The sequence below is a fragment of the Ornithorhynchus anatinus genome, chromosome 14, assembly GCF_004115215.2.
Source record: "Ornithorhynchus anatinus isolate Pmale09 chromosome 14, mOrnAna1.pri.v4, whole genome shotgun sequence".
NCBI lineage: Eukaryota > Metazoa > Chordata > Mammalia > Monotremata > Ornithorhynchidae > Ornithorhynchus > Ornithorhynchus anatinus.
Genome location: NC_041741.1, coordinates 51,738,603 through 51,880,753, shown reverse-complemented (window position 1 = coordinate 51,880,753; position 142,151 = coordinate 51,738,603). Strand labels below are relative to the sequence as shown.

The following is a 142,151-nucleotide window of genomic DNA, read 5'->3' as shown; positions in this document are numbered from 1 at the left end:
GTGCACCATGCCCAGTAGGCGCTCGGTAAATACTGCCACCCCCGCTGCTGTTTGTCTCAGCACCCGGTGTGGCTGAAAGCCCTCCAGGGGCTCGGTCAGCTAGAGCCCAGACGGTCCGGATGGTGAGTGCGGGGCATCCATCCATCAGTCCGTCCATAGCCGTTGGCTCCTGCAGCCAGAAGCAGCGTTTCCCTTTTCTCTCTTTCCGCCCCCAGCCCGGCTGCGACTTCAAACCAAACACATCATTTGCCAACACCTGTCTGGAAGGCACAGAGAGGAAGAGCGGGGGAGGAGGCTCAGGATTGATTTTGCATTTCCACACAGAACAGAGAGACAGAAAGAAAGGGGGATGGGGAGGAGGGAGAGAGAGAGGGATAGAGAGAAAGCTTTCTCTCATCTCCCAGCCCTATTCACAGGCATCCAACCTGTCTGCCATTTTCCCACTGGATAGCAGTCTCTTCAAGGGCAGGGAAGCAGTGTGGCCTGGTGAATAGACCCCGGCTTTGGGAGTCAGAAGGACCTGGGTTTTAATACCGGCCACTCATCTGCTGTGTGACCTTGGACAAGTCACTTCACTTCTCTGTGTCTCAGTCACCTCACCTGTAAAACTCTGTGCCTCATGTGGGTCAGGGACTGGGTCCAGGCTGATTATCTTGTATCTACCTAAATGCTTAGTACAGTGCCTGGCACATAGTGCTTAACAAATACCATGAAAAAAGGGATCATGTATATTAACTCTATTGTGCTCTCCCACGTGCCCAAAACTGTGCTCCTCCCACAGTAACCATAAGCTCCTTGAGGGGAAGGATAATAATAATGCTGGTATTTGTTAAGCGCTTACTATGTGCCGAGCACTGTTCTAAGCGCTGGGGTAGACACAGGGGAATCAGGTTGTCCCACTGGGGGCTCACAATCTTAATCCCCATTTTACAGATGAGGTAACTGAGGCACCGAGAAGTTAAGTGACTTGCCCAAAGTCACACAGCTGACAAGTGGCCGAGCAGGGATTCGAACCCATGACCTCTGACTCCAAAGCCCATGCTCTTTCCACTGAGCCACGCTGCTTCTCTAAGGATCTTATCTAGTAACTCTACTGTACTCTCCCAAGTACTCAGTACAGAGCTAAGAAAAGAGTAGACTGGAAGTGACTTGAGGGCAAGGATCATAACTATTAATTCGTTTATATTCATTAAGCATTTACTGTGTGCAGAAACTACTAACTCTATTGTGCTCTTCCAAGCTCTAAACCCAGTAGCACCCAGTAAGGCTCTCTCCTGAATGGATTTGCCATTCCCTGGGCCTCAGAGTTGCCCAAGTTTCCTCCCCAGATCAAAGTTTCCCTGTGTCACTCTCCAGAGACAGCACCATGATCTCTCTCTCCACTCCCCTAGTTTTAATTTTCTTTTTCTTTATGGTATTTTCTAGGCTATGTGTCAGGCACCATTCTAAGACTGGAGTAGATGCAAGGTAATCAGGTTGAGCACAGTCCATGTCCCAGATGGGGCTCACAGTCTTAATCCCCATTTTCCAGATGAGGTAACTGAGGCACAGAGGAGTGAAGTGACTTGCCCAAGGTCACACAGTGAAGTGGTGGAGCCGGGAGTAGAACCCAGGTCCTTCTAACTCCCAGGTCTGTGCTCTACCCACAAGGCCACGCTGTTCCGCTGGTGAACCTGTCTGTCTGAGTAAGCATCAGCATTGTCTCTCTGAGCAATGACTGTCCCACCCTCCAATCCCCAGGGACTCGTGCCATTATCTTTCTGCTACAGCTTCTCCCGGTAATAAAGAATGCCCAACCCAATGTCCCTGGTGGAAATTAAACCGCCCTCATGGAGGCGAGGCGCCCACAGGCCTCCTTATCTCCACCTGCCACCTGTGGCATCGGCAGTGGGGACCTTGTGTGAGCTCCAGGGCATGGGGGATGGGGGTGCTGGGGGGTGGGGAGGGATGGCAGGGGGCTTGGGGATGGGGGATGAGGTGGGCTCAGATAGACTTCTAGCTGGAAAAATCTCTGGGCCTGACCTGGGGACCTGGACTTCAGCTCCATCCCATTCCTCTCCCTGCCCCCTTCCCTCCTGACCCCTTCCAACTCCTTTCCCTTCCTTTCCCAGCTCCCCTCCAGGCCCCATCCTTGACCCCTCTCAGGAGAAACCAGTGGGGGGTCTGAGGCTTTGCTTTCCTCCTTTGTTCCTCTCGAGGCCCGGAGGGAGGGTGGGTGAGTCTTCCCAGGAATGGGAGGAGTCCTCTCTCCATCCCCAAATCCACTGCCCTGGGCCAGTGAAAGCCTGCTCCATCCCTCTGGCTGGTCTACCCTGAGGTCATTAGTGAGAGGGATAGTCCCTCCATCCCCAAATACACTGCCCTGGGCCAGTGAGTGCCTGCTCTGTCCATCTGCTTAGTCTACCCCGAGGTTGCTAAGTGGAACCTCTTCAGGCAGAGGGACTCATGGCCCCCAAGGCAGCCTCTGAGTGGATGGACAAGGGTCCTGAGGTATTTTCTGGTGTCTCCGCAGGCTGCTAAATGTGCCATCTGAGCCCTCATGATCACAGGGGCCATGTCTGAACCCTGGCAGTCGGTGATGGGAGCCAAGATAGAGGGAGGTCATGTGCTAGGAATACATATGGAGGATGGGAAGACTTCCAGAGCCGAATCCATCCTGGCCAGGGGATAGAGCGGTCGGACACTGGACCATCAGCATTGAACTGTACAACTACCTGCCCTGGTCCAAACTCAACTAGGTTCTGCTTTCTGCTGGGACTAGCTCAGCTCTGGTCAGCCCCAGAGAGCTGGGTCATTGGCAATTCTGAAGGGAGGCTCCGACCACAGCTGCAGGGATACCAGGGTGATGAAGCCAGGTTTCCAGAGAGCCCATGAGGCCATGAGGCCATGAGGCCTTGAGGACAGGGCTTGGGGCTGGGATCCAGGAGACCAGGGTCCTAACCCCAGCTCTGCCCCAGGCCTGCCATGGGACTTCAGGTTAGTCAGTCAACCTAAATGAACCTCAGTTTTCCCATCTGTACGATGGGGATATCAACCTCACTCTCCCTCCCTCTTAAACTGCAAGCCCTTGGAGGACAGGAGACATGTCCATTTTGTTGTCCCTATCTGTCCTGGTGATTAGCATAATACTCGGCACACACTGAGGGCTTGGTAAGTAATGTAATCACCACCTTTTAAAACCAGGTGTCTGCCAGGAACTGACCTTGTTCGAGTCCAGAGTTCCAGCCCAACACTTCCTGTTGAGAATATCATGGGCATGAACAGGAGGAATTCTGCTCTGAGATGGGCGGGTGGCCGGGATGCTTGGGAACTGGGGCCAAATCAGGGGTCTGGCAAGCCTTTGGGAAGTAGTGTGGCCTAGCAGATAGAGCACGGGTGTGGGAGTCAGAAGGACCTGGTTTCTAATCCCTGCTCTGCCATTTGTTTTCTGTGTGACCTTGGTCAAGACACCTCTCTTCTCTGTGCCTCAGTTACCTCATCTGTAAAATGGGGGTTAAGACTGTAAGCCCCACATGGGATGGGGCTATGTCCAATTTGATTTGCTTGTATCCTCTCCAGCGCTTAGTGTAATGCCTGGCACAGAGTAAGCATTTAGCAAATAATAATGTTGGCATTTGTTAAGTGCTTACTATGTGCAGAGCACTGTTTTAAGCTTTGGGGGAGATACAGGGTAATCAGGTTGTCCCATGTGAGGCTCACAGTTAATCTCCATTTTACATATGAGGGAACTGAGGCACAGAGAAGTTAAGTGACCACTTAAAAAAACACACACCCTTTGTTTTGGTGTTTTTCGAGGCTGCCAGGGTGGAAATGAAGTTGATTTTAAGTATCTGCACTGATGGAGGGCCACCGTGGTGGGAGGGGCAGGAATCTGGGAAATGCAAATCAGGGAATAAGTTGCACGCAAGAGTTGCCCCCACTGTACTCAAGGCAGAGCCCTTCCCTCTGCCCCTCTGTCCCTCTGTCCCTTCACTCCTCTCTGAAGCCTCCCGGTGGTCAGGGAGACTCACCCAACTTCAGTCCCAGCTCTGGGGATGTGTGGGCCCCACAGAGTTCCTGAGGTTGGCTTATGAGGTTCCTAAGGTTGGCTTATGGAGCAGAGGGCTTTTCCCAGCCTGCTCTTGGAGGCAGGAGTGAAGCAAGACCTGAAACCCTTTTCTGGACCAATCTTCTCTCACAGCCAGTACCTCTCTTGTTCCTGGATGTGGTCAGTGAGGGTGGAGAGGCAGGTAAGAGCAACCCTAGAAGGGCTAGAGCACAGGGCTGGGACCCAGGAGATATGGGCTCTAATCCCAGCTCTGTCACTGACCCTGTAGGGCCTCTTGGGCAAGTCATTTATCCTCCCTGGGCCTCATTTCTCTCCTCTGTAAAATGGGAATGAGATCCTTGCTCTCCCTCCCCTCTAAGACTGCAAGCTCCTCTTGGGACCGGGACTGTGCCTGTTCCAATTGTCCTCTATCTGCCCTGGAGTTCAGCACAGTGTTTGGCCCCTAAGTGCTTACCCTCTGTTCCCCATTGTCACCTGATCCTCTCCCTCTGCCCTCCCCCCTGCATTGCTGATCCCCTATTGTGGAGGTCCAGGGTGTTTGAGGGGAGGCGTAAGGCCGAATGTGGTCTCTCAGGACTAGGAAACAAAGACATTCTGATGGTAGACTGGAGTTCCCCCCTCCCCTTCCACTGCTAATCTGTCTCTCTGTGTCTCTTTGTCTCTGTTCTTCTCTGTCTCCCTCTCTTGTCTGAGTTCATTCCGCGGCACTGTGATGCTTAGGTTAGGTTTGGAACATATATATATTTTTTAATCCCCTGGGCCTCTGGGGTGAGCTGAAGGAGAAAATTTAGGAAATCTCCCATCAGCCGCCTCTTCTGGGAAGGTTTTCAGGTCAAATCCCCTCGAAATAGCGGCGGAGAAAATAGCCGGAGTGAAAGAGGGGAGATTGGCTTCTGACTTCATCTGAAGAGCAGCGAGAGCTTCATAATGACTTGCGCTCTTTACAGCGAGAGCTCGGGGGAGGCTTCGGGGATGAGATCGTTAGAAAGACTGGTCTCTGGAAGGGCGTTGGCAGTCAAGGGGCCGTTTGTGGGCCCCCACAGGAAACCCCCCACATCCCGGCCCAGACCGGTGGGCCCTAAGGGAACAAGCAGGGCAGGGGGCTGTGTGCCAGAGTGGAAGAGTGCAGAGTATTAGGCTGGGTTCCTACTATGTGCAGAGCACTGTACTGCACTCTTACTTTGGGCCGAGCTGCTGGACTGGTTGCCAACTGTGTGCAGAGCACTATATTGCTGTACTGACTGCCTACTGGATGCAGAGTGCTGTACTGAGCATCTACAGGGAGCAAAGCACTTGGCTAGACTGGACTGGAAATGCTCCAGAAGTGCAATGAGCGGATGCTGGATTGACAAGTGATGAGGTGTTGGGAATGAATCAGAGAAGCCCCCCAGAAAATGGGGGGATTTTAGGAGACTTTCCTCTCCCCTCCCCTCCCCTCTCCTCCCCTTGGCCCTCAGGTCTAAGCTGAGAACCTCAGCCTCTGCCCATTCTTAGCCAAAACAAGCTGGGGGCGGAGTTCAGGTGGCCAGTCTGGAATTGGGGACAGGCAGACAGACAGACAGACAGATAGGCAGACATAGAGACACATACATACACACACGGACGGGCAGACAGATAGAAAGGCAGACAACTGACAGGCAGGCGACAGACAGATGGACCGACAAAATTGGCTCAGTGTTCCAGCTCTCCCCTGCCCCCATCCCTCTACCCCAACATAGAAAAATGGGAAAGGTATGAGTTCTCTTCCTACTACCCAGATTCACTCCTACTTATATTAATTTTACAGATGGTCTCCCCTGCTAGATGTAGGCTCCTCTTCGGTAACTAACTATTGTCCTCTGCCAGGTGTGCAGCACAGTGCTCTGCACGCAGTAGATGGACACTCCTTGAGGGCAGGAATCACCTCTTCTAAGTCTACTGCCCTCACCCAAGGACACAGTACAGTGGTCTGCACCCAGTGGTGCTCAGTAAATTCCATTGATTGATTAGGGAAACCTGAAAAGCCTCCATTCAGAATGTTGCCTCAGATCTCCACAACTCGACATTTGCTGAAGAAATTCCTCACCTTCTGCTCCAACCTACTCGGCCCTGACAGGGAGAGAAATTGTAGACTCATCGCCGCCACAATGAGCCGCTAACTGAAAATTTGGGTTTTTTGTCAGTTAAGTTTCCTCATTAGACAACAGAGCGTTCCTCCCCCGCAGACGACTGTCAGATTGGAATTACTTAAAAGCCATTTACATGGAACACTTTTGCCAAATATTTAAGTTGAGGCAGTCATCGTTATCGAAGATGGAATGAAACAAGATGCCACAGCCCCCAGGGAACCCCACAAAGGAAGACGGTTTATTCTTTCCAAACATGTCTAGCCTGACAATTGGGAAACCCTCCAGATTCAACTGATACCATTTGTTGGCTGCCTGCCTTGTGGGGAGGGCCGCCTTGGGGGCTATTCTGTGCAGAGCACTGTACTGGACACCCACTGGGTGCAGAGAATTGTACTATGCACGTACTGTGGGCAGAAGACTATTTTGGGCATCTACTAACTGCAGGGCACTATAGTGGGCACCTACGGAGTGGAGATTGCTATACTGGGCATTTGCTACATGCAGATTGCTATACTGGGCGTTTGCTATGTGCAGAGTGCTATACTGGTTGCTAACCATGTACAGAGGGATATTCTGGCCATCTACTATGTGCAGAGTGTTGTACTGGGCATCTGTTAAGTGCAGTGTGCTGTACTAGGCACTGACTGTCCAGGATGCTGTATTATGCATCTACCCTGTGCAGAGCACCGTACTGAGCATCTTCTGTATGCAGAATGCTGTACTGGGTGACAACTGGGTGTAGAGCAGTCACCTAGTGCTCTGCACACCAAAGACTGTCAGCTTCTGCTGGACAGGGATTGTGTTAACTAACTTTACTGTCCTTTCCCAAGTGCTTAGTACAGTGCTCGGGAAATATGACGGATTGATTGGTGATGCATAGGGATTGGGGGAGGCGGGAGGAGGGTGGGGGGGGTAGGGTGAAGGCATGAGGAGGAGGGGAGGCAGGGGGCAGCAGGGGGAGGCAGGGAAAGGCCAACCTCCAACATCCAGGGGCAGTTTTTTCTAAACCACAAAATGCTTCCTTTGAATGATGACACCGTTTTGCTTTCTTTCCTCCAGCAAAGGGGTCAGAGGAAATGCACTTCTGGCTGAAATGACCCTGGCTCCGAGTCGCTTTGAAAAATGAGTTTGCTCATGGAAGGATTCATTACTGTGGTTCCTTAATTCGCATCATTAGTTAGAGCCGACCGGTGGAGCCGGCGGGCTGACCGACCGAATTAGCCAGCCTTGATTCCGGGGGACAGGCCTGGGCGGGGGTGGGGGCCACGGCTATTCTGGAGCCGAGCAGATGGCGGGCTGAGCTGGGAGTTGAGTCTGAGACCCCCAGCTGGCCATCAGTATGAAGCAGCATGGCTTAGTGGAAAGAGTCTATGCCTGGGAGCCAGAGGACCTGGGTTCTAATCCCTGCTTGGCCACATGTCTGCTGTGTGGCCTTGGGCAAGTCACTTCACTTCTCTGGGCCTCAGTTACCTCATCTGTAAAATGGGAATTAAGAGTGTGAGCACCATGTGGGGCAGGATTGTGTCCAACCCGATTAACTTGTATCTACCCCAGCTATTAGAGCAGTGGTTGGCACACAATAAGAGCTTAATAAGTATCACAGTGATTATTATTATTATCAACCATGAACCCTGGATCCAGCAGCGTCCGGGGCTCTGGCTCCCCTCTAGGGCAATGTAACTCAGGGTGACCTTCGGCCTACTTGCTCTGTGGTGCTATTCCAAGTGCTCAGTTCAGTGTCCTGTATACTGGAAGCTTCTGGGTAGGAAGTGGGTCTACTAACTGTATTGTACTCTCCCAAGTGCTCAGTACAGTGCTCTGTACACAATAGACTGTTAGACTCCTTGAGGGCAGGGTCATGTCTACTAGCTCCATTTTCCTGTCCCAAACACTCAGTACTTTACAGTACTTTGTACAGATTGAAAACTCCTTGAGGGCAAAGATCATCATGTCCACTCAGTCTGTTCCACTCTTCCAAGTGCTCAGTACAGTGCTCTGCACATAGTGGGTTGTAAGCTCCTCAAAGGCAGGATCGTGTCTGCTCTGTTGTACTCTCCCAAGAGCTCATTACAATGGTCTGCCCAGAGTAGGTTCTCAGTACATGTCTGCACACACTATGTTCTGTATACAATGTCTTGATTGATTGATTAATTGACTGATTGATGGCAGTGGTAATTATGCTATTTGTTAAATGCTTACTATGTGTCAAGCACTCTTCTAGGTGCTGGTGTAGACACAAGTTAATTAGATCAGACACAGTTCCTGTCCCGCATGAGGTTCACAGTCTAAGGAGGGAGAATAGGTATTGAATCCCCATTTTACAGATGAGGAAACCAAGACACCAAGAAGTAAAGTGAATTGTCCAAAGTTACACAGCAGAAAAGTGGTGGAGCTGGAATTAGAACCCAGGTCCTCAGAGTCCCAGGCCTGGGCTGTTTCCACTAGGCCACGTTGTGGATAGTCTTATTGTGGAAAGTCAAAATCTTTTTGAAGCTACATCTTCTCCAAGAGGCCTTCCCTGACTAAGCCATTCTTTCCTCTTCTCCATTCCCTTCTGCATCTCCGTGAGTTGCTCCCTTTATTCTCCTCACCTCCCAGCCCCACAACACTTATGTACACATCTATAATTTTATTTATTTATATCAATGTCTGTCTCCCTGTGTAGACTCTAAGCTCACTGTGGGCAGGGAATGTGTCTGTTTTAGTGTTGGGTTGTGTACTCTCCCAAGTGCTTAGTACAGTGCTCTGCACACAGCAAGCCCTCAATAAATTCGATTGACTGACTGGTTGATGACCTGTCTTCTCTGGAAGAGGAGAAACGCTCCAATCAGTTAGGATGAGTTTGTTACTGATGTATCTTTGTTCCATAGGAATTCCCAGCTGCTGGCCAGAGACAGCTAATTTTGGTCAGCAGCTGTTGCCCTCGGCTAGGCCTGGAGCAGCCATGGGGAGTCTGGGAGCAGCCAGGAGGGAAGACAGGACTGGGTAATTGTAAGGCGGAGGTTTTACCAGGCTCCAACAGAGCCAGAGGTGGCCCAAGAGAAGGTGGGAGGGTTGGAGGCAGTGGGCAGGGTGTGGGGGGCGGGAAGGACAGCCCCCCAAGGGTCCCAGCTTTGAGGTGTCAGAGTCCACTGTATGGGTCTGAAAGAGATGGCCACTGCCCCTTTGTCCTAGGCCAGCGCCGGGACAGGAGGCAGGGGCTAGAAAGGAACAGAACACGTCATCCGGAGAGGCCCTCCTTTCCTCTTCTGCTCCCTTCTGCGTTGTCCTGACTTGCTCCCTTTATTCACCCCCCGTCCCAGCCCCACAGCACTGATGTCCATATCTGTCATTTATTTATTCCTATTAATGTCTGTTTCCCACTCAAGACTGTAAGCTCTTTGTGGACAGGGAATATGTCTGTTTATTGTTCTGTTGTACTCTCCCAAGTGCCTAGTACAGTGGTCTGCACACAGTAAGTACTCAATTAATACCAGCGAATGAATGAACTTCTCCCCTTCCTCTCCTTCCCAGCACTTAGAATAGTACCTGGCACATAGTAAGCGCTTAACAAATACCATAAAAAAAATCAATGGTTTGTTTATAAAGTGTTGGGTAGATTCACCCTAATCAGGTAGGACACATTCCTTGTCCCACATGGGGCTCACAGTCTGAATCCCCATTTGACAGATGAGAGAACTGAGGCATGGAGAAGTGAAGTGACTTGCTTGAGGTCACATAACAGATGATTGGTTGAGCCAGAATTATAGCCCAGGTCCTTCTGACTCCTAGGCCCATGCTCTGTCCTCAAGGCCATGCTGCTTTTCTTACGGGTTACGAATTAGTTACAGATGAGAGTAAAACTGGTGTCTCCCTGCAGCATGGCAGGGACCCTCTCTTCCAGTCTGGAAGCCTGGTGACCCCCCAGTATAGGCCATACCTGGTGACCCTGTAGATGCTGCGCCTAGTGACCCTCACTAGAGGCCATGTCCAGTGACCCCCCAGGGAAGACTGACTTGTCACCCCCAGGAGAGGTCAAGCCCGGTGGCCTCAGTGGAGGCTGTGCCTAGTGACCCTGAGACGAGGTGATGCCCAGTGACCCCCAGGGAAGGTTGTGCCTTGTAACCCCCATTAGAGGCCATGCTTGGTCACCTCAGCAGAGATCATGCTCGATGAGCTCGGATATCAAGACCCTCCTACTCTGGCATTGCTTTAGGTTCAAAACTGCTGGCCTCGGATCCTGGTGGCATGGGAAAGAGGGAATGCACCTTTTTAGAACTTTCCAGGCCTCACTGCCCTTCTTTCCATGTGTGGTCCGTTTGTCTGGACCATCATCAGAAAGACCATGTGGACTGACTGATTGACACCGGCCCTTAAGGAGCTTCAAAACAAATGGAGCAGATGGGGAGGGTCTCTCAACAATGGGAGCAGGAGGGAGGCAGGCTGGGCCAGTGGGCTGGTAGGCTGGTGGGCCGGTGAGCCAGTGGGTCATTGGGCACAGCATGGGGCCAGGAGTCAGGAGACATGAGTTCTAGCCCCAGCTCTGCCTGGGCAACCAACCACACAACTTTTCTGGTCCTTAGTTTCCTCATCTAAAACTCAGAGAGAAGTTCCAAGTTCTCCCTCCTGCTTAGACTTTGAACTTCATGTGGGAAAGGGTCTGTGTCTGATCTGATTCTTTTGTGTCTCTCCCAGTGCTCGGCACACTGCAGCCTAATGGAAAGAACCTGGGCCCTGGAATCAGAGAAGCTGGGTTCTATTCCTGATTCTGCCACTTAATAATAATAATAATAATAATGATAAATAGTACTTGTTAAGCGCTTACTATGTGCCAAGCACTGTTCTAAGTCCTGGGGTGGATACAAGTTAATCAGGTTGGACACAGTGCCTGTCCCACTTGGGGCTCACACTCTTAATCCTCATTTTACAGACGAAGTAACTGAGGCACAGAGAAATGAGGTGATTGTTCAAGGTCACTTCACTTTTCTGGGACTCAGTTTCCTCATCTGTAAGATGGGGATTCATTATCTGTTCTCTCTCCCACTTAGACTGTGAGCCCCATGTGGTACAGGGACTGTGACCACCCTGTTGATCTTGTACCTACCCTAGCATTTAGTATACAATATTTGGCCCAGAGTAAACACTTTACAAATCCCATTATTAGTATTATTATTATTCTCTGCACACAGAAAATGCTCAGTGAATATGATTGATTGATAATGGTGATTATTGTAAGCATTATTATGAGCTAAATAGCCCCGGTGCCCCACACAGGCTGGGGCTTCGGAGTTTCAGGGCAGTTCACCCTCTGCCCCTGGGAAGTCGGTCTGTCTGCTTCAGGAGAGCCCAGATCCCTTGTCCCACCAGACCAGGCCCCGGGGACCCCGTCTGCCTCCCACAGTTAAACACTGAAAATGACTCATTCCTCAATTGCTGCTTAATCTTGCTCCAAACCACGTGACTCAATATAATTACACATTCAGAGTCATCTCTGCCCCAGCAAGGTAATGTGCTCGGTGGGAGATTGATGCTCACCTGGCACACTCTCCGTTTCAGTTAGACATTCCAGCCCCACATCTCCCTGACCCCCAATCCCCTCCTGTCCCACCCCCAATCCCTCAACACTTTCTGCTTCGCCTCCACGGGCACCCATTGGATCTGGGGGCATTGGGTCCAGGAGGGACAGAGAGAATTAGAGATGGTAAAATATGTCCATCTATGCGCAAAGGGTTCATGCCTTAGGGCTCCTACTGTGTGCAGAGGTCCGTGCTAGGTGCATACTGTGTGCAGAACTGTGCTGGGCACCTACTGTGTGCTGAGGCCTCTACTAGGCACCTACTTTGTATAGAACACTGTACTGGGTGCTTTTACTGTGTGCAGAGCTCTGTACTGGGTGTCTTCTGTGTGCAGAGTGCTGTATCGTGCGACTACTGTGTGCAAAGCACTGTACTGGGTGTCTAATGTTAGCAGAGTGCTGTGCTGGGTGCCTACTATGTCCGGAGTGCTGTACTGTGTCCTACTGTATGGTGAGCATTGTCCTGAGCACCTACCTTGTGTACAGCACTGTTCTGGATGCAGAACTCTGTATTAAGTGCCTACTGTGTGCTGAGAGCTGTGCTGAGTGCCTACTGTGTCCTGAGCACTGTATTGGGTGCTTTCTGTATGCAGGGTGCTGTGTTGAGCCATTGAGAGAGCACAGCTGAGATTAAAACACCCAGTCCCTGCCCTCCAAGAGCTTACAGTCTGATGGGGAGACCACACACCCAATTTCTTTACAAAGGAGGGAGATCATACAAACAGCACTCCGTTGCTGGAATTCTGAAAGGGTCAACTGTGTGCTCCGCACACAGTCAGTGCTCAATAAATATGATTGAATGAACTGAATGAATCCAAAAGTGAGAGTGCAAAGCCTGACATATACCGCCAAACTCTATAGGAACATATATTCTAGTGTCAGGGGATCAGGGAGTGGGGGCAGAGACTGGGGACAGGGCTGGGGATTCATTGGAGGTGGGATTTCAGGAGTCTTTGAAGATGGGGAAAGCTGAAGTCTGGAGGGTCCTGGGGAGCCCAGGGACCGGCGACGAGAGAGGAGACAGGAGAGTTGAGGGTAGAGGGAGCTTGAGAAGAGTGAGGAGTGCAAGCTGGAGGAATGTGGGAGAAGAGAACGGATAAGTGAAAGGAGGCAAGACCTGTGGGGAGAGTCTCAAACCCACCATGAGACTTTTGTACTGGTGAGTAGGGGGACAGCAGCCAGTGGAGGGGCCGAAGAGGGAAGAGGTGGCAACCAAAAGCCATTCTGGGGAAACCATATAGGTCAAGGGAAGAGTTTGGAGGCGGGGAGACCAGCGAGGAGGCTGCTGGTACAGTATCCAGTCACTGAAGGAGGAGAGTAGGGAGCTTGGCCTCTTTTTAAATATCAAAAGAGTGAGTGGCTGTCATAAAGCAGTGAACCGAGGTCCAGTCTTCTCTCGCTGTGGTTGGGTGGAGAGAAATGGATTGTGTGTTCATACTTCATTCATGGAAAACATCACCCTTTCCACTTGGCCAAACACAAGTCTTTTACAGAGAAATCTCTCCCCCGCCTCTGCCCACCCCGAACAGGAAGACCGACTTGCTACGTTGACCCGCCGAGCTCAATATAAAAGATTTTTGCATAACTGTTCTAATTAAAATCCACAGGAGAAGAATAAACTAAACACAATTAAAGTTATCTCATCAGAAATCTAATTAAGGTTTCCCCTCCTTTGAAACCACTGACATCATGAGCCTCCGACAGCTCCCCCTCGGCCTGCGACCTCTTGCCAGCTTTAGAGAGCCTCACGCCTGGCCCCAGGAGGGGAGCCTAGAGTGGGAGAGGGGAGTGTGGGACAGGGTAGGACAGAGAGTGAGGGAGAGGGGAGGGGGTGGTGGGGAAAGGTGGCGGGTAGGCTGGGGGGTGGGGGGTAGACAGAGGAGAGGGAGAGAGGGGAGAAGAGTGGGGAAAGCAGGGAGAGGAGTGGAAGAAGGGGAATCAGGGAGCAACCCCATCCTCTGGCTCTTCCTTCACCTTCAATCCCTTCCCAAACCCCCTCCAGCCCATAGGCAGTTCCCTGATGAGGACTCTGAACGATAAAGGTTGGTTTGGATCAGAGCAGGGTTGACTGGGTGGAAGGCAGCCGAGACCCGGGCCTGGGTCCATTGGCAACTGACCATTGGAGTCCAGAATATGATAATGATGGCCTTCGGTCAGCACTTCTTCCTGTGGGCCAAGTACTGGGCCGAGCGCTGGGGCGGATACAAGAAAATCATGTCCCTGTCCTACATGGGACTCACAGTCTAAGTAGAACTGAGAAGGAGCATTGAATCCTCATTTGACAGATGATTCCTCAGGCCCAGAGAGGTGAAGAGGTTGCGTAGACCCCAGTCAGGGCCTGTTTTGATGATCGTCTCATCATCTCCTTCTGAGTGGAGACCGAAGGCTTGGACCCAGACTTCTCTGGGCAAACCATTTCCTCTCAAATCCCCAGCCCTCTTGGCTGCAGGCTCTATGTTACAGGTTGCAAGCTGCATGCTACGGGCTACCGGCTATGAGCTAATGGCTGCAGGCTGCAGGTTACAGGCTACAAGCTACAAACTGCAGGCTCCAGGCTGTGGATTGCAGGTTGCTGTGGGCCATAGGTTACAGGTGGAAAGATACTCACTGCAGGCTATGGATTGTGGGCTGTGGAGTCTGGGCTTGGACTACAGGCTGGACTTGGGGAGAAGCTTATCCATTCGGAGCCCACCCTCAGCCCCAGCCCTGACAGGTCCTGGGGTCGGCAGCTCCAGCTGGAATGCAGAGAGTCTGGACGATTTTCCCATGGGAACAATGTGGCTAATGGGGTTCCTTGGGGAGATATGCAGAGAGGCTCTGGTCTTTGCTCCGGGGCAGCCCCTCCAAGCACCCAGGGGCCACCAGCACATGACCCCTCCATCTTTCCAGGGACCACCAGCACATGACCTCTCCATCTTTCCGGGGGCCACCAGCACACAGCCCCTCTGGGGGCCGGGAGGTCATGTGGAGACAGAGCCCTGGGCTGGGGTGGTGGGGGAACCTTTGGTCTGGGCCAGGAATGGCGGGACTCATGGCCTTTCTTTAATGGCTACCACTTTTCCCTGGACCACAAAGGCCTAGGTTGTGATTGAGGAGCAGAGGCAGGACAATACAACTCTGATGTTTGTAACTCTGCTAGACAGTCAGTTCCTTGAGGACGGGGATTCTTTCTAATATCTTTACTGTTCTCTCCCAAGCCCTCAGTTCAGTGCTCAGAATGCAGCAGACTGTAAGCTCCTCCGAGAGAAGGGATTGTTTGTCTGCTAATTCTTTTGTACTCTCCCAAGCACTCACAAAAGTGTTCTGCCTAAAGTGGATTGTAAGCTCCTTCAGGGCAGGGAACGTGTCTACCAATTCAGTGTATTGTACTCTACCAAGCACTTAGTTCAGTACTCTGTTTGTAATAAGTGCTCAATCAATCCATCAATCAGTGGCACTTATTGAGCGCTTACCATGTACATATCACTGTATTAAGCCCTTGAGAGAGTACAGTACTATTAACTGATTAATCGATTGATTGATTCTTAGACTGTGAACCCCACAGGGCTACCACATACCTACCCCAGTGCTTAGTCCAGTGCTTGGCACAGAGAAGGACTTAACAAATACTATAATCATTATTATCAACATCGATATTATTAATTATTAAGTTCTCTGCCTACAGTAGACAGTCAGCTCCTCGAGGGCAGGGATCGTGTCTCCTCACTGTATTGTTCTCTCCCAAGCTCTCGGTTCAGTGCTGCACACCCTCAGTAGAGTCCACTGATTGATCGATTGAGTGATCGCTACCTTTTAAATCTCAGAACTGTATGGGGTTGTCTCATGTGGCTTCCAAACGACAAGATGGGGCACGTGGAAGGAGACGGGCCAGCCCGGAGGGGCAGACACCCCTGGACAGGCCTTAGCTGGGCTGGATGCAGGCTCCCCTGGGGAAGCGTCCCGACATTCGCTTTCAATCACCTTCAAAGTCGTCTAATTAAAGTCTTTGTTCTCTGCTGGATGGGAGCCGCCGGGAAACTGTTACCCAGATGAGAAATGGCAGAATTAATATTCATTCGGGTCACCTGGGGCGGGCGCAGCGCTCTGCCTCCTCCAAGAACACAAGCTTTCGGGAGTCCAGGGAGTGGGCAGTGGACTCGCTGGCGGAGGGACCGGAACTGGCCGTCATGAAGAACCGGGGTGCCTTGGGAGCGGCTGTGGACCGAGGCTGGAGTTTGACTCTTCGTGGGGTCCAGCGAGCCCTCCTGGACACCACCCCATCTTCATCTCCGACCCTACAGTCTACTCTTTTCACCTTCTAGAGTCTGGCTCACTCCCTCCACTCGCCCTCTTACCATTCCTCACTCTGGACTCTCCTACCTCTGACCCCCGACTCACATTGCTCCACCAGCCTGAAACTTCCTTCCCGACATAGCCGCCAGATCCCAACTCCCCAGCCTTCACTGCCTTCTGAAACCCCATCACCTCCAAAAAGCCTTCCCTGATTAACTCCCAATACCCCAGTTTCTCTCATGCAAACAGCCACACCGAGCACTTAAAAATAACTGTTTTATTTGTTAAGAGCCTACTGTGCATCATTCATTCATTCAGTCGTATTTATTCAGCGCTCATCGTGTGCAGAGCACTGTACTAAGCGCTTGGGAGAGTACAATGCAACAATAAAGAAGCACATTCCTGCCCATAATCAGTTTACAGTCTAGAGGGAACTTCCTCCTCCTCCCTTTTCCTCCTCTTGCTGCTCCTTCTGTCCCTTTCCCTTCTCTTCCTCTTCATTCTCCTCTTCCTCATCGTCGTCCTCCTCCTCTCCCTCTTTCTTCCCCTCGTCCTCCCCCCACCTCCTATCCCTCCTCCTTCAGAAGCATCTGGAACCAGCCAGCTCGGAGGGCAGTATGGGCGCTCATTAATAATGGATCAGCGTTCCCATCCATTTTGTGGGCAGGGCTGGGTGCTTATTTTTACCTCTTCTCATCTGACAGTCTGAAATGGTCCTAGGTGGGTCCCGGGAAGTGGGTGTGGAGGGGGAGGGTCGCGTGGGGCAGCCAGCCCGATGGGTGGAGAGGTCTGCTCATGGACACCGGATGCACACTGCGCACTCATGGAGAGGCTGAAGGGACCCAGCAGCCTAGGAGTTGCGGGGGGCCGGGCCCACCTCCCCGGGATCTCCCCGGATTTCCCCACAGCCTCGACCTCCACGCCCTCCCCTCCCTCTGTTCCCCGCATCCCCTCCATCTCCCACTCTAGGGTTCCAGCTCCCTCTTCCTTGAGGGCTCCCTGGAAGAGAGGGGAGTAGGACTTTGGCGGGTGCTGAGAATCGAGCCTGATCCTTTAAGACAGTTTAGGGAGGGATCATGTATCCTTAATTCATATACTCATGTATCTTGTCTTCTTCTATTGCGTTCTCCCAAGTTCTTAGTACAGCTTTCAGCACACAATAGATGGTAAACTCCTCGAGAGCAGGGATCGTGGCTCCTTCTGTTCTCTTCCAAGTGCTCGGAGCAATACTGTGCACACAGTAGACAGTAAACTGGAGACCAGGAATCTTACCTACTAACTCTACTGTACTCTCCCAGGCGCTCAGCACAGTGGTCTGCACAGAGTAAATTTGTAAACTCCTCCAGGGCAAGGATTGTGTCTGTTAACTGTATCGCACCCTGTCAATCTCGCAGTACATTGCTCTGCCGGCAACAGGCATCCAGAAGAGACTACTGGTAGGTTGCTCTGCCACTTGTCTGCTGTGTGACCTTGGGCAAGTCAGTTCCTTTCTCTGTGCCTCAGTTACCCCATTTGTAAAATGGGGATCGAGACTGTGAGCTCCTCGTGGGACGGGGACTGTGTCCAACCTGATTTGCTTGTATCCACCCCAGCGCTTAGTACAGCGCTTAACAAATACCATTATTATTATTATTGCCTGATGAAGAGTGGGGAGGGTGACCCCGCTGCCTATCTAAGGGGGACAAAGCCAGGCAGAGGGGAGCTGATGTAGCCATCACAGCTAATTGCTCCCAAACCCCTCTTCCAGCAGCGGACCTGGGGTCAGGACCCCAGCTGGCTCTGAGATGTGAGGGTCAGGCAGGCTTTGTTCCAACTGCAAACTGTCCCGCTTTGCACTTTCAGATTAGGACTGGCTAATTGTCCGGCAGCACTGACCCCCGGACCTTAGGGTGATTACTCAGCAGGGCAACTGAAATTCCCTCAGATGACACTTCTCCCAGCAGCGGGCAGGGAGATTCTGGGTAGGGGGTGGGGGGGGTGGGTGGGAGAGGAGAAAGAGGGAGGGAGTCGGTCAGCCCCTGGCCTCTGCACAGGGGGTGAAGCCCAGCAAACTGGACCGAGAGGAATCTGAAAGATGACCCTGCCACCGGGAACGAAAATAACCAAAGCCCGTGCTCATCATTGTTCCCCGGGCGTCTGAGGGCCTAGGGGCCGACGGGCAGGGGTGGGGGGTGGGGGTCTCGGGCACAGGTGGCCCGAGGACGGATGTCTTTGTGCCTCGGCTGTTTTCCTCGTTGCTAGGAGGTTTCCATGGAGATGCTAATATTGGATGAGGGAAGTCAGATTATCCAGGTTGGTGCATCGGCGTCCTCCCAGTTGTCAAAGCTGAGACTCTGCAGGGCTGGCGGGTCCCAGCTACCTGTCCATCTTGCGGTCCGCCCCCCAACTCACCCAGCCTCCAGCCCCCAAATCCCAGCTCCTGCTCAGAATGCCCCAGTCCCCAGCCCCCAAATCCACCCTGTCCCTCCTCAGCCCTCCAGCTCCCAAACCCATCCAGCCCCCAGCACCCACCTAACCTCCGATTCTGAAATCCATCCAACCGCCCCCCCCCCCCCCGAGCCCCTTTCCTCCCCTCCCCGCCCCTGTTCACCCACCCCGTTCCTTGGAATCGGGGATTAGAGAGTCCCCCACTCCCCAGAACCTGGCCCCAAAGTGCAGGGAGAGTCAGGGCACTGACCCTGCAGGATTCTGAGCTGCTTGTTCACACAACGGGCGCCCAGTACAGCGCTGAATCAGTCGGTGCCCAGGACAGTATTCTGCTCATAACAGGAGTCCAGTACAGCACTCTGCACAGAATATGTACCCAATACAGTGCTCTGCATACGGTAGGTATCCATTACAGCATGCCGCACAAAGTGGGTTCGCAGTATAATACTCTGCCCAAAGTAGGCACTCGGTACAGTACTCTGCACACAGTAGACATCCAGTTCAATGCTCTGCACACAATAGGTACCCAACACAGTGCTCTGCAACCATTTGGTACCCAGTACAGCATTTTGCATATAGTAGGCACTCAGTACCGCAATCTGCCCAAAGCATAAACGAAGCACAGTGCTCTGCATACAATAAGGGCCCAGCACATGGGAGTTTGGGGGGGCTAGAATTGAGAGAAGGCTACAAGGGGGGGCAGCAGGCATTGCCTCGTTTCAACAGTGGGAGGAAGGATGTCCGGTTACCATAGCGATCACTGAGGGAAGGACCTAGTTACCTGGAAACAGAAAAGCTTCCAAACCCTTGATGACTCTGGGTGTCTCCCGCCCCCACTTCCCTTGGGACTACTGCTGTCGCCCCCTTCAGGACCTCCTCTCCCTCCCACCGTCCCCACCGCCATCTTGGGGCACAGTGGGGGTGGAGCTGGAGCTGGCAGTTGTAGCAAAGAAAGCAGTGGAGGAGGTGTTCCTGGTAGCCCACTTGGCTGCCCCTCAGAGGACCCTCTCCTGTCAGCTGTGCTTACCCCACCCCCATCTTGATTCAGTTCCTGATGGATTGACAGGACTTTCCCAAGAATTATCCTATTTCTTTCTGGCAACTTTCCAGGAAACGAGGGAGAGAAGAACAGGGAGGGATGGAGGGAGGGAGGAAAGGGGCAGGAGGGAGGCAGGGAAGAAGGGAGGGAGCTGGAGGGAGTGAGGGATCTCAAACCTGTTTTACAGGTCGGGGAACTGAATGCCCAAGAGGTTAAGTGAGTGGCCCAAATCACTCTAAAGAAGTCACCTGGCCTAGTGGATAGAGCACGGGCCTGGGAGCCAGAAGGACCTGGGTTCTAATCCCTGCTCTGCCGTTCATCTACTGCGTGACCTCGGGCAAGTCACTTCAATTCTCGGTGTCTCGGTTTCCTCATCTGTAAAATGGGAATTAAGGCCATGAGCCCCGTGTGGCACATGGACTATGTCCAAACTGATTCTGGCTTGTGGTCCCTGAATGCATCCTTCCACCTGAGCTGGGCCCAGTGGCCCCGGGGGCTGGAGTGGCTGGGGCCTGGAGCCACCTGGAGCTGCAGTGGCCAGAGGGAGATGGGCAGAGGAGGCCGTGCTGGATTCCAGGGGACATAATGCTGGTTGGAGGCAGATACTAGTACTGGCCATGGAAGAATCAGGCCAGGCTTGGGGACACAAAGAATGGCTTGTCCAGTCTAGAGGGGGAGACAGGCATTCATATAAATCAATAAATTATGGATATGGACATAAGTGCTGTGGAGCCGAGGGACGGGTGAATAAAGACAGCAAATCCAAATGCAAGGGTGATGCAGAAGGGAGTTGAAGAAAGGGAAAAGAGGACTTAGTCAGGGAAGGCCTCTTGGAGGAAATGTGCCTTCAATAACGTTTTAAAGGTGGGGAGAGTGGTAGTCTGCCCTCCCTCCCGCCCAGGCTGTGAACCCTGTGAGGGAAGGAACTGTGTCCATGCAGACTACCCTGTATCATCCGCAGTGCTCAGCAAAGTGCAGAACCTGCAAGTAGAAAGTGTTAAAACATCCTCTAGCTAATTAACCAATAGTATTTATTGATAATTTACCTCTAGACTGGAAGCTCCTCACTGGCGGGGACTGTGTCTACCAACTCTGTTGTACTGTCCTCTCGCAAGTGCTTAGAACAGTGCTCTGCACATAATATGCGCTCAATAAAGCAGTTTGGCCTAGTGGACAAAGCACGAGCCTGGAGTCAGAGGATCTGGTTTTTAATCCTGGCTCTGCCGCCTGTGTGCTGTGTGACCTTAGGCCAATCACTTCCATCCTCTGTGCCTCAGTAAACTCCTCTGAAAATGGGGATTGAGATTCTGAGCCCCGTGTGGGTCATGGACTGTGTTCAAATTGATTAGCTCATATCTACCCCAGCGCTTAGTACAATGCCTGGCACATAGTAAGCACTTAACAAATATAAAGACAAATGAAAACCACTGAGCTTGGGCCGGGGGTCCTGGGTCCGTTGTCCCCGCGGGAGAAGGGGCTCCGGCTGGGCGATGCTGTCCTCTCGTGGCCTCTCGAGCCTCAGTCGAGGCCTCCTCCGGGCTCCTGAACTGCAGGGCTGCCGGACTCTGGGGACTCCGGTCTTCGTCGCAGCCAAGGGGCCTCCCGGCTCCCTCCTCGGATGCTGCCGGTGGCCACAGGACGCTTTGAGATCAAGGATGGAGGTGAGTAAGGGATGGGATGGTCCGTGCTGATCAATGGAGGATGATGATGATGGCATTAGTTAAGCGCTTACTATGTGTCAAACACTGTTCTAAGTTCTGGGGTAATAATAATAATAATGGCATCTGTTAAGTGCTTACTTTGTGCCAAGCACTTTTCTAAGCGCTGGGGTAGATACAAGGTAATCAGGTTGTGCCACACGGGGCTCACAGTCTCAATCCCCATTTTACAGATGAGGTAACTGAGGCACAGAGAAGTTAAATGACTTGCCCAAGGTCGCATAGAAGACAAGTGAAAGAACTGGGTTTAGAACCCACGACCTCTGACTCCGAAACCCATGCTCTTGCCACTAGGCCATGCTGCTTCAATGGTGTTGGATGGTCAGTACCGGGATACTGGGGAGAGTCAGGGATGGAGAGGGGAGAGTCGGGGGTGTGGGGTGGTCTGTGCTGGGTCACTGAGAGACAGTCAGGGATGGAAAGGGGAGAGACAGAGGTGTTGGATGGTCAGCGTTGGGTCACTGGGGAGAGTCAGGGATGGAGAGGGTGGTCAGAGGTGTCAGATGGTCTGTGCTGGGTCACTGGGGGACAGTAAGGGTGTGAGATGATCGGTCCCTCTCCCTAAGAGCGGGTGTCCAGGAGGGCGACTGGTACCCGATTCCTCCCAGTGCCCTGAGCCCCTCTGGGCCGGCGGACACGGAGGCTGACCCGTCCACACCGTTTCCACTATGTCATTCCGTCCTGCAGGTCCGAGCCCGGACCAGCCGCCAGGACACATTGCTCTCTCCTCAAGCCTGGGTCCAGGCCTGCGCCTGAGATTCTTAGTTCGGGTCCCAACCGAACCCGGAAGCAGGAATCCAGAGAGATTGTTCCCAGGCACCCACTGCCAAACTCCTGAAGCCGGACAGGCCCGGACCGCACCGAACCGGACCGGAGCGCGGCCGTAGCCAGACACGTGAAGCAGCGTGGCCTAGTGGAAAAAGTACGGGCCTAGGAGTCGGAGGACCTGGGTTCTAAACCCAGATTCGCCTCTCGTCTGCTGTGTGACCTTGAGCAACTCATTTAACTTCTCTGTGCCGCAGTAACCTCATCTGTAGAATGGGGATTAAGATTGTGAGCCTTATGTGGGACGGGAGCTGTGTCCAATTTGGGTTATCTCGTATCTACGCCAGCGTTTAGCTCAGTGTCCTGGCCCATAGCAAGCGCGTAACAAAATACCATTAAAAAATAAAATCCACATCTGAATCTGAACCTGCAACCAGCACCAAAGCTATGGGGCTCTGCCGCCACCTAGTGGACATAATCAGGATCGTTCTGCAAGGAGCTGCTGACCATCGGACAATGGAGTTTGCTACTATTACTCTAATAAAAAATAATTATGATAATAATAACTGTGATATTTATTGAGGTATTACTCTGTTCCAAACACTGTACTAAGCACTGGAATATATAGAAGTTAATTAGAGGACCCACAGTCCCTGTCCCACATGGGGTTCCCAGTCTAAAGGGAAGAGAGAACAGGTATTTTATCCCATTTTACAGACGGGGAAACGGAGGCACAGAGAAGTTAAGCGACTGGCCCAACATCGCAGAGCAGACAAGTGGCACAACCTGGATTAAAACACAGGTCCTCTGATTCTCAGGCCCAGGCTCTTTCCACTAGAGAAGTAGTGAGATCTAGTGGATAGAGCATAGGCCTGGGCGCCCAGAGAACCTGGGTTCTAATCCCAGCTCTGCCACGTGTCTGCCGAGTGACCTTGGGCAAGTCACGTCACTTCTCTGTGCCTCAGTTACCGCCTCTGTAAAATGGGGATTAAGACTGTGAGCCCTATGTGGTACAAGGACAGTGTCCAACCTGATTACCTGGCATCTATACTAGCACTTAGTACAGTATCTAGCACATAGTAAGCACTTAATAAAAACCATTTTTTAAAAAGAAAGCCAGGCTGCTTCCCTGCACAGAATGCTGTACTGAGCACTGGGGAGAGGAAAATAGAGGTAAATGACATGATACCCACAGGGAACCTTACAATCTATTTATTGGGTGCACAGTACCATCTGAACATTTGGGAAAGGAAAACAGAGTTAGAAGACAAATAGCTCGAAGTCTACTTGGGGACGGGCACTGGACTAAACATTTGGGACAGTACAATAGAGTAAGTAGAAACCATGAGGAGCTTCCAGTCTAGCTAGAGAAATAGACTGGAATACTTTACAGTTAGGAGGAAGTAGAGAATAGAAACATAGATATATGAATAAATCAGTGCTTAAATAGTAATGAAAGTCAACTAGGGCAGTGGTAGTAATAACATGATGGTGTTTATTAAGTCCTTACTATGTGTCAAGCACTAGAAGAGGTGCAAGATAATCAGATCGAACCGAGTCCTGGTGCACATGAGGTTCTCAGTCTCAAGCAGCATTGTCTAGTGGATACAGCACGGGCCTGGGAGTCAGAAGGACCTGGGTTCTAATCTCAGCTCTACCAGTGACCTTGAGCAAGTCGCTTCACTTCACTGTGACTCTGTAATAATAATAATAATGTTGGTATTTGTTAAGTGCTATGTCAGAGCACTGTTCTAAGCGCTGGGGTAGATACAGGGTAATCAGGTTGTCCCATGTGAGGCTCACAGTTAATCCCCATTATACAGATGAGGTCACTGAGGCACAGAGAAGTTGTGACTTGCCCACAGTCACACAGCTGACAAGTGGCAGAGTCGGGATTCGAACTCATGACCTCTAACTCCCAAGCCCGTGCTCTTTCCACTGAGCCACACTGCTTCTCTGATTATCTTATATCTACCTCAGCTCTTAGAATATTGCCTGGCACAAAGTAAGCACTTAATGAATACCATAAAAAAAGAAGGGAGAGCATGGATTTTATCCCCACTTTACAGATGAGGAAACTGTGGCCCAGAGAGGTTGGAGGAAGGAAGGACCGGGATAAAATCTGCTTCTGTGTACTCGGGGGCTACCCCCAAAATCGACAGCCAGCCACATCCCATCCCTGGAAACAGTCCTGCCCTCCTTCTCTAAGCCATCAGAGAGCCCCATCAGTCAATCAGTCAAATGTACTTATTGAGCTCTTACTGTGTGCAGAGCTCTATATTAACCACTGGGGAGAGTACGGTAGAACAATAGAACAGACGCATTCCCTGCCCACAGTGAGCTTACAGTCTAGTCAGGAAGATAGACATTAATATAAATAAATAAATTACAGATATATACCTAAGTGCTGTGGGGTTGTGGGCAGGAGGGATGAATAAAGGGTGCGAATCAGGGTGATGCAGAAGGGAGTTGAAGAAAAGGAAAAAAGGGCTTAGTCAGGGAAAGCCTCTTGGAGGAGATGTGCTTTGAAGTTGGGGAGAGTAATTGTCTGTCAGATATGAAGAGAGAGAACGTTGCAGGCCAGAGGCAGTGGTGAGATCGATGAGATCGAGGTACAGGGAGAGAATACTCCCTTCCTGCCTCTCCCACCCTAGAAGGAAGGAGAACAGCCACAGAACAAGCCTTTTTTTAAAAATGATATTTGTTAAGTGCTTACTATGTGCCAAGCACTGTTCTAAGTAACTGCTAGACTAGATGTGAGCTAATCAAGATGGACCCAATCCAAGTCCCCCATGGGGCTCACAGCCTTAATCCCCATTTTATAGATGAGGTAACTGTGGCACAGAGAAGTTAAACGACTTTCCCAAAGTCATACAGCTGATAAGTGGAGGAGCTGGAATTAGAACCCAAGTCCTTCTGATTCCCAGGCCAGTGCTCTGTCTAGTAAGCCACGCTACTTCTACTTCTATTGAACCCCAAGACTGATGGCTGCTGTAATTTATTTATTGTATCTGTAAATTATTTATAATAATGTCTGTTTCCCCCTCTAGACTGTAAGCTCATTATGGGCAGGGAATCTGTCTTACTGCTAGGGTGTACTCTCCTAAGTGTTTGGTACAGTGCTCTGCACACAATAAGTGCTCAATAAATATGATTGAATGAATGTGGCTACAGGTGCGGCCTGAACTCTGAGCCTAAGGAGCCTGAAAGTCTGCTCCTCCAGCCACGACTTCGGCGGACTTTGCCTTTATTTTGTGGATTTGTCCATGTGGAGTTTTAATGTTTCATTCCTCATCTCTGATGTGTTTGTCTCCGGTCCCTTCTTCCCACTTAAACTATTAGATTGGGAGTCCCCTGAGGGACAAAGACCATGTCTAATTCTCACTTGTTTATTCTTAGCATTTAGTACAGTGCTCTGCAATAATACTATTGATTGTGGTATTTGATAAGTGCTTACTATGTGCCAGGGACTGTGCAAAGCACTGAGGTAGACAAAAGATCATGATGATCCACATAGGGCTCACAGTCTAACTAGGAGGAAGAACAGATAAAGAATCCCCATTTTTGCAGATGAGGCTCAGAGAAATGAAATGACTTGCCCAAGGTCAAGTAGTAGGCAAGTGGCAGAGTTGAGATTAGAACCCATGACCTCTGACTCCCAGGCCTGGGCTCTTTCCACTAGGCCATACTGCTTCTCTGCACACAGTAAGCACTTCGTTATTATGACTAGTACTTCATCTTCTCTTGGAGACATTCAGATCAATCGATTGAGCGCTTACTGTGTGCAGAGCACTGTATTAAGCTCTTGGGAGAGTACAATATAACAGAACTGATAGACGCATTCCCTGTCCACAAGGAGCTTCCAGTCTAGACGGGGAGGCAGACACTGATATAAATTATGGGCATGTTCATAAATGCTGTAGATCTGAGGGAGGGTGTAAATCCAAGTGTAGACTGGGAGAGCGAAAGTTAAAAGTACTATAATCAGTCAGTCAGTCAATCGGATTTATTGAATGCTTACTGTGTGCAGAGCATTGTACTATTTTTAACCACTCAATCTCCAAGGGCTCCTTCCCCTCTGCCTTCAAACACGCCCACGTCTCACCCATCCTAAAAAAACCCGCTCTAGACCCCACTTCCCCCTCCAGTTATCGTCCTATCTCCCTACTACCCTTCCTTTCCAAAATCTTAGAACGAGTCGTCTACAATCGATGCCTAGAATTCCTTAACTCCCATTCTCTCCTAGACCCCCTCCGATCTGGCTTCTGTCCCCTCCACTCTACCGAGACTGCTCTATCTAAGGTCACCCATGACCTCCTTCTTGCCAAATCCAATGGCTCCTACTCCATTCTGATCCTCCTTGACCTCTCTGCTGCCTTTGACACTGTCGACCATCCCCTCCTCCTCCATACCTTATCTCACCTTGGCTTCACAGACTCTGTCCTCTCCTGGTTCTCCTCTTACCTCTCTGGCCGATCATTCTCGGTCTCCTACACTGGAGCCTCCTCCCCCTCCCATCCTTTAACTGTTGGAGTTCCTCAAGGGTCAGTTCTTGGCCCTCTTCTGTTCTCCATTTACACTCACTCCCTCGGTGAACTCATCCGCTGTCACGGCTTTGACTACCATCTCTACGCAGATGACACGCAGATCTACATCTCCGCCCCTGTCCTCTCCCCCTCCCTTCAGGCTCGCATCTCCTCCTGCCTCCGGGACGTCTCCACCTGGATGTCGGCCCGCCACCTAAAACTCAACATGATAGGGAGCTCCTCATCTTCCCTCCCAAGCCCGGTCCGCTCCCAGACTTCTCCATCACCGTGGATGGCACGACCATCCTTCCCGTCCCGCAGGCCCGCAATCTCGGTGTCATCCTTGACTCGTCCCTCTCATTCACCCCACACATCCTATCCGTTACCAAGACCTGCCGGTTTCACCTCTACAATATCGCCAAGATCCGCCCTTTCCTCTCCACCCAAACGGCTACCTTACTATTACGGGCTCTCGTTATATCCCGGCTAGACTACTGTGTCAGCCTTCTCTCTGACCTCCCTTCCTCCTCTCTCGCCCCGCTCCGGTCTATTCTTCACTCCGCTGCCCGGCTCATCTTCCTGCAGAAACGATCTGGGCATGTCACTCCCCTTCTTAAACAACTCCAGTGGTTGCCTATCGACCTCCGCTCCAAACAAAAACTCCTCACTCTAGACTTCAAGGCTCTCCATCACCTTGCCCCTTCCTACCTCTCCTCCCTTCTCTCTTTCTACCGCCCACCCCGCACGCTCCGCTCCTCCGCCGCCCACCTCCTCGCCGTCCCTCGGTCTCGCCTATCCCGCCGTCGACCCCCGGGTCACGTCCTCCCGCGGTCCCGGAACGCCCTCCCTCCTCACCTCCGCCAAACTGATTCTCTTTCCCTCTTCAAAACCTTACTTAAAAATCACCTCCTCCAAGAGGCCTTCCCAGACTGAGCTCCTCTTCCCCCTCTACTCCCTCTGCCATCCCCCCTTTACCTCTCCGCAGCTAAAGCCTCATTTTCCCCTTTTCCCTCTGCTCCTCCACCTCTTCCTTCCCATCCCCACAGCACTGTACCCGTCCGCTCATCTGTATATATTTTCGTTACCCTATTTATTTTGTTAATGAATTGTACATCGCCTTGATTCTATTTAGTTGCCATTGTTTTTACGAGATGTTCTTCCCCTTGACGCTGTTTAGTGCCATTGTTCTTGTCTGTCCGTCTCCCCCGATTAGACTGTAAGCCCGTCAAACGGCAGGGACTGTCTCTATCTGTTGCCGACTTGTTCATCCCAAGCGCTCAGTACAGTGCTCTGCACATAGTAAGCGCTCAATAAATACTATTGAATGAATGAATGAATAAGCGCTTGGGGAAGTCAATACAATATTAAACAGATTCATTCCCTGCCCCGAGTGAGTTTACAATCTAGAAGGGGAGACAGACATGAGTAGAAATAAATAAATTACAGATAGAGACATAAGTGCTGTGGGGCTTATGGGGGTGGGAGGGAATGAATAAAGGGATCAAGTCAGGGCGACGCAGAAGGGAGTGGGAGAAGAGGAAAGGAGGGCTTAGTCAGACTCCCCCCAAACCCACACCCTGCCACTCCCTCTGCCCCCAACCTAACAAGTCCAAGTTGGAAGTTTCTATGCGGCTGAAACTCCCAACCCTCTAGTGGAAACTGCAGAGAATAATAATAATAATAGTAGCCATTATTATTATTATTGTGGTCTTTGTGAAGTGCTTACTATGTGCCAGGCACTGTATCTAGCTGGGTTAGATACAAGATCATCAGGTTGGACAGACTCCCAGTCTCAAATGGGGATCACAATCTTAATCCCTATTTGACAGATGAGGGAACTAAGGAACAGAGAAGTGAAGTGACTGGCCCAAGGTCACCCAACAGATAAGTGCAGAGCCAGTACCAGAACTCGGGTCCTTCTGACTCCTGGGATTGTGCTTTAACCCCTAGACCATGCTGCTTATCTTGTGGGCAAAGCATGTTCTGAGCACTTGGGAGAGTACAATACAACAGAGTTGGCAGAGAGATTCCCTGCCCATAACAAGCTTACAGTCTAGAGGCGGAGATTGATATTAATATAAATCAATCATTTATAACAGTTTAAATACTTTGGCAGGGTGCCCTGGGCTTGAGGCAGACATTTCCCTCAGGAAATGTCACCTGACCTTCAAGGACCCCCACCTCACCAACCCATCATCCACTGGATTTCTGGAGAAACAGGGAAGACTCATCTCCTATTATACCTTACCAGGTGCTCAGTTCAGTGCTCTATACACGGTAGAGAGCAGGGATTGTGTCTGCTTACTCTAGTGTGTTCTCCCACGCACTCAGTACTCTGAGTGCTCTGCACACCAGACAGCAAGCTCCTGGAGGGCAGGGAGTGTGTCTGCTAACTCTACCATTTATACTCTCCCAAGTGTTCTCAACAATGCTTTGCGCACTGTAAGTTACTGGAGGGCAAGGTTTGTGTCTACTAACTTTACTGTCCTCTCCCAGCTGCTCAGTATAGTCCTCTGCACATAGTAGACTTCCCGGAGGGCAGGAATTGTGTCTATAAACTCTATATACAGTGCTCTGCACTCAGTAGATTGCGAACTTCTCAAGGGTAGAAATCATGCCCCTGTACTCTCCCAAGTGTGTAGTGCAGTGCTCTGCAAATAGCAAACATTCAACAAATGCTGAATGATTCCTGATTTTCCAGGTCAGACAAAGGACTTGGAGTGGAAACGAAACTCTGCAAGAAGCTGCTTTTTTGGCATTATCTACAGAGAACTGCCTGACCGTCTGGAAGCTGGGGGTCCCCCACCCGACTAGAACTCTGCCCCTCCCTGACAGCCTCCCCCTGCTACCGGCCACAGCTCCACCCTGTGCCCCAAATCCAGGCAGACCAGAAAAGAGCTGCCAAAACATGTACCTGAAGTAGCTAGACCCTTAACTCAGGCTCCCTGCTGTCATGGCTGGTAAGCCATTCCCAAGGGATTTTCTCTTCCTTACTCTCTTTCTCCAGTCATATTGGAAGAGATTCCCTTCTTAGGGAATTTTGTGGGAATTTTCCAAATTCACAGATTGAAAACCTAATCTGTTGCCTCAGCAGGCACCCACAACCCCTCCTATCACACTTCACTGACTTCCTACTACAACACAGCACGCTCACTTCTCTCCTCCAGTGCAACCTACTCTCTGTACCACAATCTCATCTCTCTCTCTCCACCGATCCCTTGCCTACATCCTGTCTCTGGCCTGGAACACCCTCCCTCTTCATACCCGGCAGACCACCACTCTCCCCACTTTCAACCCCCTCCTAAAATCACATCTCCTCTAAAAGTCTTTGCCTGACTAACCCCTCATTTCCCCATCTCCCTCTCCCTTCTGAGTCACCTGCGTACTTAGATCTGTATCTTTTAATCGCTTGATATTTATTCACCCCACCCTCAGCCCCGCAATACTTATGCACATAATCATATTTTTTTAATCTTTTCTGTCTCCCCCTTTAGACTGTAAGCTCCTTGTGGGCAGGGCAAGTCAACCAACTCTGTCAGTTGTTTCTCTGTACTCAATAAGAACTCAATAAAAACCACCGATTGACTGATTGTCCAAGGTCACTCCGTGGAACCCGGGTGGAGCTGGGACTGGAACCCAGGTCTCCGATTCCCAGCCCCGTTCTCCTTTCACCCATCAATCGATCAATCATGTATCAGTGGTATTTACTGAGCGCATTACTACATGCAGAGAGCATTTATCAGACCTCGCTGCCTTACTGCCCCTCCCCTGAAAGAGATCTTCGGTAACTCTGAATGCCAAACCCTGGGGCAGTGCTTCAGGGAGCCGGCGGCGGGGGAACTGGACTCCTTTCTCTTCACCTGCTGTGCTCTGACAGGGACCAATCGATCAGTCAGTAAACAATATTTATTGAATGCTTACTGTGGGCAGAGCGCTGCACTAAGGAGGTTGGAATAGTAATAATAATAATGATAATAATGGTATTTGTTAAGTGCTTATTATGTGCCAGGTACTTGTTCTAAGCGCTGGGGTAGCTAGCAGATAATTGGGCTGGGCACAGTCCCTGTCCCACACTGGGCTCATAATCTTAATTCCCATTTTACAGATGAGGGAACTGAGGCCCGGAGAAGTTAAGTGACTTGCCTAAGGTCCCACAGCAGACAAATAGCGAAGTCATGACCTTCTGACTCCCGGGCCCATGCTCTATCCACTAGGCCATGCTGCTTCTCCAATAAAACAAAGTTGGTAGACACGTTCTCTGTCCCTGTGAAGCTTACAGTCTAGAGGGCTGGGATGGGCTTCCCTGGCCCCTTCGACTCTTCAGCCCCCAGGCCCTCAGCCCCTGGTCCCCTGGCCTACACTACAGCATGCTCTAAGACCCATCCCAGCCCCACCCAAAAGAGGTCGAGCAGCCGCAGATTGAAGACCCCAGGCGTCTTTCAGGCTGAGACTGCCTTGACCGCTCCAACCCTGACTTGTCCCCCGCCGCCTGTCTGTCCATCCATCTTTATTAATAAAAATAATGATGGTATTTGTTAAGTGCTTACTATGTGCCAAACGCTGTTGTTGGTACTGGGGTAGATACAAGGTAATCAATTTGTCCCAAGTGGGGCTCCCAGTCTTAATCCCCATTTTACAGATGAGGTCGCTGAAGCACAGAGAAGTGAAGTGACTTGCACAAGGTCATACAGCACACAAGTGGAGGAGCTGAGATTAGAACCAGGTTCTCTGAGTCCCAAGCCCGGGGTCTTGCCATTAGGCGCGTCCCCCCACCCCACAGGGCCGACCCCACTCCGGGGCCCCCATCCCAACTCTCCGGGCATGGGGGAGTCTCGCAGGTGGCCTCGAGGAAACGGGGATGGGGGTGATCTGAAGATGCCCCCTCCTCCATTCCAGCTCTCTCCGCCCCGCCACATCCCGAACAACCGCCCACTGTGAGCTCGTCGTGGGCAGGGATTGTCTCTCTGCATTGCTGTACTGTACTTTCCCAAGCGCTTAGTCCAGTGCTCCACACACCGTAAGCGCTCAGTAAATACGATGGAATGAATGAATGAACTCTCTGGGGGCTTGGCGGGGGATGCCTCATTTTGTCAGGGGTGTGTGCGTGTGCTTCTGTGTGTGTGTCTGCCCAGCAGATGCTATCAATTGCGTCGCGCTCCCTAGGCCGGGCACAAGGGCAAGGAGGAGCGGGGAAAGGGGGAGGAGGAGGAGGAGGAGGAGGGGAGGAGGAGGAGGAGGGGAGGAGGAAGAGGAGGAGCCGGGGGAAGAGGAGGAGGAGGAGGAGGGGGAGGAGCGGGAGGCGGCGGCGGCGGGACATTGTGCGTTTCCCTTGCAGCGCGGACCGTCACCGCCGCCACCGCTGTGCAGGTGAGGGAGGCTGGGGGAGGGGACCCGGGGGGAGGGGACCCTGGGGGGAGGGGAGAGGGGTGACCCCAGGACCAGCCGGGGGGGCGGGGAAGGGGAAGGGGACAAAGACGAGCCAAGCCCCAAGGGCTGAGTGACGAGAGACATGAAAATGGCAGCAAAAGCCAAGGTCTGCGGAGACGGGAGTGCGGGCCGGGGGACCAGGGGGCCGGGAGGTCAGGGGACTCGAGGACCGGGGGCCCGGGGAACCTGAGGACCGAGGGGCCGGGGTCTTCCCATCGCCCCAGCCCCTCATCCGCCCCGTACCTCCATCCCCCCCCATCCCCTCCTCTTCCCTCCCCTCCAGCCCATCTTGGAGCTGTCAGAGGGAAGTGGGGGCGTGTTGTGTCTGGCCTGGAGCGGTACTGGAGCGGGGGGGGGAGGGTACGGGGGGGTGTTTGTTGTGTGTCTGTGCGTGTGTGTGCGTGTGCATCCAAGATGCCCCTCCAATCCTATCCTTCCGGGGAGACCAGCCACTGTGGAGGAGAAAGTCAATGGTACTTTATGGGGGGGGGGGGCGATGGGGGTCTCGGGGTCTTCTAAGGGAGCAATCTCCCTCCTTGGACCAAAACCCAGGACCCCCAGAACCCTCCCTCTCTCCCCCCTCCCTTTCCCCTCCCCTCCCCCCTTTTAATTAATCAATCACTCGTATTTATTGGGTGCTCACTCTGTGCAGAACACTGTGCTAAGCTCTTGGAAGAGCAATCAATCCATGGTATTTAATGATCTCTTATTGGGTTGGATCTGTTGGATTGTCCTCTCCCAAGCGCTTAGTACAGTGATTTGCACTAAACGCTTGGGAGAGGACAATCCAACAGAGTTAGACACGTTTCCTGCCCCCAAGGAGTTTACTGTCAACCCTCTCCTCTCTCCCGCCCTCTCCCCAATCAATCAATCGATGGCGTTTATTGAGCACCTACTGTGTGCTTGGGAGAGTGCGGTACAATACAACTGGTCGACCCCTGCCCACAAGGAGCTAACAATCTAGTGGGGGGGGGGCGTAGACATTAACATAAATTAATCTCCTCCACGAAGCCTTCCCTGACTAAGCCCTCCTTTCCTCTTCTCCCACTCCCTTCTGCGTCACCCTGATTTGCTCCCTTTATTCATCTCCCCTCCGAGGCCCCCAGCACTTACGTCCATATCTCTAATTTATTTATGCCCATTAGTGTCTGTCTCCCCCTCTAGACTGTAAGCTCATTGTGGGCAGGGAATGCGTCTTTTTCTTGTTGCGTTATACTTCCCCAAGCGCTTAGTGTAGTGTTCTGCACACACTGAGAGCTCAATGGATACGATTGAATAAATTACAGATAGGGGAAGTGGAAGGAGATGGACCTGAGGGCCGTGGCCCCTCCCTCTCCGGGGATGGAGGGCAGAGTCACGTGGCCCCGCCCCCTCCCCTCCCCCGTCCCGCCCCGCCCCTCCCCCACCGCCCAGCTGACAGTGCCGGTGTCCCCGCCCCCTGCGGTCCCCCCTGCCCGGCGGCGCTAGAGCTCGGTCCGGGCGGGGCCGACGACGACCCGGACCGACCTTGACCTGCGGGATCCTCCGACCCCGGGGAGGGAGCAGGTGAGCCTGCTGGGCCCCGGTCCTGGACCCCGGGTCTGGCCCGTTTGCTGCATCGTCCGCCGAAGAGGTCCTCCTGGGCTTTGGGCCTGGAAGGCTGGAGAGCTATTGCCACACGGGACAGGAGCTGGTGGGGACGAGGGGGGAAAGCCAGGCACTGGGGGGGTCCTTGACTCAGTTTCCCCAGTCTGGTTTCTGACTTGGTGGGGACCCCTCTGCTCCAGCAGGCAGGGATTTGTCAGAGGTTGGTCTTCGAGGTTGCTCACTCCCCAGGGGTCTGCTGGCCTTGTGTCTGGGGCGGGGTGGGGCGCCCCTACCCAGAGAGAAAAGCCTCAGATGGCACCTTTGCAAGAAGGACCACTGAGGGATTCCCAGGAATAATAATAATAACTGTGGTATTTGTTAAACGCTTACTCTGTGCCAGGCAGTGTACTGATTGCTGGGATCCATACAAGCAAATCGGGTTGGTTACGGTTCCTGTCCCACATGGGGCTCACAATCTTAATCTTCATTTGGCAGATGAGGTAACTGAGGTGCAGAAAAGTGAAGTGACTTGCCCAAGATCACACAGTAGAGTGGAGGAGCCGGGATTAGAAAGGAGGTCCTTCTGACTCCTGGGGCGGGCTCTATCCAGTAGGCCATGCCATGCTGCTTCTCTGATGAGCACCGGGAAGGGGGGGGGGGGACTTGGTGGGGGGTGCTTGCCAGGAGCAGACTTCCAGGAGTCACCTGGCCAGGGTGCTGACATTCAGGTCATTTCAGCCCCACCTCTGGCCCTGGCTCCTTCACCCACGTCCTCCTTCTGGCCTGGAACTCCTGCCCCCTTTATATAATAATGATACTTATTCGCTTGTTATGTGCCATGTGCCAGGCACTGTACTAAACACTGGGGCAGATTCAAATAATCAGGTTGGACACAGTCCATGTCCTACATGGGGCTGCTCACAGTCTACGGAACAGAGACTAAGATAGAATACCCAGTTTACAGATGAGGAAGCTGAGGCACAGAGAAGTTAAGTGACTAGCCCAAAAGCACACAGCATAGAGAGCCGAGCCTCTGACTCCCAGGCCTGTGCTCTTTTCACTAAGCCACGCTGCTCCCCTACCTGACACATGATCACTCTCCTCACCTCAAAACCCTCATAAAATCACATCTCCTCCAAGAAGCCTTCTCTGCTTAGCCCCACAGCACTAATGTCTGTATTCTGACACTCTGCTTCTTCCCCTATCTGTCATTTATTTATTTATTTTTATTATTTTTAAATAATATTTGTTAAGCACTTGTCAAGTACTGTTCCAAGCAGTGGGGTAGGTATGAGTGAATTATATCAGACCCAATATCTATCCCATATGGGACTCACAGTCTAATTATTTTGCTATCTGTCTTCCCCTACTAGATTGTAAAAATCCTTGAGGGCAGGCATCATGTCTACCAAATCTATTGTACGCTTCAAAGCGTGTAATACAGTGTTCTTTCTCGCAATAACTGCTTAATACTGGACTGTAGAGTTAGTAGATAAGATTTCTGCCCTCCTAGAGGCCTTTCAATTTACTGTGTACAGAGCACTGTACTGAGTACCTGAGAGTTCCCTGGGAGTACTGGGGGTATGTGGGAGTACTGAGTGCCTCACCTCACCACTCTCCTACTACAAGCCAGCCTGCACACCTCACTTCTCTAATGCTAACCTTCTCACTGTACCTTGATCTCGGCTATCTCACCACTGACCGCTCACCCATGTCCTGCCTCTGACTTGTAAAGCTCTCCTTACTCACATCTGACAATTACTTTCCACTCCTACAAAGTCTTACTGAGTCACCAGACTTACTCCCTTCATTCACCCCCCCTCCCAGACCCACAGCACTTATGTCCGTCCATATGTGTAATTTATTTATTTATATTCATGTCTCCCTCCCCCTCTAGACCCTAAGTTCTCTGTGGGCAGGGAATGTGTCTGTTCTATTGTTATACTGTACTCTCCCAAGAGCTCAATACAGTGCTCTGCACACAGTAAGTGCTCAGTAAATACAATTGACTGGGAAAGGACAGTAGGGTTAAGAAGCTTACAGTCTAACAAAGGAGGCAAACATTAAGATAAATTGCAGATAGAAGGAAGAAAGAAAATGGATTGTGCACACAAGTGGGAGCTTTGATAAAAGGGTGGGTAGGACACAGATACAAGTGCCAGGAGAGGTCATCAGTGCTTTTCTGCTGAAATGGCAGTTGGGGGAGATATTCATTCATTCAATAGGATCTAATGAGCACTTACTATGTGCAGAGCACTGTACTAAGTGCTTGGAATGTACAATTCGGCAACAGATAGAGACAATCCCTGCCCATTGACAGGTTTACAGTCTAATGGGGGAGACAGACAAAAACAAGGCAACTTAATCACGATAAACAGAAGCCAGGGGATGTACATACACTTCATTAACAAAATAAATAGGGTAATAAAAATATATACAAATGAGCACAATGCTGAGGGGAGGGGAAGGGAAAGGGGGAGGAGCAGAGGGGAAAGGGGGAAAAGGGGTTTAGCTGAGGGGAGGTGAAGGGGGAGCAGAGAGGGAGCAGAGGGAAAAGGGGAAGCTCAATCTGGGAAGGCCTCTTGGAGGAGGTGAGCTCTCAGTAGGGCTTACCCTGGGAAGATTAGAAATGAATCAGGGAAGGGCTCCTGGAAGAGGAGGTGGGATTTCAGGAGGGCTTTGAGTTGGGAAGAGCGTGTACTTTCCGTGCTAGAGGGCAGAGGGACAATTGGAGCGGCCAAAGTCAGATAGAGTTAATCCAGGGTGTTTTGATGGAAGAGGAGGGTTATTTGAGTGGTGAGGGAGGGAAGGAATGTAATAATAATAATTAATAGTAATAATTATGGTATTCATTAACCACTTACTATGTGCCAGGCACTGTACTAAGCGCTGAGGTGGACACAAGCAAATCAGGTTGGACACAGTCCCTGTCCCATGTGAAGCTCACAGTCTCGATCCCCATTTTACAGATGAGGTAACTGAGGCACAGAGAAGCAAAGTAACTTGCCCGAGGTCACAAAGCAGACAAGTGGAGAAGCTGGAGTATCTGGGATTAGAACCCATGACCTTCTGACTCCCAGGCCTGTGGTCTATGGCTTCATGGAAAAGGAGGGTTCTTAGAGTGGCGAGGAAGGGAAGGAATGTGTTTGGGCGAAGAGGAATGGGGAGGGAATTCCAAGCAGGGGGGTGCAGCTCCAGATCAGTAGAGATTTCTTCGTTCTTCCCACAACACGGGGGCGGAAGGGGAGCAGGATGAGTGGCATTTTTCCAGCATCCTGAAATGGTTTCTGTTGTCCTGGAGGGATTTGCGTCGGAGGGTCAATCTGACTTTATTCAGTGATCCAGTGCTCTCATCTGACAATCTGGCTGCATTCTCGTCCCACTCGGAGCCGGGCTCGAGACTTGCTGCTATTTACTCGTGGCTTGTTTTGGGCCAGTGTGTTTCCAAGCCTGACACAACCACCACTGCCTCCTGGGGCAGGACCCTTGGAGGTCCTGTTCGGAGGGAGGGGGACTTAATAATAACAATAATGATAATGATTATAGTGTTTAAGCGCTTACTATGTGCTCAGGGCTGTACTAAGCACTGTGGTAGTTACAGATAAGACACAATCCCTGCCTCACTTGGGGCTTATGATTGAAGTAGGAGGGAGAATCTCAGGGGTCCAAGGAGATGTGCAGCTGGTTATGGCACAAGCTGCCCTACGGACTTTCCTCCAGGCAAGGCTTCGGGCCTGCCCCCTGAAGTGTGTTTCCCAGCCTGGACAGTGGGTGGGTGTGGGGGGGTGGGGACTAGGGGCAGGACAGGCCACGGGGGAGGGATCGTGGACTAGTGCGCTATATACCCGTCAGCCAGGGCGGGTGGACGGATCGCCGGTGGTGGACTCAAGGTTGACGGGGCAGGGCCAGAAGCCACAAAACCCCATGACTCTTGCATCCTTAAGATCTTCTTTATTTTCTTCTTCTTCTACTCAACTGTCTCCTGACACAAACCCCACCTGCCCGCCAAGGGGAGAGATCTCTGTTTCTCAGCTCCTACAACTTCCAGGGACACCATAGCCAAGCCTGAGGCGGAGGTCTCTAGATTGGAAAGGTGGGTGTCGTCGTTATCGAGCGATATTATTTACTGAGTTCCTGCCGCGGGCAGAGTGTTGTATTTGGACGCCTGCTGTGGACAGAGTGCTGTAGAGCACTGTACTGAATGCTTGTTGTGGGTGGGGCACTGCTATGAGCAGAGTGCTGTAACACCTGCTGGGGCAGAACCCTATAGAGGATGTATACTGTGGGCAGAGAGCTTTAGTGGGTGCCTGCTGTGTTCAGAAAGCTGTAGTGAGCATTTGTTGTGGACAGAGTACTGGTCTGGGTGGAGGCAGCTCAGAATTGTGGGCATACTGGGGGCTGGGGACAGCAGGGAGAGAAGGAATATGGCCTAGTGGATAGAGTACGGGCCTGGGTGTCAGAAGGACGTGTATTCCAATCCCGGCTCTGCCACTTGTCTGCTGTTTCTACCTTGGGCAAGTTACTTCCCTTCTCTGTGCCTCAGCAACCTCATCTGTAAAATGGGGGTTAAGACTGCAAGCCCCATGTGGGACAGGGACTGTCTCCAACCTCATTACCTTGTATCTACCCCAGACCTTAGAACCGTGTCTGGCACATAGTAAGCACTTAACAAATATCATTAAAAAAAACCCCGAAGGTCCCAAGCCCCATATCCCCATCCAGTGCCCCCCACCCTTGGCTGAAGTAATGGAGCGAGGCAGGACAATCCCCCTGCCCTCTAGTCCCTGGGCAGTGGGGCAGGAAGACAGACCTTGGTAAACCGTGGCCTGGCAGTTGGGCCTCGCAGGGAGATGGCGGCTGAGAGCTTTCTCCCTGAGGTGGAGGGTGATGGGGGGCGGGGGTCAAGCCTCATCCCAGAAACCCCTCCTGGGGGAGGTTTGGGAACCCCCAAATCACCTGGATATGGAGGCAGGAGACTAGACCAAGTGAGGAGGCAGGGGGCCTAGTGGAAAGAGCCCAAGCCTGGGAGTCAGGAGGTCTGGATTCTAATACTGGTTCTGCCACTGGCCTACTGTGTGACACTGGGCAAGTTCCTTAATCTCTTTGGGCCTCAACTCCCTCCTCTGGACAGTGGGCAGCCCTGTTCCCTTCTCCCTCTCAGCTCAGTCAGTCAGCCAGCCCATCATATTTATGGGCACTTACTGTGTGCAGAGCACTGTACTATGTGCTTGGGAGAGTACAGTGTAACAGTAAACAGGCACATTCTTGCCCACAGTGACCATGTGGGCCAGGGGCTGTTTTTGATCAGATTAACTGTGTCTACCACAATGCTTAGCATGGGACTTGGCCCCTACTTGGTGCAGCTAAGTTCCAATTCCTGCCCAGTGAATCCACAGGCCAGGAAGGCCAGCGGATGAAGAATATTCTCCCCTCTCCATGTCTTCCCATCAATTGATCCATCAGTCAGTGATATTTATTGAGCCCTTACTATGGGCAGAGCACTGTACTAAGCGCTTGAGATAGTTCAATACAACGGAGCTGGAAGACATGGTCTAGAAGGGCAGACAGACATTAAAATGAATTACAGTGAGGGGAAATGGCACAGTGTAAGGATTCACATGTAAACAGAATGGGTCTGGTGTTGGGTTATCAAAGTGCTTAAGGTGTACTCAGGCAAGGGAATAAGCGATGTAGAAGGGAGGACTGATTCATTCATTCATTCAATTGTATTTATTGAGTGCTTACTGTGTGCCGAGCACTCTCGCCCCGCTCCGGTCTATTCTTCACTCCGCTGCCCGGCTCATCTTCCTGCAGAAACGATCTGGGCATGTCACTCCCCTTCTTAAACAACTCCAGTGGTTGCCTATCGACCTCCGCTCCAAACAAAAACTCCTCACTCTAGGCTTCAAGGCTCTCCATCACCTTGCCCCTTCCTACCTCTCCTCCCTTCTCTCTTTCTACCGCCCACCCCGCACGCTCCGCTCCTCTGCCGCCCACCTCCTCGCCGTCCCTCGGTCTCGCCTATCCCGCCGTCGACCCCTGGGTCACATCCTCCCGCGGTCCCGGAACGCCCTCCCTCCTCACCTCCGCCAAACTGATTCTCTTTCCCTCTTCAAAACCTTACTTAAAAATCACCTCCTCCAAGAGGCCTTCCCAGACTGAGCTCCTCTTCCCCCTCTACTGCCCTCTGCCATCCCCCCTTTACCTCTCCGCAGCTAAAGCCTCATTTTCCCCTTTTCCCTCTGCTCCTCCACCTCTCCCTTCCCATCCCCACAGCACTGTACTCGTCCGCTCAACTGTATATATTTTCGTTACCCTATTTATTTTGTTAATGAATTGTACATCGCCTTGATTCTATTTAGTTGCCATCGGTTTTTACGAGATGTTCTTCCCCTTGATGCTGTTTAGTGCCATTGTTCTTGTCTGTCCGTCTCCCCCGATTAGACTGTAAGCCCGTCAAACGGCAGGGACTGTCTCTATCTGTTGCCGACTTGTTCATCCCAAGCGCTCAGTACAGTGCTCTGCACATAGTAAGCGCTCAATAAATACTATTGAATGAATCCTATGCATTTGGGAGAGTACAATACAACAACAAACAGACACATTTCCTGCTCACAAAGAGCTTTCAGTCTGAAGGGTGGCGAGATGAGGGGTTAGTCAGGGAAGTCTTCTTGTAGGAGACGGGGATTTTAGAAGGGCTTTGAAGATGGGGATAACAATGGTCTCCACTCCTCCCCTCCCCCTCCTCCTCCCTGCCACCCCCAGCCACATCGAGGTATGATTCTTGTGGGCTATTAGGGGAAGGGAGGAGCCTGGGTCGTGGCCCCCTTGACTTCCTGGCTCCCCTCAGCAGGATGGGGTTGGCCACAGAGAGGTCACAACCAGAGACTGAGACTGCAACAGCCTCGGCCTGCAGGCTGCAATCTACCCCTCCCCCAGCCACAATAGCCTGCAGCCCCGCAGCTCCCCACCGAGGCCCCCACCCACCCCCGGCCCTGCCCCGACCAACCCTGATCCAGATCAATCGGTCGATGGTATCTACTGGGCATTGACCCTGTGCAGAGCGCTGTACTGAGCACTTGAGAGAGTGTGATAGAGTTAGACACGATTCCTGCCCTCATAGAGCTTACAGTTTACAATATGTGGAGAACTGTGCTTAGCACTTGGGAGAATACTAATACAGTTAGCCCGCACACACAATCCCCATCCTCAAAGAGCATAGAGATTACTGCAGATTACTGCGTGCAGAGTACTGAACTGAGCACTTGAGAGAGAACAAAAGCGATAGTAGGCACAATCCTGCCTTCAAGGAACTCGTCATCTATCTGAGGAGACAGACACTAAAATAAGCTGCAAGAAGGAGGAAATAATCAAATAGCAAGATCTGTACATAAGCGCTCGGGGGCAAGGGAAATACCCAAGTGCTTAGGTGACACGGAAGTACAGAAGTGGCAGTTGGGGAAAGTAGGGAGATGAGAGGTTATAGTCCTCTAGACCGTCAGCTTGTTGTGGTAAGGGAACGTATCTAACAACTCTTATATTGTACTCTCCCAAGCGCTTAAAACAAATACAGTGCTTGGCACAGAGTAAGCACTCAATAAGTACCATTGACTGATTGGTCAGGAAGGGCTTCCCAGGGAAGGTATGATTTTAGTAGGGCTTTGAAGATAGGGAGACTCAGGGGTGTTAGATGGTCTGTACTGGGTCACTGGGAAAGACTCAAGGATGGAGTGGAGAGAGTTGGGGGTGTTGGATGGTCTCTGGGGGAGAGTCAGGGGTGGAAAGGGGAGAGTCAGGGGTGTTGGATGGTCTGTGCTGGGTCACTGGGGGAAAGTCAGATATGGAGGGGGAGAGTCAGGAGCATTGGATGGTCTGGACTGAAGCACTGGGGAAGAGTCAGAGATGGAGAGGAGAGTCAGGGATGTTGGATGATCTATGCTGGGGGGTCTGGAGAAGAGTCAGGGTTAGAGAGGGGAGAGTCAGGGGTTTTGGATGGTCCACTCTGGGGCCTCGAGGGGAGAGTTAGGAGTATTAGATGGTCCACTCTGGATCACCGGGGAGATCAGGGATGGAGGGGGAGATCAGTAGGGAGCTTTTAGAAGAACAGAACATAAGAAATGCCATTTTTTATTAATAATGGTATTCATTAAGCATTATCTGCTAAACACTGTGCTCCGTAGTATGGCAGATAATCCCTGTCCCACACAGGGCTCACGATCTAAGAGGGAGGAAAAACTGGTATCTTATCCCTATTGTACAGTTGAAGAAATGGAGGCCCAAAGAAGTAAAGCAACTTGACCCAAGTCACACAGCAGACAAATGGTGGAGCCGGAATTAGAACCCAGGTCCTCAGACTCCCAGGCCTATGCTCTTTCCCTTTGGCCATGCTGCATCGGTGGCCCATCCTGTCCCTTCTCCTGCCTCCTGGGGAAGGTTACCCCAGCTCGTGTTTAGGACTGGACCTTGCCTGCCCCTGGACTCTTCCTTCTGCATCCCTTCCCGCCCCATTCTAGATTTCTTCTCCCTGAATGTAGCCCACCCTTTGCTCATGACCGGGGGTTTCTGGTTATTCCTTGTTTCCCAAGGAGGCGGCCAAGAGGAGCCGGGGTTCCCCCCCGGCCCCTTCGGGCTGAGGGGAGTCACCCCCCCCAAACACCCCCGCCACCCCAGGTGGTGAGGATCCAAGCCCCTACGGCTATGAGAACCGGGGATGAGGGGGGACCCGCGAAGTCAGAGAGGAGCCAGGACCTCCCCCCAGAGTTGAAAGAAGCCACTCCCCCCACCCCCCCTTCAGGGCTGTGAGGAGCCACGCTCCCCAGGGTGGAGAGTAGCCAGGTCCCTGAACCCTCCGGAAGCCTAGTTCCAGGGGCAGCGCTGAAGCCTCAGAGCCCAGCTCTGCACTGCCCAGATGGGGGTCCTTGGCTGGCTGGGAGGCACAGAGAGGTGCAGTCAGATCAGTTGTCGTATTCACCCTGAAGCCACAGGCCTGACTGGGAACAGTCAAGAGATTCGGACTGCACCGGCTGGCTGCCCAAACTCCATCTGAGCCCCACAACCCCATCTCACCCGTTGCTGCTGCCCCTGCTCACCAGGCTTGTTTAGTGGGGAAGGGCCGACAGCCCCAGAGCCCCTATCTGGGGGTCCAGGCTGAATCACAACCTCAAAATGGGAACAGAGCCCAGGATGGACACGGAACTGCCGGTCCCCAAATCCCCCAGCTCCAGGGAAAGGGGATGGAGACGAGGAGTCCCGGGTGTGGGATGGTCCGTGCTGGGTCACGGAGAGAGTTAGAGATGGAGAGGAGAGAGTTAAGGGTGTTGGATGGCCTGGGCTTAGTCACTGGGGAGAGTCAGGGATGGAGTGGGAGAATCAGGGGTGCTGGATGGCCCATACTGAATCACTGATCACTATGGAGAGTCAGGAGTGTTGGATGTTTGTTTTTGTTCTTTTTATGGTATTTGTTAAGTGTTTACAACGTGGCAGCCTCCGTTCTAAGCACTGCTGTTCCAAGGACAAGATCATCAGATTGGACAAAGTACATTCAGCACTTACAACAGTGCTTGGCACATAGTAAGTGCTTAAATACCATCATAATTATGTCCCACATGGGGCCCACAGTCTTAATCTCCAATTTACAGATGAGGTGATAGGCTCAGACAAGTTAAGTGGCTTGCCCAAGATGATACAGCAGACAGGTGGCAGAGCTGGGACTGGAACCCAGGTCCTTCTGACTACCAGACCCGGGCTCTATCCACTGGGACACGCTGACCACAGACCAGGATGGTCATTTGGGGACAGTCAGGGCTGGAGGGGGAGAGTCAGGGGTGTTGGATGGTCTGTGCAGGGTCACTGTTTGGGGAGTCGGGGATGGAGGGGGAGCATCAGGGTATTTGTTAAGCGGCCACTATGTGCTAAGCACTGAGGTCGTGCCGAGTGGCCCTCCCCTAACCACGTAGGTGGGTTTCCGGGAAGGCGAGCTGCACCCGTGCCTCCTCGTGTTCCTCCCGGTGCCCGGGTCGGGGCCGGAGCCTCGGTCTCAGGGGGCCACAGTGGGACTGACCCCCGAGGGGTGGAGGGGGGCCAGGGTGGGGCTTAGCCGGGAGAGCATTCCAAGCGGATTCGGAGAGGCTCGGGTTCCCGGGATGGGGGAGGGGTAGAGGAGGGGGCTTCGCCATGGGGAGCAGAGCTGGATCGGACGGCGGAGACACGGCCCGGCGGGACCGGACGGGCCGGGCCGGGCTGGACATCGGGCACCGGGACCCTCCCCGTACCACATCCGTCCATCCACCGTTAGTGGTATTCGACCGTTGGGAGGGAGATGCCGGGGGGTTGGGGGACGGACGCGCCGACTGCTCTGGAGTGGGGGAAGGGAAGTTGGGGAAGGGGATGACTGTTCTCGGGGAGGGTTGCGGACGGGGGGGGGGCTGTCCCTTCCCCGTTCTGGGGTGGGGGAGAAGAGGGGGATGGGCGGTGTGTCCCCTTATGCGTGCATGTGAACCCGTGTGCATGTGTGTGCTCACACGTATATATGTGAGAGCCGGCGGGTGAGTGGGGGCGTGGGGGGTCGCAGTGCTTGTGTGTGGGGAGTGAGGAGGGCGCGGGGGGGTCACAGTGCGTGTGAAGGGTGTGATAGAGTTCGTGTACGCGGGTGTTGAAGAGCAGCGCCAAAGCAATTGCGAAACTTTCCAAGGCAGGCCTCGGGGCCTCGTCAGGATGGCTCGGCTTCTTTCTCTCCTCTTCTTGCCTTTCCCGGGGGCTTTCGTTTCCCGGAATGAGCGGCCAGAGGACCGGGATGGGGGGGAGGGGGGCGGGTTGGGAGGGGGACAGGGGAGGAAGGGGGAGGAGGGCGGGCCCGGAGCAAAGACGCTGACAGGTGGAGACACGTGGAGCCCCGAGGAGTCAGTCCTGCGTCTGTGTGTGTGTATATGTGTGCCTACTTGTGTGCATGCATGTGTGTGTGTGTGTGTGTGTGCGCGCGTGTGTCTCCGCGTGTGTCTCCAGCTGACTGCTCTCGGCCCCGGACTAGGCAGATCCGACTTCCTCCCTTCCCCACCCCGCCCCTGCCCCGGTGAAGACCCCGAGCATTCACTCGGTAGGATTGGAGGCCGGAGCTGTTTCTGGCTCGAGCTTGGTATTAATAATAATAATGATGGCTTTTGTTAAGCGCTTACTATGTGCAAAGCACTGTTCTGAGCGCTGGGGAGGATACAAGGTGATCAGGTGTTCCCCCGTGGGGCTCACAGTCTTAATCCCCATTTTAAAGATGGGGTAACTGAGGCCCAGAGAAGTTAAGTGACTTGGCCAAAGTCACACAGCTGACGTGACAGGGCCGGGATTTGAACCCATGACCTCTGACTCCCAAGCCCGGGCTCTTTCCGGGCTTGCTCGCCCTCCCTGTCTCGCTGTCTCTGTCACACTCTCCCAAGCTCGTTCCGGAGAGGGGACAGGACCGATCGGACAGGCCCGGGCCGGCCCGTGGCCTGACCGTATGGGGGCCTTTTATGCAGGTGTAAAGTTCATGAGTTTCGGCGGGCGCCCGGGCGCGGACCAGCGGGAGAGCCCGCGGTGGAGGACCGGGACCGGGACGGGAGCGAGACGGGGACCGGGAGCGGAACCGGGGAGGCGGAACGGGGAACGGGACGGGGCCGGCCGCCCGTGCTCGGCCGCGCTCCGGGCCTTCCTCCCAACTCACCTGGAACAGGTGAGGGTTGTCCCCGTCCACTCCCCTTTCCCCACGTGAAAAATCGGAATTATTGTCCTGAGGGCTTCCTGTGTGCAGGACACTGTACTAAGCGCTGGGGACAGTACCGCCCAGCGATGTAATAGACACATTCCCTGCCCACAGCAAGCTGGCAGTCTAGAGGAAGAAACATTACTGTCAGGATAAACAGGGGAATAACTGAGTGTAGGCAGCATGGCAAAATGGGTAGGGCACGGGCCTGGTAGCCAGAAGGTCATGGGTTCTAATCCCCACTCCGCCACTTGCCTGCTGTGTGACCTTGGGCAAGTCATTTCACTTCTCTGGGCCTCAGTTAGCTCATCTATAAAATGGGGATCAAGACTGTGAGCCCCACAAGGGACAACCTAATTACCTTGTATCTACCCCAGCGCTTAGAATAGTGCTTGGTGCGTAGTAAGCACTTAACAAATACCATAATTATTATTATTATGCAAGTCAGTGTGTGTGCACGAGTCCCTCAGTGCTGGGCTGGGTTGCCCATTGGACTGACATGACCAGGGGTTGGGAAGTGGTCGGGGAAGGCTTCCTGGAGGAGATGGTGTTTTGGAGGGTTTGGCCTAGCTCCTTGGATCTGCCCTGAGGTCTGGGTGCTGGAGGAGGCAGGGCAGTGGTGAGGAGGCTTTCTGTGGAAGGGATTTTCTTGTTCCCTCCATCTGGGACCCCCTGAGTGGGGGATGGGAGAGAAGCAGGGAGGTGGTCTCTGGGCGGGGGCTCTGGGCGGGGACTCCTGGGTTCTTACATTCCTGCTCTGACCCCCTCTCCCTCCCCCTCTTCCTTCGTCTCCCCCTCCGGCAGCATCCAGCACGGTGTGATTGCTGTGTTTCAGCGGAAAGGCCTCCCGGAGCACGGTCTCTACAACCTCAACGAGGGCGTCAGGTGAGTCGGGCGGCCCTGGTGGTCGTGGTGGTCCCAGCAGCGGCCGTGGTGGCCCGGGTGACGGGGGTCACAGCAGCCGGCAGATGAACCACGAGCCCAGCTAGGCCCCGGCAAAGCTGTCCTGACTCCCCACCTCCTTTGGATAGCCCTGCCCTGGGCGTCAATGCAATCAATCATACTATTTATTATAAATATATGACGATGGTATTTCTTAAGCGCTTACTATGTGCCAAACACTGTTCTAAGTGCTGGGGTAGATACAAGGTAATCAGGTTGTCCCACGTGAGGCTCACAGTTTTAATCCCCATTTTACAGATGAGGGAACTGAGGTACAGAGAAGTGAAATGATTTGCCCAAGGTCACACAGCAGAAAAGTGGGGGATCCAGGATTAGAATGGAGTGCTGACTGTGTGCAGAGTACTAAGCACTTGAGAGAGGCGAATTGAACAGTGTAACAGGCACAATCCCTGCCCACAACGAGTTTACAGTCTAGAGGTGAGCAAGGAGGCTGATGCAGTAGTCAGGGTGGGATAGGATAAGTGTTGGATCGGTGAGGTAGCAGTTTGGATGGAGAGGAAAGGGGCGGATTTTGGTGATGCTGTGAAGGTTGAAATGACAGGATTTGGTGACAGGATTGAGCACACAGGTTTGAATTGCTGCCTGCCCTTCATCCTGGGGCCCCATCAGCCCATCCACCCCTTCTCTGCAGCCCCATCCTCCTGTCCTCCCTTCTCTGCGGCTGCCCTGTCCTCTCGTCTTCCTTTTCTGGGGCCCCAACCTCCCGCAGTCCCTTCTTTGTGGCCCCATCCTCCCGTCCTCCCTTCTCTGCGGTCTGGCCTCCCGACCGCCCTTGGCATTTCTGTACTCACCAACTTCCTGCTGAAGCTTTCATGTATTCACCGGCCCGTTTTGGTTCCTTTTTTCTCTTTTCTGTGCAGAATAGTGTGTCTGAATCCCCTCTTAGAATGAAAGGTCCTTTACCTCTATTGCACTCTCCCTCTGCACACAGCAGGCATCCAGTCCAGCACTCTGCACACAGTAAGTGCCCAGTCCAGCACTCTGAACACACTACGTGCCCGGTTTGCTGCTCTACACACAGTAGGAGCCCAATCCAGCACTCTGTACACAGTAGGTTCCCAGTCCTGATTTCTGTACCCAGGTGCCCAATACGGCGCCCTGCAAACAGCAGGAGCCCAATCCAGTTTTCTACTCACAGGAGGATCCTCAAAGTGTCTGAAGCAGTGTAGCCTAAAGGAAAAGACCATGGGTTTGGGAGTCAAAGGATCTGGATTCTAATCCCAACCCTGCCATTTGAGTGCTGTGAGACCTTGTCAATCCATCGTATTTATTGAGTGTTTACTATGTGGGGAGAACTCTACTAAGGTCTCAAGAGAGTACAAGAGAATAAACAGGCACATTCCCTGCCCACAGCAAGTCATTTCCCTTTTCTGTGCCTCAGTTCCCTCATCTGTAAAATGGGCTTTCAAGACACATTCTCCCGCCTACTTATAGTGTGAGCCCCATGCGGGACCTAATGATCTTGTATCTGCCCCAGCGCTTAGAACAGTGCATAGCACATATCCCTAATTAAATTATTTATATTAACATCTGTCTCCCTCTCTAGACTGTAGGCTTGTTGTGGGCAGGGAGCATGCTTACCAAATCTGTTATTATTGTACTCTCGCAAGTGCTTAGTTACTGTGTGCTACACACAGTAAGCATGCAATAAATACCATCGATTGATTGATTGATGGCACACAGTAAATGCATCACAGATACCACAGTTACAGTTATTCCTGGAGTTGACAGAACTCACAGTCTAGCTTGGAGAGGCAGATACTACAATAATTGCCCATCAGGAAGGGAAAGACGAAGGGGGTGAGCCCCTGAGTGAGTGTCAAAGTAGCCATTGTGTGTCAGGCCTCTGGACTAACTCCCAGAAGCCTAGGGGAGACCCCTGGGCTCCTGTGGAAGCAGCATGGCCGAATGGACAGAGCCCCAGCCTGGGAGTCAGAAGGAGCTGGGTTCTAATCCCTGCTCTGCCCCGTCTGCTGTGTCACTTCACTTCTCTGTGCCTCAGTTCCCTCATCTGTAAAATGGAGATTAAGAGTGTGAGCCCTATGTAGCACAGGGATTGTGTACAAACCTGACTAACTTGTATCTACCCTAGCCCTTAGAACAGTGCTTGACACATAGTCAGCATTTGTCAAATACCATCATTAATATTATTATTATAGAAAGGAAGGTGACGACAATGGCATTTGTTAAGCACTTACTATTTGCCAAGCACTGTTCTAAGCGCTGGGGTAGATACAGCCTGTGGGACAATAGGGCTCACAGCCTGACACATAGTGAGCGCTTAACAAATACCATAAAAAAGGTGGGGGAGTTGGGGAGATGGGCAGGGATCTTCTCCCCATTGTAAGGAGGAGGAAGCTGGGGCCCACTGAGGTTAAGCAGCTCATCCAAGGTCACCCAGCAGGGCCAGAGGGAGGTAGAAGCCAACAGGGCCTCTCCCTCCCTCCCTGAGGCAGAGGTGTCCATTGACTCTATGTGAATTCCCCGCCCCATCCAGGGCAGTGGTTTCCATCAGATCTGGCTCTGTTTGTCAGCATTGAGGCAGTCTGCCCCCCCTCCCAATCGCCCTTGTGGCTCCCTTGTTATCCCGCTCCCGAATCTGCTGACTAAAATTTCCAAGCCGGACCAGTCTGGAAGCCACTGTCTATCAATCATGTGTCCTGGGCACCTGTGGAACACAGAGCACTATGCTGAGCACATGGGAGAGAGGCACATAGTAGCACTGAATAAATGCTATAATAATAACAATAATCAAATCCCAGTCAGAGAGCTTCTGCCAGCACTTTTAAACAAGTCACCCTGATGGTGATGATGGTGATGATGATTGTAGTATTTTGCTAAGCACAGTATTAAGCTCTGGAATAGGTACAAGATAAGCAGCACAGCCTACTGGAAAGAGGAGGGGCCTGGCTTCTAATCCTGGCTCTGCCACTTGTCTGCTGTGTGACCTTAAGCAAGTCACTTCACTTCTCTGGGCCTCAGTTTCTTCATCTGGAAAATGGGGATGAGGATTGTGAGTCCCTTGTGGGTCATGGACTGTGCCCAACCTGATGAGCTTATATCTACCCCAGTGCTTAGTATAGTGCCTGGCACATAGTGAAAGCTTAATAAGTACCATAAAAAAAAGATAGTTGAGTTGGACATAGCCCCTGTCCCACAGGGAGCTCCCAGTCTAAGGGGGAGGAGAGCCCTGCCTTCCAAGACTTTGCAACCTAGCAGGGGATTCAGACACTAAAATATATTGCTTTTATGGTATTTGTTAAATGCTTACTATGTGCCAGGCACCGTCCTAAGCACTGGGGTAGATACAAGCTAATCAGGTTGGGCACAGTTCCAAGCGTTTAGTACAGTGCTCAATAATTACGATTGATTGATCAGTTTCCTCATCTGCAAAATGAGGATTCAGTAACTGTTTTCCCTACTGTCTAGACTGTGAGCCCCATATGGGATCTGATTACCTTGTATCAGATTCCAGCGCTTAGTACAGGGCTTGGCATATAGTAAGTGCTTAACAAAAACCACAATTGTTATTATTATTATTAGCAAGTAGCTGAGGAACAGGAATTTGGAGGTTGAGGGAGTTGAGGCCTGATGGACATTTCAGAGTCGGTCAATCAATGGTATTTCGTGAACACCCACTGTGTGCAGCGCTTGGGAGAGTACATTATGACAGAGTTTATAGACACGTTCTCGGCCCACAATGAGTCGGCCGCCTCTCGGGGCGGAGGGGGGCAGGGAGGGGCTGGGGTGAGCACAGGATGCAGCTTGGGTGAGATCTCCCGTCCGGGGGCGATCAGGTCTTATGTCCGGGTCGGGCCTGGAGGCCGGGCAGGAAGGGACGGCTCCACGCCATGACACTGGGGAAGGAACCGGGCTTCCCTCTCGGCCCCTGAATCTGCTTGGGGGAGGGACCCATCGGCTTCCTGCTTCCTGCTTCCCCCTGTGTCCCCATCACCTGCCTTGATGGTGCATAAAGAGGGTCGAGCTGAGAGTGTCACTGTCCCCTCCCCGCCGGGGCCCCGTCTCGGCCCAGCGGTTCGGAAGCAGCCGGAGTTCCCGTTCGCTGACTACGGCTCTGGGGCAGATTTTGCTGTGTGACTCTACTGGGGATCCCTGCCTCTCTGGGCCTTGGAGAAGCAGAGCAAGCAGAGAGTCGCGCCTAGGCCAGAGGGGTGAAGTAACCCCAGCACCTCCAGGCCATCAGCTCCCTGTGGACAGGGGTCCTTTCTACCAACCCTATTGTATCAGACCTTCCCCCAAGCACTTGATACAGGACTCTACATACAGTAAGTGCTCAATAAATACCATTGATTTAGGGCAAAGGGAGATGATTTTCCCTTCAGCTGCTACCCCTGAGGAAGTCTTAAGGCAACAGCTGGTCCCCCGAGATTCGGGGCTTCTTCTATGCCAAGCACTTTGCTTAGCACTGCAGTAGAAACAGGATATTCATTCAATCGCATTTATTGAGCGCTTACAGTGTGCAGAGCACTGTACTTTGTCCTCCAGGGGCTCCCAGTCTAAGGGCGGGGAGAGCAAGGGACTATCTCTCTGTTGTACAGAAGATGAGCCTGTGGTCCCAGAAGGTTACGGAACGGGCCCAAGGTCAGGCAGTGGGCAGGGGGGCCGAACCCTGACACACTGCCCCCATACTGGACTCTCTACTTTGGCTCTCCTCCCCCTCCCCCACCGCCACCCTGTTTGTGCCAGGGCCCCCAGTTCAGGTCACGTGCCCTTGGGGTTGAGTCAACGGGGAGGGGGCAGGGGCCATGTCACCCGGAGTAATTTTGAGGGGCCATGTGCTTATGTGGCTTCTCTCCCTCTGGCCACAGGCAGTTACTGAAGACAGAGCTGGGGTCGTTTTTCACGGAGTACTTGCAGGTGAGTGTTTGAGGCGGGGTCTGGGATGCTTACCCAACCCAGGGAGGCCATTGTCCCCTCCCAGTGTCTCTGTGTGGTGTCTCTGCATGGTGCCTCCACACAGTGTCTCCTCATGGTGTCTTTGCACAGAGACTCCCTAAGTTGTCTCTGGGCAGTGACTCTGTGGGGTATCTCTGTGGGGTGTCTTGGTGTGGTGTCTCTGAGCGGTGTCAGGGTGGGGACCGTTACGTGACCGGTGTGTCATTGCAGAACCAGCTGCTGACCAAGGGCATGGTGATCCTCAGAGACAAGGTCCACTTTTACGAAGGTGAGTTGGACCGCCGGGCCTCCCCAGGCTGCGGCACTCGGACGCCAGATGCCCCTCCCACCTCCGGGGCCCTGCCCCGCCGAGATCTCCGGGGTCCCCTGCAACCTGGTGTCTCCCAGTGGCCGGGGGGGGCCCATCCACATTGCGCCCCCTCCCCCGGTCATCCCCACTCTGCTGTTGCCCTCTACTTCCCGCCACCCTGGCTGGCTAACCCAAGGGAGGGTCTGTGGGGGACAGAGCCCTGGGGGAGAAGGGGTCTCCACCTCCACCTGTCAATTGATCCATCTACCAGTCAATGAGTGGTTTTTACTGAGTACCTCTCGGGGGATGCCACACTGTGCTAAACGCTTGAGAGAAGTCCTAGAGTTCAGAGGCAGCATGGCCCACGTGGCCTTCCCTGGAGTGGCTTACACAAATGGGAGTGGAAGGCAGACAGATCAACACACACAGAGTATTTACAAAGAGTGGGAGGGCGCAACCCGCCCACAGAAGCTCATCAAAATGGTATTTGTGAAGTGCTTGCTCTGTGCTGAACTCCTCTGGGTTCAGTAGGCAGAATGTGGGTCGGAGAGTCAGAACCTCGAGTTCTAGTCCAAGCTCTGCCCCGGCCTCTCTGGGCCTCAGTTTCTTCCTCTATAAAATGGGAATCCAATTGCTGGTCTCCCTCCCTCTTAAACTGTGAGGGAGCCCCATGAGGGACCGGGACTGTGATCATTCAGATGATCCTGTGTCTGTCCCAGCGTTTAGCACAGTGCTTTTGTTTTTTTAAAAAAATTGGTATTTGTTAAGCATTTACTAAGTTCTGGGGTAGATATAAGTTAATCAGTTGGGACACAGTCCCTATCCCACATGGGGCTGACAGTTTAAGTAGGAGGGGGAACAAGGTATTAAATCTCCATTTTACAGATGAGGTAACTGAGACACGGACAAATGAAGTGACTCACCCAAGGTCACACAGCAGACAACCGACGGAACCGGGATCAGAACCCAGGTTCTCTGATAGAGAAGCAGCATGTCTCAGTGGAAAGAGCCCGGGCTTGGGAGTCAGAGGTCATGTGTTCGAATTCTGGCTCCACCACTTGTCAGCTGTTTGACTCAGTTACCTCATCTGTAAAATGGGGATTAACTGTGAGCCTTACATGGGACAACCTGATTACCTTGTATCTACCCCAGCACTTAGAACAGTGCTCTGCACATAGTAAGCACTTAACAAATACCAACATTATTATTATTATTCCCCTGCCCGATCTCCTTCTACTAAGCCACATTGCTTCCACTGACAATGCCAACACTTGGCATGGAAGAAGTCCTGAGTCAGGAACCTCTCCCTTTCTGAACACCACAGGTCAATCTTAAGACCTAAGTGCCTGGTCAATATCACCCATGGTATTTATTGAGTCCCTACCTTCTGCAGATCACTGTACTATGCACTTCCGTGAGTCCAGTACAGCAGAGTTGGTAGACATATTCCCTGCCCACAATGAGTTTACAATCTAGTGGGGGAGACAGTCATCAATATAAATAAACAATTTAAGGATATATCTATAAATTATATAGTATAAATGCTGTGAGGCAGTTTTGTCAGTACCTCTGATGGATGGATTGATAGGCCGATAGGCCTGTGGCTGCTCTGACTGACTCCTCCGAGGCTTCCTCTGGACTCCACTGCCCCTGCACCCTCTCCCACCCCTCACCCCCCTGCCCCTGCCCCCACCTTTACCCTGCAGGCCAGAAGCTGCTGGATTCGCTGGCGGAGACCTGGGAGTTTTTTTTCGGCCACGCCTTGCCGACGCTGCAGGCCATTTTCTACCCGGTGCAGGTGAGCCTGGCTGGGACGGGGAGGGAACCCTGTCCGACAGGAAGAGGCGTCTCAGTGACAGAGGCAGCTGCTCCCGGGGAGGGGAAGGGACGGGGGTAGGGGCAGTTGCTGATGCAGCTGTTTCCTAGCCAAAAAATTGAGCCGTCAGCTCACTCCTTCTTCCTGGACCCAATCAGTCGATTAGGCAATTGCACAGAAACAGCCTGGCCTAGTGGTGCTTACTGTGTGCAGAACACTGCGCTGAGCCTGGGAGAGTATGAGAGAGTTAGTAGACGTGATCCCTGCCCTCAAGGAGTTTACATGGTACCGAATGCAGACCACAGAGCTGAGCACTTGGGAGAGTTCGATTAAGTTCATCCCCTTGATTCTATTTATTGCTATTGTTCTTGTCTATCCTTCTCCCTCGATTAGACTGTAAGTCCGTCAAAGGGCAGGGACTGTCTCTATCTGTTACCGATTTGTCCATTCCAAGCGCTTAGTACAGTGCTCTGCACATAGTAAGCGCTCAATAAATACTATTGAATGAATGAATGAAAGTTAATAGTGGGCACCATCTCTGCCTTCAAGGAGCTTACAGTCTACTGTGTGCACAGCACTGTACTGAGCTCTTGGGGGAGTTTAATAGAGTTAGTAGGCATGATCCCTGCCCTCAAGGAGTTTACATTCTACCGCGTTTAAGTGGGCTGTACTAAGCACTCGGGAACATGCAGTATACAGAGTACAGCCCCCACCGCCATGTTCTGTCCACCAGTCCTAATGTCACCTTGCCTATGCCTCTGTCTCCGAGCCAGATCGCTGCGAGCCCTAGGGGACTCTGGGTGCTAGTCGATGTTGGGCCGATAGCCCCTCTAGACTGGAAGTTCCTTGTGGGCAGGGAACATGTCTACCCCCTCTGTTTTAGTGTATTCTCCCAAGCACTCAGTTCAGTGCTTTGCACACACTAAGTGCTGATTGATTGATTATTGATCGAGTATTGATTGAGTGCTACTGTCAGGGGCTGGAAGAACTTTGCAGGATGGTGTGGGGCTGAACTGGGAGTGATGGGGGGCTGACATCTTCTCTCCCCCTCCCCCAACTCCCACAGGGCAAGGAGCCCCCTCTGCGCCAGCGGGCGCTGCTGCACTTTCGGGACATCATCGCCCTCAACGTGCGGCTGGACGACGCCCTGGCACGGCCCCGCGCCCGAGTGCCCCCGGCTGTGATCCAGATGCTGCTGGTCCTCCAGGTGAGTGCCGGCTCGCTCACTGCCCGTTCGGGTTCGGACGTTGCTTGCTCGCTGCTCTCTCATACTCTCCTCTCAGCATCCTTCCAGCTTCCCGGAGTCTACACAGGGCTCCACCTCTGACAGCGGCACTGTACACTCAAACGGTCAGGTGCTGGTTGTCCACCTGGGCACCCACCTCGTGGTTAGAGATGGGTCATCCCACACCCCTGACTTTCTCCAGTGACCAGCATGCTCCATCCAACACCCCTGACTCTTCCCCAGTGATCAGCATCAACTATCCAACACCGTTGACTCTCCCCAGTGACGCCGCATGGACCATCCAATGCCCTTGACTCTCCCCGTCTATCCCTAACTCTCCCCCAATGACCCAGTGCGGACGCTTGTCCTTGGATCCATCCAAATGTCTGTGGATCTGCCAGTGATCCCTGTTGCCTGTGGGAGTAGATTCCCTGTGCTCCCCCTGTGCTCCCCCAGTGCTCACCTCTTGCTCTCCTTGCTCTGGGAGAGATTTGCTTCCCCCTGTTTGTCTGACCCTGCCACTCTCCGGCTCCCGTGGGGGTCCCAGCCCCTCTGCAGGGATGAGATTTGGGGAAAGAGTACAATTAATAGGAATAATAGTCACATTTGTTCCATGTTCGCTAACTGTTCTGTGGCCGTTAAGGGCACTGGTCTCACAGCAGTCCATGTACCAGGGTTGGGCTGCTCTCCTTGTGGGAGAAAAATATTGCATCCCAATGGAAGAGGGGCTCGGGAGTGTGCACACCCCTCAGTGCTGAGGGTGGGTGAAGCTCCCCCCATGTGCTAACATTGGCAGTAGGGTTGATATGATTATGACGGTGGGAGTTAATCGGGGAAGGCCTCCTGGAGAAGATGGCACTTGGGAAGCTGTGTGGCCTAGCAGAAAGAGCCCAGGCTGGAAAGTCAGAGGACCTGGGTTCTAATCCCGGCTCCGCCACCTGTCAGCGTATGACTTTGGGCAATTCACTTCTCGGTGCCCTGGTTACCTCATCTGTAAAATGGGGATAAAGACTGTCTTATGTGGGACAACCTGATTACCCTGTATATACTCCAGTGCTTAGAACAGTGCTTGGCACATAATAAGTGCTTAATACCAACGTTATTAACATCACTATTATTATTATTATTAATCCTGGCTCTGACACTTGTCTGCTGGGTGACCTTGGGCAAGTCACTTCACTTCTCTGGGCCTCAATTCCCTCATCTTTAAAATGGGGAGTAAGACTGTGAGACCCATGGGGACATGGACTGTGTCCCACCTGACTGGCTTGTATCTACCCTAGCCCTTAATATGGTGCCTGGCACATAGTAAGCGCTTAACAAATACCATAAAAGAAAAGGCTTTGAGGAAGGGGAGCTTTTGGCAGGAGCGGGGACCGAAGCTCGGGGGATGGAGGAGGGGCAGACGAGAGAGTTGGGCAGCAAGGTGTCCCAGGGTGCTGAAAGCTGACCCCTTGGCGGAAGGAACAGGCAGGGGTTGTGGACCGAGGCCTCAAGCTCTGACCCAGGAGCGGATGGATCACGTATGCCGGTCCCAGCCTGCTGCGAGTTCATTCAATCATTCAATCATATTTATTGAGTGCTTACTGTGTGCAGAGCACTGTATTAAGTGCTTTGGAGAGTACGATAGAACAGTCAACATATATCTGTAGCCGGACAGCCCACCTCCCATCGGACAGGCCATAGGGGTGGCGGAGATTGACCAGACCCCAACCTCCCCCAGGTCTTCCCCCATCCCAGCCTGCTGCTAGTTCTGCCCACTTTGTGTCGGACAGGCCACGGGGGCAGCAGACAGAGACTGATCGGCTCCCGCCCCGATCCCTCCGGGCCCCAGAGCCCCCAGTGCCAATGGCGTGCGATGCATGGGAGCAGGGGATTGGCCCAAGGGAACATGGGCCCGGCCTCTCTCCGCCAGTCAGTCAGGCAATCTTATTTATTGAGCACTTACCTTGTGCAGAGCACTGGACTAAGCGCTTGGGAGAATACAAAAGAACAATAAACAGACACATTCCCTGTCCACAGCGAGCATACAGTCTAGAGTGGGAGACAATAGAAATAGCTATATGACAGATATGGACATAAATGCTGTGGGGCTGGGAGGGGAGGATGAATAAAGGGAGTGAGTCAGGGCGACACAGACGGGAGTGGGGGAAGAGAAAAGCGATCACTCCCTCCGGGCCTGGTCTGAGTGGACAAAGGTGGACAGTTCGCAGAGGGGAGAACCCAGGAGACAGAGGTTCTCATCCCTGCTCCGCCCCCAGCCCTGCTCTGAGACCTCGGACGGATCGTTCAGCCTCTCTGAGCCTCACTGTCTTCAACTGAACCATGGGGAGAAGACCCCTACTCTCCCTTCTTCTTTGACTGAGAGCCCTGAGTGGGTCAGGGACCATGTCCCATCTGATCTTCCTGTTTGACCCCAGTGTTCAGCACAGTGTTTGATATGCAAAAGGTTCTTAATCGCTTCCCTAATTCGAATGCCAGAATCTGGCCCCACCCAGAGACTGCTCCAGGTCCTGGGGTGGGCCCGGGGGGTGGGCCCAGAAGATTGCTCGCTCTCCCCTGGCTCTGGGCCCCGCCCACTCCCAGCCTCAAACCCTGCCCGTCATGGTCCGACCGCAGAGGATGGTCCGGGGCTTTCCGCTGGCCAGCGTCCAGGGCTGCTGCGGCTGGACCGAAACCACATCAAGGACGTTTTCGTTAGGCTGTGCCCCGGATACGGATTCTGTTGTTCTTCAGCTGCCGCTGCTGGAAACCGTGAGTCACGGAGCCCAGCTGTCCCGGGGCCGCGGGAGACCCCACGAAGACCCCCCCGGAGAGCACACAGCCCCACGCCCGCTTTCCTGTCCCCTCCTCCCTCCCCTCGCCTGTTGCCACTCCCTCTCTCTCCTCCCTCTCCCCTGCACCCTGCTTCTTGTCTCGCCCCACCTCTCTCCCCTCCACCTCCCTCTCCCCTTCCCCTCCGAACCCTTTTCCTGCCTCCCCCTTTTGGCCCCCCCACCCCTCCCTTCAACCGGCTCATGTTTCCCTCCGTCTCCTGATCTTCAGCTTCCGGCCACCTGCCCGCCCGCTGTCCCCATCGTGCATGTCTGCTCTTTCCTCCCAGCTCTCCCCAGCTCGCTCTTCACACTGCTCTCTGGGCTCTTCCACTCCCCTCCCTTCTTCCCAACTGGGGCTCCCTCCTTGACAAACCCTCCAGGTCTTTCCCATCTTTAAGGTCTCTGAAACCCCACCTTCTCCAGGAAGGTTTCCTCCATTAATTCCAACCCCACCCCGCACCACCTCCTTTGGCCATCAGGGTCTGCCCCCATCCTCGGCATTCACACAGACACTCACTCGCACACCCCCCCTCCACCCCCTCAGTATTGAGAACCAAGGGGTAATTTGAGCCTGCCTGTCCCCTCCATTAGACTGTACATTCCACAAGCCAAGAAGCAGTGTGGTCTAGTGGACAGAGCCCGGGCCTAGGAATCAGAAGGACCTGGGTTGTAATCCCGGATCCGCCACTTGTCTGCTGAGTGATCTTGGGCAAGTCGCTTCACTTCTTTGTGCCTCAATTCCCTCATCTGAAGAATGGGGATTCAATCTTACTTCCTCCTACTTAGACTATGAGTCCCATGCAGGACAGGGACTGTGTCCATCTGATTGTCTTGGATCCACCCTAAAGCTTAGAACAGTGTCTGACACATAGTAAGCGCTTAACAAATACCACTATCATCAAGAGGCCAGCAGGGATTCGGGGGGGAGAAGGGGTAGAGTTTTTTCCAAGGCACTCTTCAATGCATCTGAGTGCTTAGCACACAGTAGGCGCTTGGAAATCTTGACAATTGATCAACAGGAGGCAGGGGGACAGCTGTGACCGTATCTTGCCTTGGGGGGCATCCTGCCAAAATCAAGGCTGAAGAAAAGCCTTGGAGCTGGAGGGGCGGGTGCTGGGGTGGCCGCCGGATTCGGGGAGACCCGCATGGTAAGAGACGAGGTTCCCGTGGTGAGGGGGTGCTAGTGTAAACTCTTTGTGGGCAGGGAAGGTTTCTGTTATAGTGTTGTTTTGTACTCTCCCAAGCGCTTAGTACAGTTTTCTGTGCACAGTAAGCACTCAGTAAATACGCTTGATTAATTGGTTGAGGCAGCCAAGGGGAATCTGCAGTCACCACCACAGGGCAGCCCGCCGGGTGTGGCAGTGAGGACCGTGCCATGGGTGGCCCCTGGGGTCGGGCCAGAGAGAGTGGTAGGTGCCCATCCAGACCTCAGATCTTCAAGGCAAACAAAATTGCCCCCCACCCCTCCCACCCCGCTAAGTATTCTTCACCTCTCTCAAGCGTGCAGTCCTTGAGTGTTTGTTTCCTTGGTCTGCTTAGTTCTCTGCCTTTTTGCCTCCCTCTGCTTGGTGGGTCAACCCCAGATAGTAGCACCACTGGTCAGCTTTGTTTTCTTCCCCACCTTTGTCGAGTAGGTGGGGGCAGTGGAGGAGCCTAAGCCCCTGATCTCCTTCCCTTGACCAGAGAAGGGGGAAGTGAAATTGGGAAGTGACAAAGATTGTGACTTCCTGTTCCAGTTACGGCCCATCGCTGACACACAGTGAATGTTTGAGGAGCAGCGTGGCCGAGTGGACAGAGCTCGGGCTTGGGAATCAGGGGACCTGGGTTCTATTCCCGCCTCTGTCACCTGCTGTGGGACCTTGGGCAAGTCACTTTTCTTCTCTGGGCTTTGGTTTTCTCATCTGTAAAATGGGGATCAAATACCTGGTCTTCCTACTCTTTAGACTGTGAGCCCCTGTGGGGCAGTGGCTGTGTCCGACCTGATTATCCTCTATCTATCCAAGTGCCTAGCACAGTGCTGGGCACCTAGTCAGCACTTAACAAATAGCCCAGAGGTGATTGCCAAGGCGTCCACAGGCCTGGCACGGGTGAACCGTCACCCACCTTCCTTCCTTCCTGCCCGGGTCTCCGCCCGCAGCGTAGAGGGGTTGGGGGGTGAGGGGTGGGGTGGGGTGGGGGCTACGAGCTGCGGGAACCGGCTGAAGCGGTTTCACTTTCCAGTACCTCCCGCCAGCTGCTTCCTGCCCCCGGCGGGGTCGGCCGCCTGCCTCCCCGCGGTTGCCCCGGGCTAACAGATGCCAGAGTACGGGATCAGCCGGGGAGGGCCGGGCTCCAGGGTGGGAGTCGGTGGACCCTGGGTCCTCTCAGTGGGATCTCGCCGGTGGATGGCTCTGTGGGGGGGGGGGGGGGCCGGGGGAGCTGTATTCTGTCTACTGGACACCTGGTCCCTGGGGACTGGGCAGGGGCAGGTGGGCTGGTCCCCAAGCCCCCAATACAGCACTGGATGGCTGGTCGCCGGGAAACAGGCAGGGCCTGGCAGGCTTGTCCCTGAGTGGTCCAGTGCTACTCTCCGTACTGGGGAGAGGGCAAGGCCACGTGGGTTGGTCCAGACCGTATAGGTTCATTTATTCAATAGTATTTATTGAGCGCTTACTATGTGCAGAGCACTGTACTAAGCACTTGGAATGTACAATTCGGCAACAGATAGAGACAATCCCTGCCCAATGACAGGCTCACCCTCTAAACTGTAAACTCATTGTGGGTGGGGGATGTGTCTGTTATATTGTAGCCTCCCAAGTGCTTATTACAAAAGCAGCATGGCTCAGTGGAAAGAGCCCGGGCTTGGGAGTCAGAGGTCATGGGTTCGAATCCCGGCTCCGCCGCTTGTCAGCTGTGTGACTGTGGGGCCAGTCACTTCTCTGTGCCTCAGTTCCCTCATCTGTAATATGGGGATGAAGACTGTGAGCCTCACGTGGGACAACCTGATTACCGTGTATCTACCCCAGCGCTTAGAAGAGTGCTCTGCACATAGTAAGCGCTTAACAAATATCAACATTATTATCATTGTGCTCTGCATACAGTAAGTGCTCAATAAATACAATTGACTGGTCCCAGAGTATCCAGTACAACACCGGACGGCTGGTCCCTGGGGAACAGGTAGGGGCCTCCTCCTAGTCCTCCTCTCCTCCTCTCTCTTCCTCCTCTCTCCCTCCCTCTTCCCTCCTTCCTCCTCCTCCCTCCTCCTCCCCCCTCCACCGCCTGGGCGGGGCCCTGGACCGGTCCGACCGCGCGTGGCTGAGGCCAGGGCGCCACCTGGTGGCCTTTGTCCGAACCGCGGTTCTCCCTGCTTCGCGCCTTCTGCCCGGGCCTCAGGCGGCCGGAGAAGGGGCGATAATAATGTTGGTATTTGTTAAGCGCTTACTATGTGCAGAGCACTGTTCTAAGCTCTGGGGGAGATACAGGGTCATCAGGTTGTCCCACGTGAGGCTCACAGTTAATCCCCATTTTACAGATGAGGTAACTGAGGCACAGAGAAGTTAAGTGACTTGCCCACAGTCACACAGCTGACAAGTGGCAGAGCCCGGGAGTCGAACCCATGACCTCTGATTCCCAAGCTCAGGCTCTTTCCACTGAGCCATGCTGGGCGATCCAACTTGTCCAACTTGACCCTCGATCTCCGGGCCCTGCGGTGCCCGACACAAAGCCCGCCCCTGCCTCCCTCAGCTCTGCCCCCGGACTACGTGCCCGAAAAAGGCAGGCCTCGGCACCAGGTGACACAGGCCCAGAGGACACCCACCTGGAGCTTACAGACCCCAGAGGGGGTGGACAGAAAAAACACCACATTAGTGTCCCCCAGATCCCACCCCTTCCACAGGGCGGGGGACTCCACGGGAACCAGAGACTGGTGGGTTCAGACGAACGGGAGCTATGGCTCTCCCAGGGCCGGGTGAGCAGGGTGTGAGAATGGAACAAGCACTGGCAGGTCCACAGTGGGTCGGACGGATCCACGGACGAGCGACCGCGCTCAGTCGGTGGGGGAGAGTCAGGGGTGTTGATGGTCTGTGTTGGTTCACTGGGGGAGAATCAGGAATGGAGAGGGGAAAGTCAGGAATGGAGAGGGGTGAGTCAGGGGTGTTGGATGGTCCACGCTGGGTCACTGGAGGAGAGTCAGGGATGGAGAGGGGAGAGTCGGGTGTTGGAGGTCCGTGCTGGGTCACTGGAGGAGAGTCAGGAGTGGAGAGGGGGAGAGTCGAAGTGTGGGCTGGCCTGGGTTGTACATTATCCACAGGTCCAGCAGGATGGAGCCTGGATGTCCGTGTGCCATGGCAGGGAGGTGGCCGGGGCGGTAATTTGGACTCCCCCACGGATTGACCGCCGCCTGGTTTCTCTACTCCAGGGGGTGCATGAGTCCCAGGGCGTCACGGAGGAGTACCTGAAACTGGAGGCGCTGGTCCAGAAAGTGGTTTCCCCCTACCTGGGCACCTACGGACTCTACTCGAGAGACGGACCCTTCACACACTCCTGCCTCTTAGGTGAGTCCAGGCTGGGGCTGTGGGTGGCGGGCAGTCCAAGGCGGGTGGCCGGGTTGGCAGGGGCCGGATTGGGACCTGGGGCCTACGGAGAGGTGGCCGGTGAGGACAGCCGGTCCCTCCCCACTTGCCCCTTGGGCCCGACCTCGGGTAACCGCGTTGTCGGGCCTGTTGGCAGAGAATCGGTTCTCCCGCCGCCCCAAGCCCGGCGAGGCGTTGGCCAAGAGCGCAGTGAGCCGCTCCAAGAGCTACAACCACCCGCTGCTAATGCCCGTCGTGGAGTTCGAGGCCGAGGGCCCGGTGCCCAACTGCGGCCCGGCCGGCAGGAAGCGCTCCCTGTCCGAGATGGCGTCCTGCCCGGAGCTCCAGGCCCTGCCCCGCCCGCCCCCCGCCCCGCCCGGCCCGGACCCCGGAGGCCACGGCCGGGACCCCGACCCCGACCCACCCCGGGACCCGGCCCCGGGCCCGGCTCCGTCCTCCAGCCCCGAGCTCGCCGTGGATCGCATCCTGGAGTCCCTCGACTCGGACGCCGAGGGGATCTTCATCGACTTCAGCCGGGGCCGGTCCGGCCCGGCGGGGGTCTGCCTGGATGGGGGTCGGCAGAGCGTCGTGTGAAGGACGGCCCCGGCCGGACTCTAGTCCGCACCCATGTGCATACAGCTCGGCCGACGCACGGAGACGCCGACCTGTGGGTGCACCGTGGGTTGGGGTGGGGGGAACAGCAGAGCACCATACTGGGCACCTGCTGTGGGCAGAGCACCGTTCTGGACACCTGCTGTGGGCAGAGCACTGTACTGAGCACCTGCTGTGGGCAGAGCACCGTACTGGGCACCTGCGGTGGACCAACAGGCAGAGATGGATGCAGGAAACACCCAGGTCTCCCAGGGAGCACCGGACCCCGGCGTTTCACCCCCACGCAGCCCCAGGGATCCTCCCTCCCTCCGGTGCCCAGACCCGGGCCACGAAGGAAGCAGGACGGAGGGTGGACAGCTGTCCCCCGGCCCGTCGACAGCCGGCCCGGCTCCTGCCCCCCGGTCCGGCCTACAGCTCGGGCCTACGGGAGCCCTGCCCTGGAGAGAGGCGCCCCTGAAGTTTCGCGTGTTTACGCAGTTCCTTCTGCTCCCAACCTGTTTCGAAGGAAGATCGTCCCGGGCCTGTGTCCCCCTGTAACAGAAACTCCTGGATTTCCTGTGGAAATTTCAATTAAATCCCACTGGTGGAGACACCACTCAGGATCTGCTTCTCCCCAGTGTGCAGACGGTATCATGCTGGGCCCTCAGGTGGAAGTGGGTTATGCTCTGGCCACCTACTTGGAGCAGAGCTCTGTACTGGGCGCCTTGCGGGGTGGAGAGCTGCTGTACTGAGAGCTTTGAAGGTGGAAAGAGGGGTGGTCTGTCTGCTATCAAGGGGAAGGGAGTTGGAGGCTGGAGGGCGGTTGAAGGTGAGGGGCCCACAGTGAGAGAGACGAGAATGAACCGCAGGGACTAGGAATTACCATTCTCCAACTCCCCCTCACTCCAGCCATTCCCCAAATCTGGATCTTAGCGCTTTCGGATGCCACCCACAGGGCTTTGCCAGAGAGCCCTCCTCCTCTCCCTTCGGGTTGGGGGCTGTGTCCGATCTAATTATCCTGTAGAGGCCTCTGCCCAGTGCATGGCACATAGTAAGTGCTTAACACATCACCAGTATTATTACTATTCAATACAGTTAGTACTTTGAAGGTGGGGATTGACATGGTCGAGAGGAAAGGAGGGGGAGGAGAGAAAGGAGAGAGGCGGAGGAGCAGAGAGAGGAGGGAAAGGAGCTGGGGAATGAGGAGGAAGGGGAGGAGAGAGGGAAGAGGAGGAGCAGAAAGGGAAGGGGAGAAAGTGGAGTCTGCCCCTGTAGCGCTGGACACCTGTGGACAGACGCAAACCAGTTCTGGAATAATCGGGAAGAACCCCATTCCTGCCTCGTTTCACTGAAGAAACAAATCAACAGCGGCATTTCAGCTCGGTCAGGTATTGTTTCCAAACCCCGGCTCCAGCCTCCCCCTATCAGGACCCAGATGAGCTGAGAGTCGCCACCCCAGGCTCAGGAAGCGGAGGGGTCGCCCTGTCCATAGGCCCGGGAGCCTCTCAGAGCCTTTGATGAGGAAGCGAGGACAAGGGCCGAAATCTCGGCCCTCCCACCCTTCGTTCATTATCCTGGAACTAGGAGGTTTGACGCTACAACTTCATAAACCTTTCTGGAGGCAAACGGAATAAAGGCAGGAATAAAACACCTCAGATGGGCTTCTTTCCTTTTTCCTCATTATTTTTCGTGCTACTGTGAAGTCTTTGAAATGCAAAAGGAGTCATTGTTGTGGCCACAGAAGGCAGTGACTAATGAGGTGATTATTGATTAGAGCCCTTAGAAAACCCCAGAAGCAAAAGCTTGTGAAAGAGCACAGTATTTCTATCATTTCTCTTTCCCCTACGTCTGGACCCTCTTTCTTATGGCATCTGTTAAACGCTTACTATGTGCCAGGCACTGTACTAAGCGCTGGGGTAGTTACAAGGTAATCAAGTTGGACGCAGTCCCTGTCCCACGTGGGGCTGTCTTAATCCCCATTTTACAGATGAGGTAACTGAGGCGCAGAGAAGTTAAGTTCATTCATTCATTCAATCGTATTTATTGAGAACTTATGGAGAGCAGAGCACTGTACTAAGCGCTTGGGAAACTACAGTACAATAAACCGTGACATTCCCTGCCCACAAAGAGCTTACAGTCCAAGTGACTTGCCCCAAGTCCCACAGCAGACAAATTGGGGAGCTGGAATTAGGCCCCAGGGCCTTTTGACTCCCACCGGGCTCTATCCATTAGGCTATGCTGATTTCTTTGCCTATTCAGTCAATCAGTCACTGGCATTTATTGAACACTTACAGTGTTCAGAGCACAGCACTCCAAGCGCTGTACTAAGTGCTTGGGAGGGTCCAGCATAACAGAGTCGGTAGATATATTCCCTGCCCATGATGATCTTACAAGCCTAAACTACAGTCTAATTATCTCACCATTCTCCACTATTGCTTGATCGTGTGAATTCGATTGTGCTCAAATGGGCGGTGACTATTTAGGGGGAAGGGTCAGGGGCATTTCCAGGGCCCCTGGGTGGTGTGCAGCCTTTAATTCATTCATTCAATCGAATTTATTGAGCGCTTACTTTGTGCAGAGCACTGTACTAAGCGCTTGGAATGTACACTTCGGCAACAGATAGAAACAATCCCTGCTCAACAACGGGCTCACAGTCTAATCAATCATCATCCTGTGGGAACAGTATGGTCTAGTGGAAAGAACAGAGACCCGGGATTCAGAAGAACTGCATTCTAATCCTGGCTCTGCCACTTGTCTGCTGTGTGACCTTGGGCAAGTGACTTCACTTCTCCGTGCCTCAGTTACCTCATCTGTAAAATGGGGATTGACTGTGAGCCCCACATAGGACAGGGACTGGGTCCAACCTGATTATCTTGTATATACCCCAGCGCCTAGTACAGTGCTTGGCATATGGTTAACAGTTAACAAATACCATTATTAAAAATAAGAAACGTGCCAGCGAGAGTCAGAGCAGAGCTTTATTGTCTATTTGTGTCTGGAAACTCCTTCCATCGGAAATCCAGCAGATTCCCTAGTTCAGAGGAGGTGGATCTCCCGTTTCTGAACATAGCCTTTCCACTTAGGGTAAGGAGGAAGAAAATGCTGGAAAAAAAATATGTGGAACCAAAGATCGGTAGCCCATCGGCAAAGGTGGCAAGGGAGAGTGAGAGACCTCCAGCCTGTTGGCAAGAAGGGAATGTGCAGAGAAAAGCCAGGCTTGATCTTTGAACTACTGAGGGGCTTCCGGACACCTCCTTGGGCAGAGGGCTGAGCGTTCTGTGGAGAAGGCTGGCACTGAGGGGTCACCTGGACGAGTGGGATGGGCCTGGAAGTGAACCAGGAAAATATGTGGCCAATGTGGGTGGGGAAGACTGAAGTGGCTCCCGAGGCCATGGACCCCATGGCCATTGGCAGTTTCTGTGGGTAGATGATGTGCTTCGTCGGTGGTGAGGAGTCTGCTACCCCCCACCCCCATGGAATGTCGGTGGCAGCAAGGCAGCACCCCCCTCCTCAGCACCATTACATCCTCCCTCCCCCCCACCCAGGCCAAGGGGTCCTCTCGAGACCCCTTTAATGGGCCAGGCTGCTGTCAAACAGGGGGCTGCCCCCCACCCCCATCCCAGTGGCCCCCGAGACACAGACACCAAGGTCATCGGAGCTATGGAACTGTCAATCGAGTTTAATGCATCATCGAGAAGAACACTACATTGGCATATTTAAGACAAACACTGCTTTTTGTTCCTATGCAACACACTATCCTCTGGACAGGCCCCTGCTCCATCACCTCCAACAGTTCAAGAACTTCCCTCGGCCTCAGCCACGGCTCCCCACTGCCCTCTGACCGGCTGCCCCGGCCCTATCCGGACGCCTGGCCAGTGCCCGGGGACTGACCGGTGCCCGGGGAGCCACGGCCCTGGCCCCGTTCGGACGCCTGCCCAGTGCCCGGGGTCCAGCTGCTCCCTCGTGTTTCTCCATTCTTTGTTCGTCCGTAAAAGAATATAAAAATCTGGTTCGACCCAGCGTTTGGGTATTAAAATAGATTTGTCTAGTTCTGCACAGTTTCTCCCGGAGTTGTGAGAATGGGTGGAGGGGTCCCCCGACACCGAGCGAGTTGGAGCCCGGGGCCGGCCGGGGGAGGGGGACAGCCCGGGGGCCTGGCTGGGGGTGTGGTGGGCGGCAGTGCTGGTACTGAGTGAGATGCTGATGTGAAAGAGAGGCTGAGAGCCCTCTCTGGGCCAGGCCAACCTGCTGATGCCGGAGCGCGTGGACTGGGTGGCCCCGCTTCTCCAACCACCGAACTCTGGGATTTTCTCCCTCCCCTGAATGGGGCCTGATCCACTAGCAGCCGCCCAAGGTCTGTCCATGCCACCCAAGGGTCTGTCTGCGCTGCCTGAGGCCACCCGCGCTCTCTCGCTCTCTCACTCTCTTTCACTCTCTCTCTCTCTCTCTCCCTCTACATTCCACCCGTCACAATAAAAACGCAGTACAAAAATGTAAAGTTCTTTTTTGGCATAGTGTCTGTACTGGCGAGGCGAGAAAAGGAAAGCAAACAGACTAGATCTATTGGCTGTTCTTTAAGAAAGAGGGGTTCTCAACCCCAAAATCAAATGGTAAAAATCCCCTGCCCACAGTCGCCACCCACTGGCTCCTTCCCCACCAAACCCACTTCCCCCCACACAAACTTCCAGGGGGGCAGAGCCCAATTGTGCAGCCGGAGAGGGGGGCACTGGCAGAGTCAGCCTTGTTCAAATACTCCAGGATGTACGGATGGATGGATGGACGGACAGACGACAGCACCAGCAGGAAAATCCCTCCGATCCCCAAGCCCTGTTGATCCTGCTCTGCCCCGTGCCCGCTGACAGCAGTGCCGGCCTCGGGGCACCCTGCAGCCTCACACTCCTGCGGGGCTTCTCCTTGAGTGCCTGGGATGAGAGCCTGCTGGCTGGGCAAAAAGCCGGGGCAGACCAGCTGATGGCCACTGGACTGGCAGGGGGCTAAGGGGACTCGGGGCAGCTGTTCCCAGCCCGACCCCTTCCACCCTCCACTCTGCCCTCAGGCCCGTGCCCACCTGCGTCAGTCAATGAGCTCCACCGTCTCGGGATCCGGCACCTGCCCGTGAGCGGTGGGCTCCCGCCACAATCCCTCCTCCATCCGGGTCGTCCCTACGCTCAGGCTGGGGCAGGCCAGCATGCTCTTCCTGGGCAGGGGATGGTGTTGCGCTGCAGCTGAACTGGGCAGGGCACCCTCGCCGCCCCCACCAGCACCGGCACCAGCACCACCACCGCCGCAGCAGCTGCGAGGCCCAGGCCGGGGATGGGGGCCACCCGAAGTTCCCGCCGGTCACCCGGCCCCGCGCTCCGCCCCCCGTGGGCAGGAGGCCGGGTCAGTTGCTGGCCTGCGGTGGCTGCAAGGCTTTGTGCAGGGCCATGGGGGCGGGTGGGGGCTTGATCCAGGGTCCGGGGAGCAGTGAGGAGGAGGAGGAGGTGGCGGCAGAGGAGGAGGAGGAAGAGGACGAGGAGGCGGCGGCGGTGGTGGTCGTCATCGTGAGCTGGATCATGTGGTCGCTGTGGATCAGCCTGAGGAGGGTGTGGAGACGGTCCAGTGAGGATCGAGCCCCCTTGCGCTGGGCCAGCAGGCCGGTCTGGAGCTCCAGGCATCGCTGTCGGGGAGACGGGGGCGCTGAGCGCGGGGCCCACCCCCCGCCGCTGGGCTTTCCCCTACCCCACCACCCGCCAAGGGTCCGAGACCCGACTCCACCCTGACCCACTGTGTGCCCCCGGGCGTGGCTGCGAGTCTCTCTGGGCCTCGGGCCCCGGGCCCCGGGGGTGGGTCGCTTGGGCGTCTGACCTGGACGGCTCCGCCGAGCAGCCGTGCCCGCTCCTCCAGCTGCCGCTGCTGGCTCTGCAGCTCGCCGCCCCTGCCCACCAGGCGCTCCTTCTCCTCCTCTTTGGCTGCAGAACACGGGGCCGGCCGCTGAGCGGGGGGTGGGCGGACAGTGGTCCCCTGGCCCCCGCGACCCTTGACCCTCCCCTCCCTCGCCAGCCCCCACACCCCCCATCTCCCCATTCACGAGCTACTCAGACATCTGCTTGTGCTCACTCGTCTGGCCAACTCGGGCCCCCTTGGCTTCAGTTGCCAGCAACGGCCAACCTTCGTGTCAGCCACCCCAACTGCCTCCCCCACCCACCCAATCAATCATCAGTCGTATTTATTGCACGCCTGCAGTGTGCAGACCACTGTATTAAGTGCTTGGAAGAGTTCAATTTAACAGAGTTGGTAGACGTGTTCCCAGTCCACAAGGTCTTTGTAGGCAAGAATGTTTATTACTACATCGTACGCTCCCAAACAACTAGTACGGTGCTTTGCACGCAGTAAAAGCTCAATATATACAATTGAATGAATGAACAGGGACCTGGGTCTTCCACTTGTATTGTACCCTCTCGAGTGCCCAAGAGAGTACTCTGCTCTCTGGAAGGGCCTAGTACAGCACTCCATGCCGACCGCTGTAGTGGATGCCTGCTTTGAGCAGGGAGGCGGACGGCTAGTCTGCATGCAGAGGACTGAACTGGGGGTCTACTGTGTGCAGAGTGCTGAATTAAGTGACTGGGAGAGGAGAACAGTAGCCAAAGCCCAGGCCCCTTCTGGTCTGCCCATCTGCCAACTGCCCTCCAACCCTTGCGGGGCTTCTGGGGACTTTGAAGCGGGACTATGTGGATAGAATCTGGGGTTCAGGATTGGGGACAGGTTGGAGCATCTGACCCCCTCCAAGCCTATAGAAGCACTTTTGTAAGCTCCTTCCTCTGGTTCATCCCCCTGACCGTCCCACCTCCCGGCCCCAAGCTCTCCCTGGGGCCCGCCCCTCCTCCCACCCCACCTTGGCTTCCGGGGGTGGCGGGAATCACTACCTGATTTGTGGGAGACGTACGAGTGAACGATGGCCAGAGTTCCAGTCCAGGGCTCTGTCTCATCTTCCTTCTTTAATGCCTGAAAATGGGGACCGGCAGGGAGTGAGGCAGGCCCAAACCCCCTCCCCCACCTAGCTCCAAGGCCTGCCTGGCCCTAGAATGGCCAAGAGAGCTGCTTGGCTCCTGGGCCACTCTATGGTCAAGAGGCCTGTGCCCCAACGCTGACACTTGCACCGTGAATTGTCCGTGCCATGGGTTATCTGCACTGTGAGTCATCTGCACTGTGGGTTATTCATGCTGTGGATTATCCGCTCTGTGGGCTGTCCTCACTGTGGGGTCTCCTCACCGTGGATTATCCACCCTGTGGGTCTGCACTATGGACTGTCGGCACTGTGGGTTATCCACAGTCGTGAAACACTGCCCATTGGTGAGCCATCATACTTCCTCCCTCCCACCCTTCTTTCCCCTCTCACCCCTTTCCCTTCTGCTGCCCTTCTTAGCTCTCCCCCGGACCGTCCTCCCACCTCTCCTTTCCTTCTCTCCTCTCCTGGATCCCCTTCCCCTCCGTGACTCCCGGTTCCCCTGTCCCTTCCCCCAACCCTCACCCCTCTGCTCCAGGCCCCTGACTCATTCCCCTCGCCCCGGCGCCCCACGATACCTGTTGCTGACAGGTGGGGCAGCCCCACAGGCCCCTGGGCGCCGTTCTCAGGGGGGGGTCCAGGCACTGCAGGTGGAAGGCCCGGGGGCAGGTGCCACAGGGCTGCAGATTGGCTCCTCGCCTGCAGGCAGCACAGTGCTCATCACGCGGGACTTGGCTCTGCAACGAGGGAAGTGGGGGGATGGTTCACGGACACCCCAATCCTGCCCTCCCCAACCCTGTCCCCGGCTGGCCCTCCGACCTCCCCCTCCTCTCGCCCCAAGCCCCGAGAGGCCCCAGGCTTTCACTTCCCAGAGTGGGAGGAAAAGGACCACAGCGAATCCTGAGCCCAGAGAGGTCAACCAGTCCATCCCCCTGCCTCCAGGGGGAAAGACACCATCGTCCATCTATTTCTCCACCCTCTTGCTCGTGCTCCACAGAGACAAGGAGGTCTCCCTCCACTCTAGCTAAAGTCCCACTGCACTGCCAAGCCAAAGTTCCCAAGTCAGGCAGCCGACGGCTGAGACACTGAGCCAAAGGTCCAACTTGGGGTAGTGACTGGTGACTGTGCTCTACCCTCAGTAGGCGTTCAGAACACTGCTCTACCCTCAGTAGGCACTCAGCATAGTGCTCTGCACCCAGGACATACCATCAATCAACTAAATCATGTTGTTCAGCAGGGATAAGATCAAAGACTTGCTGTCCATTTACTGACTGCTCCAAGGAGCTTTCTACATTTCTACTGCTTCACCTAAAGTTGGAAACAACCTAGCCCACCCACTCCCTGCCTCACTTACTCTCGATACATCACCATCACTATCCTCTCTCTCCCTCCCAGCCCCCGAGCACTATGACCAGCGCTTAGTACAGCAGCTGGCACATAATGAGTGCTTAACAAATACCATTTTTAAAAAGTATATAAACAAAAACAGGGGAATCCCAGGGCCCATTCCACAGAAGGGAAAATTCCACAGGACTTTTTCCAGTGACCATCCCATCCTGAGCTCTTGCAACAAGTCTCCGCAGAGCCGGGATAGACCCAGGATAGCCAGAGCCATCAGGCACTATCGGCTGGTGTCAGGAGACCCTGCCCCACACCGGCTGGGTCTTCCCCTTCCTTTGGTACAACTACAAGAGCAGTGGAGAGGAGGGAGGTGAGGGAATCCACTGGAATGTGTGTACTACAGGTCCCAAAATGCTGTAGGACCTGAACTCAATTCATACAGAGCACATTCTGGATTGGAAGGGGAGGCCCAGTTATGAGTGAGCCACTGGGCTAGGGGGCGGGACAAGGGTGGCTGGTCGCAGCTGACAACTGAATCCGGGTCTGTCCCAGCTCAGCTGGACCCTGAGGTCAGCCCAGCTCAAACCCAATAGCTTCAGTTCTGTTTCCTGGGGGTTCCCTGAAGGAGTGGGTCTTAGAAATGGGTTTTCAGCAGCACCCCCAACACCGGAACAATTCTTAGCCTTATCGGATGGGGTAACGCAGAGGCCGGGGGAGACCCTGACCCTGACTTATCTCTTCCATTCCTAGACTGCTTGGTAGGAGCATTTCAAACATATGAGTAAGAACATGGTTGCTCTTTGCTAAGATTTCTGTCTACGCAGGGATCTCTGAGTTGAAAAGCTCCCCGTTCCAAAGCTGTCCCTGGTTCAGAGATTTTTCAAGGAGAAGCAGACAACATTCAGGCCTAGATCAGAGTCCTCACAGCGGAGGGCTGGGAATGGACGGAGGATCTGGGTTTTAATTCTGGCTCTGCCAGTGCCTGCTGTATGATCTTGGACAAGTCACTTTGTTTCTCCATGCTTCCGCTTCCTCATCTGTGAATTGGGGATTCAGTGCATGTCCTCTCTCTTGCTTAGACTGTGAGCGGCATGTGGGACAGTGGCTGTGTCTGACCTGATTCATTCATTCATTCGATTGTATTTATTCAGCTCTTTCCGTGGGCAGAGCACTGTACTAGCACTGTAAAGAGCACGGGCTTTGGAGTCAGAGGTCATGGGTTCGAACCCCGGCTCTGCCACTTGCCAGCTGTGTGACTTTGGGCAAGTCACTTAACTTCTCGGTGCCTCAGCTCCCTCATCTGTAAAATGGGGATTAAGACTGTGAGCCCCACGTGGGACAACCTGATTCCCCTGTGTCTACCCTAGCGCTTAGAACAGTGCTCAGCACATAGTAAGCGCTTAACAAATACCAACATTATTATTTATTATTATTACTAAGCACTTGGGAGAGTACAATATAAACAATAAACAGACGCATTCCCTGCCCACAGTGAACTTACAGTCTAAAGGGGATTAAACTGTATCTACCCCAGTACTTGGAACAGTGCTTGACACATAGTAAGCACTTAACAGTATGATGATGATAATTATAATGATGACGATGATGATGATGATGATGAGCCTGCCCTAGAGTACGTCTGCGGGAGCCTCCGGGGATGTGGCAGGGCTGCCTGGGACAGGGAGAGACCAGGAAGGTCCCAGCTGGGCTGACCGGCAACCTGCCACTCTGGCCCAGTTCCGGAGAGGGCAGTCCTGGCTTCCAGTTAACCATGAGTCTGGACCCGCTGGGTTCACCCCTGTTATCCTGCCCCAGCTGCCAGCCTGGCAGGGGACCAAGCTCTGACTGTATCTGGTTTGGGGCCTATGCCCTTGTCCCCACCTATTTTCAAGAGGCCCCTACCATTCACTGGCCCCAACCTGGTTCCGGAGGCACAGTGGCCTGGGGCTGGCTGGAGCTGGGGCTGGGGCCGGGCGCCGTCACCCTGAGGCCCCCGGGGGACACTCTGGGGCCGGAGGTGCAGTGGCTAATCGGGGGAGAGGCCCAAGCAGAGTCCCGCCCTCCTGATGGGCCCGGCCCCCAGAGACTGCCCCCTCTGCCCCCGCCGCCAGCCGCTCAGGGAGAACGTACCTTCCAGCAGGGATCCTCATTAGCTGGCGCATGAAGGAAGGGCAGAGAATACGTTAATGGGTTGGAAATCAGCGCAATCAATGGCAACCCTTAGCCTCGCTGTTACTTCAGCGGAGGGGGAGCGGGATGGGTGTGGGAGCAGGGGCAGGGGTGGGATGGAGTGGGAGTAGGAACAGAATGGGAGTGGGAGTAGGTGTGGGGGTGGGATGGAGTGAAGTGGGAAGAGGAACAGGATGGGAGTGGGAGCAGGAGCAGGATGGGAGGAGGAGGAGGATCAGAACGGAGGGGGAGAAGGTGTGGGGGTGGGATGGAGTGGAATGGGAGCAGGAAAAGGTTGGAAGTGAAAGCAGGGGCAGGATGGAATGGGAGCTGGTCCAGAGGTGGGATCATGATGGAAGCAGAAGCAGGAACAGGATGGGAGTTGGAACAGGGGTTGGGGGTGGGTTGGAGAGGGAGCCAGAATGGATGTGTGATGGGAGTGGGACCAGGAGCGGGAGCAGAAATGGGAAGAGGGATGGATGTGGGATGGAGAGGGATGTAGAGGGATGGGTTGAGGGCAGCCTATTTTCTGTAGCTACTGTAGAAGATTTACATTTCAGAAGGTATATTCATGCCACTTACTGCCCTTGTTCTCCCTCCTGCTCCCATTATTTCTAAATCACTGGCATTGGTCTTCCCCAGGAGGGTGTTAGCTCCTGGAGGCCAGAGGCCTTATATCCTGCTGCTGCTGCAGTTGCTGAACTCCCCTAAGGGCTCAGTACAGTGCCTAGCCTTCACTGGGTCCTCAGCATGTACCAGTGACTGAATCAGATCAAGAAAAGCTGAGGCAACCAGCTGACTACTGGCCCCGCTCTGTCAATCGATCAGTCAATGGTATTTATTGAGACTTACTGTGTGCAGAGTAATAAACTAAAAGTTTGGAAGAGTACAATAAAAACAGAGTTGGTAGATGAACTTCCAGTCTAGAGACCAATTCCTTAAGGAACAAAGATTTTGTCAACTATTCGCGAGGACTCTCTCGCCTGTCACCTGAATCTCCCAGCATCCCCTGCTACTCCTCCCGGTTGGAGAGGGCATTGCTCACTCTCTGCTGGGCTGACCCAGAGGTGGCTGTCCAGAAGCATTAACTGGACCGTGGCTTTTCAACCTGCCTTCTGATCCATCCCCTCCCCAAGCCAGAGACATGTGCTCATCTGACCACCTTGGGTCTACCCCCAGCACTGGGCACACTGTGGGAGCAGGGCAGAAGGGGTGGGAGTGAGGTGGGGAGGGGTGAAGGGAAGGCCTGGGGAGGATGGCGGGAGTCAGGTGGCTGCTGGGAGCCGGAGCGACCCAAGGACCGGGGCCGCTGGGAGAAAGTCACTGTACGAAACACAGCCCACTGGGCCGAAGCACCTGGGAACAGGGGTTCAGGAGGGACCCCGAAGTCCACCGCTCCCTGCTCATTGGTTCCCCACAGGTGGGACTGGAGAGGGTAAGGGACAGGAACTGGGTGTCCTGGCCCCGGGCACGGCTCTGCACGGGTAGGGAGGAGGGGACAGAGCACTGGCTCCCATGAAGCTCTAGACCATCCGTTGGCCCCAGTGGGCACCGAGTGCCCCGCACCACACTGGCTCGGGTAGCCCAGACCCCCGCCAGCAGCCCCAGGGCCCTGGATGGTGACGCTCACCTCTGGCAGGCAGGAACAAGGGGCTGTTCAGGTAGCTGGGGGCCAGACGCTTCCTCTGCAGGGCGAGAAGATGGGAAGACTTGGGTTAGGGTGGGGGTACCACATCAAGTGTGGAGCCCCCGCAACCACCCCGTGGAGCCCTCCCGCCCTCCGCTTCTCAAGCCACCATCCCTTGGGGGTGAAAAATATGCTTCAGGGAAAGCGCTTAGCACAGTGTGCTGGACATAGCAGGCACCCAGTACAGCCCTCTGCACACAGGAGGAGCCCAGTAGAGCACTCTGCACACAGCAGGTGCCTAGTATTATCTTCTGTACACAGCAGGAGCCCAGTACAGCACTCTCCACCCAGTAGGAGCCCAGCAGAGTGATGTGCACACAGCAGGCACCCAGTACAGTGCTCTGTACAAAAAACACAAGGGAGCAGAGAAGATGGAGTGGGCAGCCATCAACCACCAGCTGGATGACCCCGGTTACAACCCTGGCTCTGACTTTCCATTCCTCTGCTCCTCCCGCAGCTCCCTTCCCCAGGCTCGGGGTGTCAGAATCCTGGTAGGTGTTGGGCCAGGGTCTGAGGTGGAGGCCAAGGTGCTGCAAAGACCAGGGCGGGGCTATGAAGGAGGCTCGGGAGGGCTAAGGTGAGTAGGGGTTTCAGCCCCTTGGTTACAGAGATCTCAGCAAGCTGGGGGAGGTCTCAGGCTTCTGCTGGACTTTGGGAGTAGATGATTGAATCTTTTCTTCCTCCTCCTCCCTCTACCTCCATAACTAATAATAATTATGGTACTTGCTAAGGACTTATGTGCCAAGCATTGTTCTAACTGCTGGGGTAGAAACAAGCCAACTGGACACAGTCCTTGTCCCACATGGGGCACGCACTCTTAATCCCCATTTTACAGATAAGGTAACTGAGGCCCAGAGAAGTGAAGTAACTTGCCCAAGGTCACAGAGCAGACATGTGGCAGAGCCGGGATTAGAACCCAAGTCCTCTGACTCCCAGGCCCATGCTCTATCCACTAAGCCATGTTGCTTCTCCTTCCTCATCTCTCCTCCTCTCCTTCCTCATGCTTCCTCCAGCCCTAGGATCCAGCCCTAGACCCTGCTTACTGTGACTTTGTCTTCAAGAATAAAATAAATAAATGTTGGTATTTGTTAAGCGCTTACTATGTGCCAAGCACTGTTTTAAGCTCTGGGGTAGATACAAGGTAATCAGGTTGTCCCACGTAGGGCTCACAGTCTTCATCCCCATTATACAGATGAGGGAACTGGGGCACAGAGAAGTTAAGTGACTTGCCCAAGGTCACACAGCTGACAAGTGGCAGAGCCGGGATTAGACCAATGACCTCTGACTCCCAAGCCCGTGTACCATAGAAGACTCTGAAGCTTTGTTTGATTTTATTAATGCTATTTGTTAAGCATTTATTATATGCCAGGTACTGTACTAAGCATTGGGGTAGATACAAGCTGTCCTACATTGGCTTCTCAGCCTTAATCCCCATTTTACAGAAGAGGGGACTGAGGCCCAGGGAAGTAGAGTGACTTGCCCAGGGTCACCCAGCAAATAACTGGTGAAGCTGGGATTAAACCCAGATCCTCTGGCTCCCAGGCCCAAATTCTTTCCACTAGGCCACGCAGCTTCCCTATAGGTAGCCCTATCTCCACCAAGGCCTCTTTGGGAACAAGGAGCGTGAGCATTTTCCAACCTGCTCCTCTTTGCAGGAAGCAGGGTTTTCCCGAAATGGGATGGGACGGGATAAGAAGGATGGAGGGAGGGAGGGAAGGCATGGTTACCTCAGAGTCCAGCAGCCCACTGTAGGCTGGGTTTGCCGTGCTCCTTCGCTTCCGCTCATGGCGCTTACTCTGGATCTCTGCAATCACACAAACAAACACGCTGCGGGTCCCTTGCATTGGGTAGTTCGCACTGGGTCGCTTGCATTGGGTGCTTTTCATTGGATGGCTTTCATTTGAGGTTTACATTGGAGGATTTGCACTGGGTGGCTTTTATGAAGTGGTTTTCATTGCTTAGTTCGCATTGAATGCTCTTCATTGGATGGTGTGCATCGGTTGGTTTTCTCCATACTGCCAGCTAGTTTTTGTTTTTGCTTTAGGGGTATTTGTTAAGTGCTTACTATGTGCCAGGCACCGTTCTAAACTCTGGGATAGATGTAAGGTAATTAGGTTGGACACAGTCCAGGTCCCTCATGGAGCTCATAGTCTTAATCCCCACTTGACAGATGAGGGAACTGAGGCACCGAGAAGTTAAGTGATTTGCCCAAGGTCACACAAGGAACGTGCCTACCAATTCTGTTATATGTACTCTTCCAGGCACTTAGTACAGTGCTCTGCACAAAGTAAGTGCTCAATAAATAGCATTGATTGATTGATTGGTTTCATCCATTCAAAGATAACTCAGCCGCCAGACTCTACAGTCTCTAGACAAAGCTTGCTGTGGGCAGGTAATGTGTCTGTTTTATTGTTATCGTTACTCTCCCAAGTACTTAGTACAGTGCTCTGCACACAGTGAGTGCTCCTTAAATACAATTGAGTGATTGGCTGACCCACCCTTAGTGCAACCCCACTCCCCAAAACCCCTGAGGTGCTGAGCTCAGTTTTGGTTCCCACAGTTCAACTGGACCATGGCAGGGCAGTTCTCCAATGCTCCTCTGGCTTCCTTAGAGATCCATTTAACCGGGGGGGGGGGTATTGGGGGCGGGGCTAGATCCAGGGAGTCGCCATTTGGGGTCTTCCCTGGCCCGATTGGGAAGGCTCTGATCGGGCCTAGACTCAGGATGAGCAAGGCCAGGGTCCGCTGGGAAAGTAAAGGGCAAAGCGGGCTCAGAATGTCCAATCCGGAGCTGGCAGAACTACAGGGCTGTGATGCCCGAGGCGGTGTGGAAGTGATGGTCTAATGGATGGACTGGAAGTGATGGTCTAATGGATGGACTTCTGGTCACAGGTGAGGGCCTGTGAGTCACCTCTGACTGCACGCTGAGAGAACTGGTGCTTCTGGCCAGCGGGGAATGCTCACAGGTGGCAGAGCTGCTTGACGCCCCTTTCTCTCTCGAGCAGAGAGGGTTGGGCCGGGATCCCGATCCAAACATGACCTTGGTAGGGTGGGCAAATTTGGATTTGGAGTGAGGAGTGGGGGGGCCCAGAATCAAGCCCCAGCTCTGTCCCTAGCCTGTTAGGTGACCTCGGGCAAGTCGCTTACTCTCTCTGAGTCTCGGTTACCATCTCTTTAAAATGGGGATGAGTCCCCTGCTCTCCCCGTCCCTGGAGATGTGGTGAGGATACCACAGTCAGTCCGTCAATCATATTTATTGAGCACAGAACTGAAAAGCCCTTGGGAGAGTACAATACAACAATAAACAGATACATTCCCTGCCTAAAATGAGCTTACAGTCTAGAGGGGGAGACAGACATTAATATAAATTTAAAAATGACAGATATGGACATAAGGGGTGTGAGTACTAAAGCGCACAAGGAATGTTACTCTAAGAGAGCAGATTTCAAAGAACCAGCCTCTGTTTCTGATCCTTGCCTGGGTTTCTCCTTCCTCTAGCCCAGCCGAGACAAACATATAATCGACTCTGCCTCTTCCCCCTCCAAGGACAAGGGAAACCAAAGAAGTGGCAGGGGCGGGGGAGAACTAGCAGGGGCAACCCAAGTGCTCCATCCTTCTCGGTCATTCATTTGGGAAAAGCCCAGTGGCCCCTGGGGCCACCTCAGACCCTTCTCCCCAACTGGCCCAGGTTTTCTCTGTCTGGAGCGGAGAAAAGCAGAGTGCCTCATCAACCGCAGGCAACGGAGGAAACCTGGGGAGAACTAAGTTGGACTCTTGACAAGTAGGGAAATCAGTCCAGGTCAAACAGGTTCCAACCATTTGGCTGACTGGTTTGTTAACAGACGAATGGACGGAAGGATGGACAGATGGACAGGTGAGCCAATCTCAGTCCTCAGACCACGGTGGGAGGGAGCAGAGTCAGGGGCTGACCGCCGAGGGGCCTGACCCCATTCCCCGCCACCTCTCCCAATGCTGGAATGGTCCTGGGGGCAGATGACCCCTGTGCTTACCTTCCAGGTGTTCGGTGGTGACCAAGCCCAGTGCCACCATAAAGGCGATTTTCTGAGGGGAAGAAACAGAAAGAGGAGGATCAGGGTGGCTGCTGGCTTCTGTGTCCACCCAGGGGAATCACCCATGGCAGGGGGGATGGTTTTGGTGTCAGAGAATCTGGGAGGGATGTGTCCACTTCCCTTAAACGAACACCGCTTTTCTGCTAACTCAGGTACACATTCCCCTTGCCTCCTTCTTCCCATCTCTAAATTACTGTACTGTCATCTTCTTTTTAAACGGTATTTTTTAAATGCTTACTATGTGCCAGGCACTGTACTAAACACTGGGGTAGATACAAGTTTATCAGATTGGACACAGTCCCCATCCTACATGGGGCTTCTAGTCTTATTTCCCATTTCACAGATGAGGTAACTGAGGCACAGAGCAGTGAAGTGATTCACCCAAGATCAAGCAGCAAATAACAGACCCGGGATTAGAACCCAGGTACTTCTGACTCCCAGGCCTGCACTCTATCCACTAGGCCATGCTGCTTCTGTCCCCTCCACTAGACTGGAAGCTCTTTGAGTGCAGGGATCATATATTTAACTATTGTCCCCTCCCAAGGGAACAATTCAGTGCTCTGCACACAATAGATTGTAGATTCCCTAGGACAAGGATTTGTCTCAACTTTATTGTCCTCTCCCAAGTACTTGGTACACTCAGTGCTCTGCACCCAGCAGACTGTAGGATTCTCGAGGACAGTAATCGTGTCAACTATTGTTCTCTCCCAAGTGCTTTGTTCAGTGCTCTGCACACGGTAGTTGCTCAATAAATACCATCAATTAATCGGAATGGAAATGCAGAATCATGAAAATGAATCTCCTTACCTAAAAATAATTTCGTTTCATATAGATGTGACTAGGTCCCAAGGACAAGTGAAATTATATCTCTTAATAATAATAATTGTGGGATTTGTTAAGCACTTGATTGACTGAGGGATTGCCAAGCCCTGTATTAAGCGCTGGTGTAGATAAACTTCAAATTTATCCTTTCCTGCCTTAACTCTGCCCTCTCCTCCGCCAGGCAAAGCTTCTTCTCCTCCCTCATCGACACCCATGCCCGTCACCCCCGCCGATTGTTCCGGACCTTTAACTCTCTCCTTAGGCCCCCTGTTCCTCCCCCTCCCCCATCTCTCACCCCCAATGATCTGGCCACCTATTTCCTCACGAAAATCAACACGATCAGGTCTGAGCTCCCCAAAGTCACCCCTCCGCCTCTCCCCTCCCCCCCACCAACCCCCTCCCCTACTTTCCCATCCTTCCCTGCAGTATCCTCAGAGGAGATCTCCTCCCTCCTCGCAAGTGCCACCCCCTCCACCTGCGCCTCGGACCCCATTCCCTCTCACCTTCTTAAAACCATCGCCCCTGCCCTCCTACCTTCCTTAACTTCTATTTTTAACCACTCAATCTTCAAGGGCTCCTTCCCCTCTGCCTTCAAACATGCCCACGTCTCCCCCATCCTAAAAAAACCCGCTCTTGACCCCACTTCCCCCTCCAGTTATCGTCCTATCTCCCTACTACCCTTCCTTTCCAAAATCCTAGAACGAGTCGTCTACAATCGATGCCTAGAATTCCTTAACTCCCATTCTCTCCTAGACCCCCTCCAATCTGGCTTCCGTCCCCTCCACTCTACCGAGACTGCTCTCTCTAAGGTCACCAGTGACCTCCTTCTTGCCAAATCCAATGGCTCCTACTCCATTCTGATCCTCCTTGACCTCTCTGCTGCCTTTGACACTGTCGACCATCCCCTCCTCCTCCATACCTTATCTCACCTTGGCTTCACGGACTCTGTCCTCTCCCGGTTCTCCTCTTACCTCTCTGGCCGATCATTCTCGGTCTCCTACGCTGGAGCCTCCTCCCCCTCCCATCCTTTAACTGTTGGAGTTCCTCAAGGGTCAGTTCTTGGCCCTCTTCTGTTCTCCATTTACACTCACTCCCTCGGTGAACTCATTCGCTCTCACGGCTTTGACTACCATCTCTACGCAGATGACACGCAGATCTACATCTCCGCCCCTGTCCTCTCCCCCTCCCTTCAGGCTCGCATCTCCTCCTGCCTCCGGGACGTCTCCACCTGGATGTCGGCCCGCCACCTAAAACTCAACATGAGCAAGACTGAGCTCCTCATCTTCCCTCCCAAGCCCGGTCCTCTCCCAGACTTCTCTATCACCGTGGATGGCACGATCATCCTTCCCGTCTCTCAGGCCCGCAATCTCGGTGTCATCCTTGACTCGTCCCTCTCGTTCACCCCACACATCCTATCCGTTACCAAGACCTGCCGGTTTCACCTCTACAATATCGCCAAGATCCACCCTTTCCTCTCCACCCAAACGGCTACCTTACTATTACGGGCTCTCGTTATATCCCGGCTAGACTACTGTGTCAGCCTTCTCTCTGACCTCCCTTCCTCCTCTCTCACCCCGCTCCGGTCTATTCTTCACTCCGCTGCCCGGCTCACCTTCCTGCAGAAACGATCTGGGCATGTCACTCCCCTTCTTAAACAACTCCAGTGGTTGCCTATCGACCTCCGCTCCAAACAAAAACTCCTCATTCTAGGCTTCAAGGCTCTCCATCACCTTGCCCCTTCCTACCTCTCCTCCCTTCTCTCTTTCTACCGCCCACCCCACACGCTCCGCTCCTCTGCCGCCCACCTCCTCACCGTCCCTCGGTCTCGTCTATCCCGCCGTCGACCCCTGGGTCACGTCCTCCCACGGTCCTGGAACGCCCTCCCTCCTCACCTCCGCCAAACTGATTCTCTTTCCCTCTTCAAAACCCTACTTAAAAATCACCTCCTCCAAGAGGCGTTCCCAGACTGAGCTCCTCTTCCCCCTCTACTCCCTCTGCCATCCCCCCTTTACCTCTCCGCAGCTAAAGCCTCATTTTCCCCTTTTCCCTCTGCTCCTCCACCTCTCCCTTCCCATCCCCACAGCACTGTACTCGTCCGCTCAACTGTATATATTTTCGTTACCCTATTTATTTTGTTAATGAATTGTACATCACCTTGATTCTATTTAGTTGCCATTGTTTTTACGAGATGTTCTTCCCCTTGACGCTGTTTACTGCCATTGTTCTTGTCTGTCCGTCTCCCCCGATTAGACTGTAAGCCCGTCAAACGGCAGGGACTGTCTCTATCTGTTGCCGACTTGTTCATCCCAAGCGCTTAGTACAGTGCTCTGCACATAGTAAGCGCTCAATAAATACTATTGAATGAATGAATGAATGAATGAATATAAGATAATCAGGTCCCACATGGGGCTCATAGTCTAAGTAGGAGGGAGAATAGTGATTGAATCCCCATTTTACATTGAGGTAATTGAGGCCCAGAGAGGTTAATTGACTTGCCCAAGGTCACAAAGCAGACACTTGGTGGAGCCGGGATTAGAAACCCAGGTCCTCTGACTCCCAGGCCCGTGCTCTTTCCACTAGGCCACATTACTTCTTAGTTGGTTCGTGACTATTACTGGGTAGACGTGAAGACTTGCATGAGTATTTCCAAGAGGACTTGTGGCTCGACTGTGACCAGGAGGGATACAGCCAAGGCAGGCTTGCTGACAGTCAGGACTACCCAAGTCCCATCAACCGAACTAGGCCAGAATAATAATAATAAGGACAATAATAATAACTGTATCTGTTAAGCGCTTACTCTGTGCGAAGCACTGTACTAAGAATTGGAGTAGATACAAGATCATCACCAACATCACCACTACCACCATCACCTCCTCCTCCTCCACCACCATCACCGCCATGGCCGTAGGCGCCATCTCAGAGCCCGGGGGTCCCAGTGATTATCCCAGTGGGGGGTTCGGAGGATGGGGAGGGAAATGAAATTGCTGTTTGACCTCTGGGTTTTCCTCCTTCCTCCTCTTGGTGGCCGGGACTCCCTGAGCTGCCTCTTCCGAGGGTTTCTTCGGCTCCACCTTGCCGCCGTCGGGCTGGGTCTGCACTTGCGGCTGGATGAGGAGGACCTGGGAGATGGGAGTTTAGAGAGCACGGGCCGCCACCCCCACCCCCACCCCCACTCCCGTCCATGCCTTGTGCCAAGCTCGGCTATCCCGTCCCGGTGGTCCCCGATCCGGGCCGACCACAAGGCCCGAGGTAGGGTCTCTATCCCCCCTGAAAAATAGCTCGCCTTCATTTCCGATGGGCACCTCGGCAACCCTCTGGGACAAGAGCTGAGCCGAGCCCAGTCCCAGAACAAGTTCAATTAGTCAATCATAATTTTTGAGCGCTTGCTGTGCACAGGGCACTGTACTAAGCACTTGGGAAGGTACAACAGAACAATAATAATAATAGTGTTATTTGTTAAGCGTTTACTATATGCCAGGAACTGTACTAAGTGCTGAGGTGGATACAAGCCACTTGACTTCTCGGTGCTTCAGTTACCTCATCTGTAAAATGGGGATTAAGACTGTGAGCCCCACGTGGGACAACTTGATTATCCTGTGTCTACCCCAGCGCTTAGAACAGTGCTCGGCACATAGTAAGTGCTTAACAAATACCAACATTATTATTATTATTATTACAAGCAAAAGGGGTTGGACACAGTCCTTTTCCCACCTGGTGCTCACAGTTTCAATCCCCATTTTAGAGATGAGGTAACTGAGGCATAGAGAGGTGAAATGACTTGTCCAGGGTCACACAGCAGACAAGTGGCAGATCTGGGATAAGAACCTATGACTTTATGACTTGCAGGCCTGTGTTCTATCCACTAGGCCATGCTGCTTCTTGTTCCCTGCCTACAACGAGCTTAAACTCTTAAGGGAGAGGCAGACATGAACAGAAATAAATGACAGATACGGACATGAGTGCTGTGGGGCTGGGAAGGAAGATGAATAAAGGGAGCAAGTCAGGAAGACACAAATGGGAGTGGGAGATAATCCAGTCCCTTGTCTATGGGGGTCTGACAGGGAGAGCAGAGAAGCGGGGGATGAGAGGAAGAGTGGGGCTCTTGTCCCTGTTCTGCAGGGGAGAAAACAGAGGCCCAGAGAGATTCAGGGACTGGGCCGGGTGCCGAGCTGGTAAACCAGGGGAACAGACTCCCGGCCCAGGGACCTCCCCATCAGACCATGCTGTCTCTCTCTCTCTGGACCCTGCTCCCTTGGCCTGGAACCCCAGTGCCTCGAGCCCCAAACCAGCCCTCCTGCCGGCCCTACCTTGCTGTCGGCGCTGAGGAGGAGGGGTGGCGGCCCCGAGGCATGGTCATCGTCGTGACCAGTGGAGGCTCCGGGGGCCCCTGAGACGGTCCGGCTGGGGGCGGCAGAGATGATGGCCAAGGCCACGCCGGGGCTGGTCAGTGGGGCCGTGCCGGGCGGTGATTGGCTGCCCGGGGGCTGGCCATGGCCCACCGTGTTGTTGGCGGTGGGGAGGGCTGGGCTGGGGTTCTTGGTGCTCACGACGGCGGCCTTCTGGAAGACCGGAGACTGCTTGGAAGGACGGTCCCGGCACGGGGATGCTGGCAGGCTGTCAGGAATCACGGTCTTTGGCCTAACCTGGAGGCAGCGGGAGAGGAAGGGGGTGGGCAGAGACAGAGAGAGGCAGGAGAGAGATGGGGGACGTAGACAGAGAGAAGAGAGGGGCGAGGCTGATGGTGTGATCGATTGGTTGAGACTCCCAACGGAAGGACAGATCGAGGGTCCAACTTCACTTCCAGAGCCATTGATCTGTCAGCCCACTCCCCAGCAGCAATAGGAAATATGGGGTTCTGGCCCCTTCCATTCTGAGCATTCAATCAATCAGTTGCATTTACTGATCAGTTAATCAGTGGCGTTTGAGAATAATAATAATGTTGGTATTTGTTAAGCGCTTACTATGTGCAGAGCACTATTCTAAGCGCTGGGGTAGATACAGGGTAATCAGGTTGTCCCACGTGAGGCTCACAGTCTTAATCTCCATTTTACAGATGAGGGAACTGAGGCACAGAGAAATTATGACTTGCTCACAGTCACACAGATGACAAGTGGTAGAGCCAGGATTAGAACCCATGACCTCTGACTCCCAAGCCCATGCTCTTTCCACTGAGCCGCGCTGGTGCTGCAGGCTGAGTGTGCCCATCCCCGGGCCCTCAGCCTGTGGTATGAACGAGATGGCACTTTGTGCCCCATCCCCTCAGAGGCCTTGGCTTAATGACGCTCCCAATCCGACTGTGTGTGCCCCTTGGGCCCTGGGTCTACTGGTGTGTGGCAGCTGGCTCAGAAGAACCAGAACCCAGGAAGGAGGAGGGCCTGGAGGGGATGAAGGAGGTGGGGTGAGGGAGGAAGAAGGTGGGAGGAGGGAGGAAGACGACGTAGAGAGTGACCCCTCCGCTCCTGCTCTACCTGAGGTAGCACTGCTGGTCCTTGTCCCGCCAACCTCTGCAAGGAGCTGACCTGAGGAACTTTGAGGGGCGCTTTGGTGACGAAGGGGCCCACTGCCTGCAGAAGGGAAAGGGTGGAGCAGAGAGAGAGAGAGAGAGAGAAAGAGAGAGAGAGGATTAAAGTCATGTTGGGCCCAGATGCCAGAATCTGCTTGTGTCACACGGTGATAAAAAAAGTGGAGAAGTCTCCGGCCCTCCCCTCCAGCCCCTGACCTCACTCATCCACCTTGGGGATCGGCCTCAGGGTGACTGACCAGAGAGAGCACACAGCAATGTCCATCAGTTGCCGTGGCAGCTGCTGACCCCAACTCCGGGAGCCTGGCCTGGGACCCCAAGCTGGGTTTCTGGCAGCACAGCTCTGCGCAGTTCAGCATAATACAGTGCGGCTCAGCATGGCACGGCTCGGCACGGCTCGGCACGGCTCAGCCCCACACTGCACGGCTCAGCATGGTGTGGCATGGCTTAGGACGGCTCAGCATGGCTCAGCACAGTTCCCGAGTTTTGCCTTTGGTTCAGTGCTGAGTCTGTCTGGTTGGACGGGGACAAGGCCCCCCTTTTTGGCCAACCCTGGAGTGGGGAAACACTGGGCTTAGCCTGCCCCCTTCCCCAACCTTGGATTCCAGGGACCTCTGGACTCCCCCAGCTCCCCAAAGGCTGGCCTGGCCCCAGACTGGGTTCAGAGCACTCCGGTGCCTGCTGACTTGAAGTGGACTTTAGCTCTCTGAAGGCAGTGATCCTGTCCACCCACTCTCCCAAGAGCTCAGTACAGTGCTCTGCAAACAGTGGGTGTTCGATAAATACTATTAATCGATTGACTGACTCTTGGCCCTTCTCTTGCCTACAACTTTTCCAGTGACAATCCCTAACTGACATCCCCACATGGACAGAGCAGCGCTTTGCCCAGAATGACATCTCAGGTACAGTCCAGTCTCTGGCCTGTCTGCTGCCTGTCCACACGGTGACCAGGCATCTAGTTTAATATCATAGGCACAATCTGGTCTTAGGCTCACACACCCCCTGTCCCCAGGGTGACCAATCACCTGGTGTGACACCATGGGGATGCCTGGTCTCCAGTTGGTCTGACCCATGTCTGAAAGGTGACCAGTCACCCAGAGTGACATCACGGGGAGAGTCTAGTCTCGGGCCAATCCGCTCCCTGTCCACAGTCACCTGGTGAGACATCGTGGAGATGGCCTGGTCTCTGGATGGTCTGCACCTCATCCACAAGGTGACGAGTCACCTGGTGTGACATCACAGGGAAGGTCTGGTCTCCAACCGGTTCACCCCTTGTCCAGTTCAGATTCAGTTCTAGCTGCCTTTCTGTCCAATTTTGGTTTTTCTGGTGTCCTGTGTCTCTCCTACCTGGCTCCCACCATTGAATGCCAAGGCTCGGACACTGTTATTGAGTTCAAGGGGACCAGGGCCCTCTGGAGCAAGGGGTGGGGGAGGGGAGCCAGGGACCCCTCACAGACCACCACAGAGTTGGGGGGGGTGACATCGCCCCATGTCTGCATGTCCGGCACCTGACCCGGTCTCTGTCCCCCCAATCATCTCTGTGCTCTTAAAGGTCAGAGCTCCAGGAACGGAGAGAGAAAAACAATCATGGTTCCAACATTTACCCGGAAACTTCTGTCCCGATCCCCATTTCCAGCCCCACTGGTTTTCTACAACGGAGGTGGGGTTCCTCTGCTCATGACTCCAATTTTGCTCTCTGTTAACCACCACCTTGTGAGCAGAAGATAACCTGGGCTTCTCCTCTTGCCAATCCCTCTGTCCTTCCAATCAATCAATCAAGGGCATTTACTGAGCACTTATCCTGTGCAGAGCGGTGCACTGCATACTTGGAAGAGTTCCAGAGAACAAAGTGGGTAGATGTGATCCCTGACCTCGAGGACCTTACAGTCAACTGTGTGCAAAGTGTAGCTCAGTGGAAAGAGCTTGGGCTTGGAAGTGAGAGGTCATGGGTTCGAATCCCGGCTCTGCCACTTGGCAGCTGTGTGACTGTGGGCAAGTCACTTAACTTCTCTGTGCCTCAGTTACCTCATATGTAAAATCTGTAAACTGTGAGCCTCACGTGGGACAACCTGATTACCCTGTATCTACCCCAGCGCTTAGAACAGTGCTCTGCACATAGTAAGTGCTTAACAAATATCAACATTATTATTATTATTATTATTATTATTATTATTATTAAAGCACTATACTGAGCTTTTGGGAGAGGATAATAGAGTTCATAGAAAAGATCCTCCTTCTAAAAGGAAGCTTTCAGTCTACTGTGGGCAGAGCACTGTACTGAGAGCTTGGGCGAGTCCAATAGAATAAAGTTAGTAGACATAATCCCTGCCCTTGAGGAGTTTACAGTCCTATCCTATGCAGTGCTCTAAACTGAGTGCTTGGGAGAGTCCAGTAAAATAGAGTTGGTATTCGCGATCTCTGTCCTTGAGGACCTGATAGTCTACTGTGTGCAGAGCACTGTACTGAGCACTTGGGAAGAGTCTGATACAATAGAGAGTTAGTAGACACGATCCCTGGCCCCTAAGAGTTTCCAGTCTACTGTGTGCAGAGCACTGGACAGAGTGCTTGAGAGAGCCCAACAGAATAGAATTGGTAGACATGATCCTTGCCTTTGAGGAGCTTCCAGACTGTTTCCGTCATTCTCCAAGCCTCCCCTTGCCTGCATCACAGCACCTGGGTCCCTCCACGTCCCTATAAACCTTTAATTAACAAGCCGAAAAGACATTTTCTTTCTGGCAATGCCTGACCTTTAAGCACTTTGTCTGAATTTATCGATACCAGCAGAAACAATCATTTAAAAGGTTATTTTATGAGGGCTGGATAGTTTATAGCAGCACTTTTGTCAAGATAAATGAGTTTCTTATTACTACATTTAGCACTCTAAGCAATTTAATAAAAAAAAGGACTATAAAAGTCAAAGACAACTTCAGATCTCTCCTCTATCTGCGATCCACCGAACCTTGGGGTCTCCTTGTGCCTTTAGGTCACACTTAGAGATACAACAAAAATAGTAGGAAGTTCCAAGTACATCTGGTGGTTGGAATGGGATGACTTTTTCCCCTGGTTCTGCAGCCAAAGACCCCAGAAGGAGCTTCTCAAGAGAAAACATTATTTAATCATTCATCAGTAATTGAAATAAATTGAAATAAATTCAGTGGTACTATGTGCAGAGCACTGAACTAAGCACTTGGGAGGGAGACTGAAGGGAAACCAAAGAGTGTGAACCGCTGGCTTTAGGCGGGTTGGTGCAGTTCGACAGACCGGTGGGAGGAAGAAGAGGGGCTCATGGGGGCTGGATGAGCTCCATGGCATGAGCCCGGGGACCCTGACCACCAACAACGAGGTCCTGGAACCTAGGCATCTGGTCACATTGCTGGGTCAGCCCTGTGGCCGGCCAGCCTACAACTCGGCCTCTTGCAGCAGCACCGAGACCAGGAAATTGGGAAGAAACAGGTCCTTGGTAGCCTCCTAGCTACCCACCCTCTGTCCACCCTCATGGTTGGAGATGGACCATACTGCACCCCTCTCTTCTCTCCACCCCTGACTTTCCTCCAGTGACCCAGCATGGACCATCCAATACCCCTGACTCTCCCCTCTCTGTCTCTGCCTCTCTCCCAGTGACCCAGCCCGAGCCATCCAACACCCCTGACTCTCCCCTCTCCATCCCCGACCCCCTGAGTGACCATTCATCCAGAGGTCCTGCACAAAAAAAGGCCCCATGCCCCTCTCTGAGTACTGTACCCCAGCTTCCCCACCCGCTGGTTGCTCCCATGCCCTCGCGGGAACACGCCAGGCAGGAATGGAGAGTGTCACTCCCACTCCCCTTCAATACCTCCTTGTAGGATCTGCCTCCTAATGACTTCGTGACCGTCCCCGGGTTCGCCCCCTCTGACATCCCGTCTTTGCCGTCGCCTTTCAAGACCAGACCATGGCTGGCGGGGGAGGGTTTGGATGCTCCTTCCAAATTGAGGGGTGGGGGAATTCCACCTTAGCACCCTCCCATACTACTCACTTTCAGTCTCTCCCACAACAGCTCTCCTCCTATCCCCTCCCTCCCTCAGCTCCCTCCTCCTTCCTCCCTCCCTCCAGTGTCATTCTTATTTCAGTACATACACATCTCCAACATCTAATCCACTTCCAGGCGCAAAGAAGACACCTGAAGCTACTTTAAAAATTGTTTTTGTCTGTTCTACGCTCAATATCGGTGACAACAGGTTTACCGAATTGATTTTTAATGTGATAGTGACAGGGGAACGTATCGCTATGGCAACCGCAAAGATGAAAATGCCTAACCTGAATGGATATTCACTGAAGTCATTGTAGGGTTTTTTTTTCTCCCCGTTGTTTCTTTACCCCGTTCCATTCACTTTCCAACTGGAATTCAGCAGCCCAACCTTGACTTTGCTTCAGAGAAACACGAGGCACTTAGCGCAGCCTTCCGGCTCTGATCGCTTTGTCACGGCTCCCAGGGCTCTGCTCGCAGTATGCCCTGGGCACCGCGGGCTATCCATGTAGACTTCAGCCACCAGTGATTGTGCTTCAGACAACCTCATCGGGTGGTCCCGTAACTCTTCTGGGTACCTGCTGCCCCCCCAGCACAGCTCCCAGAATCCTTGGCGGCATCCTCTACCCTTTCGCCCCATTGCCTCCGCCTCTGGCTCTCAGTCAGTTGGTTAATCGTATTTACTGAGCGCTTACTGTGTGCACAGCACTGTACTAAACACTCGGGAGAGTACACTGTAACAACATAACAGACACATTCCCTGCCCACAGTGAGCTCTCCTCTGCATTTCCGACAAACCCCCTTCCACCACTCTGGCAAGGTGGAAGAAAGCAGCCGCAGGCTGGGACCACCGCCACAAAGTCCCCGGCAGAGTGTGGCGGCAGCTGCTGTGGTGATCATTGTGGGCCCGGTTGTGACTGTGGACTCTGAGCCACAAGGAGTTGGAAATTCCGCTCCTCCTGCTGCGTTGCCCTCCGGGACTTTAATTTTGACTTCATGCTATCTTTGTGCTGTGTTTCATCTCTTCTTATGTATCTGTCAATAGTCCTCTCTCCCCTTTCTATTATTAGATTATGAGTGGCCCCTGAGGGACAGAGTCTGTGTCTAATTTCCACTTTAAGCACTTAGTACAATGCTCTGCACACAGTAAGAGCTTAATAAATACTATTTCTACTACAACTCATTGTCTCTTCCCCAGTCAATCAATATAATTTATTGAGAGCTTTTTGTGTGCAGAGCGTTGCCCTAAGCGCTCATACCTGACGTGCAGACCCCGCATCTCGAACTTTGCTGGGATTGGAAACGTCTGAGGGTCCCGGGTTTACACTTTATGACTGGAAAGAAAAAGATCAACTTTGGTCCCCTTTGTGTACAGATCAGTGTTCAGCTAATAGTGACTGCAAGGGTCAAACAGGTATCTCTCTCTTCCTCTTTCTCTCCCTCTCTCCTTTCTCTCTTCCTCTCTCTCTCTACTTTCTTCCTTTCTTTCTCTCTCTCCCATCTCTTTTCCTCTCTTTCTCTTGCTCTCCTTCCTCTCTCTGCCCCTCTCTCCCTTATTACCTTACTATTATTTATGATATTTTTAAACAGTTATTATGTGTCCAGTACTGTCCTAAGACCTGAGGTAGATAATTGTGTAGGACACATGGGGCTCACTGCCTAAGTACGAGGGGGAGTAAGTCTTGAATCTCCATTTTACAGACTAGGAAACTGAGGTGCAGAGAAGAGAGGTGACTGGCCCAAGGTCACACAGCAGACAAGTGACGCAGCCAGGATTAGAACCCAGGTTCTCTGACTCCCAAGTGCTCTTTCTACTAGGCCCATGGCTTCCCTGTCTCTCTCCCCACTGCCTCTCTCTCTCTTCTTTCTCCCTCTCCTCTCCCTTTCACTCTCCCTCTCCCTCTTTCTAGATCTCTCCTCCTTTTCTTTCTGTCTCCTCTCACTTTTTCTCCCCCTCTTTCTCTTTCTCTTCCCCTTTCCTCTCTCTCTCCCTTTCTCTTTCTCTCTCTTTCAAAGCAGAAGGACCCTCTACCCATACTCTATTCTTTTGAGAGCCCTCCTGAGCTATTTTTAGGGGCTGGGTGATTTTTGCGGGGTGTCCTTCAACCTGTGCCAGAAATGATCTGGGAGAGACTTTAGATATTTGTTCTGCCACATCATTTTCAGATCACACCCTGTAGAGGATGAAAAGGGGGGGGAAAAAGCAAACTACTTCCAATCAATTGATCAATCAACAGAATTTACTGAGCGTGTGGTCACTGAATTCTGAACACAATATTTATTGTATTGTCCTCTCTCAAACGCTTACTACAGTGCTCTGCACAAAGTAAAGTGCTCAATTAATATGACTGACTGACTGACTACAAAGTACTGTACTGGACACTTGGGAGAGAGAGGAACCACCTTTCCTACCTGAAGCTTGCTACCTAGAAAAGGAGTACCAGCTGTACAAGCAGATACAAGGTTGTGACATTTCCGTGGCTCAGTGGAAAGAGCACAGGCTTGGGAGTCAGAGGTCATGGGTTCTAATCCCGACTCTGCCGTTTGCCAGCTGTGTGACTTTGGGCAAGTCATTTAACTTATCTGTGACTCAATTCCCTCATATGTAAAATGGGGATTAAAACTGTGAGCCCCATGTTGGACAACCTTGAACACCTTGTATCCCCCAGCACTTAGAACAGTGCTTTGCACATAGTAAGCGCTTAACAAATACCACCATTATTACCAGTATTATTATTATCAGACAAAATGCTTTGATATTTCTGTCTCCTTTGATGAAGTGTAAGCACCCTGTGGGGAGAGAATGTTGGGAGTCACTTCCTTGCTTGAATTCTCAAGCAATCAATGGTATTTACTGAGTGCTTACTGTGTGCAGAGCACTGTACTAAGTGCTTGGAAGAGAAAAACAGAGTTGATAGACACTATCCCCGCCCTCCAGGAGCTAGCAATTTCCTAAGCCTTTAATAGAGTGCACTGTACTGAACAAAGTGGGCATTCAATAAATACTAATATGATCATTCCTACTTCTCTTTATACTTCTTCCATTTTGGCTCACCTATCTGGCCCTGGTTGCCCTGCACAATTCAATGATGACTTTGGACAGAATGAGATATGGCCAGAAGCTTCCCTTGCTGACTTCTCTTCTGTCTTATTAGAGAAATGATGGTGTTACTTTCACCACCACCTACTTAGGGCTAATTTACCAGGATGTGGATTGGCCAGCACTATCCATCCACCATCCAGTCAACAAGCACACCAATCAACCAACCAGGCAACCAACCAAACAACCAACCCACCAACCAGCCAATGAACTGGGCAACCAACCGGCCAGCCAGCCAGCCATCTAGCCAACCAACCAATGAATTAACTAACCAACCAGCTAACAAGCCAACTGACTAGCCAACCAACCAACCAGCTAACCAAGTATCCAAACAACCAACCAACCAGCCAGCCAACCAACCAAACAGCCAACCAGCTAACCAAACAACTAGCCAACCAACCAACCAGCTAACCATATAACCAAGCAGACAACCAACCAGCCAACAAGCCAACCATGCAGCCAACCAGCCACCTGACCAATCAGCCAACCCCGGAGTCCTGGTCCCATTGCTCCCGACCACTCTGGCTCCCACCCCGGCCTGGCTCCCTCCTGGTCATGCATCTTCCCCAGAATGCAGGATGCAGAAACAAGATTGCAGCCTGTCTCCCCTGTCACTGATGCTAATAAATATTAATAGAACATAAGCACCACTTTCACCGGAATGGGGACGCGCTTTATTATTCTCCATCACTGAAATCAAATTGCTGCCTTTATTACCGCCAGGAATGGCTTCGAGGAGCTCCCATTCATGACTCAAACCTTCAGGAGTCTTGCATCTTTACAACCTCTAAGACCCCCCCACTCACCCAAATTCGCTGCCCCTCACCTCTATCCTCACCACCTCCCCTGACTCACCGCCTCCCCTGCTTGAAATAAGGTCTTTTTCTGGTCCACTTTGGGCTCTCATTTCAACACGCTCTAACACTGACCATCCGAGTGAACTCCCTTTGTCCTCCTTGGGGGCAGGATGCCGGGACCCCAGGATAGAACAGGGCATAGGACCACCAGATCCAGAGCTGACTGTGGGGAACAGAGAGTAAGCGCTCAATGAATATCATTGATTTATCCATCGATTGCTTATCCTGCAATCAGGAAAACATTGGCGATGTCCATTTTCTCCCCTAGGATTGACCAGAGGGCTACAGTAGCTACTGAACACCATGCCCGAGGTCTACAGCCAGTCCACATTTCCTCTATCCACTCTTGTTCCCAAATGCCACATGAAAATTTGTCTATTTCCAATAATAATAATAATAATAATGGTATTTGTTTAGTGCTTCCCAAGTGTCAGGCACTGTTCTAAGTGCTTGGATAGATGTACGGTAATCAGGTTGGACACAGTCCCTGTCCCACATAGGATTCGCAATCTTAATCCCCACTTCACAGATGAGGTAGTTTAGACAAAGAGAAGTGAAGTGACTTTCCTGAGGTTGCATAGCAGACAAGTGGCAGAGGTGTGATTAGAACACAGATCCTCTGACTCCCAGACCCATGCTCTTTCCACTAAGCCACGCTGCTTCTCAGGAACGAGATGAGATATGTGGAATCTTGGGAATTTGAGGGCACGGGGGCTCTACAGCTGACTGTAGACAGTTACTGCTCCATAATTTCAGCATCAAGATATTATCTGAATCCGATAAAGAAGCCCCAGTTGATGGGGAAGGAAAGCTCTCTGTGGGCAGGGAATGTGTCTGTTATACTGTTGTATTGCACTCTCCCAAGCACTTAGTACAGTGTTGTGCACACAGTAAGCACTCAATAAATATAATTTATTGATCTGCTAACTCTGTTGTATTGTACTCTCCCAAGTGCTTGTATAGTGCTTTGCACATGGTAAATACTCAATAAATACCATTGACTGATTGAAGGTATTTATTGTTTCCTATATGCCAAACCCCCTCTCAGGACTGCAGCTGGAGAGTTTCCAATACTCCACCAGACTCGGTTAGGAAAGGGAGGGTCAAGCAAAGGCATACCCATTCCCTTCCTATCTTGGGCATTGGCTAGCAAGTGGAAAGCAATCTGCTACAAGTCAAAACTCACCTGTTCTGGACAACAGTGGTATGAGAGAGTCAAGGGTGGATACTCAAGTTTATTGAACAGAAGAAGACAATGGTAAACCGTTTCCATATTTTTTACCAAGAAAACTCTACGGATACACTACCAGAACAATGGAGGTGGGACATTCTGGGAGAGATGTATCCATGGAGTCGCTATGGGTCGGAAACAACTCAACAGCATAAGACGAGACAAGATGTGCCAAATGCTCTACTAAGTGCTGGGGTGGACAGGAATGTAATAGGTGAGACCTGTTCTGCCCCCGGCTTGGATTGTGACCCCCAAGTGGGACAGGGACTGTGTCCACTCTGAATAAATGTATTTACCCCAGTGCTTATCCCAGGGCTTGGCACCTAGTGAGCACTTAACAAATACCACAATGATCATTATTCTTATTCTACAATCCCTGTTCTTCATGGGGCTCACAGTCCAGGTGGGTAGCAGGGCATGGGAGGAATCTGAGATGAAAAAAATCACTTAGAAAGTGGCAAGGTCAAAATAAATCTCAAGCAACCCCATGGGTAGACCTTGCACATGGTTTGTGCATGGCTTCTTCTTGGTTTCAGTCTTCCTTAAGGGAAGAAATATGTGATTTGGGAAACAGTCAGAAAGTGAATAGGGGTAATGAAGTCTTAGCAACAGCACTAACTGCCAAAATTTTATTTTTATTATTACTATCATTATTATTATTGTATTTGTTTAGCACTTACTATGGGTCAAGCACTGTTCTAAATGCAGGGGTAGATACAAGTTAATCAGGTCGGACACCAACCCTGTCCCATATGAGGCTCACAGTCTAAGTAGGGAAAGGAAGACAGGCATTGAATCCCCATTTTACAGATGATGAAACTGAGGAACAGAGAAGTCAGACAACTTGTCCAAGGCCGCACAGCAGACAAGGGAGCCAGGATTAGAACCCAAGTCCTCTGACTCCCAGGCCTGGACTCTATCCACTAGGCCATGCTGCCCCTCAAATTTTTGACAGGAAGCCTAGTGTTTCTGCAGAGTTTGATGACAATCCTGAAGTGACTCACACACAGGCTCTCGGGGGTAGATCCAATAAAAAACAGATTAGCCCAAGTGGCCCGCTAATTATTTTTAGTGTAAATGCAACAGGGGAGCTTCTCTGCTTTTTGTTGTTGTTTTTTTTTCCAATGAAACGCTTGTCTAAACAACATCCAAATTACTTAGTGCCACTGTGGGAAGTTGAAGCAGTGAACCTTCCTCTCATCTGCCGTGACAAAAACCTATTGAGCTTCCAGGGTGTTGAGAAACAGTGTGGTCTAGTGGATAAAGCCCAGGCCCGGGAGTCAGAAGGATCTAGTTCTAATCCTGACTCTGCCATTAGTTTGTTGTGTGACCTTGGGCAAGCCACTTCACTTCTCTAAACTTCAGTTACCTCATTGGAAAATGGGGATTAAGACCGTGAGCCCCAAGTTAGACAGGGACTGTGTCAAACCTGACTAGCTTGTATCTACTCCAGCGTTTAGTGACTGGTATATAGTAAGTGCTTAATCAACACCAATTAAAAAAAAGCAAGATAGTAAAGAACCAACTGAAATCCAAGGAGGGATTGTTTCCAGGTCCAGTAGATGATGGGGCAGCAAGAACCGCGGGTCTGTCGAAGCAGACGCTCACTCTGGAGTATAATTACACTTTAATTTCTAAAACCGTGAAACAGACTGTGGGAGAGAGCACATCTATGCTACCACCAGGGCTCAGAACGATCTGCTTAGGCTCTGAAAATGGTGGGTTTTTTGTTGTTTTTTTTTTAGAAACAAGGAGAAAACAGATGTTATTTTAACATGTGAAGCTGTAACTCATTCAGTCGATGTCCTGGAAGAATGTGTAAAGATGAGGAGGGGTGTAGGCAGAATGGTTTATTTTAATCACTCGTCAAATTTATCCCTCCCCTGCCCTTTCTTAGGACTCAGTAGATACTCAATAAATATCATTGATTGATTGATTGATTATTATGAACAGCTATAATAATTGTGGTATTTGTTAAGCGCTTACTTTGTGCTAAGCACTGACAAGGTAATCACATCAGACACAGTCCCTGTCCCACATGGGGCTCACAGTCTTAATCCCCATTTTACAGATGAGACAACTGAAGCACACAGACACGAAGTGAAGCACACAGACACGAAGTGACTTGCCCAAGGTCACACAGCAGACATGACTGATGGTAGCCTGTGACAGCCCATTAAAAAAAGTAAGCTGCTTCTCCTACGCCTCCCAAGGCTACGCTTTACAAAGCTCATGGGCAGATATGGAGGTCCTCAACCTGCTTCCTCCTCCAGGAAGCCTTCCCCGCTTAATTCCCAACACCCCAGACTGTATCAACTCAACAGCTGCCTCTCCGCTTATGGTGCTAAAGAGACCCTCGGCCCTTCTGTATGTTTGTGGAGTCCATTGTAAGTTTAATTCAACTTTATTCTGATTTATTCCACTTGCAGCATGGCCCAGCAGAAAGAGTCCGGGCCTGGGAGTCAGAGGACCTGGGTTCTAATCCTAACTCCACCACCTGCCTGCTGTAAGACTTCCGGACTGAGAGGATTTGTCGGCTCCAGGCCCAGCCCCTCTCCCACCTGCCAAACCTTCCCAGGAGAGGGAAACCTTGCCCAGCAGAAGCAGAGGAACAGTAATGACTGAGATAGGTGTTAGACAACAAGATCATCAGGTCAGACATAGGCCCTGACCCACATGGGGCATTCTAAGTAAAAGGGATAATAGTATCGAATCCCCCTTTTACAGACGATGAAACTGAGTCACAGAGAAGTGAAGTGATTTGCTCAAGGTTCCACAACAGACAAGTGGCAGATCTGGGATTAGAACCCAGGTCTTCTGACTCCCAGGCCTGGATCCCCTCCACTAGGCCAGGCTGCCTCCCCAACCAGGAACCAGATGGAAAAATGTCTCCCTCTGCCCCGGTCAGCACAGCTTTCCCTTTCCTTTGGGAGCCAAACCCCTCTGATGGCTCAGCCCATCAGCCCCAGAAGCTCAAGTGAATGCTTTAACCATATTCTTTAATCAATCAATCATTGGCATTTATTGAGTGCTTACTACGTACAGAGCACTGTACTAAACACTTGGGAGCATATACTACAACAGAATTAAGAACTGTGGTATTTGTTATGTGCCAGGTACTATTCTAAGTGCTGGTGTGGATACAAGCTAATCAGGTTGGACACAGTCCCTATCCCATATGGGCTTACAATCTCAATCCTTATTTTACAGATTAGGGTATTGAGGCCCAGAGAAGTGAAGCGAATTGCCCAAGGTCACCCAGCAGACACATGGCAGAGTCAGGATTAGAACCCAGATCCTTGGGTCCAGGCTCTATCCACTAGGCCAAGCTGCTTCTCTATTGAGCAGATAGGTTCCCCGCCCATAACAAAGTGATCATTGTAGCATAACTGGGGCAGGCGCTCCCCCCCCAGGGCTTCCAGGACACTGAGCTGACCATCATGGCCAAGTCCCGGTGGTGGGGGGACAGAGCCTCCGAGGGCTGAACAAAATGCCCAGCTTCAACCTTGGAGGAAAGGAGCAGTCGCATTTGGGAAAGAGTGGGGCCTAGTGGAAAGAGCATGGGGCTGGGAATCAGGAGACCTGGGTTCGAATGCCAGCTCCTCCACTTGTCTGCTGTAGGACTTCACTTTTCTGGGCCTCTACTTCCTCATCTGTAAAATAGGGATTAGTGTGTGAGCCCCACGTGGGGCAGAGACTGTGACCTGATTGTATTGTAGCTACCCAGTGCTTGGTGCATAGTAATCACTTAACAAATACCTCTTTTAATTGTGGTTAATAAAGAGTGTGAATGCTGGCTCTTTGCTCCCATCCCCCCCAGTGACCTCCTGCCTACTCTAACCGTCCCCCACCCCCGGTCTTGAAACTCCCCTGGTGTCCCCCAATCAGCCAATCTTCAAACACTCCGGAATTGGAAGCCTACTGAAATCCCTCCTCCTCTTCTAGGAAGTCTTCCCCACCACTTAGTACAGTGCCTGGCACATAGTAAGTACTTAGGAGATACCACAGTTATTATTATGTCTCATGTCCTGTCAGCCCCCTCAGGCACCTCTTGCACTGATGTCATGGGCACATATATTTTGAGGGAATATTAAATTTCTTCATTCTGCTTTAACCGCTGGCCAAGAGTTCTCTGTCTGGCTCCCTCTGAAAGAGTGGAAGCTCCTTGTGGGCAGGGAATGTATTTCGTGGTGCTGCTGCATTTTCCCACACACCCAGTACAGTCCTCTGTGCTCAGAAGGCATCCAGTAAATCCCTTTGTCCTCCCCGCTAAGCAATGCTGCATTTCTTGTTCTTACCCTGTGGTCCTTTTACAGTTAAATTGTTTCATTTCTAATCAATACTTCTAATTACATCAATTAAATAAAGTCTCAGAAATAAAGCAATCTACAGTGAAAGCGGGATTCAACTTGGAACAGGTTCTGGATATGGCTTAGCCTAGCCCAAAGATCAATAAGCGTTGTTTGGGCAAATTTTTAAAGACCTCAGATTGATCACCTGTGCGCTTAGATCTGTATCAGTCGTATTTATTGAGGGCTTACTGTGTGCAGCTTGGGAAAACACAACATAATAGAGTTAGTAGGTACATTCTCTGTCCACAAAGAGCTTACAGTCTAGATGGGGAGACAGACACAAATATAAATACATTATTTACAGATATGGACGTAAGTGTTAAGAACATGAAGTAAGAACTTGAAGTAAGCACTATGTACCCTTAAAACACTTGCTATTCACCCCACTATCAGCCCCACAGCACTTAGGCACAGATTCATAATTCCTTTTGATGTGTGTCCCCCTCCTCTAGACTGTAAACTGTTATAATCTACTGTCCCAAGCACTTAGTTCAGCACTCTACACACAGTAAGCATTTGATAAATACCTCTGAGTGACTTATTTGTTGATTATTTGGGAACTTAAATTTAAGTGGCTATTTTGGTGGATTCAGAGAAGCCCTGAAAGGCAGCCCTGTCCCTTTTTTTTTTTAAATGGTATTTGTTTAGCACTTACTATATGCCAGGAACTGTACTAAGTGCTGGGGTAGATACAAGCTTATCTGGTTGGACACAATCCATATCTCAAGTGGGGTTTACAATGTTAATCCCAATTTTACTGAGTGGGTAACTGAGGCACAGAGAAGTGAACTGACTTGCCCAAGGTCAGTCAGCAGACAAGTGACATACCGGGATTAGAACCCAGGTCCTCTGATTCCTAAGCCTGGGCTCTATCTATTAGGCCATGTTGCTTCTCACTTCTCCCGTTTTCTCAGTGCAGAGGCAAACCCTGGCCCTCTGGAGGAACATCCAATCCCCTGGATTCCCTGAATCTAAAGATTCCCCCAGTTCCCCTGAATCCCTGATCCCCCTAAACCTGGTTTCCTTGGTTCCTTGGCCCTCCTGGTCCTGGGTCTGCTAGATTTCCAGGACCAGGTTCCCCTGGATTCCCTGAATCTGCATTCTAATCCTGGCTCCATCACTTATCCGTCTGTGTGAACTTCGGCAAGCATTTCACTTCTCTGTGTCTCAGTTACCTCATCTGTAAAATGGGGATTAAGACTGTGAGCCTCATATGAGACAGGGACTGTGTCTGACCTGATTATCCTGTATACTCCCCAGTGCTTAGTACAGTGCCTGGTACATAGAAAGCGCTTAACAAATACAATTAAACACACAAACAAAAAACTCCGGATCTGGTTTCCCTAGATCTTCACCCCTGGACCCTCTGGACCTAGATCAATTAATCAGTCAATCATATTTATTGAGCAATTACTGTGTGCAGAGCACTGTATCAAGTGATTGGAGAGTTCAATATAACAGAGTTGATAGACACGTTCCTTGCCCACAGCGAGTTTAAAGCCTAGACGGGGAGACGGACATTAGTAGAAGTAAATAAATGAGGGCTACAGACAAAAAGTGCTTTGTGGCTGAGGGCGGGGGGATGAATAGAGGAAGCAAGTCAGGGTGACACAGAAGGGAATAGGAGAAGAGGAAAGGAGGGGTCAGTCAGGGAAGGCCTCGTGGAGGAGATGTGCCTTCAATAAGGCTTTGAAGGTGGGAGAGTAATGTAGGATAAGAAGAGGGAAGGCATTCCAGGCCAGGGGCAGGATGTGGACAGAGGTCTGTGGTGAGACGGACGAGATTGAGGTGCAGTAAGTAGGTGGGCATTAGAGGAGTGACGTCTGTGGACTGGGTTGTAGAAGGAGAGTAGCAAGGTGAGGTAGGAGGGGGGAAGGGGATTGATGGCTTTAAAACTAATGGTAAGGAGTTTCTGTGTGATGAAGAGGTGGATGGGCAGCCACTGGAGGTTCTTGAGAAATGGGTAAACACGGACTGAATGTTTTTGAAGAAAAGTGATCGGGGCTGCAGTGTGAAGTATGTACTGGAGTGGGGATAGACAGGAGGCAGGGAGGTCAGCAAGGAGTCTGATACAGTCATCAAGGCAGGATTGATTAGAGCTTGGATTAATGTGGTAGTTGTTTGGATGGAGTGGAAAGGACGGATCTTAGCAACACGAAGGTTGAACTGACATGGTTTAGCGGCAGGCTGAATATGTGCATTAAATAAGAGAGAGGAGTCGAGGATCACACCATGGTTATGGGCTTATGAGACAGAAAGGATGGTGGTTCTGACTACTGTGATGGGAAAATCAGGGGGAGGGGCTGATCTCTCAAACCTCTCACCCACATACTACCCCTGGCCTGGTACACCCTCCCTTTTCATATCCTATAAACAATGACTCTCCCCACCTTGGGAGCCTTATTGGAGGCATATCTCCTTCAACAGGCCTTCTCTAAGCCCTCCTTTCATCTTTTCCCACTCCCTTCTGCATCACCCTGACTCGCTCCCTTCATTCACCACCCAACTGCCTCCCCCAGCCCCACAGCACTTATGTATATATCCTTAATTTATTTATTTACATTATTGTCTGTCTCCTCCTCTAGACCGTAAGATCGTTGTAGGCAGGGAATGTGTCTGTTACATTGTAGCGTTGTATGCTCCCAAGTGCTTAGTACAGTGCTCTGCACATGGTAACTGCTCAATAAATATGAATGATTAATCGATTGATTGATCGAGGACTATACTAAGCGCTTGGGGGAGTACAATACAATAGACTTGGTAGCTGTCCTGAAGGCAGGTCTCGCCCCTCTGAGGGAACCCGTGTTCAGGAGACGGCCTAGTTGGCCCTATGTCCCAGGGCAGCCTGCTTTTCTCGGGAAAACTGACCGGATCCCCAGGCCTCCAGCTGAGACCCACGCACCTTCTTCCCTGATTCTGGGGATGAGGAACTCAGGCTCCTTGACACAACGCACAAGCAGAAGAACCCCGTGTTTGCCTACATCCTGGGTACAGTGGCAGAGAAGCAGTGTGGCCTAATGCAAAAAGTCAGGTCCTGGGAGTTAGAAGGACCTGGATTCTAATACCGGCTCGACCACTTATCTACTGTGTGACCTTTGTCAAGTCACTTCACTTTTCTGGGCTTCTTACCTCATCAATAAAAATGGGGATTAAGACTGGGAGCCCTATGTAGGATTGTGAATGCTATGTTACCTCATCTGAAAAAATGGGGATTAAGACTGTGAATGCCTTGAAGGAAAAGGACTGTGTTTTACATGATTTCCTTTAATCTACCCAGCACTTAGTACAGTCCCTGACACAAAGCAAGTGCTTAACAAATACCATGTTTTAAAAGAAAAAACACAAAAAACCTCAGGCTTGTCCCATCAGCTTGGAGAAGTGATCATGGGCCTCCAAAATAGACCCGTGACAGAATAAGGTGCATTCTCCCATCCTGGATATTTAAACGTTAATCTTCCCCTCCTTTCACCTCATTTTAGAACTTGTAACCACGAGCTGGAATCTTATTTCTCCGAATGAGAATCTAAAGGGAAAATTTCAATAATGTTCTACCTCATTAATACCCTGTCTTCACATTGGGGACGTTTTATAAATGCTCTTAATTAGGTAAAGCTTAAAATCCCTACCTAAAGCCCATATTTTTATGAGCTCAATTCTTTAAACAGGTTTTCAGTGAAAGGCAGTGCAGGTTTTTGTTAAAAAAAAATTGGTTCATTTATTATTGACTTTCTAAGTGGTTGGATTGTCCTGGGGACCATTCCCCATAGCTCCCAACAGATCATGCTCTTTCTTTTTCTTCTAATTCTCGGTGGAAATGCTCATAATTAAGGATCTGACCTCAAGTTGAAGAGTAAAATGCTTAATTAATTCACTCCCTGTCTCCTCCAGCATTTTTTAAACACTTGTGGATTCCCAGATTTCACTGCAAAGTGAAAAAAGACCGAGACTGTTACCCAACTTCAGAAGACCAACAGACTACAAGTCCAAGTTCGTTAAGACTTGGCTAATCAGGGGAATGGCTCACACAGGACAGTATTTATCAGGTGCTTATAATATGTGGAGCACTGTGCTAAGCACTGGAGTAGATGGAGGATAATCCAACCAAACCCGGAGTCTGCTCCCATCACAGAACTCCCAGTCTAAGGTGGAGGGGGAGCAGGGGTCTTATCCCCATTTTACAGGGGAGGGAAGTGAGGCCCAGAGAGATGAAGCATCTTTCCTGAGACTACACAGCAGGCTGGGGGCAGGGCTCAAGTTTGATTCCAGATCTTCCATGTTCCAGAGTGGCATTCCTCCTCTATAGACCTCGGGGTGCTAACGCTGCCTCCTTCCCTGGCAGCCCCGCTCAGGTCTCCAGTAACAGCCCGGCCAGAAATGCCGGCAAGGGCCTGCAATACTACCGTGATTCCCGGGGCTACCGTAATAGCCGGTGACCATGGCTGTCATACTAACCATAGTAACCATGGCTGCTTTATTGTCGCGGAAGCCACAGCTGTTGCATTAACCAGGGTCTCCAGGACTTATCATATTAATCCGGGAACCACAGCTACCATATTAATCACAGTAAACTGGGCTGCCATATTAACCTCATTGGCCAGTGGCCAGTGATCAGGATTGCCATATTAACCAGGATCCCCAGGACTAACATATTACTATGGTAACCACAGCTGCCATCTTAACCAGGGTTACCAGGGCTACCATATTACCAGGGTAACCATGGGTGTCATATTAACCACAGTGACTCTGCCATATGTCCTGGGGTAGAAAGCATGGGACCAGGGCTCTCTGGACCTCAGTTTCCTCAACTGTAAAATGGGGATGGTATTACCATCCTCTCCCAACCTGACAGGATGTTGTAAGGATTACATGAGATCAATGAAGCAAGAACACTTTGGAAAATGAAAACACTAAACAAATATCAAAGTATTATTCCCTCTAGACTGTAAGTCTGTTGTGGGTAGGGAATGTGTCTGTTATATTTTTGCGCTGTACTGTCCCAAGCAGTTAGCACAGTGCTTTGCACACAGTAATCACTCAGTAAATACAATCAATCATTGTAATTAGTAGATAATTATTTCCATTCCAAACTACATCAAGGTTTTCCTTCATGTTTCAGGCTTCTGTACTTTCCCAAACACTTAGTACAGTGCATTGGCCCTAATGGATGTTGAATAAATAGCTCAAACTCTTTCTACTCCCTCCTTCTCCTCCCCCTCCAACAACAACCAAAATGAGCCTGACAGCCCCAGAGACAACACACTAATACCCTCGTGGCCATGGAGCACCGTTGAATGGGTCAGGTTTCATGGTTGAAAAAAAATCCCGATAGCTAAACCCATTTGGCGTCCGAAACCGGCAATTACAACTTTCACCCAGTCACAGCCTTCAAGTGCTTAAGAAACCTGGACAGGCCAGTTTATGCAAATATAAGAATTAAGCACATTTCATCTCATTCTAATTCTACAATCATTTCTAATTCCTTTTCACTCACACTTTCATTTTCTTCTATTGTGATTTGATTTATTCATTAATCCAGTTGTCTGGAAATATAATCCAGTAAGGGCGAGTGTCAACTAATGCAATTAGAGCCTCAGAATGTTTTCTGGAGAAGCTCAGACGAAATGCTCAACTCCATGAGTGAACGTTTGGGTCCTCTGACCCTGGGGCCCAAGGTTGGGAGACCGCTGGCCCCCCAGGAGCTTCTCAGCCATCCCGATCCAACTTTTGATCAAGCAGTATTTACTGAGGGCCTACTGTTTGCATAACACTGTACTGGATGCTTACTGGTGCAGAACTCTTTACTGGATGCCTACTGGTGCAGAGAGCTGTTCTGGATGCTGACAGTGTGCTCTACTAAATGATGACTGTATTCGAGCACTGTACTGGATGCTGATCGCATGCAGAGCGCTGTACTGGATGATGTCTGTGTGCAAAGTGCTGTATTCATTCATTCAGTAGGATTTATTGAGCGCTTACTATGTGCAGAGCACTGTACTAAGGGCTTGGAATATAGAATTCAGCAATAGAGACAATCCCAGCCCAATAATGTGCTCACAGTCTAAACCGTACTGGATGATGACTGTATGAAGAGTGCTGTACTGGATGCTGATTGTGTACCAAGTGCAGTACTGGATGCCTACTGTGTTCCAAGCCCACTCTAGAAACCTTTGTTAGGAAATTAATGGCTGCTGGGTCCCAGGAAAGCAAGTGATGTTGGCTTCCAGGCAAATATTGTCCATGAGGATGTCCTCAAAGACACTGCAAGAATTCCCATCCTGCCCCCAGAGGCGGGGTCACATCCCAAATGAGCCCACCAAGCTAGCACATTCCAACTTGACTGAGGATGCAACGTTGAGGTAAACCCGCTATTGCTCTCAGTGTTGACAAAAGCAGTGCACGGTAGGGAGTAGGAGCATGGTAGCACTCTACCCTGACTTGGCTGAGTGAAAAGCAAATGGGTCGATGGATTGTTTGAGGGATTGCATGCCTCTGAGGATTCTCCCTGGGTCAGATCATGAAATGCAAAGGAACAAGACTGAAACCAAGGCTGGAGTCAAACTGTCTTTTGTCTGGGGGTCCCTCCATCCCTCCCCGGCCCACTTCACCCCTACCCACCCATCCTCATTATTCCACTTTTAATGGGACAGGCAATCAAGAGCCAACTGATCTTCCTCTTCATTCCGAATTATTTGCCGCATGATTGCGCCAAATTGAATCTGAAAGTCGATGAAAGCATCAATATCTCATTTGCTCACTGCAGGCAGGGATAATAATAATAATAATTATTAATAATAATAATTGTGGTATTTGTCAAGCACTTACTAGGTGCCAGACACTGTTCTAAGCACTGAGGTAGATACAAGCAAATCGGTTTGGACATAGTTCCTGTCCCACATAGGGCTCCCAGTCTTAATCCCCATTTTACAGATGAGGGAACTGAGACTCAGAGAAGTGAAGTGATTTGCCCAAGTTCAGCCAGCAGATCAGTGGTGGAGCTGGGATTAGAACCCAGATCTTTCTGTCTCCCAGGTCCGGGCTCTATCCACTAGACCACACTTCTTCTCAGGAGATCCAGCCCCAGGGCCACTGCAGCCATGGGGCAGAAGTATCATTATTCATCACTCTTTCTACTGCTGAACCTAAGTCCGTGAGTCCCCTCTCTGAGAGATGATTCAATCTCGGACTCCCCTCAGCCCCCCGGGGAGGCTTTCCAGGAAGCCGCCGGCCTCCCCACTCAGACCCGAGGAGGGTCTCTCTGCTTCCCGCCGGAGTCGGCCTGCCATCCACGGGAAAGAAGACCAAGCAGACAGTGCCTGTATTCTCCTGCTGCTCCACGGAGAAGGCACCAGGAGGAGTGCGCTCCAGGGGAAAGAATGCAGGACTGAGTTGGAAGCCCAGCTCCACCACGTGCCTGCTGGGTGACCTTGGGAAAGTTGCTTCACATCTCTGGGCCTCCAGTTCCTCTTCTGCAAAATGACTGTTAAAAATCCTTGTTCTCTCCCCCTTAGATGGTGATCTGCATATGTCCAATCTGAGCACACAACGAACACTAAATAAATACCATAATTCAATTCAATTATATTAAATTAAACCTATTCCCTTCCAGCTATGCAATCAATCAGCTCTTAGGACACTCTTCAACACATACAAAGAGAAGCAGTATGGCCTAGTCGATAGAGCACGGGCCTGGGAGTTAGAAGAACCTGGATTCTAATCCCTTCTCTACCACTTGTCTGCTGTGAGACCTTGAGAAAGTCACAACTTCTAGGGGCTTCAGCTACCTCATCTCTAAAATGAGAATTAAGACCGAAGTCCCATGTGGAACATGGACCATTCCCAACATGCACAATTCCACACCTGATTATCTTGTAGCTACCCAGGGCTTAGTACAGTGCCTGGAACACAGTAAGCACTTAACAAATACCATAAAAAAAAGCATGTGCTTAACAAATACCATAATAATAGTCAATGGTATTTATTGAGCACTTACTGTATGCAGAGCACTGTACAAACACTACTAAGTAACTGGACTGAGCCTTCATTCAGGGCCGGGTGGGGTTGGAGCCGGGGATGGGGTACTAGGTTAGCATCAGGTGGTCCCGTTCAAGCACCGGTCGGGGGCTGGCCAGGGTCCGACCAGAGGGCAGGGGTTACCACCTAGTCACTGTGAGCACAGGGACGAGGGTGGGGGCAGGGCTTTTAAAGGGGTGGGGGCTTATCAGTGGAACAGCCACTTGGGAAGCTTGGAGAGCTATCTGGAAGACCAGACATTGAAAGTTTCCATATAGACGGTTCCTCGTTCCTCGTTTCATTCCATGAAATGACTATCATGGGTGTTTCTGACCTGGCACCTGATAGCCTATATTGAGAATCCCACAGAGGGCCTCCTGCAGTTTGGGCACTGCAGATCCCCTTCAGGGGCTGCATGCACTTTGTACACTGCAGATCCCAAATGGGCTGTGTGCAGTTTGTAGACTGCAAATCCCACAAAGGGGCCCCATGCAATTTGTACAGTGCAGACCCCCCAGACAGGGGCCCAGAGTAACTTGTACAGCATGGATCCACCCAGGTTGAATTTTTGCCCTAGATGCAGATTCTGCTGATGAACATGATTCCCGTTCTTCTCTCTTCCTGGCGACCGTGAGAACCTAAACTTTTGGCAATAGCAGGCAGGTGGTGAATGCAGAGTGTCTACATTTTCTGCATATCAAATTTCCAGCAGAAAAATATAGCAGTTTGACAACTCCCTATGGGAAAGGATTGGGGGCGGGGGGGGGGGGGGGTTGGTGCACACACAGGATTGTGATTTAAAGGAAGTGATTATGCTCATTTAAAGTTAAATTAATAGTCACAATATCTTCATGGAAAATTGCTGCTAGGGTAGGAGGGTGGAAAGGCAGTGTGGTCTAGTGGAAGGAGCATGAGGCTTGGAGTCAGGAGAAGCAGTGTGGATGAGTGGACAGAGAGTGGCCTGGGAGTCAGAAGGACCTGGGTCCCAGTGCAGACTCTGTTACTTGCCTTCTGCGTGGCCCTATGTAAATCAGTTAACTTCCCCATGACTCAGTTTCCTCATCTGGAAAATGAGGATTAAAACTGTGAGCCCAAGTGGGACAAGGACAATATCCAACCCAATTATCTTATATCGACCCCGGTGGTTAGTACAGTAACTGGCACATAGTACGTGCTTTACAAGTTCCATAGTTATTATTATTATCTACCCCAGCATTTAGTACATAGTAAGCACTTAGCAAATACCATTATTACTAATATTATTATTTTTATTATATTTCATCCCAAAATTTCCTTTCCTGCCTACTTGACCCTTATTCTTCGTCCTGCTGTAAATATTTTTTATCTGTCAACCATTAGACTTAGACTTCCCTGCTTTGCGGTCAGGTAACATTGCCTTGCTTCTGATCTGCTCTGCCAAGTGCTTAGTAAGATGTTCTGCCCTCAGAAGGTGTTCAGTACATAATCATTCATTGATTGCATTAGTAGTAGAAGGAGAAGGAGGAGGAGAAAAAGAAGAGGAGTAACAGCAGTTGCAATAATACTTATTAGACTCCTACTGAGTTCAGTGACCTGAACTGAGCACTTGAGAAAGTACAAGTGTGAGAAATGTGAGACATATTTCTTCTGGGGGAGATAAATATAGAAATGATTGATTTCGAGATCCCTCCCTCCCCGTAGATTAACCGACCAATGGTATTTTTTCAATCTATCAATATTTATTGAGCTCTTACTGTGGGCAGAGCACTGCTCTAAGTGCTGGGGACAGTACAATATAACAATGTAACAGAGTTGGTAGACACATTCCCTGCCCTCAAGGAGCTTGCAATCTAGTAGGAGTCTGTTTCCCTGGGGGGAAAGTGGTCAATTGGTCAAAATCTATCTGGAAAGTGATGTGACATTAACTCGGCCTCTGGGACCCCCAATCTGCATTTCCAGCGTGGCTCAGTGGAAAGAGCCCGGGCTTGGGAGCCAGAGGTCATGGGTTTGAATCCCGGCTCTGCCACTTGTCAGCTGTGTGACTGTGGGCAAGTCTTCTCTGTGCCTCAGTGACCTCATCTGTAAAATTGGGATTAACTGTGAGCCCCACATGGGACAACCTGATTCCCCTGTATCTACCCCAGCGCTTAGAACAGTGCTCTGCACATAGTAAGCGCTTAACAAATACCAACATTATTATTTCCCCCGCAGACTTGGTCACCGCTGCCACCTCCTGCCCATTGTTCTCTCCCAAGCACTTAGTACAATGCTCTGCCCTCAGTAAGTGCTCAGTAAATACCATTGATTGACTTGAAACTTGTCCCAGCCCCACAGTACTTATGGAAATATTTTTATACTCTACTATTTCCCCTGTCCCTAATCTACCTTAATGTCTGTCTCCCACTGAAGATTGTAAATCTCTTGTGGGCAGGGATCGTGTCTACCAACTGTCTTGTATTGTATTCTCCCAAGTGCTTAGTACAGTGCCCTGCACATAGTAAGCACTCAATAAATGCCACTGGCTCTGCACACAGTAAGCACTCAGCAAATACCATTGGTTGATTGATTTCTTGACACACAGTTGAGAAGCTGAATAACCTAGTTCAATCCCAGCTCCACCACTTGACTGCCATGTGATCTTGGGCAAGTCACTTCGATTCTCTGTGCTTGTTACCTCATCTGTAAAAGAGGGATTAAGACTGTGAGCCCCACGTTGGGATAGGGACTGTGACCAACCTGACAACCTTGTATCCACCGCAGTGCTTAGAAGAGTACCTGGCACATAGTAAATACTTAGCAAATATCAGGACAATAACAATAATAATATTGGTGATAATAATATTGATGATCATCATCATAATAATACTATGGTCCTCTTACTCCCAGGCCCAGACTCTTTCCACTAAGCCATGCTGCTTTCCAGGTCCTTCCAAGGTCCTTCTCAGGAGGGGTCCCAGGGTCTAAGGTGCTGACATTCCCTCCCCACCCAGGGGGCTGGGGGGGAGTGTGTCATGATGGTGGGGGCAGAGAGATCAGGCGCATTTAATAATGTGGAGGAGGTCTTCATCTCTCAGGAGAGCAGGGGACACGAGGCCCATCAGAAGTGTCCCTTGTCACTTTGTAACCTGTGGCTCATATTCAATTCCATATCACAGGCCCAATAAATATATATTTTTAATTACATTTTCAGGCTCATTTACATTCGCATATTGGCTTTCCGCCTGAATGATATCAAAAGCCCTCTGTTCTTTCCATCTCTCGCTTCTCTCTTTCTCTCTCTCTCACTCTTTCTGTCCTCCCCAGTCGGCATATTTCTGAGGCCCAGGTCTTTCCTCTGTTCTGTGGTTCCTAAGAAAAGCTTCAGCTGGCCTACAGATCCACAGGCGATCATGGGCGGCTCGGAGAGATTCATTAAACGGAAAATTGTGGTGGTCAGCCCAGTCAACAAGCAGGATGGGCCAGTTGGTCTGCAAGCCAGCCTGTTTGAAGCATGTCCTAGCAGAAACAGTATGGGGCTGGGAGTCAGGGAACCTGGGTTCTAAATCTGCCCCATCACATGCCTGCCGTGTGACCTTAGGCAAATCATTTCACTTCTCTGGGCCTTAGTTCCTCATCTCCCTCCCACTTAGACTATAAGGGCCACCTGGGACAGGGACTGTGTATGACCTGATTATCTTGTTTAGTACAGTGTTTAGTACAGTGCTTGGCACAGAGGAAGGGCTTAACAAATCCCCAATTAATATCTATGTGGACAGATCTGCAAGGAAGTCCCAGCAACCTGTCCAGCCCTTAGAACAATGGCAAAGGCTCTATGCTGGATTCGTGCAAATCAAATAAAGGGACAACTTTACACTTTGGCCCACTGCCCCAGCAGTTGAATAATAAAAATAATAATTGTGGCATTTGTTAAGCACAAAGTATGTGCTTGAACTGGGGAAAATGTAATACAACCACACAGTCCCCATCCTACAAGGGGCTCATGGTCTAAGGGAGATGGGAAAACTGTTATTTAACCCCCGTTCTACCGATATGGAAACTGAGGCCCAAACAAGTAACGTAGTTGCCCAAGGTCCCCAGCAGGTAAGTGACAGAGCCAGGATCAGAACCCAGATCTCATGACTGCTATGCTCTTTCTGCTAGGCCACAATTCTTCCAGGACTGATTCCTCCACACAAACATTTGGTTCCTAAGTCTTGATGACTGGCACATAATAAGTGCTTAACAAATACCTTTTTTAAAAAAAAAAAAAGCACATGGGGCTTAGAGCCTATGAGGGAGGGAAAGTAGGGAGTTTTCCTCCATTTTACAGGTAGGGAAACTGAGGCCCAGAGAAGTTAGCTGACATGCCTAAGGTCACACAGCTGGCTAGAGACAGAGCTGCAAGATGCTTTCTTGCATAGCATTTCTTACGCGCTTTACTACGTGTCAAGCACTGTACTATACTAAACAATGGGGTAGATAGATACAAGATAATCAGGCTAGACAGAGTCGCTGTCCCACATGGGGCTCACAGTCTAAGTAGGAGGAAGAGCAGATACTGAATCCCCATTTTACAGATGAGAAAACTAAGTCTCAGAGAAGTGATTTGCCCAGATCATGCGATAGGATGTTAGCGATTCTTGTCTTATGCCATCGAGTCATCTTCGACCCATGGACCCATAGCAATGCCATGGACACATCTCTCCCATAACAGCCCACCTCCATCTGCAATCATTCTGGTAGTGCATCCATAGAGTTTTCTTAGCAAAAATACAGTAGTGGTTTACCATTGCCTCTTTCCGTGCAGTGGACTTGAGTCTTCGCCCTTGATTCTCTCCCACGCTGCTGCTGCTCAGCACAGGTGAGTTTTGACTTGTAGCAGATTGCCTTCCACTCGCTAGCCACTGCCCAAGCTAGGAAGGGAATGGATATGCCTCTACCTGGCTCTCCCTCCTGTAATTGAGACTGGTAGAGTACTGGGAACTCTCTAGGTGTGACCTTGAGAGGGGTGTTGACAATTAGGCAATTCTAAAAAAAAACCCCACAATGAAGCATCAAGTTCCAAACTTCTCTAAGTTAGACACCAAAAATGGGGTAGATTTGGGTGGGGAGGGACAGGAGGGACAGAAGAGATGAGGGGAAGAGGGAGATCGGGGGGTGGGGGAGAGGAGGAGGTTATCCGCAGGTTCCCCAACACCCCTGCTCTGAAAATTAAGTCCATTCTTCAAGCAGCACTACCCGCCCTCACACGGCTCCCATGCCCAAACCAGTCACTTCAGTGGCTGTGTTTCGGGCTCCCAGCCACAGGGTCCCAGAGACCTAACCTTTAACTTATCAGAGAGATTAAATACCGCCCCCCATCTCCGCCCTCCAGTCGATCAACCAATTGTGTTTATTGAGCGCTTACTATGTGCAGAGCACTGTACTAAACTCTTGGGAGAGTCCAATCTAACAATAAACAGACACATTCCCTGCCCACACCCTCTGCATGCTAAAGATGGAAATGGGTGGAAACGCAGCACGACTTCGATTTCAATGGCCGCTGGCGGTCGGAGGGTGAGGGGGTCAGCGATCAGCTCGAACTCAGCAACATCAGCAATTTCCCGGGGCGCCCTGCAAGGAGCTGCTTTAGAAAAAAGCTTACGTGGGTTCTCTCTCTCTTGAGCGACTAGGGAAGACAGAGAGCGATCCCCTGACCCTCAATGGTCCCTTGCTAGGAAACTGGCTACCAGATTCTGGATAGGGCCGGTGGGGCGCAGGGAGGACAGAGGGCAGCGAGGCTGTAGCCCGTGACCTCTCAGGCGGCCTGAAATAGTGACTCCTTAGCTTTCTTCCAAAAGATGAATACGTGTGGGATCGGTCCCATCTCCTGCCAGCCCTGCTGCCTCCCCTTTCCTGTTTCCTCTTGGTCGGGAGGATCAGTCTCACTCCCCGTCTCTGCCTCCTGCCCGCAACCCACCCCAGTACCCCTGCCAGCTCGACGCGGCCAGGCCCGGCCAGTGTCCACCTTCCACCTGTCTGGATGAGGACACCCTTCCTTACCACTCCAGGAAAGAGAGTTAATAATAATAATAACTGTGGTATTCGTTAAGCACTTACTATGTGCCAGGCAATGGATAAGCACTGAGGTGGATACAAGCAAATCGGGTTGGATGCAGTCCCTTTCTCATGTGGAGCTCACAGTCTCAATCTCCATTTTACAGATGAGGTAAGTGAGCCCTGGAGAAGTATCTTAATAGTAATAATGATAGTATTTGTTAAGTGCTTACTAAGTGCCAAGTACTGTCCTAAGCACTGGGGGGGATGCAAGGTATTCAGGTTGTCCCACGTGGGGCTCACAGTCTTAATCCCCACTTTACAGATAAGGTAACTGAGGCACAGAGAAGTGAAGTGACTTGCCCAAAGTCACACAGCTGACAAGTGGCGGAGCCAGGACTAGAACCCATGACCTCTGACTCCCAAGCCCATGCTCTTTCCACTGAGCCATGCTGCTTCTCTAAGCCCAGAATCTCATCTAGGAGCTGGGCTGAGAATCCCTCTATCTGAAAGGCAGGAAGGTCATTGTGCAAGCGAGCCGCATGTGGGCCGGGGGCTGTGTCCAACCTTATTATCTTCTATCTCCCCCAGAGCTTAGTACAGTGGGCAGGGACTTTATTGTTCTACTGTATTCTCCCAAGTGCTTAGTACAGTGCTCTGCACACGATATGTGCTCAGTAAATACAACTGACCAAAGCGGAGTAGATGCTTAAGTTATTCTTACCGGGACAAAGAATGCTGGGAAAAATCACCCTGCTGGCTGAAGGGATGGATGGCCCAACTGGAGACTGAGGTGGACCCAAGGAACAAGCAGTGTGGGAAGCAGTGGGAAACACTGTGGCTTAGTGGGGAAAGCACAGGCCTGGGAGTTCTAGGAGCTGGGTTCTAAACCTGGAGCCGCCCCTTGTCTGCTGCATGTCCTTGGATAAGTCACTTCACTTTTCTCAGTCTCAGTCTCCTCAACAGTGAAATGGGGATTCAATCCTTGTTCTCCCTCTTATTTAAACTGTGAGCCCCATGTGGGACATGGACTGTGCCTGACCTGACTAACCTGTATCTACCCCAGTGCTTAGAACAGACTTGGCACACAGTAACGCTTACCAAATACTAGAAAAAAAATCCAGTGGTAAAAGTGCCCAAGAAGCGAGAAAGTGGCTATAGAGTGCATCATCTCTCCTAAAGTACTTTGGGAGGGGGTGACCCAAAAACAGCCGAGATTGAAGAACAAACACCCAGTTCCTGGAGTCCGCATTGGGTACTTTCTGACGTGGAAGGGGTAGCTGCTCTCCTCTCTCTCTCTTCGAACAGCATCCGCGAAATGAAAGGCAATTGTCCCTGCGATTCTTCCTTTGGAGTAGACAAAGAGCCTTGTGAGGGGAAAGCTTGCTAAATCACAAGGATAATCACCCTAGCCAGCTCCTCTAATGAGACACCATGGGATTACCGGAGTTATTATAAGAGTCGTCTTATTGAAGAAATTCAAAGTTAATTGAAATCAATTGTGCTGCTCTGACAGCAGGTGTTTGAAGAGGCTCAAGTATCAAAGCGGACGGTTTAGGACGGACGTCGCAGTCACTCTTGCCCCCGGTCCACGGTGGGTGGCGGGCTCGGGCAGGTCAGGGAAGGGCAGAGCCAAAGCGGGTGGCCAGTCTGGGACGTGGATTCTCCCCAGCTGCCAGGAGGCCACCAGCCAGATCAGCCTGTAGCTCTGAACCTCCTCTCCAAAAGCCACTCTGTCCAGATTGACAATGTCATTCTGATCCCCCAGGGCAGCAAAAGTTCTATTCACTGTCCTCATAGCCAGTCTTGTGGCTCCTTCTGGAGAGCCCAGACAGAGTGTTGGATGACCAGTCCAGAACTCAGTCCGATCCATCTGTCCATCTGTCTGCCCATCCATTCATCCTTTTGACCATCCTCCCACCTATCGTGCCAGCCAGCCTTCCATACATCTGCCCATGCATCCATCCATGCGACCATCCATCCATCCTGCCATCAGTCCGTCCATCCATCTATCCATCCATCCATATGTCCTCCTTTCCATTAGTTGATCCATCTATCCATCTGTCCATTCTGCCATCAGTCTGTCCGTCCATCCGTCCATCCATCCATCCATCCATCCATCCATCCATCCATCCATCCATCCACTGTTTTGTCCATCCTTCCATCTGTTTACCCATCTATTCATCCATCCATTCATCCATCTACCCATGCTTTTGTCAGTCTGTCCGCCAGCCCATCCACCCATCCACCCTTCTGTCAACCCATCCCTCCAACCATCCATCCTTCTATCCTACCATCAGTTTGTCCGTCCACCCAGCCAGTCATCTAGACGATGGGGGCTCGCCTTTGGGGGCCTAAGGATTTGGGACAAACAGATACAAAATCTACTATCCAGACAATCCTTCCCATCTACTGATTTGGAAGGCAGCAAGAAAAATTGTTTGGGGCTTGAGAAACACTGATCTTGGGTTTCCCAGTGCCCCCAGAATCCAGTTCAAGGTAGTGGTGGTGATGAGACTGTAAGCTCGTTGTGGGCAGGAAATGTGTTTGTTCATTGTGATAGTGTACTCTCTCAAGCTTTTAGTATAGTGTTCTGCACATAGTAAACGCTCAATAAATACGAATGAATGAATGAATGAATGACTTTAAGCGGATCCTGAGCCACGGTGGGGTTCTCCTGTGCCACCCCAGCTGGGACCCAGCAATGATGCCAGCTTCTTGTGCCAGCAGAGAACAGTGGCACAGAAACCAGGGAGGCCACACACGAGAGTCAAACATATAATGATAATAATCATAATAATTGTGGTATTTATTCATTGCTTACTACGTGCGTTGGTTCTCGAGAATGTGTCTTCCAATTCCTTCGTGGAAGGAAAGTTTCTTTCTTTGCCTTTTGGAGGAGACCTGGAAACGAGCTGATGCCCACAAGGCTTCTGGAAAAGTAAGTCCTTTTTCAAGGTTTCCTTTCCTTTCAAGTTTCTTTTCTAGAAGCAGTGTTGCCTAGTGAAAAGAGCCTGGGACTCAGAGGACCTGGGTTCTAATCCCAGCTCTGCCACTTGACTGCTCTATGACCTTGGACAAGTCACTTAATTTCTTTGTACCTCAGTTACCTCCTCTGTAAAATGGGGATTAAATCTGAGTCCCATGTGGGACTGGAACTCTGTCCAACCTGATTAGCTTGTGTCTACCCCAGTTCTGAGTACAGTGCCTGGCACATAGTAAGCGCATAACAAATACCATGAAAAAAAAAAGACCTGCATCACCATCCCACTGGGAAATAATTCCTTTAAGATAGAATTTTGATGATGAATATTGACATTTCTCTTTTTCTTTCACCTTTTTTTTGTTGGTATTTATTAAGCACTTACTATGTGCCGAGCACTGTTCTAAGTGACTTGCCCAAAGTCACACAGCTGACAAGTGGCGGAGCCGGGATTCGAACTCATGACCTCTGACTCCAAAGCCCGTGCTCTTTCCACTGAGCCATGTTGCTTCTCATGCTTCTCATGCTTCTCACCTTTCTAAAGACCTGAAATAATGATGTATAATAATTGTGATATTTGGTAAGTGCTTACTACATCGTAAGCTCTGAAGTAGACAGAAGTTATAAGGTGAGACTCAGCGTCCGCCTCACATGAGACTCACAGTTTAAAGGAGACTGAGACCAGATATTTAATAATCTCCACTTTACAGAAGTGGAAGCTGAGGCACAGAGAAGTTACGTGACCTTTTCCAAGACCACACAGCAAAGAAGTGGCAGAGCCAGGATTAGAATCCACACCTCCTGACACCCAGCCCTAGGCTCTTTCCACTGGGCAGCACTCCTTCTGTCAGTGGTCTGCCCTTCCATCTCTACCTTAAAAATCCCCCAAGTCTTTATCTGTTACTGAGATGATTTTTTTTTTTGTCACCACTTGGAGCTCTGACAAATAGGCCCAGGACAATGTCTCCAACCCCATCTTAATTCAACCCACCCCGGGTTAAATAATCAGTGGTGTTTATTGAGTACTTACTGTGTGCAGAACACTGTACGAAGAGCTAGGGAGAGGACAATAGAAGGGGTCAGCCTGCTCCCTGCCTTCAAGGAGCATATAATCTAGTGGAGCACTTATGTATATACGGATAATGAAATGGACAGTCAATCGGCTCATTCTGATTGTCCTGTTTGTAAATATTTTAAATCCATCTCCACAAGTAGAATGGAAGCTCCTTCTGGTCAGGAAATAGGTCATATCCTTGATTTGTACTTCCCTGGCACCCAGTACAGTGCCCTGACCCCAGTGGGAGCTCAATTCACCCCATAACTGCTCAACTCCTACGAGTGCACTGCTATTGGGTAAAACAGTGATTGCCAACTTTTGGGTTTGATTCTCTGGACGTATGGGGTTATGCTGTATTGTTTCCCTGTGTCCGTGCGTTTGGCCGTGTTCGAGGTTGAGGGTGTCTTAAAGGAATGAGTCAGGCCAGGTCCAACACCTTCCTCCTCCAGACTTTCCTCCTCCAGATCTTTCTCGCCAAGAACTTCCTCCTCCACATCTTCCTCTTTCAGACCTTCCTCCTCCAGACTTTCCTCCTCCACACCTTCCTCCTCCACACTTTCCTCCTCCACACTTTCCTGCTCCAGACCTTCCTCCTCCACACCTTCCTTCTCCACACCTTCCTCCCCAAGACCTTCCTCCTCCAATCAATCCATCAATCAGCAGGCCATTTATTGAACACATACTGTAGTAACTGCTTAGGAGAGTACAGTACAATAGAGTTAGGGGACACATTCCCTGCCCGCAAGAAGCTTACAGCCTAGAGCGGGAGGCAGACATTAAAATCAATTGCCGATGGATATATACATAAATTCTGCAAGGCTGGGGTAAAAGTCAAAGTGATTAAAGAGTGCAGACCTAAGTTCAAATAAGTCCACTCTCACTTCCCCGAGTAAGTCTATTCTCTTTCTTTTTTGACCGCCAGGCCCCAAGAAAGGAGTGTTCTGCACAAGAAGCCGTGTGGCTAAGTGGATAGAACCTGGGCCTGGGAATAAGAAGGATCTGGGTTCTAAGCCTGGCTCCACCGCGGGTCTGCTGTGTGACCTTGGACAGGTCAGTTCACTTCTCTGGGCCTCAGTTCCCTCACCTGTAAATGGGAATTAAGGCTGTTTGCCCCATTTGGGACGGGGGACTGTGTCCAACCTGATTAGCTTGTATCTTCCCCAGCGCTTAATACAGTGCTTACCACATAGCAAGTGCTTAACAAATACCATAAAAAAGTGCATAGGTGACACAATAGTGATAGCAAACAGGGGAAGAGATTCTTTCCCCACATCTCAATCGCCACTGTGGCCCGAGATCACCAACCTTAACCAAACTCTGCCCAAGGGAGGCCAGGTGAGCAGTACTAGCTTCCAAACTCCTTTCACTGGTGGCCTGCCCAACACTGAGAGAGACAATGCAGCCGGTTCATTAACATGCTGGACCACTCTTCCCCCGCCCCCCACCTCTCCCCACCCCCTCCCTCCTCGCCACATAAAATGTCACAAAGGGGGAAAGGAGGAAGAAAAAAAAAACAGCACTTGGGGGGTCTCGCTCCTACAAATGGGAGTTTCACCGTGTAAGGCCACAAGCAGGCCTTGTCCCAACATCTTAATTTCTAGTTACTTAGCACTTTCTAAGTGAGAAAAAAAAAATAAAGTTCAGAAGAAAGGGGAATACGTTGCCTTTGTTTGCTCCCCGATTTTGGATCCAAAAAAAGGTCAGGGCTGGAAACGGCATACCCCCTTTGCCCCACAAAATGTTCCCTCGTTGTTGAAACACTATTTTTAAACACGTCTTTCTGCCTTTTCTAAATTCCAGCATGACATATGATAAATAGCTTCTCTTTCACTACCACCATAAAAATGTAAATAGCCTTGAAAGAGTTGCCACAATGGTAGGGGGAATCAAACGCACACCACCTACTCTCCTCTTCAAAATTGTGAAAACTATTCTCATAAAGATATTCTGTGGCAGACATCGCTACTACCTTTCTTGAGTTGGTTTGTGATTTGGGGTTTTTTGGTTGTAGTTTTTGAATCCTCTGTCTCGGTTGTTGCACGGTGGCCAATCAGCCTCAAAATAAAATAAATAAATAAATATCTAAAGGCTTAACGGCTCTTGGCTAGTGTGCAGTGGGAGATTGGCCTGAAAAAAGAAAGTATCGGATTTGATGCTCTACGGTGATTAACCATCTTTGTGCTCCACGGAGTAGGGTAGTCTAACCCCTCCCCCTCCAAAAATGGCATCAAAGCAATCAAAATGGTAATGATCGCCCCCTCCTCCAAACTCTGCAGAGTTTTCTCCATGTTCTCGCCCGAAGGGAGACCCCCCCCCCAACACACACACACACACACCCGCCCTCCACCAACCTCACAAAATGGAAGCTTCCACTACCAAGCCCAGGGGGGTTTGACAAATTCGGATCCCCGAATCCTGAGCAAGGGGCAGGGGGTGGAGGAGAAAAATAAATAAGGGAACCCCTCCGTGCACCGACATGGCCCACTCCATCTCCTCCTCCTCCTCCCCGACCACCTTCACCAACACTTTATAACTTTCGCTAGGCTTCGAAATAAAATAGCGGCTCACCCCACCCTCAACCATCCTTCTTCTTCTCCTGCCCCCCCCTTCCCTCTCCCCTCCCCCCTTTCCTCTTCCTCCTCCCCTCCTCTTCTTCCTCCTCCCCTTCGCTCCTCCTCCTTTCACCTTCCTCCTCCTCTTCTTCCCTCTCCCTGCCAGAAATAAACGCATAAAGAACGTAAAAGCTGAGATGGCTTCATGGACCGGGGGTTTGGAAATCTGAGCCACTTTGGTCTCGGGGGGCATTGGGGAGAGGAGATCGGGGGTCGGGGGTGGGGGAAAGGAGCCTGGGGGCGGAGGGTGCAGGGGGATCCAGCTTTGCAATCAGCAGCAATGACAATCGCCTTCTCATTAATAAGAGTCCGCGGCGCTGGACCAAGTTTGGCTCTGGAATCCGGGTCGCTCGGCTGCATTCCTAAGGAATCGTGATCGATTCGGAGGGGGGAAAGGGATGGGGGAGGGGGGAAAGAGATGGGGGAGGGGGGAAAGAGATGGGGGAGGGGAGCAGGCAACCAGAGGGATATGGAGGGGGCCGGGGAGGGAAGGGGGCGGGAGGGGGCAGATCCCATTTCCGCCAAAAGAGCTTTTGGAAAGCTGCGGAAGCCCCGAGGGATTGGATGCCAGGTTGAAAGTTCTTGGCTCAGGGCTAGGGGAGGGGGGTCCAGGGGGAGGAGGAGGAGGAAGAGGCCCAGAGGAGAAGTGCGGGGGGTGGGGGATGGGGGGGCTGCGAGCCGGCAGATACCCTTTGGGCTTTTACACTAGAAGTACCGAAAGTGGGGAGGGGGCGAGGAAGAGATCGGGGCAGTGAGAAGGGAGGAGAGGAGGAAGAGAATGAGGAGGAAGAGATTGGGGAAGGGAGGAGGGAGGGACAGAGGGGAGGTTGGGAAGGGGGGAGGGAGGGGAGGAGGAGAGGATGGGAAAGGGAGGAGGGGGAGGAGAGGTTGGGGAAGGGAGGAGGGAGGGGAAGATGGAAGAGGGAGGAGGGAGAAGTTGGGGAAGGGAGGAGGGAGGGGAAAGAGGGAGGAGGGAGGAGGGAGGAGGGAGGAGAGGTTGGGAAAGGGAGGAGGGGGAGGAGAGGTTGGGGAAGGGAGGGGGGAGGGGAAGTTGGCAAAGGGAGGAGGGGGAGGAGGGAGGAGAAAGACTGAGGGAGGGGGAGGAGAGGCTGAGGAAGGGAGGAGGGAGGGGAAGATTGAGGATGGAGGGGGGAGGAGAGGTTGGGAAAGAGAGAAGGGGAGGAGAGATTGGGGAAGGGAGGAGGGAGGGGAAGATTGAGGGAGAGGGAGGGGAAGATTGAGGATGGAGGGGGGAGGAGAGGATGAGGAAGGGGGGGGGGGAGGAAAGGTTGGGAAAGGGAGGAGAGAGGGGAAAGATTGAGGAAGGGAAGAGGGAGGGGGAGAGGAGAGGCTGGGGAAGGGAGGAGGAAGAGTTTGGGGAGGGGAGGGGAAGGAGGAGAGGAGGAAGAGGTTGGGGGAGGGAGGTGGGGAGGGGCTGCGTGCAGTGGCGTGCAGTGGCGTGCAGCGGCGTGCAGCGCCGGCCGGGCGGAGGAGCGGCGGGGCCGCGCTTCCTCGGGCCTCTGTTCGCGGTGCTGAAGACGCGCGGTCCCCGGCGAGACCCTCCAAAGACCCGGAGCAACTCCATCACCGCACGCACAACTTTCGGCCTCCCCAGGGAGGGCAGGGGAGGGCACGGGGTGGGGGGTGGGGGTAGGGTAGACCTCCCCATCGCCACCCCAGCTTGGCACCTGAGCCCCCCACCCACCCCAGAACTTTTTTTAACCTAAAAATCAAAAGTTTGCAAGGGTGGGGAGGAGGAGGAGCGCTCTCGGCTCTTTGGTCTTGGGGGAGGGGGGGTCCCACTAATCTCCACCATCACGGACGCAGAGGAAAAAGTCAAAAGTGGCCCAGATCGACGAGGATCGATCAATCAAATCCAACGCGCCAGCTCGGAACGGAACGAGACAATGGCAAGGGGGGGGGGGGGGTGGGGGAGGAGGAAAGGTGTAAAAAGTCATCCATAAAAACGCGTTTTGCGAAGGGAACCAGAACAGGCTTGAGCCACGGAACCCCGGCCGCCCCGGATCCCCAAGTTTCCCTCTTCACGTTGCCCGGGGTGGGGGGGTGGGGGCTCCAACTGCAAAGTAACCCGAAGGAAGAGAATTTTCCATATTCCTAAAACATGTCGACAAACTCAAAATGGACGCCTCAAAAAATTGTTCTTTCTACGTTTTAAGTCCGGCTTCTCTCCCCTCCCCTCCCCCCCTTTTTTGAGGGGGGGTGGGAGTCATTATTAACCTCCCTCTCAGTCGTGAGGAAAGTAAAACCCGGATTCCTTTCTTCCGAGAGACAGAGACAGAGGAGACAGAGAGAGAAGGAGAGAGTGAACAGGAAGAGAGAGAAGCAACAATGTAACTTTATGGGCTCGGAAAATGTATCTCTATTCCCTTCTCTCCGTATTTTTAGCTGACGCAGACACTTTTTCGGGTGTTGCGAAAGGACAGGCGCAAGCCCCGATCATCTAAGAGCGAATGAATCCCATTCTTACTTGGTTTTCATTTAGAGCTGCTATCCTTAATTGCTTTTCGCGGATTTGTTTCTTAAGCTCGCCGTTCTGCAAAAATGGCAATAGAATGCATGTTCAGGAGAGGTGTTAACTCCTCTGTAAAGAATAAACTTGCGATCTCAAATTGGTTAAAACGCAAACGATTCCTTCCCCCCCCCCCCCAATCTCTCCCCAACACACTCGTGCGCACACATACACACACATGCACACACCAAAGCCTTCTAAAACCGCACACGCACAAATGCACACACACACACACACAGAGGCAACCCGTAGCGGAGGACTCGGAGCAGACCACAAAATGAGATCTCTGTACTGATAAAGTTTCTCATTTTCCTGTCCCAACACCAAAGCACTCAATGCACCAGGATAAAACACTGAAACGTCAGCACCATCTGCATTTTACCTGTGGATTTGGCTTCATCTGTGCAACTAGTTTCTATTAAAAAAAAAAAAGAAGATCGCCCGAGATGGAGGAATGAGAAACTGTTTCAACTTTAAGGGGTTTTGTTAAAAAAAAATAAATAATGAGTGTGTGCGTGTGTGTGTGAGTGTGTGTGAGAAAAGGGGGAGGGGGGTATATGAACAAAGAGGCAAGTAAATACAGCGAGTCAGTTTCAAGCAAAAGCTCATAAATATTCAAGTCTCGTCCTAATCTCTCCAGCACACGCACGCACACGCACCCCCTCGCTCACACTCGCACACACTCACACCGGCTCCCACCGCAATCTTACTCCAGCTCCCTTCGGCCGCCAAGACCACAACAAAAACACAAACTCGGGGCAAACAATCTGCAAAGCTACTTTTTCTCCCGGTGGGCGAGATCGCAAAGGGGGAGCCCGGGAGAGGGGGAGGCCTCCCCCCTTCCTCACTTGTCCCCCACCCCTGCACCAGCCCCCACCCCCGTCCACCCCGACAGCTGGACCCGGATTCTCCAGGCCGGCTGGAGTCCAGCCAGCCCTCCTGCTGCCCCTCTGCTTGGTCCCCCCCTTCCCCCTCGGGGGGCTGCAGGACGCCGGGGTCTGTCCTGCTGGAGGCCCCGCTGCAGGCCGCGGCCTCCACCGTCTTTACCTGGTGGCACTGGATCTCCACTTTGATCGCCGCCTCCTGCAAGCTCTGCAGCTCCATCCCCGTAACTTGTCAACCACTTGGAGCTCACTTTTCCCCCGCGATCCCAGTGTGAAGTTGTTTTGGTTTGGGGGAGGGGAGGAGGAGGAGGGGGGGGAAGGGGAGGAGGAGGGGGAGGGGAGGAGGAGGGGAGGGGGAGCAAGAAGCCAATGCAAACGCCGGGGAGAGAGGAAGAAAGGCAGGAGGAGGAGAAGCCCGGCGGGAACAATCGGGACAACCCCTCAGTCTTCAAAGCAACTTCTCCCTCGCCTCTTGGCTGGAGGGATGGAGGGACCCGAGCTCATCCCTCCCTTTCCACCCATGGGGGGGGGGGGGAGAAGAGAAAAACTCCCCTCCAATCCCCCCCCCTTTTTTAACACTCCCCTCCCCCTCCCCTAGAGGCGGCCCGGCGCCCAAGGTCGCCCGCCCGGAGACTAGCTTCGCCCCCCCCCCCCCCCCTCCCCAGCCACCGCCGCGTCCCGGACCACGGAGACTTGAAACGGGAGGGACTATATTCCTCAGCCCGCGCCTTGATTTCACTTGGCCTCGGGAAAAAGTTGTGCCTCGGCTGTCAATGCTAATTCGGAAGTGCCCGGATGGAGCAGGCAGTGGCGGGGGGGGGGGGGGGGGGGGGGAGGGGAATGGGGAACTAACAGGATCCTCCCCCCCTTCCCACCCCCACCCCCCGCCAAGTACATGCGCACTGATGCTCCGCGGTGAGCGAGAGAACAACAAAAGTGCTTGGAGACCGGGGGGCGGTGGGGGGGGGGGGGGGGGGGAGGAAGAGGAGAAGGAGAGAGAGAGAAGAGGAAGAGGAGGGAGAGAGGAGGAGAAAGAAAGAGGGAAGAGGAAGAGAGAGGAGAAGGAGAGAGAGAGAAGAGGAAGAGAGAGAGAAGAAAGAAAGAGGAGAGAAAGAGAGAGGAGGAAAGAGAAGAGGAAAGAGACAGGAGGAGAAAGAAAGAGGAGGAGAGAGAGGAGAAGCTAGACGAAGAGGGAGAAGGGAGGAGGAGAGGAGAGGTAGAGAGGAAGAGAAGTGGAAGAGAAGAAGAAGGGAGAAGGATGAAGGGGGAGACGAGAGGAAGAAAGAGGGAGAGGAAGGGGAAGAGACGAAGAGGGCGAAGGGGGAAAGAGAGGAAAGGGAGAAGGGGAGAGAAAAGAAGGAAAGACGAGGAAAGAAGAGGGGGGAAAGAGGAAGAGGCAGAAAGGGAAAAGAGAAGAAAGAAAGGGACAGAAAGGAGGAGGAAGAGGGGGGAGAGACGAAGAGGGAGAAGGAGAGAAAGGAGGAGGAAGGGGGGGAGAGACGAAGGGGGAGAGAGGAGAGGAGTGGTAGGAGTGGAAGAGAGGAGAGGGATAAGGGAAGAGGGAAGGAGGAAAGGGAGAGAGGAGGAGGAAAGGCGGAGAGAAGGGGAGAGAGATGAAGAGGGAGAAGGGGAGAGAGAGGAGAGGAAGAAAGAGGGAGAGGAGGAGGAAGGGAGAGACGAAGAGGGAGAAAGGGGAGAGGTAAAGAGGGGGAGTGGAAGAGAGGAGAGGGAGAAGGGGGAGAGAAAAGGCAGGAGGATAGAGGGAGAAAGGAGGAGGAGGAAAGACAGAGAGAGGAGAGGGGGAGAGACGAAGAGGGAGAAGGGGTAGAGGAGAGGAAGAAAGAGGGAGAGAAAGGAGGAGGAGAGAGGGAGAGAGAAGAGGGCAGGAGACAGATGAAGGAGAGAGAGAGAGAGCGCTGAGGAGAGAGTCCGAAACTCTCAGCAACGGGAACTTGGAAAGTGCAGAGGGAGAGAGAGAAGGGGGTCAGTGGGGGGCTGGGGGCGGCGGAGGGTGCCTCTCTGGCTCCTCTCCCCTCCCGACTCCCCCCCCCCACCCCCAGACCAACCTCTGATTGCTGCAGACCAAGAGGTGCTGGAGAACACCTCTGTTTGCTGCTTTCCCCCCCGCCCTAATTCCTCCTCCCTTTGGGCCCCCCACCTAGAAGAAAGACTGCTGCCCTCAAATCCCTCTCTTCCCGCCCCCCACACCCCCGGTCTGGGAAGCGTTATAATGGAAGGTCTTAAACTGGGGATGGGCAGATCATTGAATTTTTCTCTTCCCCCCTTTCCCCCCACCTTTCCTTTCTCCCTCTCTTCCGACCTCTTTCCTTTCTCTTGCTCCCCCCTTTCCATTCTCCTCTGGCCTTCCTTTCGCTAGCCACTAGCACTGGGCCTTGAAAAAATTAAATTACCTGTGGCCAAGTTCCCCCACCAGCGGTGCCCCCCCCCCAAAAGATCCCTTGCAATTCAAACAGTGGGCGCACTGTTCCCCTGAATGTGAATGTGGAGTTCTCTCTTAGGCAGCCATTCGGAATGGGAAAAGGGAGTGGGGAGTCGAGAAGTCAACGGGGAATCAGTCGCATCCCCCAAACTGAAAATCACGGCCTGGTTATGGCTTCAAGAGAGGTCGTTTTTGGGAATCCGAACTTCGCTGCCGGTGACTTTGCGGCTGAAAATCGCGGTTTTTCACCACCAATTAAATCTGGGTCGAGGGTCTATCGGCTGCTGTCCTGCTGCCTGAAACGGGGACAGATTCAGAGGAACGAATGCTTTGGTTCTGGATTCTGAAAGCCCAATTTGCTTTAACTTTCCCTACCCAAACCCTCCCCTACCTTCCCAACCTATTTCTGACAACTCAACGCACTCTCGTCCCCGGAAAAGTAAAAAGTGAATGAAAAACAGAGATTTCTGGGTGAACGTATTGTTGAATTTTTCTCGTCTGAGGGGTGGGGAGGGGGCACTAGCTGGCGACGTTTCATATCCTACATATTCAAGATTGGATCATCTGTTTTTAGGGCACTGATCAGGCAAGAAAAATGAACGCACCCCATCGGACCGGGTGAACGAACGTTCAACCACATTAAAATGCCTCCTCCCTAAAGGTTTTAGGGGGGGAAAAAAAGGAAAACCTTGGGCAAAGCATGTTGTTCTGGTTTCAGGGGAAAAAAATCACACGGTTATATTTTTGAGAGCTTTTTTTTAAATTAGGTATAATTTTAGAGTACGATTATGGCAAAAAAAAAAAAAACAAAACCCAACCGAGAGCTGTCGTTGTTTATGTACCAAAAAAAAAAAGTGGGGGGGGGGAAGGCATCCATTGCTTAAATATTCCAAGTGGCCTTTACTGCAGAAGGTAGTATTCCGAAATACTGAGCCCCTCTTCTTGAGAACTTTTTTAATGGTATTTGCTAAGCGCTTACTATTTGCCAGGTACTGTTCTAAGCGCTACGGTAGATATGAGACATTCAGGTTGGACACAGTTCCTGAGCCACATGGGACTCGTGATCTTAATCTCCATTTTACAGATGGGGCAACTGAGGCCCAGAGAAGGGAAGTGATTTGCCCAAGGTCACCCAGCAGACAAGCGGCAGAGCCAGGATTAGAACACAAATCCTTCTGACTCCCAGGGCCGTGCTCTATCCATTAGGGATTAATGATTTTAAGTTCCTTAACTTGTACTAATAATAATTAATAATAATTTTGGTATTTGTTACACACTTACTATGTGCAGAGCACTGTTCTAAGCGCTGGGGTAGATACAGCGTAATCAGGTTGTCCCACGTGAGGCTCACAGTTAATTCCCATTTGACAGATGAGGTAACTGAGGCACAGAGAAGTTAAGTGACTTGCCCACAGTGACACAGCTGACAAGTGGCAGAGCTGGGATTCAAACTCATGACCTCTGACTCCCAAGCCCATGCTCTTTCCACTGAGCCACGTTGCTTCTCTTCTAACATCATAATTATCATCATCATCATCATCAATGGTATTTACTGAGTGCTTACTATGTCTAGAACACTTTACCAATAATTATGCTTTTTGCCCCTGCTTTCTTCAGTGATGACCCAGGGCTTGGGCGGAAGATGGGAAAAATGAGAAGTCAGAGGCTTGTCCAAGGGGAAAGAGTGTGGACCTGAGAGTCAGAGGACCTCGGTTCTAATCCTGCCACCGCCACTTTTCTGCTGTATGATCTCAGGCAAGTCACTTCATTTCTCTGAGTCTCAGTTGCTTCATCTATAAAATGGGGCTTAAGTACCAGGTCTCCCTCACCCTTTAACTGTGAATGCTATGTGGGACAAGGACTATGTCTAACATGATTATCTGGTAGGAGAAGCAGCGTGGCTAGGAGAAGCAGCGTGGCTCAGTGGAAAGAGTACGGGCTTTGGAGTCAGGGCTCATGAGTTCGAATCCCAGCTCTGCCACTTGTCAGCTGTGTGACTGTGGGCAAGTCACTTAACTTCTCTGGGCCTCAGTTCCCTCATCTGTAAAATGGGGATTAAGACTGTGAGCCCCACGTGGGACAACCTGATTCCCCTATGTCTACCCCAGCGCTTAGAACAGTGCTCGGCACATAGTAAGCGCTTAACAAATACCAACATTATTATTATTATTATGGTACCTATCTCAGCGCTTGACACATTGTAAATCTATAACAAATACCTCAATTATCAATATTCAAGTGTTGGGGCATTTGGAAGCCAAGACAGTGAAGACACTCAGAGTGCATAAAAAACCCCTTGCATGGAGCATGACCACTGCAACATGGAAAGTGTCAGTTTAGTAGTTAGTTATGGGATCGAGGAATAGTTATGGGACATATCCCGAGCTTGCAGTGTGGCAATCTAAAAGGAAAGGGAAGCAGATAATGAATTCCCATTTTACAGATGAGGAAACTAACATGCAGAGAGGATAAGTGACTTTTCCGAGGTCACAGAGCAGGCCAGGGACTCAGCTGGGACTAGACACCACCCTGCTCCCTCTCTCCTCCCTCTCTTCCCCCTCCTCCATCTCCTGATTCCTAGGATCTTCAACTGAGGACAGAGACTTTCCCAGGAGATTCAGGAAGGGCTAATATGAGAGGACTTCATGTATATGAATGTCAGAAAGAGTCAGCAATGCTTAGTGCAGCGTATGATTTGCAGGAGGTGCTCAATACGGGCCGCACTGCAACTATTCAGCAGATCTCTAGTTTAGGTGTAGGACAAACTAAGAATGAATTCTGAAAGCTCAGCCTAATCCCCAGTGCAAGTTAACACCCTGAAAATAATCCATTCATTCAGTCATATTTACTGAGTGCTTACTGTTTGCAGAGCACTGTTTTCACACATCTACCTCTTCACTGCTCTGCTCTCTCAATAACTCAGACTTTGGTCTCAGGTTCAGTAATGCATCCATCCCAGGCAGTGAATGCTCTCAAAATAATAATAGTAATGATAACAATAATTGTTAAACACTTACTACGTGCAAACCACTTTACTAAACTTCAGAGTAGATACAAGATTACCATCAAGTGTGAAGCACCGAAGGAAGGGTCTGGTAGAGTTTGACAGAAGGGAGACTATTGTACTTTCCCAAGCACTTAGTACGGTGCCTGTCACTTAGTAAGTGCTTAACAAATACCATTTTTTTAAAAATGATGAAAGAATCAAACAGATCACCGGCTAGGCAAATAAAGTAGTGGTAGTCAAGGTACTGAGTGAGTAAACAGAAAATATACATAGGCACATAAGAGCTGAAGAGGGGATGAAATATGGAATCCTGGCTCTGCTGCCTGTTAGCCGTGAGACTTTGGGCAAGTCACTTAACTTCTCTGTGCCTCAGTTACCTCATCTGTAAAATGGGCATTTAGACTGAAAGCCCCACGTGGGACAAGGTGATCACCTTGTATCCTCCCCAGTGCTTAGAACAGTGCTTTGCACATAGTAAGTGCTTAACAAATGTCATCATTATTAATGAGGGTGGTTGAGTCAGGGGTGTGGGATGGTCCATGCTGGGTCACTGGAGGAGAGTCAGGGATGGGGAGGGGAGAGTTGAGGGTGTTGGATGGTCCACACTGGGTCACTGGGGGAGAGCCTGAGGAGTGGGCAAGTTTCCTGTCCTAGATACCCCCAGGCTTTCACCCTCCCCTCTGTGCCCAACTACCCACAATGCACCACCTGAGCAGGCAACTGACCTACTTCCACACTTCGTGTCCAATTTGATTCTGAGAGGGATGACAGGTTTTGTTTTTTATAGTATTTGTTAAGTGCTTACTTTGTGCCAGACACTGTACTAAGCATCAGGGTACAAACTAATCAAGTTTAGGCACAGTCCACGTCCCACATGGGGCTCCCAGTCTTACTCCCCTTATTACAGATGAGGTAACTGAGGCTCAGAGAAGTTAAGTGATTAATTGATAAGGCAAGGCCCTTCAGCAGACTAGTGGCAGAGTCAGGATTAAACACAGATCCTACTACTGACTCTCAGGCCTATGCTCTATCCACTAAGCCACTCAGCTCCCAAGATATTTCAAGATGAGCCATTCTGGTGTTTGGAGAGAAGAACTTGTTTGACCTCTATGGCTATTCCTTAGCTCAGTCCCTTGCTCTTTTCCCGGTCTCCTTGACCTAGCTCCATGCGGGGCTGACAGGGACACTCCAACTTGCCAAACAGAAGGGTGTTTAACTCTCAATGCACATCTGTGCCTCCTCTCTTCCTCCTCTCCTATCCTCCACCTCCCCCTTCCCCCCCTTTCACTTCTTCTTCCGTGCTTTTTCTGTTTCTCTGTGAAATCATGGCCCAGAATACGCCATTCTCATTCATTCAATCAGTCAAAGAACAATAATAATAATAATAATAATGGCATTTGTTAAGCGCTTACTTTGTGCCAAGCACTGTTCTAAGCGCCGGGGAGGAGGGATGCAAGGTAATCAGGCTGTCCCACGTGGGGCTCACAGTCTTAATCCCCATTTAACAGATGAGGTAAGTGAGCCCCAGAGAAGCTAAGTGACTTGCCCAAAGTCACACAGCTGACAAATGGCGGAGTAGGGATTAGAACCCATGACCTCTGACTCCCAAGCCCGGGCTCTTTCCCCTGAGCCACACTGCTTCTCATAATCCATCACTGGTATTTATTGAGTGCATACCGTGTGCAGAGCTTTGAACTAAGCGTTTGGGAGTCAGTCAATCAATCATATTTATTGAGTGTTGACTGTATGCAGAGCGCTGCATTAACTGCTTGGGAGCGTACAATGCAGTGGAGTTGGTAGACATGATCCCTGCCCACAGTCTGGTGCTAACCTTCTCACTGTGCCTTGTTCTTGCTTGTCCTGCCGTCGACCCCAGCCCATGTCCTACCTCTGGCCCGGAATGCCTTCCCTCCTCAAATCCGCCAAACTAGGACACTTCCCCTCTACTGAAGGCTCACCCCCTCCAAGAGGTCTTCCCAGACTTAGCCCCCCTTTTCCTCAGCTGCCCCTCCCCTCCTCATCCCCCCGACTTGCTCCCTTTGCTCTACCTCCTCTCTGCCCCACAGCACTTGTGTATATATGTACGTATCTATAATTCTATTTATTTATAGGAATGTCTGCTTACTTGTTTTGATGTGTATTTATCTATAATTCTATTTATTTATATTGATGCTATTGATGCCTGTTTACTTGTTTTGATGTCTGCCTCCCCCCTTCTAGACTGTAAGCCCACTGTGGGCAGGAATTGTCTCTCTTTATCGCTGAAGCCCTTTATTCTAAGCACTTAGTACAGTGCTCTACATACGGTAAGCGCTCAATAAATATGATTAAATTAATAAATACGTTTGAGTGAATGAATTAATCAATCAAGCAATCATATCTATCGAGTGATTGCTTGATTGATTGATTCATTCATTCAATCATATTTATTGAGTGCTTATTATGTGCAGAGCACTGTACTAAGCACTTGGGAGACTTCAGTGTAACAGAGTTGGTAGATATGTTCTCTGTCCAAAATGAGCTTCCAGTCTAGATGGGATTTTATAGATTAGATGGGGAGACAGAAATTAAAATAATACTATTCTACTGGGGTCTCCTTACCTGACACCCTCAGGTGGACCAGCTCATGGATCCCAGACACAGAGATCTCACATGTGCTCTGATGGACGTGTGATGTCATGTGATATCACAGGCACCATTTTGGGGGAGTAAATAATATGAACTGTGATATTCATTAAGCATTTACTCTGTGGCAGGCATTGTACTAACCACTGGTATAGATACAAGCTAACCAGGTTGAACACAGTTCCTGTTCCAGATAGGGCTCATGGTCTCTATCCCTCTTTACCAGATGAGTTAACAGAGGCCCAGAGAAGTGAAGAGACTTGACCGAGATCACCCGGCAGACAAGCAGCAGAGCCAGGATTAGAACCCAGGTTTTCTGACTCCCAGGCCTGGCTCTTTCCACTTAGGCCACGCTGCTCTTCCAGGCTGCTTGTAAGTCTGTCCAAATCTGCTTGAATCTAGAGGGTTTCCGGAGAGGGAACCGACCTCCCGCCTTGATCCAGGGCCTCTAACCCCCCAGCCTGGGTCCCCGCAAAGAGGGGCGCCACTTCTGAGGCCCGGCCCGGTCCTCGGCAGCAGGGACCGAGCCGGAGGGAAGCTGGACCCATGCTGTGAATGCAAATGACTGATGGAAAGGAATCCTTTGACTTCCTTGTCTTCATCCTCATCTGTAAAATGGGGGTAAGATCCCCACTCTCCCTCTCAGACTGTGGGCCCGCTAAGGGACTGTGTTCAATCCCATCATTTTAGCACATAGTAAATGCTTAATCAGTACCCTTTTAGTGGTAGTAATGAAGGGCTGAAGGAACTCAATTGTGCCAGATGCCTGATGACGCTGACATTCCCACAGCTTGACCTGGTCCTCCACCAAGCCCCTGGACTGGAGTAGGCCAGAAAGCCTGCCACAGCCCCGCCATTTTCATCTGGAAGAAAACCATCTCCCAAATGCAGAACTCAGGCCCACTGAAGTTCCAAGGCAAATCCCAAACATGGGATGTTTGAAGCAGCGTGACCTAGTGGATCAGGCCTGGGCCTGGGAGTCATAAGGACATGGGTTCTAATCCCAGCTCTGCCTCTTGTCTCCCGTGCGACCTGGGGTAAGTCACGTCACTTCTCTGGGCCTCAGTTGCTTCATCTGTAAAATGGGGATTGAGACTCTGAGCCCCATGTGGAGCAGGGACTGAGGCCCAGAGAAGTGAAGTGATTTCCCAAAACCCAGCAGACAAATGGCAGAGCTGGGATTAGAACGTAGGTCTTTCTGACTCCCAGGCCAGGACTTTATCCACTAGGCCATGCTACTCCTCACTTCTCTAGGCCTCAGTTACCTCATCTGTAAAATGGAGATTAAGACTGTGAGCCTTATGTGGGACAGGGACTGTGTCCAACCTGATTAGTTTGTATCTACCCCAGCGCTTAGTACAAGTGCCCGGCACATAATAAGCCCTTAACAACTACTACAAAAAAGTCTGTTTCTTTCTGCGGCTGCCTGATCCTCTGCTCCAGAGCGTCCAGTACAGCGGGAGTGAAAGGGCTGCTCTCTGGCCCCCAGGAGCTTCCTTTCTAATGGAGGAGTTTCTTGATGACACCCAGCCCTTGGAGCCTAACCTGAGCCAGGACCTGCTCTGGGCTACCCTTCCCTGACCCTTCTTCCCCTCCAATCTGCCTTCCTTCTAGGGCGTTCCACTAGTCCCCGCGCTTGGCCTAGAGAGCACCCTCTGCCCCTTGTGTTGTTTTCTCCCCGCTTCCCGACGGTGCCCAGTGTCTGTCCACAGCTCCTGTCCAGCCCCTCTCCCCTCATTCCCGGCACCTTCCCCTCTCTGAGCCGGAGCGGTTGGGACTACAAATGCAGAGAACGCATCTCTTCGGTGACAGAAAAAGCAACCACAGTCGTGTCCGGTGTTTCCCGGGAGACAAGAGGGATGGTCCGTAATGATGTCTCGGCCCCCGCCTGGCCTCTGCCAAAGGCCCAGCCATCCCTAGAACTCACCGTTCTTGCTGAATTGGACGTGGGTGGAGAGCCCGCTTTGGCAGCAGTCGCCGTCCCCGTCCTCCCTCACCCCCTCCCCCACACACAGACTGGACACCGTTCTTCATGGCGTCCAGCCACCCAAGGATCTAGCGAGTGTCCATCTCAGCCGCTTCACACAGCCCAGGGGCAGAGCACTCGACCGGGAGTCTAGAGACCCAGCTTCTAGACCTGTACCTGCTGTGTGATCCCGGGAAAGTCACTGCATCTCTCTGGGCCTCAGTTCCTCCTCTGTAAAAAGGGGGATAAGATCTCTGTTCTCCCTCTCAGCCCCTCCCAACTCCCAGCCCCTTCCGGCCTGCAGCCTCGTCCACTCCAGTCCACCCAACTCCCCACCCCGCCCCCTCCCAGACTTGCCCACCTCCCAGATCCTCCCACCTCCAGCCTCGCCCCCTCCCAATCCCGTCCACCTCCCGATCCCACCCAACTCTCCACCCCGCCTACCTGTGAACCCCTCCAATCTCTCAGCTCCCCCGATTTCATTCATTCAAACGTATTTATTGAGTGCTTACTGTGCGCAGAGTGCTGTACTAACCGCTTGGGAGAGTATGCCTCATCTTGGAGAAGTTGCGGGTGAGGGATCCGGGGGTGGGGAAGTAAGGGGCAATAATAATTAATAATAATAATTATTATTATGGTATTTATTAAGGGCTTACTATGTGACAGGCATTGTACTCAGCGCTGGGATGGATACAGGTAAATTGGGTTGGACGCAGCCCCTGTCCCATGCGGGGCTCACAGTCTTAATCCCCATTTTACAGATGAGGGAACTGAGGCCCAGAGAACAATAATAATAATAATAATGCTGGCATTTGTTAAGTGCTTACTATGTGCCGAGCACTGTTCTAAGCGTTGGGGTAGACACAAGGGAATCAGGTTGTCCCACGTGGGGCTCACAGTCTTAAGCACCATTTGCCAGCTGAGGGAACTGAGGCCCAGAGAAGTTAAGCGACTCGCCCAAAGTCACACAGCTGACAAGTGGCAGAGTCGGGATTAGAACCCATGACCTCCTGACTCTGAAGCCCAGGCTCTAGCCACTCCTCCATGCTGGGGAGAGCCAGGCTCGATTCGGGGGCCGGGGACCTCCGCTGATGGCCCGGACCGGACCGGACCGGACCGGTCCGGGAGGAGGCGACGGGGCCCCTCAGCAGGGAGGTCCGGTCCTCCCTCCCCCCTGGCTCGGCCCAGAACGTTGGAAAGGTCCCGCCCTCGGCCTCCTCCGACTCCGGGATCCCAATTTCTTCTTGGGCGCGGCCTTCCCAGGCGCTCAGTACAGCGCCGCGCAACCCGGGGCCGCTCTGTAACTACGCCCACCGCTCCCACCGGCCTCCTGCGTGGTTAGAGCTGCGGGGGCGGGAACCCACTTGGGAAAACGGATTTGGGGCGTGAGGCTGAGGGTCTCTTAGCGAGCAAATGAAGAAGAAACGCAAGCTACCGGCCGCTCCCGCACCTCCCCCTCCCAACCCATTTGCGTTAAAAATAAGTCAGCACATTTGGCAGGGAAGCGAGTTGGCTCTTAACCTAGTTGAGTCACCGTGGGTAGTTTATTGTGTTTGCCCAGAGACGGTGGGAGGACGAACTTTGGAAGAGTAGCCCTTTGCTCGCCCATCTCCTTAGTTCCTGGCCTAGCGGTCCAAAATTTGGGCTCTCACTGGGCGGGCATCAATCGGCAGAGGCCTCGCTCTCCCGATCCCGGTCACTCTAAGCATTTTCCCGCCTAGGCCGCAAAGGCTCGTGAGGGAATGCCCGTTGTGGGCAGGGATCGTCTCTCTTTATTGCTGAATTGTACTTTCCAAGCGCTTAGTACAATGGTCTGCACACAGTAAGCGCTCAATAAATACGATCGATTGAATGAATGGATTGACTGCGGGGATACAGGTTCCACGGACACTTTCTAGAGTCCAGTGCTGTAGCCTTAGTCGTAACCGGGGTGGCTTTTCATTCATTCATTCAATCAGTCGCATTTAGTGAGGTTAAACAGCTTGCCAAGTGTCATGCGGTAATCCAGCTGCAGAGGAGGGATGGAAATCCACTTCTTCTGACTTCTGTCCCCCGGTTCTTTTACCGCAACACCCTTGCTTCACACCTGCTGTGTGACCTTGAGCAAGTCACTTAATTTCTCTGGGTCTCAATTTCTTCATCTGTAAAATGGGGATAAAATACCTCTTCTCCCTCCCCCTTAAACTGGGACCCCCACCGGGGACAGGGACTGATCTGATTGTATTGCATCTACACTAACATTTAGTACGGTGCTTGGCACATAGTAAGTAGTTCAACGCTATTGTTGTTATTATCATTATTATTGTTACCGTTAAGCGTTCAGTGCTTCACCAGTAAAACCATTTTGGATGCCCATTCAACGGAGTGGGTAAATCATCATCATCATCATCAGTGGTGTTTTCTGAACTGAGCACTTATTGTGTGCAGAGCACTGTGCTAAATGTTTGGGAGAGTACAATACCACAGCTTGGTAGACAAGATTTTTACCCACATCTTAGACTGTGAGCTCCATGAGGGACACGGACAGTGTCCAATCTGATTAACTTGTATTTTCCTTAGTACTCAGAACAGTGCTTGACACATAGTAAGCACTTAACAAACTTGATAATAATAATAATGAGCTTATAGTCTAGAGGGGAAGACAGACAATATAAATAATTTATAGTATATAATTTATAGATATGTATGTAAGTGCTGTGGGGCCGAGAGTGGGGCAAATATCAAATGTCCAAAGGGCAGAGATGAATCTCATGGAAGATTTGGAAATGGAGAGACAATTCATTCTCTCATACAATAGTATTTAATGAGTGCTATGTGCAGAGGACGGTACTAAGCGCTTGGAAGGTAGAATTTGGCAACAGATAGAGACGATCCCTGCCCAATAATGGGCTCACAGTCTAAACGGGGAGACAATAGGTTGGGAGAGGAGTGACATACATTTTCGTACCCAGTGGGAGGTTATGGTTCACGTTGTTGTGTTGTCTGACATTTCTGGAGCCAAGTCACCACTGGACTGAGGTTATTTGATCCATTTGGTCAGAGAGATAAGTAGCTGTTTCTGCTCAGGACCCTCGCTGTGGATTATGGAAGTGTATTGGTGTAAGAAGCAATTTAGGAAAGTTCAGCACAGAAACATGACCCTTTCCGTCTCCAGGTAGAAATGGACGCTGCGAGCAAAAGCCAATCCGCCAAGAATGAGTCGATTGGATAGAGAGAGGTTATTACTGCTGGGATATGGTCGGCCAGCCAAAAGACCCAGTCTTTGCCGAGGTCAGAAAGTCAGTGTATCAGAAGGGCAGTCAGGAAGTCAAAAGGTTGGATGCTTTTCTTTAATTTCTTTAAATGGTACTTATTAAACACTTACTCTGTGGTTAGCGCTGTGCTGAACTCTAGGGTTATTATTATTAAGTGTCGTCGAGTCATTTCCAATTCATAGCGACTCCATGGATATACTTTCTTCAGAACATCCTGTCCTCTGCTATAATCCACAACCTTTCTAATGGTTCTTCCATTATCGTTGTTGTGGGCTCTATCCATCTAGCTGCTCGTCTGCCTTTTCCACGTTTTCCCTGGACTTTTCCTAGCATTAGTGTCTTCTCCGGAGAATTAGTCCTTCTGATTATGCTAATATGCTAATCTAAGTCGAATCATTTGGCCTTCCACTTTGGTTCAGTTTGCTCGAAAATCCATTTGGTTGTTTCTCGGGCAGTCCAAGGTATTCGTAAAAGCCTTCTCCATCACCCCATTTCTAAAGAATCGATGTTCTTTCTTTCCTGTTTTTTCACTGTTCAACTTCGAATAATCAGACCGATTAATCAATCACTCAATGGTATTTACTGAGCACTTACTATATGCCGAGAACTGTACTAAGCACTTGGGAGAGTACATCAATACAACAGCATTAACAGACACATTCCCTGCCCACCATGAGCTTACAGTCTAAAGGATCAGGCCCAGTCCCTGCCTTACACAGTTTAAGAGGGCAGGAGAGCAAGGGTCTTATACCCATTTCACAGATGAGGGCGTTCCTTTGGCCTGGAACACCCTCCAACTTCACATCCGATAGACGATCACTTTCCCCACCTTCGAAGCCCTATCGAAAGCACATCTCCTCCAAGAGGCCTTCTCCCACTAAGCCCTCATTTCCTCTTTTCCCACTCCCTTCTGCGTCACCTTTGCACTTTGATTTGCACCCTTTACTGCCTCCCTCCCACAGCACTTATGTCTGTATCTGTCATTCATTCATTATATTAATGTCCATCTTCCCCTCTAGTCTGTAAGCTTTTTGTGGGCAGAGAATCTGTCTGCCAACTCTTATACCCTCCCAGTGCTCTGCCCATAGTAAGCACTCAGTAAATAAGATCGATTGATTAAAAGGGAAGCCCAGAGAGGTTAAGTGACTTGCCGGAAATCATCGGGGGCAGAGGTGGCGGTAGACCCTAGGTCTCCGGGATCCCACTCCCGTGCTCTTTCCAGTCCACCGTGCCACCTCGTAGCATGAGATAATCAGATCGGATGCTGTCCGTGTCCCACCCGGGGCCCACCGGGGAATGAGTGTGAGTCAGCAAAAGTGGTGCTTCTGGAAAAAAGGTATTTAAGAACGAGAGTTAAGGGGAACACTATCCGGTCGGCAGTGGTGAAGGTATTGATTGAGCCCTCACGAGGCCCGGTGCACTATTATACGTGCTCGGGAGGGGCCTGGTTTCTGCGGAGAGCCAACTGGTGAATATGAAACCTGGAATCATAGAAAAGTCACAACAACCTGCCAGGATCTGGAATCCTTGATTGACTGAAATAGAGAGTGCAGATGGAAACGTATTTACAGCGGTCGTCGTCACTCTGTGTGGGCTGTGCGTATAAATAGAGGAAGGAGAGTCATGGGACGCCGTTCGGAAATAGCCCCCGCTACCAGCCCCGATCCAAGCCCCGAGGAGGACACTGGTCCAACAGAACTCGTCTCCCGGCAGGATCCCACGGTCCTGTGGAAACATCACGGGACAAAGCTTCACAACATTCTCCTGTGGCACCACAAGTCAGGGCAGGCGTGGCCTTCTAGACACGTTGACTCTTTCATCTCTGAGTTTTGAGAGTTCCAGAACAGCGGAAAGTTGATTGTGGGAAACAGCCAATATCCAAACTGGACCTAGGCTGGATGATTGCCTAAACACACACACACACACACACACAAACCCGCCTCCCCCCAACCATGCCCAAACAAAGGTAGGGATGTTTCTTAAGTCCTTCCTCTGTGCCAAGCCCTGAGATTGATGACTCCTTTTTCTGGCAGTTAGGAAGGGTGCGTTATAGGGGAAGATTAACATCAACGAAGGTCTTTTAGGGACTTCGGTCAATTAACAACAACGAAGATCTTCTGGGACTTCGGTCAACTCTCAATTATCAGCATGGAAGGAAGGAAAGAAGAGGTCTGGATAAAATAAAATAATGGATAATCCAAAACAGGAGGGGCAGTCGGAGCACAGTGGGGATAGTAGAGGGAGGTGGCCCAGGACTCTGTCTTGGAAGCGGAAGTGATTTTGGATCAAAGGAGACTGGAGAGAGACAGGAATTGGAATTGTGGGCCCCCTGAGTGAATCTCTTGTTGAAAAAAAAACAAATAATGGTTTTTGTTAAGCGCTTACTATGAGGCCAAGCACTGTACTAAATCCTGGAGTAGCTACAAGATACTCAGGTCAGAAACAGGCGCTGTCCCATAGGGGCTCACAGTCTAACTAGGAGGCAGAACAGGTATCGAATTCCCATTTTACAGATGAGGAAACTGAGACTCAGAGATGTGAAGTGACTTGCTCCAGGTCACACAGCAGGCAAGTGGCAGAGCCGGGATTAGGACCCGGGTTCTCTGACAGCCAGCCCATGTTCTTCACACTGTTTCCCCCAGATGAGCCTCGGTCCCATCGCTTCAGGGTGTTGAGAGAAGGAGACCCTGCGTGGAGGAGTTGATTCTAGTGCCGGTGGCTGGCACAGCACCACCTGTAATCTCGTCCCTGCCAGTCGTCTTCCCACTGGGGACCCTAGTGCACTGCATGCAAGGCCAGACGGGGCTGTAGCAAGGGGCCAAATACAGGCAAGAATTTTCCTAGCAGGACCAAAGAATCAATCGATGATATTTATTAAGTGCTTACTCTCCATGGAGCTCTGTATTAAGCGCTTAGGAGAGTACAAGAGAATTAGCAGACACGTTCCCCTGTTCATAATGAGTTTATAGTCTAGAGGGGGAAGCAGACATTAATACAAACGAGTAAACCATGTATACTATATGATTTAAAGATATGTACTTAAATGCTGTGGGGCTGGGGGAGGGGCGAATATCAAATATCCCAAGGTCAGACAGAGCCACATGCATGGACGAGAATGGCCGAAGTGACCGCAGCCCAGTTAGAGAAAACCAGAGATGAAGCAGCCTCCTGTTTAGGGAATGCTTAAAAATAAATCAGCCGCTGATCGTCCAAGAAGTGGAGAATCCATCTGTGAAGGATTGAGGGCCGGCTGTGGTTTGATCCTCGGGGGTCAAAATCAGGTCGGGCTTGGTATAGCCGAGGATGGTCACGCTCAGCAGGAAAATGGAACTGTTCGCTGCCACTTCTCAGGGCTTTGGCCTTTTCTGTACAGGGGATGACCCTCTAAACTGGAAGCTCCCGGTGGGCGGGGAACAGGTCTACCAACTCTGTTGGATTGGAATCTCCCAAGCGCTTAGTACAGTGCTCTCCCTTTATTCACCCCTCCTTCCAGGCCCACAGCACTTATGTACATAGTTATAAGCTATGTACATAGCTATAATTTATGTATTTAGATTAATGTCTCTCTCCCCCTCTAGACTTTAGGCTCGTTGTGCCGGCTTCGCCATTTGTCTGCTCTGTGACCTTAACTTAACTTCTCTGTGCCTCAATTCCCTCATCTGTAAAATGGGCATTAAAGACTGTGAGCCCCACGTGGGACACGCTGAATACCTTGTATCTACCCCAGCGCTTAGAACAGTGCTTGGCACACAGTAAGCGCTTAACAAATACCATCATTATTATTGTGGGCAGGGAAAGCTATATTAATGCTATATTAAATTCTCCCAAGTGCTTAGTAGGGAAGCAACGTGGCTTAATGGAAAGAGCACGGACTTGGGAGTCGGAGGACGTGGGTTCTAATTCCGCCTCCGCCACTTGTCTGTTGTGTGACCCTGGGCAAGTCACTTAACTTCTCTGTGCCTCAGTTACCTCATCCGTAAAATGGAGATCAAAAGTGTGAGCCCCACTTGAGACAACCTGATTACTCTATATCTATCCCAGCGCTTAGAACAGTGCTTAGCACATAGTAAGTGTTTAACAAATACCATAGTTATTATTAGTAGTATTCGTAACACAATGCTCTGCACATAATAAACGCTCAATAAATATGCTTGACTGCTCTGCACACAGTAAGCGTTCAATAAATGCTACAGATTAACTGATGTAAAGAAGTCACTGCTTCCTCACCAGAAAATACCCATCTGTGTAAGTGATGTATTTTTTTCTTTATGATACTTGTTAAGCGCTTACTATGTGTCAAACACCATTCTAAGAGCTAGGGTAGGTACAAGTTAATTATTTCGGACACAGTGTAAGTAGGAAGGAGAACAGCTATCTCCATTTTACAGTTGAGGAAACTGAGGCACAAAAAATTGAAGTGACTTGCCCAAGGTCACACAACAAGCAAGTGGCAGAGTGGGGATTAGAACCCAGGTCCTTCTGACTCCCAGGCTCCTGCTCTCTCCACTAGGCCATGCTGCTTTGCAACTCAAGTCAGAGTCTCCCCTGTCCATCAGAGTCCCTACCCCTCAATCAATGAATCAATGGCCTGTCTCGCCACCGACCCCGGCCCACGTACTACCTCTGGCCCGGATTGCCCTCTCTCCTTAAATCCACCAAACAATTCCTCCTCCCCCCCACAAAGCCCTATTGAAGCCACACCTCCTCCAAGAGGCCTTCCCAGACTAAGCCCCCTTTTCCTCAGCTCCCCCTCCCCTCCGCGTCACCTCGACTCACTCCCTTTGCTCTCCCCCCATAGCACTCATGTATATATGTATATTTCTATAATTCTATTTATTTATATTGATGCCCGTTTACTTGTGTTGATGTCTGTCTCCCCTCTTCTAGACTGTAAACCCATTGTGGGCAGGGATTGTCTCTCTTCATTGCTGTATTGTACTTTTCAAGCGCTTAGTATAGTGCCCTACACACAGTAAGCACTCAGTAAATGCGATTGAATGAATGAATGGTATTTACTAAATGCTTACTGTGTGCAGAGCACTGTACAACCGAGTTGATAGACACATTCACTGTCCTAAGCTCTTAGTAAGTGCTCAATAAATATAATTGAATGAACATTCCCTGCCCACAAGAAGCTCGCAGTTTAGAGGGGGAGACAGACATTCATGTAAATAAATCATTTATAATATATAATTCATAGACATGTACATAAGTGCTGTGGGGCTGAGGGGGGCGGCGGGGAAGAGCAAATGCCCAAAGGGTATAGATCCATTAGGGTCCCTGTCCCTCAAAGTCCCTGTCTCTCACAGTCCTTGTCCAACAGAGTCCCTGGACATTAGTATTCCAGTCCATCAGAGCCCCTGTCCCTTAATGTCCCTGTCCATCAGAGTCCCTGTCCCTCAGAGCCCCCGTCCATCAGTATCCCAGTTCATTAGGTTTCCCATCCATCAGAAATTCCCAGGCCATTAGAGTCCCTGCCATTCGAATCCCTATCCATTAGGATGCCAGTCTATCAGACAGTCCCCGCCCCTCTGAGCCCCTGCCTTCTACTATGAATGATGTTTCCACCAGGAACCACCAGCTTCCACTTAAGAAGGAAATTTCCTGATCACATAATTCAGAATAGTAGGAGTAATAGTTCCCTCTCAGGGTTGCGTCTGGAGAGTGTCCAGTACTCTACCAGTCTCAACTACAGGAGGGAAAGTCAAGCAGAGGCCTGGCCATTCCATAACTAGCTTGGGCAGTGGCTAGCGAGTGGAAGGCCATCTGCCACAAGTAAAAACTCATCTGTGCTGGGCAGCAGTGGAATGGGAGAGAGTTGAGAGTGGAGACTCAAGTTGACTGCGTGGAAGGAGGCAATGGAAAACCACTTCCGTATTTTCACCAAGAAAACTCTGTGGATCCACGTCCAGAACGACTGCAGATGGAGGATCTGGGAGAGATGTGTCCATGGTGTCGCTATGGATCGGAGACGACTAGGCATGAGACAAGACAAGACAAGACAAGTAATAATAGTATTTATTAAGTGCTGACTATGGGCAAAGCACTGTATTAAATGGTGGGATAGAATACATGAGTGAGAATTAGACATGGTTCCTGTCCTTCAAAGGACTCGCAACCTAAGAAAGAGGACAAATGTTTTCAGCAGAGTTATCCATAGGAAAAGAGGGGATTCAATAATTAGTAGTAATAGAAGTAATCCTTATAATAATAATAATAGTAATTATGGTACTTGTTAAACACTTACTATGTGCCAAGCACTGTTCTGTAATCAGGTTGTCCCATGTGGAGCTCATAGTCTTA

General features: G+C 51.7%; 2 protein-coding genes and 1 non-coding gene across 8 annotated transcripts; 2 read left to right on the top strand and 1 right to left on the bottom strand.

Annotated features, from left to right (window-relative positions):
* Window positions 1–31,768: 31,768 nt before the first annotated feature.
* Window positions 31,769–63,390, top strand: PRR5 (proline rich 5). Of its 3 annotated transcripts, none has more exons than XM_029078497.2 (9): window positions 31,769–31,824; window positions 37,461–37,543; window positions 45,986–46,066; window positions 50,974–51,022; window positions 51,272–51,329; window positions 53,057–53,148; window positions 54,233–54,373; window positions 61,604–61,739; window positions 61,915–63,390. In XM_029078497.2, the coding sequence occupies exons 5-9, from the start codon at window positions 51,293–51,295 to the stop codon at window positions 62,349–62,351; spliced, it is 843 nt and encodes a 280-aa protein (XP_028934330.1). In that variant the 5' UTR covers window positions 31,769–31,824; window positions 37,461–37,543; window positions 45,986–46,066; window positions 50,974–51,022; window positions 51,272–51,292; the 3' UTR covers window positions 62,352–63,390. The 3 variants fall into 3 exon arrangements, with proteins under 3 accessions (XP_028934330.1, XP_028934329.1, XP_028934332.1); XM_029078496.2 differs by lacking the exon at window positions 31,769–31,824 and adding an exon at window positions 33,356–33,429; XM_029078499.2 differs by lacking the exons at window positions 31,769–31,824; window positions 37,461–37,543 and adding an exon at window positions 45,123–45,151.
* Window positions 63,391–66,007: 2,617 nt separating this feature from the next.
* On the bottom strand, window positions 66,008–122,849 carry PHF21B (PHD finger protein 21B). Of its 4 annotated transcripts, none has more exons than XM_029079491.2 (14): window positions 122,720–122,849; window positions 122,055–122,087; window positions 121,631–121,696; window positions 84,891–84,986; window positions 83,730–84,065; window positions 82,416–82,541; window positions 78,541–78,592; window positions 76,258–76,334; window positions 74,474–74,528; window positions 72,805–72,827; window positions 69,912–70,070; window positions 69,254–69,332; window positions 68,196–68,299; window positions 66,008–67,924 (listed from the first exon to the last, which is right to left on the bottom strand). In XM_029079491.2, the coding sequence occupies exons 1-14, from the start codon at window positions 122,774–122,776 to the stop codon at window positions 67,517–67,519; spliced, it is 1,671 nt and encodes a 556-aa protein (XP_028935324.1). In that variant the 5' UTR covers window positions 122,777–122,849; the 3' UTR covers window positions 66,008–67,516. The 4 variants fall into 4 exon arrangements, with proteins under 4 accessions (XP_028935324.1, XP_028935325.1, XP_028935326.1 ...); XM_029079494.2 differs by having other exon boundaries at window positions 67,654–68,007; XM_029079492.2 differs by lacking the exon at window positions 122,055–122,087.
* An 18,638-nt stretch (window positions 122,850–141,487) lies between these two features.
* LOC114816857 lies at window positions 141,488–141,625 on the top strand. Its single transcript, XR_003764662.1, has one exon. It is a non-coding gene; the product is annotated as a small nucleolar RNA SNORA7 (small nucleolar RNA).
* The last annotated feature ends 526 nt before the right edge of the window (window positions 141,626–142,151 follow it).

Coding starts and splice junctions, on each gene's coding strand:
- PRR5 (XM_029078497.2), top strand. CDS start 51,293: ATGGTGATCCTCAGAGACAAGGTCCACTTTTACGAAG. Junction 51,330..53,056: donor CAAGGTCCACTTTTACGAAG/GTGAGTTGGACC, acceptor TTTACCCTGCAG/GCCAGAAGCTGCTGGATTCG. Junction 61,740..61,914: donor CACACACTCCTGCCTCTTAG/GTGAGTCCAGGC, acceptor GCCTGTTGGCAG/AGAATCGGTTCTCCCGCCGC.
- PHF21B (XM_029079491.2), bottom strand. CDS start 122,776: ATGGAGCTGCAGAGCTTGCAGGAGGCGGCGATCAAAGTGGAGATCCAG. Junction 74,529..76,257: donor GTGGGCTGCTGGACTCTGAG/GTAACCATGCCT, acceptor CTCGCCCTGCAG/AGGAAGCGTCTGGCCCCCAG. Junction 70,071..72,804: donor ATGAGGATCCCTGCTGGAAG/GTACGTTCTCCC, acceptor CCCTCGTTGCAG/AGCCAAGTCCCGCGTGATGA.